The 144179-nt window shown below is 39.3% G+C and overlaps 3 protein-coding genes across 14 annotated transcripts; 1 reads left to right on the top strand and 2 right to left on the bottom strand.

Moving 5' to 3' along the window:
* Positions 1 to 8317: 8317 nt before the first annotated feature.
* On the bottom strand, positions 8318 to 58681 carry MCM9 (minichromosome maintenance 9 homologous recombination repair factor). Its single transcript, XM_052781224.1, has 13 exons — positions 58651 to 58681; positions 57446 to 57765; positions 53170 to 53486; positions 51060 to 51141; positions 49916 to 50116; positions 44885 to 45010; positions 43497 to 43616; positions 22298 to 22472; positions 20263 to 20465; positions 19088 to 19291; positions 17518 to 17600; positions 12735 to 12880; positions 8318 to 10536 (listed from the first exon to the last, which is right to left on the bottom strand). The coding sequence occupies exons 2-13, from the start codon at positions 57756 to 57758 to the stop codon at positions 8976 to 8978; spliced, it is 3531 nt and encodes a 1176-aa protein (XP_052637184.1). The 5' UTR covers positions 57759 to 57765; positions 58651 to 58681; the 3' UTR covers positions 8318 to 8975.
* Positions 26029 to 37650, top strand: ASF1A (anti-silencing function 1A histone chaperone). The gene is made up of 4 exons (XM_052781225.1): positions 26029 to 26436; positions 30169 to 30284; positions 34726 to 34902; positions 37212 to 37650. Exons 1-4 carry the CDS (start codon positions 26328 to 26330, stop codon positions 37422 to 37424), a joined length of 615 nt encoding a protein of 204 aa, XP_052637185.1. The 5' UTR covers positions 26029 to 26327; the 3' UTR covers positions 37425 to 37650.
* A 7722-nt stretch (positions 58682 to 66403) lies between the features above and the next one.
* On the bottom strand, positions 66404 to 140562 carry FAM184A (family with sequence similarity 184 member A). Of its 12 annotated transcripts, XM_052781214.1 has the most exons (19): positions 140075 to 140561; positions 117458 to 118312; positions 114424 to 114559; positions 110662 to 110843; positions 109823 to 110020; positions 106412 to 106534; positions 103109 to 103270; positions 101028 to 101153; positions 100685 to 100831; positions 88728 to 88769; positions 83720 to 83932; positions 82409 to 82562; positions 81868 to 81995; positions 78141 to 78325; positions 77524 to 77670; positions 74502 to 74619; positions 73682 to 73786; positions 69878 to 70080; positions 66404 to 68156 (listed from the first exon to the last, which is right to left on the bottom strand). In XM_052781214.1, exons 1-19 carry the CDS (start codon positions 140240 to 140242, stop codon positions 68075 to 68077), a joined length of 3474 nt encoding a protein of 1157 aa, XP_052637174.1. In that variant the 5' UTR covers positions 140243 to 140561; the 3' UTR covers positions 66404 to 68074. The 12 variants fall into 12 exon arrangements, 8 of the variants coding, with proteins under 8 accessions (XP_052637174.1, XP_052637176.1, XP_052637177.1 ...); XM_052781216.1 differs by lacking the exon at positions 73682 to 73786 and having other exon boundaries at positions 140075 to 140562; XM_052781217.1 differs by lacking the exon at positions 77524 to 77670 and having other exon boundaries at positions 140075 to 140559.
* Positions 140563 to 144179: the final 3617 nt, after the last annotated feature.

Here is a 144179-nt window from a genome sequence, read left to right as displayed (position 1 = left end):
ATCATTTCAGTGACACCACTGAGAGGTGATTAGAGATGAAACTTTAACTTTCAACTTTTGAACAATTTAATTTACATTTTTTAATCACTAACATAGAAAAAAAACCCTTTTATTTCCTCTATGTTCACTGAGAGAACAGTATATTTTTAGTTCCAGTTTGCTTGAAGAAGAGGTTTCTTTCAAAAGATTAGAAGGCTGCTTAGTTCTGAATATTGATAACTGGATAATGGACCCATAAATATATGCTGCTGAGCTGAATCTTGTGAAGGTCATTAGAAAATTATCCCACTGAAGTCACTGGAAATATTCTTTCTGGTTCTTGCAGAAACTGGAATGGCCCACTAGTGACTTTAAAGTTTTCAATCTTCCTAACATTTTATGGTATATTTAAAATTATTTTGGCTTCAGTCCTTGTTATTTATTTAAACAAGGAAAGATCTTTCAGTGATGCTGTTAATCACTAGCTATATAGTAGAGCAGAGCTGTCAGTCATAAATATTCATAAACTGTAAACCAGACACCATAAAAAGTATTTTTTACCAAAAAAGTTACCTTTCCATAGTTTAAGGGGAGTTTATCCTACCTCAGAATACAAGAATAGACTGGGTGACTCTCAGCATTTCCTCTAGCTTTTAGCCTTCACGTTTAATATTTCTGAGGTTTGCTGTGGTCATAATTAGCTCTAGGTGTTGCTAAGATGAAAGTTGAGATCGCTTGCGCAAGTATGGTATCTATGACTGAGAAAAGAGTGCCAGCTGCAGCGAGGCTGCACTGCCATGGTCCTCAGCACAGATGTGTGCACACCTGCTTACTTGGCAGCACAGTGTCGATCCAGATCCACGGACTGGTATGGAGAACATCACTTAATGCTTGTGCTGATGTGTGAGTGGCTATGTCAACTGGCATCTCATACTGCTTTGGGTTCCTCTCCACTGTGGGATGCTCACCCCGTTGCATTTTGAAGCTGTTAGTGGGTAGCGCTCTCTCCTAGCAGCTGACCTTCTGTTCCTGAGGTCAATCTGTGACCCGAAAGAACTCTTAAAAAATCATTGCTCTAGTGCGTAGACACCTTTGCACTCAAAGGTATGCATTTTTACACCTCCGTATCTCCATGAAAGAAGGAATGGAGTAAAGCCGCTGTCCTACTAGTAGTGTAGAGTGGGAGTGAAGCTGCATGCTTCCTTGAACTAGACCATTGCTTCCAGACCACAGAGCTGGGCTAGAAGCAGAACTGCAGGTGCAGCTGCTCAAATTGCTGGCTAGTCTCTCTCACGCTGAAGATAGAGGTGTTGCTTCTCTTCTGTGTGACATTTTGTTCTGAGAGATGAACAACGGCTTGTGGCAAGTAGGTGCCTTGAATGGAGAAGGAAAACACTTCAGGACAAAGGCAAGTAACAATTCTGGAAATACGTGGTGCACTTACCTAGTATTTGGCAGTGAAGACGAAAAACATAAGGATGCCGCTGAACGTGGAAGATGACCACATCTGGGAACTTGCAGCTCCCACTGTTCTTCACCCCTGTTTTCCATTGCCAGGGAGTACAGAGTTATAATAATGTTGACGGTAGCAACAGGGTGATCTGGGACGTGGTACCAGCTATTTAGAAGATGCCGAACACCTTGTGAGTGATCGCAGTCGTGTAGGTATTGCCTGTATCAGCTTTTCTGTTGGGGACTGTGATGACACATACACTTCTTTCCTTGCCTTTTTACATAATCTTATTGTAACTATCTCATGACTATTGAGTTCAAGTTAGGAAATGTTACTGATTGAAAAGGCATTACTCCAAAGGATATCTCTTCCTAAGTTGCATTGCAATAATACATTTTATTTGTACAATAATATTTGCATTATTACCCAATATGCATTTGATATGCATATTTTATTGCACATATAGTTATACAATTGCACATATAATTATTATGTGTGCAATTGTAATCACACATATTTGTTCAGAATAATCAAACTTGATAAGAAACATAATTTCAGTCTTTTCTAAAATAGCTGTGCTCTTTACTCAGTAAAGGACAATGTTTTTCCTTGGAACTATTAACATTCTTCTAACAGGAAGGAAAGTATTGATAAGTGAAGGCATACCAGATACCTAAGGGAGATGACATAATTAGCATTCATTATTAATGAAGCTATTGTCTCATTCACATGAAATACAGAGCACTTAATACTCTGTTTACCTCATCTTCCCATCAATAAATACATTCCCTCTAGAATGCGATGTTACATGTCCTCACTTGGGAGATCTGTTCACATTGAATCCACTAATTAGAAGTTTCAGTTCAGTTTATATTAACTTTGCCTTGCCTTTGGCTTTAGTTCACTTGGTTTTGTAATCCTGGTGCACATTATGATATTTAACACATTAATCTAGGTATCTGACAAGAATCATGACATTCAAACTACCGTCCTGAGAATAACATGAGCAACAAGCAAACTCAGCCATGTAGGGTTTTTTCCTGTTTACTAGTTGTTTAGAATGAAAAGCAGTATATAAACTGGAGTAAGACTAGCTGGCAGTTGGTGCAAGAAATGTGTTAGCAGAGGAGCTCATACACATGACGCATACTGCCTTTTCCAGTTTGTCTTCTGCCACATTTTTTGTGTCATGTCTAAAATTTTCATAATGCTGGGAAGAACTGAAGGCTGGTTTTGTAAGATGTTTACATGGCAAGTGATTCCTATTACAGGTTGTTTTACAAGCCTAAGAACTCGGTATGTGCCCCAGAAGTGCCTTAAATAAGATGGGCAATACTTCCCAGGGAAGTTTTGAGGAGAGCTGCACTGACATTGCAGGACCAGGCAGTGACGACAGTCCTGAGTTGCAGAGAAAGAAGCAACAAGGGTCTGGGAGGAAGGGAAGGAGGTGAGGAGGCACCTCAAGGGGACGGTAAGGAACCAGTGGCAGCAGTCGCAGGCCACGTCTGATAAAGCATTGCCAACGGTCTCCAGCAAGATTGGACTATAAGAAGGTCACGAACCACAGCTTTGTCCTCGTAAGCGCTGTAAGATCCTGAAAGGTAACAAATACCCACATATCCTGCTGTCTCTAGGAAGAATTTCAGGTGATCCTGAAGGATTGGAACTGATTATTAAGTGTAACTTAATAGTGTAACTGTTTAAGTTAGAGAGGTCAAAAACATTAGAAGCAAATTGGATAGAAAAATGGCTCTTTTCTGCCTTACTGCCTTTTCATTTCAGGGAAGTTTCACCTAAACGTCTATAGATTGCACTGTTTGTCTTAAATGTCACTTTTGCAGCGATGCCTACAATGAACAGGTGACAAATACTAGATTGCTGTATGTAGCATGCTGAGACTCATCTGCAAGTGAGTAGCACTCAGTAAATGAAAAGATGAATTAAAGTGAAATTAAAAAATCACTAAAAAGATTTTAAAAATTAAAGGAATTTTAAAAACCCAACAACAAGTAAAGACCTTACTAGAGGTCTGAAAATAACCTGTAGCTGTATAACCAGGCACAGCTTTTTAGTTTGTCTTCACCTTATGAAGACTGCTTTCAATAGCATCTAACTCAGAAAATAACCCCTGGGCATGTCCTGTTTCTGTAAGTGGGAAGTAGAGAGGAAGACTCCTTAGGAAGCCTCTTTCAGCAGGATTTTTCAGCTACGAAAGAAGTGAGGAGACAGGCCATCAGAGAGGTCTGTAAAACAACCAGTGATGTAATGTAACCACAGAGAACAATTACTCACAGCTCCCCCTTCCCAAGTACTGGCAAACAGGGAGCGATTCAGGCACTAAGCAGAGCTACCTCATGACAGTCTAGAATATTTTACCTGGGCTCCTAATTCGGAGAAGTGTGGGTCTCACCTAAGTCTGGTCTCATTTCAGCCAAGTCTGTGCCTTCCTCAGCAAAACTGCCACGCAGGAAGATTAAAAGAATTATAATGAAGCATTTTTTTACACAAAAATATCATTAAACAATATAAAAATACAATTACACTGTCGGGGTTTTTGCTTTCTCACTGACTCATCAGCATGTCTGCATGGGCCATCCAGGAGAACGCTACTGTGGGACAGCTGCCAGTAAAACCGTGATCTTGTCGCGCACTGACATGATGCAATCTGGTTTCAACCAACGCAACGGGGTCTGGGCACTGAATATCTAACAACAGCATTTCATTGCTGCTCACAAACGAGGACCTGATCAACATGCTGCTAGAACCAATGACTTCTGAGGTTTGGTTCAACTGGGTTTTAAGACAGCAACGTATATATTCACCTTTAATGAACCAGACCCATAAAGATAAAACACAGCTTAATAAAATACTAGTGTATTCAACAGTAATAACTGGTTTCATATATATTTTCATATATTCAGTCACCCTGAGAAGACACATTGGACATGTTTTTATATCCTCAGATCTTATAGTCTTAGATAGATAAACTCAGAGAGGCAAGTGTTAAAACATGAAGGAGATACTGGCGCTGTGCCCAGCCAGGAAGGCAGGCTGGTAGGAAGTGACTCATCTGCCCATTGACTGCACAAAGTACTCGGCAGAGGAAATTCATCTGTAGGTTAGCCCAGCAGACTGTCACTGCCATAATGGATTAAATCCTCCCATCATTGGGCTGCTGTAGCACTCAAAAACCGTGAAAACATATGAGTGTTTGTGGGGGAAGTTAGTTTAAAAAGGGAAAGGAAAGAAGTTAGCAATGCTCCCTGCCAAGGCACTGATAAATGGGTTCTATAGCAATGGCAATGGTGAGGGAGAGAGTAAATCAACAACAGGTATCATTTTCTTGTTACTGTGTGCTTCTCATTTATCTTGAATGCTCTGAATTCATGCTATGAATCAGAATACCACAACAGTAGTATTTCAACTGGTCCGGTAAAGAAAGATCTCAGCAGTATCTGCTCTTCCAAATTTATTCTTTGGTTACTTACCCAACACACTTGGGTGACTAGGACCTCTTTGCAGTCAGTTTGAAAGGCCAACAGTGCTTTTTTTCTGCTAATATAGACAAAACGGGCTTTTCTGCAAGCTGAATAGAATGTCCCTGTGCCTCTTCTTTGCTTCCAACTGGAAAACAAAGCCACCCAAGTAGCCTTCCAGGCAGAGTGACTTCAGAGTGATTGGAGATTGCAGTATCCTTCCTTGTTTCCTTTTGGCTTTCCTTCCATTTCTCATGTTATATGAAAGGGAGAAGCAGATCCCTCAGATCTCAAAAAGCCCTTCTCAATAAAGAAGCACAGTTCCATTTCATAAAGTAATACACTGACTACTTCTAATCTGGGGATTCTGAAGTGACAACTTTCTTTTTACTGATACACTATCATCTAACGTATTATCCCTCCAAAATTATTGACCGTTAAGACACTACAAATGACAGAATACACTCTGCCTAAAATCTACAGTATGTGTTTGGATTTAGATACCTAAAACATATCTAAGTGGTAGACAGCAACCCACCCATGCTCCTTCCAGGGCTGCACAGCTCTACAGACAGAATGTTTTCACTGGTCTGGAAAAGTCTCCTGGGCCTTACCAAATTTGTCCTGATCTGCTCAAAGGTATTGTTTTGAGGGATGCAAGCTTGACTTGCAATCTAGTAAAGACAGGTGCTCAAATGTGGGAGGTCTTGGGTTCTCAGATGCCCTCAGCAAGAAGAGCAGTGAACCTCTATCACTTTCTTGTTTCCTCTACCTCCAGAACACAGGGTATCTTAAGTGAGACGACTCACTACCATTTCTTCTTGAAGGGGCCATTTCACAACCAAAGATATGACAGAGATAAAGACAGAAGAGCAAGATTATAATTACACTGCACCTTACACGTCTCATTGATTTAAGCTTCAGCTGTTAAATACTCAGGACATCTGCAAATCAGGCCTTACAAACGGTGCCCATTAAAGAATGAATGTACGGAGTTCACACTCACTAGTGAAAACCTTGGTTTAAGTGGGCCAATTTGTCCATGTTAAGCAGGAGCTCAGATGCCGTGGTATTTCTTTATCCTTCCTGGTTCTGTTCTCTGCTAAGCATCGGGGGCCCTTTCTAGGCACGCTCTAATGGAAGCTGCTGCAATTTTCCTCTTGCTGTCGAGGAATTTCAGCAAGCCTGTGGAAGAGCTCATAGATTTAGCCTCCTCTAAGTTCAGATACCTCAATAAACATACCTTGCTTGGTTGTACTGCTGTAAGGCAATGAAAGGATATATCCCAAAGGTCTGGCAGTGTACTGAACTGGTTGAGTCCACGAGGCACTGGACACATCAGGCAGCCTATCCTAAGAGATCCAGTCTCCAGCAAGTTGCCAGCTTGCTCACGGCTCTGCTGACTGTGCTTTTAAAGAACAGTTAAACTGTAGATTTCAATTCAAAACAGATTAATAAAAAAAAAAGGGATCTAGCAGTATTTTATCAGCCAAACTGCTGAACTGGACCACAAATGTGATTTGTACTGTATGACTGGAAAAGCTGTGGGACATCCAGTACCCCAGTATTCTAGGCTGAGTTTTACTGGATCAGAGGAAACATTTTTCATCTATGAAAAAATAAACTTGGTTTAATTATCTTCCATTTACTCAGCTGCAATGATCTATGCACAGGTTTGAGGACACCACGGGAATGTGAGTGCCCAGTTCTCACAGTTGTTGCTAACTGGGCATTCCCTTGCTTCATCAGACTTTGCATGTTTCATTAGTAAGGAAGATAGATAACTGCATTACCTGGCATTTCAGCTTTCCTGAAACACGGCTGCTCTGCTTCACAGTGTAGTTTCCCTGGCCCTCAAGGCAGATCTTACAGTGCAACAACTTTTAAACAAGCAGAATATAAAAACCAGAACCTTCTCAAACACAGCACAAGCATGGAGAATATGAAGGAAATTTGGAGCTTGACTTTCACCTCAATTTTGTGCCACTATGACTCTGCTGATTTCAAGAGTTCTAATTTCCACTAGGCAGAGGGAAGAAAGTCAACCAGCCTCCCACAAAAGAATATTTAGGAAAAGGTCCTGCGGTTCTTGGGAGCAGCTCATCACATAACTTTACATAGCATATTACATTAGATGAGGCCTGAGCTACTGATCGGTAGGGAAGTGATGAATAAAACATTACTTCCAGCATAGGTGGATGAAATTTCTCAACTAGTATTTTCATCATTTTGCATGATAAAAAAAGCTTGTGATGCTTGACTGTGGGGATCCTGTAGCTATGTTCTGGCTTTGCACTAGCCAGCTAGTAACATCCATCAAACCAAACAGCTAGCAAGGAGGATTTTTGATTGTAAATGAGACCACCACCCAACAGGCTGATGCAGCTCCAGTGCTGATGAAAAACTATGCCTTTATCTGACCTCTGAAAATTCAAGTAGGAAGACCATCATAAATGTTAATAGCTCCAGGATTCTTGACCGTTCTCCAGTTTCAGCGTAGACAGCATCCTGTAGGAAATGTCTGATTTTCATGGGCAGTAGGATCATGCGTGCAGGTCACCCTTACCCTGGTGTAGGTCTTTGCGGACTCGAAGAGGTGGGTCTGTGCTCTGGGAGGGAGGTGGATAAACTCCACTTCTTTTGATTGATGTCATGTTTCCAGTGGAGGAACTACCACACAATCAGTCTGGACAGTAATGTTTCTGTCATTTTCCCAAACTCTTAACAGTAAGCCAACTACTACAGTTACTGTTCTCATGATTTCACTGTATCACACCGAAGTACTTGGGCCTCACACTCCCTCATTCTCTGAAATTTTGCAGTATTTTAACTCACCTGGTTTCAAGGGAGCTACTTCTAAATTTAAGCAAATCAAGAGAGAATCAGATCTTCTTTGTGCTAGCAAGCCTCTCAAAGGATTTACTGTGCTGTAAGCAACCACTCCATTCTCTGTTTACCTTGCAGGTAATAACAAGAATATTCTGTGGAGAATTTAAATACAAAAGAAACATACCAGGCAAATGACTGAAAGAAATTGAAGGCTTACCTTTCTCTGTAAACATGTAATGCATTAGTAGATTAATTTCCCATTAGACAAATGAATGACATAGGATGCAGCATGCTACAGAAGATGAACCGCACATCAGATGCAGAAAAACTCTAATCACAATTAAAATAGTCAAGTAAACATTATCTGAGTCAGAACCAAGCTACAGTAGGATAGCTCTTCACCATGCTGCTAGGTTTGAAGTGTAGCCTATATGCCAGGGCTTAATGCCTGCATTAAAGTTACCCTGGTTACTGAGGACTCCCATTCAATCACCTGAAATTTGTTCTCTCTGCGGTGGAGAACTGTCTTGTTTATTACAGAGTTGGGTTTTGATAAAATGACCCAGAATACAGACACAGATACCTGAACCAGTGTATTTAAAATGGAAATTAAAAAAAGAGAAACAAAAAGCTCTCGATCCATGTCTTCAACATCAGCAGTGTGACAAGGAGCACAGTAACCAGAGATGCAGCAAAATTGCCATGATACTGATAATACAGAAATACTTACTATAGCATGATGATAAATCACAATATTGCTAACTACGCTGAGACAAACAGCATATAAGGATGAACAAAATATAATGACATAGTTTTAGCATCATCATTTTTCTAAAGTGGCACAGTCATTTGGAAGGACAATCTGAATCACATATAGTTCTAACCATTACATGAAATAAAGGGTAATAGTCAATTAAATCTGCTCTTCTGCAAGATTCACTATACTCTGGATACATGAACATAACCATACAAGTCTTCAGGTTACATCAGGTCAATCAGAACAGTCAACTGATATAAGCAGTCTTGGGAAGAGTTTAGAAAACTAAACACCACAACAGGCCTGCAGTATATGCAGTCCTTAGCTTATGTAAAGTATACTGCCCTTAAAGAAAGTATGTTCATTGGTATCAACAGAGGTCCAGGATGATTGGTTTTAAATGCTTTGTAAACTACAGATACAATTGACAGAAGGATGGAGATTCAGAACCGCATGTTAAGTAATTTGGAGGATATATGTGTTATGTGCTTGGATTTTTCCTAACCTCTTCATCCCAATCAAAATCTAATGTAGCATCATCTAGCTCTGCTATCGAGAAGAGAGATTTCTGTGTGACGGCACTGGCTTTACTAGCATTTCCCAATGCAAAACTCTTCCTTCTGCTAGGATTGCTCACATGCACCTTCAGCAATGGGCTATGGCTTTCCTTGTTAGTGTCAATCTTAATGGTTTCCAATTTTGACTCAGGACGTGATGCAAAGGAGAATGTCGACGGTTTGGCTAATGTGGTGGAGCGCACCTTCCCTGTGCTTGGGCCACCAAGCTTCTCCTCTCCCTCCCTTTTCTTTTCAGTGGGCGGAGATGACACAGCATCAAAACTGACGTCAGAGCGTATTGTTGCACTTCCTCTAATCTTTTTCCCCAAGGCCTGACTCTGTTGCTCTTCTCTCCCTTTATTATCAACTGATCGTTTTTCCAAACTGTTTTTTCCTAAGCGAGTCAATGTCATCTTGCATTTCTCAGGGGGGCAGCATTCTTCTGGTAGCTGCTCTCCCTGGAGCTGCTCTCCAGGCTTAAAAATAGTCTCACTCTGAAAAAGAGAAAATTCTTCATTTTTCTTCTCTGTAGAATGATCAAGTTTTGTCCTTGGTCTGAAAGAGAATTTAGCTAGTTTAGCTGCTGGAGGACTTTCACCGTCAAGGATTTCTGGCTCATGGGAACTTACTACCTTTGTTTCCTTCACGACTTGACCTTTACTTTGTTTTCTCATGGAAATTGTTGCAGTTTTTGCTGCTACAGATACGCTTTTCTTTTCCTCCCCTAGCACAGAATCTGCATCACTTGAAAGATCTGACAGGCCAGACGCAGGCAATACTGAAGGAAGGGCCTTTGCCTCGGGGTCCTGTGTACTTGTAAAGAATCCACGTGATTTCTTTGTGTGCAGTCTCTGCCAGCTTTTAGACACCCGTTGCGTAATAACTGAATCCTGCACACTAGCACTTGGTGATGCCGGATCTTGAATATTTGCTTCTGAAGAAAAACAGTTGTCTTCTTCAGGCCTTTTCCTGCTTATCTTGGAAACTTTGTCCTGTTCCAAAGAATCATGTAGATTCACAGTTGTTAGTGACTCTCTCATTCCATTTCCCTTCCTTGGTATTGAAGCACTTCTTTCTTCAGAACAGGATGTTTTACACAGGGTTTTTGAAGCCAAGTTATTTGGAGATATCTTGGGCACTGGAGACTTCTTCTGAAAAGTTTCTTCAGCCTCAGTGTTGCTCTCTTCCAGGCTGTCAAACCATGCCAGGCTGCCATCATCACCTCTCTTACTATGTTTCATCAAGTGTTTTGTATTTTTGTTATTACCATGTGCTGGGTTGCACAAGGGTTCTAGATGTATATCCTCTTCACAGATGCTTTCAGGCAAAGAAGGCTGTGGACTGGAGTTATTCTCTTGTGGATTTGAAGGTTCTGACTGAGACATTTGCTTTGACTGCCCAAATGTATCCTTGTTCAAGCATCTTGTAGTAGTACTGAAACTTGTCTCTTCAGGCTGCAGCTGGCATGAATTTTCCTTTTGTAATCTATGGAATGAAAAAAAAATAGGCAATAGTAATTTATTTTTCTTTTTTTTTCTTTCTTTATTGCATTAGTGATGCTTAATATGTATGAATGGTGAAAAGCTACAAATAATGTAGGTCACAAAAGTGCATTATTAAGTTTCACATATAGCTCCGAGAGCTGGTGGTGCAGTCAGTGATCTTTCAGCAGCTTCCACAGTAAGTGGAAGAATTTAGTGTCCCCAGTAGAAGATAGGCAGATGGACAGAGAAAGCAACTGCCTAAACTTAATTTCCTTGGGAAACCAAACAGAAACCCCCCCCAAACAGCTTTGCATTACTTACACCCATTGCTAGAGTCCCTTAGGCATTACATATTCTGTAAGTATATCTTCTAGAACAGGAACCTCATTAGATTTCATCCTGACCAAGGCAAAGCCTCAAACAAGTTATCAGAATGGAAAATCTAAGTATTACTCGGAATAGTGGTTGCTGGTGGTTTTCTCTCACAATCACTATGGACTCAACATGTCAAAAACTTCACATGATAGAGTGAAACCTTCTCAGATCACCTATAAAACTTAATTACACTGCCTGTGGCTATTAATATTCTCAGGGCCCTTCAAAACAACAGAGGTGCTAGAATGAGGGTTCCCTTCAATCTCAGTACAGCTGATATTCTGTCTATTGTACCTAAACATATAATTTCCAAGGGAGACAGCATTCTACTTTTTGCTAAATAGTGATTCTAACCATGAATGAAGAACAGCTACATTCTGTCCCCAAAGTGACTGCATTACTGTAAGTGAAACGATTCCTATGCATTATAAAGAGTTCCTCTGCTATATGAGAGAGAAAACACTATATTGACATGTATGTTTTAGAATCATCATTATCATTATTTACGAATATGCTTATTCTTAAAATTTTGATGGGAAGTAGCAGAAATTATCTGACTCATCAAGAAGGGCTGAAAGATACATGCTTGTTTTATTGAAATATAGTTTAGAGGAATGCATGGGACAAGTCTAATACAGAATAGGTTGTTTTAAAGAGGACATTCATTTAGTATTCTCTAAGCTGCTTAAGAGGGGGAAGAAGAAATCAGCTTAATTTGCAGCACAGGGGATTCAGTGGGATATTGGGAAAACGTTTATGAGCATTAGGATGGAGCAATAATGGAACAGACTACCCAATGGCAATGGAAAATCCTCTTCATTAGAAAGCCTTTATAGCAGATAACACAAGCCCCTGCCAGGAAGGTCAAACACAGACCTGATCCTGTCTTTGTATTTGATCTCCCATCCCATCCTACATTTCTATGATCCCTTATGAACATCTCTGTTTTAAAACTAGCTTTTGTCTGCCTGTTGGAGATACCCCACTTTCACTTGCTTTTATTGCCTCTGTAGTTATTTAAGATGTCCTTACTATGAGTTACAAAATAAGTCTGAAAAATATTTAAAGGAAAAAGTGTATCTTCCCAGCTGTTTTCCATTAGCTTCAATAACATTAATCTTTTGTCTTCCTTTAACAATAAGAAAGTATGAGTTTCTTTAGAGCCTAATCTCATTTCAGGAAACAAATGTTATTTTTTTGTTATTTTGTTTCCTTCCAATCCTAGTGTTTTCTTCTCAGCCTCAGTACATGAAAAGTTTTCTATTAATACCAGCAAACAGACTTTCTAGAGATTATTGCAGTGAGCTGAAAACTAGAGAAGAGACAGTGAAAATTCCAGTGTGTAAAAAAGAAAAATCACCCAAAAGAACAGAACTTTGATTCAGGCTTATATTCTCCATTAACAGAAAGGGAAGGATCCTGACAGCCCAACACAAAATTAGGCTTAAAAAATACGAAGCAGATCTGCTGTATTTTACGAAGCAAGTAACAAAAGGTTATATAAAATTATTTGCTCAGCTACAAAATCTGGCATTTTGACCCTAAGAAGCTCCGCTGAAACTTATCTGAGCATAGAATTGAGATATGAGTTGGGAACTGATTAAAGTGTTCTCACATTCTTTGTAAATTCCATGACCCAGAGGGAGAAATGATCTTGTGATGATCTCAGAGTGCTACTTTAAAACAATCTCCCTGCTTATCCATGTCCTCTAAAGAACAAGTCCCTTCCCAATGTCAGATGCTATTTTTAGACCTTCTGCAGATATTATTGTCAAACAATTCTTTTTTGCTATTGAATTATTTTGTTACTTTGCATATTATAACCTGTCAAGTCTTTGTAGCTCTTTCTGTAGAAGATCTTGCAGCCCCAGTCGCTCCAATATGAGTTCACACTGTGTTCGGTACTGCGCCATTGGATTTTCTGGAAATGAGGTGTGTAAGGCATTGATGCCTCCGAGAAGTGCACCCCCCTATGTCACCAAAGAGAGAGAGAAAAAAATAGGAATCCATCTTTATTATTCAGCACCAAATTTAAACAGCAGAGACCATTTTATACAAAATTCTCCCTTAGATATTTTAAAGCTTAAGGTAGCAAATATTTACTGAGTAACTGTATTCACACAAATCTTATTAGGTCTGCTCACACAGGCAAAGCTGCTCATACACATAAAGCAATTATAAGATCAAGCCTGCAGTTTACTTGTACTGGTTTATTTTTATTTCTACAAAAAATGGAAAGTCCACCCAAGGCTTGAGAACTTAATAACTAAAAATGGAAATTAGCATTAAAGAAGTTTTCCAAATACCTTGTAAAAATTCTGCTCATGTGAGCACTTTTATAACTGAGGAAGTTCTGACCGCTAAAAGTTTTCATTAGCTTTGCCTAGTTATTTAAATGGAAAGACCTGGGTATTAAGGCTTGTCAACACAGGGTAAATTGACCAGCAAAAATATTTCTGAATAGCTCTTTAAGAGTAACTAACTATTTGGGAATAATTCCAGAGAGCAAGTGATTTTAATCTGGAATAATTTTGCTGTGTCTTGTGAAAATGAAGCAGTTTTTATTTCGAACAGAGCATCTGCACAGTGATTTGTTCCACAACAAATAATCTAGAATAGCTCTGTAGTTAATTGCTCTTTAGAAAAAAAAAACCACACCACAAACTCTCTGTTTTGCCACAGATTAGCTAGAATTTACCACTCCTGTCTAACCTATAAAGCTCAGTACAACTAATGAACAAGATGCGTATCAAGTGCCATGAGAGTAATAGCAAAAGTCAACGGAGTCTCTAGAACCAGAAATTGCTACATATGGCATCACATGGACCACACATTTTTAATTTGTGGCAATTTCTGGTTCTTCCATTTTAAATTTTTGAAATTTTGTATTAAAAAAAATTTACATTGAAAAAACGTCATTCTGGTGGCTAATTAAAGCCGTCTAAAACTACACAGTGCTGAAACTAAGGCTGTCCATGCAACCATTAATGCATCCCACTGAAGTTATCACTTGTTGGGTTTTTTTGCATATCACTTCAGGAACATGATAGATCTGTTCCACATAGAAGCATTAGTCTGTAGTAATGGAAAAGCTTGTTGCAGAACCTCTCTGCCGTATTTGTTTCAAGGACTGGAAGGTTCACAGTTAACGAGGCAGGGACTGTAGAAAGGAAAGTCCAATTTCTTGGTCAGGACAGTTAAAACAGCCAAGGAAAACTGGATTCTATCTCTGATGCTAAGTTCTAGTTCTTGTCATTCAGAATGAGCCAGTTAAGCAAAGGTTTTGAAAGGCGATAAATCTGTAACTGGGATCCTGATGTGGTGTGTGCACAGAAGGAAACTGCAGTCAACAGGGAATGTGCTCAAACACTCAAAGTGCTACTACTCTGCAACTGGGGCCCTAACCATCTCTCACGGGGTATGCTCCAGTGGACAATTTCTTCTGGATCGTGCATAAGTCAGCTCCAGATCATAGAACAGGAGTAGCACCACCCCATCACTTCACAAGGACTGCGTGAAAATAAGTGAATTGGTATTTCTGAAATACTCAAATACATCACAGATGAATTCCACAAAAAAACACATGAAGAAATTAAGAATTCTACCTTTAGAACAGTAGGTAATAAACAAAACATTGATCAAAACACTGACAAAGGATAGTTGCTTTTGCCTTGAGTACTGTCAACCTGTGACCTAAGGATCTGATGTTAAAAAAAGGAATACATGATTATGTATCTTAAGATATATGCCCAAGAGGTACAATTATGTCTTGCCCTCACTGACTTTTCAGTGCTTTACTTGGCCACCACAACAAGCTTCTTTTAAATGTTATTTTGTGTGTGTGTGTGAGAAATTCTAAGTGAGATGAGACTGAATTTAAGATATGTGTGAAGTTTCATTCCTGTGCTGGTGCTTATGCCTCTGAGATACCTGCCCCTCTGAGACTCTTAAGATATCATTTTGAGTAGAGGAAGGTAGACATATGACAAATCCACACACAGTGGAAGTGAGGGCAGAGGATCTAGAACAGAGAGAGAAAAAAGAAAGTATTACAGGGAAAGTTAGCAGAAAGGAAGGGTGTAAAAGTGCCTAAGGATGGGAAGACAAAATGTAAAAAGGGAGTAAAAGGAGAGGGATTGGAAAGTGAATAAAAGAAGGATGAAAACATGACCAAGAGAAGGGGGGAGACAATGTTAACAAAGAGGAAAAAAGGCAAAGAAAAGATCAAGCCAGGGGGAGATTAGAATATGCTCACAAAGTAGGAAAGAGAAAAATAAGGGTGAATTAGAGGACAGAACAAACAAAAAACCCCAATGAACTAGGCTGGTGATGAAAATGCGATAGTCCTCCTTCCCAAGAGGGCTCACAAGAAATATCTGAACACTGGCCTGAGAACTATGAACTTTGACTTTATACTGGCAAGAATATGAGCTTTTGTAGAAGTTGCAAAGACAGTGTTGAAGACAGAGTTTGCTGAGCTGAAAGGTGGCAGCTAGTCCTTCAAGAATGACACCGGTACCTCCCCATTTACTACCTCACTCTACGGACTGACAATTAGGCAGGAAACACAGGATTTATCTACACATAAAGTTATTTTTTTTCTAGAGAAGGAATCGACTTCTGAAAACAAGCTTTTGCATGTTACTTCTATTTTTTTTAATAAAACAAATAAATCACTTCAAAAAGAAACTGTTTCAGTGATTCATTTATACTTTCCCAGGGGAAAGTAAAATTTGGCCTTAAATAGCAGATCTTAAATTTGCAGATTCCTAGCAAAAATGAAAACATTTGCCTACTTGCTTATAAGAAGTGAAGAGTGGAGCAAGTACGATGAGCATACCAACTACTCCCAGGTAATCTGCAGTCATAATTCAGGCAAATTTCTCACTGACTTATTAGATAGATCCTTGTTGTGCAAACTGCAGCCCTTGAGGGCAGGGCTGCATAAATATGAAAAAGTGACCCACGGTTAAAACAATTCTTTTACGTTTATTCATGCTGATGAGGTAGAGAGATACACAGATGACAATACACATTCATTATCATTATATACATAAATTCCACTTTTTGATCTGTTATGAAAAAAAATTGAGTATTTCAGATTTCCTACATCCAAAACCATATTGCTTTGAAACCACTGTCCCATCAAATTCCCATCTAGTTAATTACAGGTTTAATTACAGTTAATGAACACTTATGTGATATCTTCTGCTGTTTCAACTGGATATATTAGTACAGCTTCATATTTTAACTTAGTGCTGTCATTGAAAAGCTGAGCTTTTCAAAACAGTGTAAGATGAATTGCAGCAGACAGCGAAATAATCTTTTGCTACTTAATAAGGTCAGGCCTTGTAGTATTTTTGAGACAAATTTCATTTGCAACACTGCAGTAGACTATCTGTGGCACAAACTGCAAGTAGCCTTTCAACCCTCATTGAAAGAACAAGGGAGATCACAAGTGCCTACCTGCCATATGTGACTTTGTGCATCTATCCTGAAGAGCTTTATCATCAAAAAAGGAGCATATCTACTCCTGCAAAGGTCTTTAAGGTCCATTGAGCTAACGGGTGCTATATAAAATTGTTTAAATTTGAATATATTCATATCAACCTATACAGAAACATAGGAAATGCCATTTTGGATCAGACCAGTCATCTGTGCAGTGGAGTACACCATCTCTGACAGAGCCAAAACCAAGTATTTCAGATGTGCTAAAAACCCCCATGCATAAAACTTTGGATAATCTGCTTATGGTAATTTTTTTTCTACTCCAAAGCATGAAGATTTATTTCCCTTAAAAATATTCTATCATCTGAAGTAATAGTGTCTATATTATTTTCCACATTTCCATTTAAAAAAGCCTCTATCAGATTCACATTCCTTTTACTAATTCTAAATGCATTGCTTTTTCTTTACATCCAACATCCTAATTATGTTACAGTAAACTAAAATCTAGCCTCCCACCTTTTTTCAATGCCTTTTTACATAGAAACATTACACAAATCCACGCGATAATTGGAATGCACAATTTTCAGTGCAGCCCAAGTTTTGGACTTTTAAGGTTTCTCAGAGTAAAATTAGTCTTCCAAAAGTCCTGAGTTTTAGTATCACCACCAATGTATTTTAAAATGATCTAACGGCAAAATAAAGCGTAGGTCTTGGCAACTGTTCGAAACTTGCTCCAAAAAAATAATTTGGTTCTTTCATACCTAGTTAACAAGTGAAAAGACAACATCATGGAAGAAAAAAACATCAGAGGCTATTAAACACAGCAATATAGACACAATTTCTGGCTCAAAAGGTCTTTAAAATGTAGATTACCAAAAGTCAATAGTATGCCAAAACTTCACTTAGACTTCAAAGTCTATTAAAAAAAGGTACCAGGCCTTTATCACCAATCCAGATTTTTCAGTATAATCTCTGTTTAAGGATTTTAATAATCAAGGTGGGACTAAAAATGACTTGTCAAGGTCTCTGATGACCTACTTTCCCTGAGTCCCTGAAACCCTCTCCAAAGAAATGAAGAGAGCTGGCATATATCTACATGATAAAGTGAATCCCTTCAATGTGGTACTGCAGCAATGGCAATGTCTGCAAGAAACCTTACCTGCATAGAAGATTCCATCACCGATACCACAGTTACAGCATCTTCCAAAGTCACAGTATCCCTAAACATCAACCGGGCATGAGCTATCAAAAAAAAATGGGTGTTGAAAGTAAGTGTTACCAAAGTGAAAAAGCAATTTTTTGTACTAGAAGGGACAGGATATTTCTTCAAATTTCTTCAGCTCTTCAAACACTTGTGTATGGGCCTAATTTAAACATGAATATAATCCTTTTGATTTTAATGTCAATTTCAACAGGAATTGGAAGGCTTAGTTTTACTAGTAAAGAAAGTAATGGGACTTCTGGATTACAGTTACAGTGACAGTTCGAATAAAGTTGCTCAAAATGCTAGTTAAAATAATGTAAAGTGCTGGATATCACAGCATAGAGTGTGATATGAAACATCCCTATCTATATAGGTACATATCATCACCATAAAGTAAAAAATTAAGTCTAATTTTTATCACAGGTCAGAAAAGATTTTATTTCCTCTAACTGGTCTGTGTCACAAATTTAGTATTATTCAAAATGCTTTTCTCTACAATACCTTTATTTTTTCTTCCTTCCCTTTCTTAAGTCAGCAAAACAAAACTGATTTTTGTAAGATGATATAATGCAAATAATTTACCACGTGAAGCTCTCTTCCTAATTGGTGGTGGAAACACACACAGTTCTTATTCAGTGAGAAAGGCAGGTTAATTAATACCATCTATATAATACTTCAAAAGAACAAAATGCTACTAAAAGCCCCAATCAGGTGAACGTGTAAGAATGGAAGAAACACTGAATGTGAAAATAACATGTGAATCCCTAGAAGGCAGCAACGTCTTTCACTTAAGTAATTTTTCCCCCAAAACGGAGAACAAAATATAAACGTCTGATGCAGGAAGCACTACACTGCTGACTGGCATATAACAGCATAAAGACCATTTATGATTGTTACACAAAAATACAGTACATTCTTTTAAATTCATCCTGAAAATATTTGATATGCCATTTTCTAAAACAAAATCATGTTAAGACGGAGACCTACTGCTTCCTCTGGTTTTGTTCTTATAAATGAAATATGACTTGAACTCAGAGTTGGAAATGTTGAAGTCATATTGCAAAATACAGACTCGATTATTAATACTTAAGGAAACAAAAATGTGGGTTTTGATGTTATATTGATATTAGGATAGAAGCAAATACTTGACACCTTTCCTCAGGCTGAGTAGGATGGCAACCCAGGACTCAAATGAAGTAAAGTAAATCCTGAGATTGCTTGTCATAAAGACGCATAACTTCTGAGATTTTTCTCTCGAATGTGATTTCTTCCAGTGGTTTTAGTTTTTATTATGGGTGTGAGAACAGCAAAATTAAAACTGATAATCTAAATGTAACATCTTTTCCCACATTGAGTATCTCCAACCCCAAGTCTCTTTAGATTAGAAAGAATACAATACAAGAATCACCTATCCCTACCCCTATGGAAAAGCTGCTACTCTGCTTACTGGCTATAATTATGCTCCTGATCTATTCATTTTAGAAGGTTAATTGTTAGCCTAAAAATAAAATTGCCACGGCCTTACCTTCTGCAAGGCGTATCAAACTCTCTAATAAGCGAATGGTGGTTCGGGCAGCATTTCTGCAGTCACTCTGACGCTGCATTTGATAGTAGCGTACAAGGATCTGGTTGCTCTCATCAGACAATTTTGGCTGTATACTTTTTATAACGCAGAAGTAGGTTTTCATCTTTTCCATGCTCCAGAGCTTTTCTGATTTGCTTGGGCAACCTGTGTTACAACTGCCTTGTCAGTAATTCTATAACAAGAGACATCAAGCTTTTTCCTAAGAAGTCCTGTTAAATAGACCAGTGACTATAAAAGACTCATTACTCTATTTTTGGGGTATACTGGGTTGTCTGTACACTAGTCCTCAAGGACTTGGTCAAATTCCAGTGTGGAATTTTACACACCATCCATTCCCTCCCCTACCAAAATCCACAGTGAAGCCTCCAGTAATTTCAACAGAACTGCTGTCAGACTCACTGCCCACCAGATGGTACAGTCAATACCCAGTGCTCTAATGTTCCTTAAAATGTAAAATGCTACATGAATGTATGTACCTCCTCTGGCTGTTTTACCTACTTTGTAGGAGCCAAAAGCTACCTGTCATATTCTGAACAATTTTTGCAGGGCCATATTTTGAGAAGGGAAGGAAGCTAGCTGAAGAAGTTTCCTCTAACCACTTCTTCCCTAATGGGGATCCAAAGCCACGTTCCTGAAGTGGATGGAGAAGGGGCTGGTTAAAATCAAATTCTAGGGCACAGAGCTCCACATAGGGAACATCGTTGTTCATTCTTTGAGCCCTGCCGCACATACAGCTCAGATTTGTTCCGTCTGAATTAAGTTTCCCATTAACAGCATGTACAATTGTGTGTAGGATCTGCATATCAAGCAATGTGAAGGCACAAGATGGAAACTATCCACTTACTGAGCAGTCTGGGCTAAAATCTCTTGTAAATGTTAATATAGTAAAAGTATAGTGTTCTCAGCTCACCCCTGTTAATTAATTAGTGATCTCAATCTTACTCCTGCTTGAAAAACAACCATACTGCAGGAAACTACCATAGCAAAAATGTTAACACTGATTAACATGAAAGACTCAAGAATAACAAACTAAACTGAAAGGTGAGGAAATTAAAAAAAAACAAAACCAACCAACCAAAAAACCCCACCTGATAATTTAAAAAGACTACTCTTACCTTTATTTTGCAAGATGAAGGATGAAATGATGCGGTCCCATTCCTCATTCTTTGTATCTAACAATACTAAGACCAGGTCAAATCTGCTCAACAGCGGACTGCCAAGGGCTATGTTGACAGAGACAGACTCATTAGGGTCATAATGGCCTTTTGGGTTTGTTGCTGCCAGGATAGTTGTCCTTGTATTAAGCTTGCACACCAAGCTAGAGAAAAGTATGGTGAACATAATGGTTGAATTAAATTGGGCAGAGGAAATGATTCCAAAGTGTTAAAAATTATCACATTTTTATGTTATAAAAAGCACATCTTACCTTGAAAGACCAGAGGAGTTATAAAATATACACAATTATTGTGTTAATACATATTACATACACAGCATTTCTCAGTCAGGAATAACAACTAGACAGAAAGACACTGATCAGGATACCAAAAAATTAAGCAATACTGCCATGAGTAATGCCAATAGCTATATACAGCTAGGTCCTTAAATGGTGAAAACCAACACAACTTTTCAGAAATAAATATTACTTTGCTGATTTATACAGTATAGAAACACTTTTTTTATGACGGAAAGTAACATTTTAGCTTAATTCACATTTTAAGAACGCAAAATAAAATGTAATATAAACGTGTTTTATACCTGTGTGTAAACATGTTATGAATATGAATCCAACCAAACAACGATGGCAGCCATATCAAATGTTTCTCCAGGGAAATAGCCATTTTTCTCTCTTAACCATGCTATCCTGGCATGTGTTTTCACATGTGGGGAGAGATTATTTTTATTCCAGCAGTCCAAATGTAATCTTTTTGGTTAAGGCAGCAGCAGAAGTATTCTAACTTTGGTTTGTCACTGAGCTATTTCTAGTCAGCTCCTGAGTAACTGCTGCCTCCCCTCCAAAATTCTGCTGTAACTGAGAGGAAGGACCACAGATCTTCTATTAGCTTATGCCCGATGGGAAAAAATCCTTATGTCCCATGCACCAAAATAAGGCCTTAAATTAGCAAAGTGTGTAACCTATCTGTGCCAAGTTACTACTCAAAAAATCCTCATTATATGTAGTCCTTAAAAGTGGGCAACTGAGGCTATATGTGCAAGTTAGTAAACTGTGCTTTGGGGTCTCAAATGCAACAAACTGCAACAAGGAACCCGGCTAAAATATGTCACTATCTTACTAAGTAGATAGGACCACATTGATTCCAAATATTTGTCCCCAGCTGCATTACTGCCAGAGACTAGTAATCTCCCAGGTGAAAGCGACATTACTTGTCCGCTGTCTGCCCAAGAGGGTAAAGAGAGCTTCAGTGGAGATGCTCAGAGTAAAGAAAGGACATGATCAGTTAGAGAATCCAAGAAGATGCGATTGGAACAAGAGCTGTGTTGAAGGTGACAAGGAGGAATGTGGAAAGGCTGATGCCTTTTGAACAGTAGAGATTTCAGCAATACCAGCCAGGAAATTATTTGGGCCTGGACAAGAGCTGCGTATGACTGACAGAATGAGATATGAGCTCAAAGACCAAAGTGGCAAGGGGTGGGATGGGAAATAGCAGATTTGAACACACACTACTTTGAAAAAGAAAGCAAGGAGCTTAAAGTAAGCAGGAGTTTATATTTATGCCATGCCCAACATATAAAATTCAGCAGCCTGGAAATCTCTTGGTCTTCTTTTGTTACCGTGCAGTATTACTGGATTTTGGAGAAATGAAGTCCCACTTTCTGAGTTCCAATAAAAAATTCACGAAGTTCCTCATTTCACATATGATTATTATGACCACTCACAGCAAAGGACAAGAAAAAGAATACCAAGCGTTCTTAGGAATGTGCCCTGGCCTACATTGCTTGCAACCTCTGGTCCAGTGCACTGTCCTTTGAAAAGCTGACTCATTTAGTTTAAGAGTACTGCTGAGAACAAAACTGTTAAGTACAGCAAAGAAAACAGACACATTTAATCAGCATGACAAACATCCCTCCAACTTGTACCTACAAGATGAACATCTTACATCGCTTTATCACATATGTTAACATGCCACTTACCCTGCCTTTGCAACACTGATGGTTTGTTGCTCCATTGCTTCATGAATACTGGTTCTGTCATGTTCTTTAATACTATTGAACTCATCAATGCAACAAAGGCCTCCATCTGCAAGCACCAGTGCTCCAGCTTCCAAGTTCCACTCCCCAAAGTCCTTCACAGCAGTCACTGTCAAACCTGAAGAATCAATTACTTCAGTCAGTCTTTTTCTTAAAACACAGGAGTGCACGTGAGTGAAAAGAAGGGACCTGGTGCACTGGCTTGTGCCAAGGACAGAAGGCAAAACAGCAGGTTAGCTCCACCACATACTTCTGCCATGGGACTCGCTTTACACCTACGGGCAAGAAATCCCACTAGCGTTCGGCAGGTTAGCCTGGATCCGCAGAGCAGATTCTGTTACGCTTCCCATGTTTGATAGTGACTTGTTTTGGGACATTTTATTAATTGAACAAAAGAGATTAGGGTAAGAAGACTAAATCTGCCATATTAAACTGAAAATTAGGGCAAATGCAAAGATTGCAAAATTATGGAATGGACCCATTCAGCTCCTCCTCCCCATCAACTACTAAAACAGTGTATTGGCTTTGTGTGGCAAGGTTTTGGTAGCGGGGGGGGGGTTACAGGGGTGGCTTCTGTAAGAAGCTGCTGGAAGCTTCCCCTGTGTCCGACAGAGCCAATGCTAGCTGGCTCTAAGACGGACCCGCTGCCGGCCAAGGCCGAGCCCATCAGTGATAGTGGTAACGCCTCTGTGATAACATTTTTAAGAAGGAAAAAAGTTGAGACAGATGAAAACGGCAGCCGGAGAGAGGAGTGAGAACATGTAACAGAAACAACCCTGCAGACATCAAGGTCAGTGAAGAAGGAGAGGGAGGAGATGCTCCAGGCGCCGGAGCAGAGATTCCCCTGCAGCCCGTGGGGAAGACCATGGTGAGGCAGGCTGTCCCCCTGCAGCCCAGGGAGGTCCACGGTGGAGCAGATCTCCACCTGCAGCCCGGGGAGGACCCCACGCCGGAGCAGGGGGATGCCCGAAGGAGGCTGTGACCCCGTGGGAACCCCGTGCTGGAGCAGGCTCCTGGCAGGACCTGCGGATCTGTGGAGAGAGGAGCCCACGGAGCAGGTTTTCTGGCAGGACTTGTGACCCCGTGGGGGACCCACGCTGGAGCAGTGTGCTCCTGAAGGACTGCACACCGTGGAAGGGACCCATGCTGGAGCAGTTCGTGAAGAACTGCAGCCCGTGGGAAGGACCCACGTTGGAGAAGTTTGTGGAGGACTGTCTCCCATGAGTGGGACCCCACGCTGGAGCAGGGGAAGAGTGTGATGAGTCCTGCCCCTGAGGAGGATGAAGCGGCAGAAAATAACATGTGATGAACTGACCGTAAACCCCATCCCCGTCCCCCTGTGCCGCTGGGGGGGGTTGGTAGAGAATCCGGGAGTGAAGTTGTGCCTGGGAAGAAGGGAGGGGTGGAGGGAAGGTGTTCTGAGATTTGGTTTTAATTCTCATTACCCTACTCTGGTTGATTTTTAATAAATTGAGTTAATTTTCCCCAAGCTGAGTCTGTTTTGCCTGTGATGGTAATTGGTGAGTGATCTCTCCTGTCCTTATCTTGACCCACAAGCTCTTTGTTATATTTTCTCTCCCCTGTCCAGCTGAGGAGGGGGAGTGATAGAACGGCTTTGGTGGGCACCTGGCGTCCGGCCAGGGTCAACCCATCACAAACAGACAAAAATTTTGGAGCTACAAAACAAAGTTTGGGAAAAAAAAAGTTATTATTTTAAGTGTCTTTTAACTCCTGGTGCCAGGAAGCAGAGACAAATTCTCATCTTAAACTAAGGCAATTAAATTTCTTTATGAGATTTTGAGTTCCTCTAAGCATTAAGCAAAAACGAAAATCCAAAGATGCCCAAAGATGAAATGGCGGGGGGGGGAGGTTCCCAGTAAATCTACACATGATACAACACCGGGAGCATGGCAGGTCAGAAACTGTGCAACTGTGAAAACAGCCACTCATCAAGTAAGTGCAGCTCCCTTCAAACCTTCTATTCCCTATTTCTCAGATTCTTCTCTGTCTTTAGCCCTCCTTTTTCTCTCCAGTGTTCAGCTCAAAATATCCTAGTAGACGACAAGCTGCTACCAGCCTAAAATCTCCTGGAATGCTACGGCAAAATGTGCCCAAGAATCCCCCCTCAACTTCCCTTGGTTCAGGTAGGAGAGGCTGCTGAGGCCTTCTTATCGCTGTCAGCCCACCACAGCAGCCATTTTTTCCCAAATGGCCAGCAAAAAGTTATTGGAAATATATGTTTCCTGTTAACATAACGTGTACTTTAGTTTGTTGTGAGGAATATCCTCCATTGTGTCCAATCTTTCCTGGTTTCCTGGACTCTGCACTGAACAACTCGGGCAGTCGATCATATGGCAGAATTATAAAAAAAGCAAAATAACCTCTAGCTTTGTGTCAGACATGTGGAGAATGCTATTAAAAAGTGGAGCGAGCAACACATCAGGCAAGTATCAGACGACGACGTTGCTTCGAAAATACAAACCAAAAGTGTCACCTACTTTCCAAGCCTTGCACGGGCTTGGAGATTTGCAGAAGGCTAAGGGCTTCCGTGCCTCGGCGCTGCGCTCTCGCCCGCTGCAGATCTGACAGCACCCTGCTCCTTCCAGCAGGGCTTGGCCTTTCCACGCAGGTGGGAAGATGGCTCCTACATGCCTTCCTGTTGTGCATAACTGCACTGCATTCCAGGGCCAACCTGCAGACATTGCTAGAGCCTGGCTGTGTATTTATTTCCACAGAGAATCTCCTCTTGTAGTGAGGGGTACACCCAACTCGCAGCCCCCAAGCCCCGAGCACGTAAACTAGCGCTACAGTGCTATGTCGCTCCTCCCTATCCCTGGTGTGCGGCAGCCACAAGATGGCCTCCTCTCTGGTCCTCCTGCTGCCACACAAGATGGCGTCCTCTCCAGGCCTCTTGCAGCTGCACAAGATGGCCTCCTCTCTGGGCTTCCTGCTGCTGCAGAGGGATACGTGCTGTTTCACAGCCCAACACCTAGGGCCTTCTTTACAAAGAGAGGAACGGGACAGCTTCTTGACAGCAGGGCTGTGTAAAAGACACGCTCCGATCCCTCTGCGCGCCGCCTCTCTAGGAGCACCGAGGTGGATTCGTGGCAGAGTTCGGGCCTGGGCGCACAGCCTGTCCGCCCACGGGGCGCCCAGCACCCCGCCAGCAAACCACCCTTTATTCAGGGAGCACCCCAGCCAGCGAGGCACCAGCCGGGCTCCCTGTTGACACGCTGCCTTTGGCCAAGAGGTCAGTGCCGTGGGGCCGACTGGGGACGGTGCGGCTCCCCGGCAGGGTTGGCCTCTTGCGAGCGCAGTACCCCCACTGCAGCCCCGACACCCGGGACCCCATCGGCACCCAGCCCCAGCGAAACCGCCTCACCCCGACCACCCTTGTCCGCAGCAAAAGAAAAGGAAAAAAACCCAACCAAAACACAAAAAGCCTCACCCCCCCCCCCCCCCAACTAGACCCCCCACGGCACATGGCGCAGCCCCACGGCCAAAAGAGGGGCGAAGCGCTCCGGAGGCGGGGGCCTCGGCCGGGCTCCCGCCCGCTCGCCCGGCCTCGGCCCCGCCCCGGCCGTTGGCAGCCCGTTTCCACCTCGGGCCGGGCGGGGGCGCCGCGGCCAGGCGCCGGCGGTGGAGCGGGAGCGGCGGAGCCCATCTTGCTGCCGCTCGGCGGCCGCGTTCGGGGAGGAGGGCCCTAGGCCGGCGTGCGGCCAATCCGGGCGGGCGCTGGCGGCGAGCAGGGCAGAATGGGCTGTAGTTTAGTGAAATAGGAAAGCTGCGAACAGTGTGGAGTGTGCCTGGTGTAAATAAAAGGGGGGAAAAAAAAAAAGTTTCTGCAAGTCGCAGCTCTGCGGCCTCGCTCAGACGCTGGCACGGGGGCTTGTGCGTCGCCAAAAACCAACACACGGGACTTTACTGTGCTGCGTTAACACGCTCTTCCTATTGTTTGTGTTTTTTTCAAAATATGGCAAAGGTTCAGGTGAACAATGTAGTGGTGTTGGATAATCCTTCTCCTTTCTACAATCCTTTCCAATTCGAAATCACATTTGAGTGCATAGAGGACCTGTCGGAAGGTGAGTAGATTTTTTCCCGATACGGATTTTGTAACCCCGGGCTCTTAGTTTCAAGGCTTTTAAGGCTTAAACTTTGCACAGGCCTGCTCCTACAATTTAACAGTTTCTCCTTCACCGCATCGCCGTACCGAGGCGAAGGGATGTGCTCGCCGGCGCCCGAGCCGCCGGCGGAAAAACCGCTCTCGCCCAGCCCGGCGGGGAAAGTTGGCGGCGTTCGCCCGCCCTGGCCGCCGAACCGGGGCCGCTTCTCCCCGCCGCGCCATCGGCGAGGCGAGCTTCAAGTTGCGAGGAACTTGTTTGAGTGGTGGTAGCCATGTTGCCAGCTTTGTGTGTGCGTGGGGAGGCGGCGGGGGGGGGGGGGGGGGGCGTGGGGGGGGTGAGGGTTAACCGGGCTCGGCTGCCGCGCATCCCCGCGCCCGCGGGGAGACGGGCTGTTGCGCGGCCGGCGTCCCTACGCCCAGGCGTTCCTCGGAGCGCGGAAAACTCCGCAGCCAGCGTTTCGTTGGCCTCGTGCTCCATTTTAAGACTTAGAAGGGGATAAAAAAAAAAAAAAAAAAAAAAAATCGCTGCGGGAGGCAGGGCCGGGCGGGCTCGCCCCCGGCTGCCTGCCGCGGCGGGGTGCGGCGCGGTGGGTACGCGAGGCCGGCGGCGCGGCAGCCCTGCCGGTGGGGGGGGAGGGGGGCCGGCCGCCAGCCACTATTTTTGGAAGTCACTCGAAAGTTACCGGCAGCCGCCGGGGGCGGGGTGGCCCCGGCGCCGCCGCCGCCGCCCTGCAGCCGCCCCGCGGGGCCCCCCCCCCTTCTCTTGAGTTGGGGTCGCCGGCCGAGCTCCCCGCCGAGGGGCGCGCCGCGCCGGCGGGCTCCCGCCTTCCCCTCAGCCGGGCGGGCCGCGAACCGCCTTTCGCCTCGCCGGAGCTCCGCAGCGCCGCCCGCCGGGCCGCCGGCAGGCCGCGCCGCGGCTCTCTGCGGGAGTCGCCCCGAGAGGCTGCGCGTCGCCCCTCGGGCGGGAGTTTTGAACGCCCCGCGGCTCAGGGCGAGGAAGGGAAGCGGGGAGCTCCTGCCCGCCGGCAGCGCGGGTGAGCGGCTGCCGCTCCGGGAGGAGGAGGAGGAGGAGGAGGCCGCTCGGCTGGGGCTGCCTGTGAGCGGAAAGAGGGACAGTCGCCTGGCCCCCGGCGGAGACCGACGCCGCCTGCTCGCCAGCGGCCTGAGGGGCGAGGGAAAGGCGAAAGGCGAACCGGAATTGGCGGGCGATAACGCCTGGCAGGCTCTCTGTCGCTGCGGTTAAACTTGCCTCACCCTGTCTGCTCCGCTAGCAGGTTTTTGGGGTTTTTTTTGGTTTTTTTGTTTGTTTGTTTGGTTGGTTTTTTTTTTTTTTTACTCATGCGTGCCGGCGGCCTGGGGACAGCGCGGGCGGCTTGGCTTGCTCTACTCCGCCGCGGCTGGGAGGGACGGTCGCGCTGGCGGGAACTTCAGAGGCAGGCAGTCAGTCTCCTCTGAGCCTGGGGTTTCCTCTAGGCCTCTGCCGCTAGTCTCCTGCCCTTCCACAACTGACCGAGGCGTTAGCTGGAGCTGCCCGTAGCAGGCTGTGCTCCGTGCCCATCGCCAGGTCGCTGAGTGGATCTCTCCAGTCAGCCTGGCCTCGTCTGAGATGCGGCGTCGGAGCCCTCGACGGCGGCGGTGCCCGTCGCAGGGGCTCGGCGCAAGGCGTCGCGCCTTTCCTTCCCGTTGTGCGCAGCTGTACGTGGCGCGCTCCTCGCTCTCTGGATTTACGTGAGAGTTAATCCGGGACAATCGGGATGAGAAGAATTATAGATGGTCTAATGCAAAATTCTCAGTTCCCTTCCCCCACCTAAATGCAAGTTAGACTACAGGATGTATTCAGGAGGAGCACTGCTATCTTTCACATTTAAAAATAAGATTAAGCATAGCCTTCCTACACTTGATGAAAAATTTGCTGTCGTTGCCTTAGCTTTCACGTGCTAATATGTCTACCTACTGTGCTGTTTTCTCTTCAGCCAGTCCTGCGCACCACCGATCTTAAATTCGTTAACTCCAGCCCTCTTGGGTTTTTTTTTTTTAAGTTGTTACTCTGTAGCAAGATAACCTAAACAGCACTTGGATCAACCTATTAAATGTATAATCTAAAACTTAATTTTAAAAAGTCCATTTTTTAGTACTAAATACTACTGGTTTAGACTGAACTTCATACTGTTCTCCTAGAATAATGGCACAGGATGGTGTGATAACCTTAAGTAGTTTAGCCTAAAAGTCCTCACTTCTTCTAAGTAGTAACTTACACTTAGATGCTGACAAAAGAGGTCCTTAATTGTCCTGGATGAATAGCCTGCAGTACTGGCAGTAACTAGTACTACATGCTTAAAAGGTGAATAAAACCTCTGATACAGCACCTGGCCAATTGAGGAGTAAAATCCCTTTCTAAGCCCTGTTAATTATGTTACTTAAACCCCCCGAACCTGCATTAATGCTAAACATGGTAAGCAAGAAGAATTCATTAATGAGGAAAGAGAGTTGCAATCCTAAGGCAGCCAGTTTCTGTTACAGTACTAAGTTTTTTCTATGCTTAAGTTCCATTCCTGCACCAAGAAGCCATAATGTAGACCTTTGGATTTTGCAAAGCACAGTAATAAAGTAGATGTAATAGGGTACAGGTTTGTGCTTTTGCATAGACAATAAGGGCACTGTTCATAAGGAAAAAAAATATGAAATATACCATGTAAGTTTTTAAGGTACAGTTTTGAAGCACCAGTCTCACTGAACTAAAAAAAAAAAAAAAAAGTTAGTCATAGTTTTCCATAATGGTGATCTTTTTTCCCTCTTGTTTAAAAACCCAAAAATATCTCTTTTAAGGTTAGTTCTGTATGTGTCTTTATGCATGTGTTTTTGAATCAAAAAGTGAAAGTGAAAAGCTGCCCCAGGAAGAGCTAATGTGTGCTAATTTGCAGTTTCAACTTTCAAACACTTGTGGTAGAGAGGGCGAGTTAGAAAAAACCTGAGTTGTAAGAAATGTTTGATTTTGGTGCATTATTTTAAGAAGCAAAATACTACGTTTAAATTTTTTTGCCTGTAGTTCCATTTCAGGATGTGGCTAAAATCCAAGCACCAATATCTTCGATGAGAATGTGATCTAATCACGCTATCACAATTTTACATACTTCTCGGGTTACGCAAGTTACATGTGAAGGAATGGGGGCATACAGTTAGTGTGCCTGGTGCTTACACGATGGGTTTTCTTATTCAATTAACTACCTTCCATGATCTATGTAATTTAAGCTGTGAGGTGTGTATGTGCAAGGTGGGAATTTCTTTTCGGGAGGTGAGTCAGTATTCAAGGTGTGCGATGCGTTCTAGGCGTATATGGGCATCATCCCTGTGCTGCAGCCATTCCAACAGATGGAGAAAATGCTGAACACAGCTCCCAACAAGTAAATGGGCCCTGTCCTCTGTATAAAATTTGAAAATTAACCTATGAAAATAGAGGGATTCCTGTGGTACAGACCGACTAGAGAGAGATGGTGGGAGGGTCTGGTTCATGAGGACTGGGGCAGGCATCAGTAAATTTCCCCAGTGAAGACAGGTCCTTGTTATTTTAGGCCCATTGCCAAAGAAGCAATTTTAGGCTATGCAAAACTGTAGGTAGGCAGGAGTGGAAGACCCTTAACTGTAATGATAAATAATGTTTGTGGTTTTTTAATTTATTTTTGTTTTGCTGTAGATTTGGAATGGAAAATAATTTATGTGGGTTCAGCTGAAAGTGAAGAGTATGATCAGGTGTTAGACTCTGTTTTAGTAGGACCTGTTCCTGCGGGCAGACACATGTTTGTATTTCAGGTAAGTTTGATTTAACTGTTTCTAAAAGGGTTGTGTTAATTAGTTTAAAGATGACGGTATCAAACTAAGAGGCGCTTGAAAAATAATGGTAAGCTAGAAAAATATTTCAGTCAGCTCTTCAGGTATGATATACCCTCCTTTAAAGTCTGTTCATGAGCGGATATTTCTTGCCCCTGATATCTCCATGGTAATATTTTCACTTGTGGTATCAATAATTAGACATAATGATAGAAGCACTGTTCCCGTAGCTACTGATAATTTTGACCGGTCTGGTTTATAAATATATTCTAGATAACTTGGTAATCAAGAGTGCCAGTCACCTGGTTTACACTAGCACCATCAGGCTTAACTCTGCTGCAGTTGGTGGCAGTTTCAGACAATCAGGAGCACTAGGTTAGTGTAGACTAGGTTAATGTAGACAACATCTTCAGAAGATCAGGCCAACAAATTCATTGTAGAACTCTGCCAGAACAGTCAAGAGTTCATTTCTGCTTGGCAGGATAGATGTTCAACTGTGATGTTTGGCTAAGCATGCTAAATCACAACAAAATACAGCAATTTGTAAAGTAAGACAGAATTCCAATGGTAGATAGCAGGCATTTGGGATGCAAGTGTGTAGATCAAGAGTGTCCAACAAACTCTGGAGCATGTGACAGTCCTATAAAATACTGCTGTTAAAGCCAAAAGTTACTAAGAAGGAATAATTAAGGGAAGGAGAACAGGCAAAGAACAGAGCTAAGATGGCTTACTAGCCTATTCTGGTTTCCATTTAAAGTCAGCGAGGAGGGTGTGTGTGGGGGGGAACCTAAAGCAAACTTGCCTAAAGTCTTACAGAAGTTTTTGGGGTTTTTTTTCTTTTATTAAATCAAAACTATGATTTAGCTCACTTTTTTCTCTATTTATCAAATACTAGTATTTGTCTTGTAAACTGAGAGCAAAATCCATCAGCAGAAGAATCAGATTGAAACTGAGTATGGCTTACTGTATAAGAACCATGCTACTTTCCCAAATACTATGAATTCACTTAACCATTTAATGGCAATTGCACACTGGAGTATGAGCATTAAAAAAAAAAAAGTGCTAACGAATACACTTTCTTATTTCTCACACTTACTGTAACTGTTAAAATAATACCAAAATTTGTGAGGCATCTTGATTAATCCTGTAAGTTCCAGGACACTTTTTTTTTTTTTTCTTACAGGACAGGCTAAAGGAATAAGATTAGGCTGGAGGTTACATTTTATCGACCACATATGTGCAAATTAGTCTTGAAACATTTCTGTTTGGTTTTGAAGCTGGGCCTAATTCTTCCACACTACAAATAAAACAGTTCTTCCATTCTCAAGCTATTATACCTTATGGCATTAATTAGTCAGAAATAGATGGTCCCCTGTTGCCCTCAAAGGGGCTACCTTGTAGCACTATATCCAGAGAAATCGGCTGCCGTTTACATTTCTAAATTAAAAGATGCATTGTTCTCTGTTAAGTTACAAAGATTCATTGTTCATGGTGATGGGAAAGAGCAGGAGGCAGGTGTCTGAAAAGGCATGTTTTGGCTGTATGATTAGGAAGGCCTTGAAAATTAAATTTACTGGTCTTGCAGCTTCTGTAGGATGGACTCATCAGTTGTATCCTGGTTATAACTGACACTACAGCTAAATTAGGAGCTAATTTTGCTTAGATTGGAATAGGTCCTGTAAAAGAGTCAGTACTCCTGTGTTATAATAAATTCCATTTCTTATGGAAGTACTGTTGGTCTAAGTATATTAGACTTAAAAAGCACTGGATTTCAGGTGAGGGTAGGACTTGGCTAATGTGCACACAGCAGACCACCAAAACCCAAAGTGCTGCAATAAGCCTTTGCTGATGACTGAAGCTATTTTATTCACCAAACTGAAGCAGCCTGGGAGATGGAGAGAACTAGCAAGGGAAGGCCAGAATGGGGCAAAGCCCAGAACTGCAGGAGGCATATAATATAAAGAAAAGAGACTGTGTTCACTAGGGACACCACATTGAAAGGACCTTTGTGGAGGTGTATAATATTTTCAGCTAATAATATGCTGTAGATTTTTCTAAATAGGAAAATGGCTGAAATAGCAAGTAAAATGGAGTACTACACAGATAAAATTACCTTTGTTGAAAAGAAGCTGTGTATCAGGTTGGGAAGTCAGCCTTACATACTGAAAGATAGAAAACTATTGTGCTTTTCAGATTTACGCAATCAGCCTTTTTTTTTTTTTTTAACATTTAAGAAGGTTACAAAATTAAAGGCCCACAGCTTGGCCTGTTTGGTTCTAAATACCAAGATATAAGTAGTGAAACCTGATTCCTTCTCTCTGTGCACTTGGGGATTTATAATAAATTCACAGAAACTTCTTTTTGAGAATATAAGCACATAAATAATTTAATATCTTTAAGTGGGGATATGACCTTAGCTACCTACACTGCAGTAATAGCTGTGTGTATAAATGTATCGTATGGAAAAGCAAGATAATTCAAGACAACATATACATTGAGTGATTTCATAAAATTCTTAAGTAATTTCTAGCATAAGAATGGCATATTAAGACAGTGATTTTTACTCAAAAGTTAATCTACTGCCTCTTTTAGCCTACCCAAAGTATCTGTTTGCAGCTGCTCACTAATCATTTGATCACACCAAGCTCTTCTTTTTTTCTTCCCCCTGTGTATGATTTGTTTCCCAGGCAATTAAGAGGTTTGACATCCAAGGCAGGAAGTTCAAAATTTGAGAAAAGAAAGTGGTTTTACACAGTGTTCAGTGTCTTTTCCACTCAGCAAAACAATGCTTTAGAGTTAAGTAGGATTAAAACAGAGTATTTCTTTGGGTTCACAACTATATCATAGGATATTGCAGGACACAGAATGACAATGGGAGCCTAGAAGAACTAAAATCCCACATTAGGGTGTGAGTTGAGTTTCACAGGAGGTTAAATGAACAGCATCCTTTTGCAATATATTAGTCTATAACTGCCCAATGTGGAATTTAAAGTAATCAAATGGTCCTGGGCACTGTTAGAACAAGACTACTGAATTAAAGTAGTGATTTCATCTGTATTGGCAGTTCTTGTGACTTCTTCAAGCTTTTACACTTGTCCTATTCCTTGGTCGTCTTTTCCCTTCTGTGTGAGTTGTAAAGCCATTTGGTCATTTTCTGTTCCCTTCAGGGCTGGAGGAAGTTGTGTTCTACCTGATTCTCTGGTTGCTTCTCTTCCCCCTGGTATATTTGTGCCTGAGAAGTCCGACTCATCTAATTCTTCTGCAAAGTGCCTACAGCTTCCTATAAAAAGCCAGACTGGTTTGAAAGCTTAGAATTGAAGTAGCTAAGAGCAGAAGCCAAAGCTGCATGACCACTAGCTCCCAAATTTCAGAGTGCTGGAGTGTATAAATACTACAGAGAAGTAGGGATGAGAGGGACAGCAGGAATTAATCCCATTTGTTCTCTGTCCTTAGGCAAGAACACCTGAACCATTCTAACATACATTGTTAATGCCAACTTGTACTCGCAACACAGGTGTTCGTTGTTGGCTTCAGGTCTTCCTGTAAAATTGTAAATATGAAGCTGCTTCATTTATGCTTAGATTGCTGTTAGTTTAAATCCTACAGCAGAATGAAGCATCACATTTCATCAATAAATGTGTAGTTAGGAAGCAGTTCAAGGGACTTACGTGAGCCACGTTATATGAGGCAAATTTTATTGATTATAAATAACTGCAGAGCCACGGTAAGTAAGGACATTGAGGAAGATTATAAGAGTTGCCTATTAATTAGGATTGCATCCTGGCTGAAAAGATGTCTTAGAGCAATGATACATTTAACTGCGTACATTTTAACAAGCGTAGGCATGTGGAAGGAGGCAAGAGAGTAGTTTATTCCTTTCCTAGAAATCTGTGGGACAGCTCAAACCTCGCTGTAGCCTGTCCCTGCTCTTCTTGCTGAAGTATAAATTGCAGTCTGTATTTTTAAGGGCTTAGTCTTATTAAGAACACACATACAGACCAATTCAACCTCAGGTTAAAAAAAAAAACAACAACAAAACAACACCCCACCCCACCCCCTTCTACTAATACCAAGGTGGGCTAGAGAACAATGGCATTGTAGAACTGGAGGGATGTTAGTACATTTGCTCGAACAACAGTTTAGCTGATCATATATTTAAAAGCAGTTTTGGATCAAAGCTGTCTAATCACCCATGAGAAATGTCAGCACACAGTATTATTGTATTCTAAGTAATTCTGTCTCTAGAGGATAGTGTCCTAAAATCAGGGTTGATATTGTTGTGAAAGCAGGTATATTTGCTGGTTAACTTGAAGAACAATTTTAAATAGTCACTACTCGGCTGCTAAGACATACTACTTAAGATTCGCCTGCTAGATTGTCATGTGGTATCAATTTTAATCCCTTCTTTCCCTTTCACATTTAGGCTGATGCACCTAACCCAGGGCTTATTCCAGATGCAGATGCAGTAGGTGTAACAGTTGTGCTAATTACATGCACCTATCGAGGTCAAGAATTTATTAGAGTCGGCTACTATGTAAACAATGAATATACCGAAACAGAACTGAGAGAGAATCCACCAGTAAAGCCAGATTTTTCTAAGGTAAGGCACGTTTTGTTCTAGTCCTATGTCAAAGGTACGCTTATAGAAAGAGGTTTTTAAGAAACAAAACCAAACCCCAAGTGATTCCATAAAGTGCATGGAATGAGGCATCAAATAATGGGAAAGACCTGGGGGGGACAAACTACAAGTGCCATGTAGTTGCCATAAATTAAGAGAACATTGAGAAACCTGCAGTGGTTTCCACCAGCTTGAAGCCGTAGCTGGACTTCATTATTATTTTACACTGTCCGTATGAAATAAACTGTTGGGTTCTCTCTACCTGCAGCACTGTTGACAAAGTGGCTCTGTTCTTCAGAAAAGCAGAATAATGTTTTTTCTAGGACAGTCAACCTGGAACTAAGTTTTAGGTATTAATTTAACACAGCTGTTACCCAGCTGTTCTAGTGTTAGAGCTGCAGTTTCTGCAAAACAGTAACAAACAAACTGAAGAAAAAGTTACGTACAAAATGAGAGAAGATGGGTAACCTGGTAAGAGCAGGTTGGATGATTATCCGATCAATGTACAACTTGACCAAGGAAGTACACAGATTAAGTTTAAAAATATATATATCCTTCTTGGTAAAAATTAAACCAAGACTAGAATTAAAAGGTGATGTGAAATAGAATTATTTGCAACCTAATACCTTGAGGAGAAGAATCAATTAAGCATCAAAAACTAGTTAAAATCCTGTGAAATACTCTACCGAGGCAGACTGTACAAACCAACAAGGTTCTACACAGCATCCAGGTTTGTTTTCATGGAAGATTTTGTGGAGTTTGGGTTTTCTCTTTATGAGAGCTGACATATAGTGTACACGCTTATGTTCCAAAGTTGTGTGATGGTGAAAATTTTGTCATTTCTCAAGTTTGCATGAATTATGTGACTGGATATATGAAGAAATAAATGGGATAATGCACGTACTGTAATGACTAGTACAGAGATAATCCCCATAGTCCCTGAAACTGATCTTCAAATGTAACTAAACTGAATTGGTATGTAAACTGGTTTTTATAAGTCGCTAATGATTTTCTACGCTTAACTTAATTTTCAGGAATCAGACGCTCAGTATGTTCTCAAAATTCAAAATTACGGTTAATTTGAGGATTCTTAAACTTATAATCTGTTCCTTTCTTTTTTCTTTCATTTAAAACATATACTTATTTGTTATTTTGGGGGTGAATGTCAGAATGTTGACTTCCTTTAAGCACTTGAATTTAGAAATGCCTAGAACTACTTGTCTTAATTCTCTGCTTATATAAAAAGCTAGCTCTCCTTCTTTGAAAAAGAACAGCAAAAGCTATCATGTATTTGCAGTAAGGACTTCTTATACGACTTTGGGACAGAATTTAAATGTACAAGTAGAAGGTTATTAAATTGATTGATTGATGGGTAATAGACCCTACTAGGTTCAAAAAAATAAATGGTCTTGTTAGTTTGCATAAGGGGTTGGGAAATATTTCATGAGAGTGCACTTCTTTGGAGAACAAAATCAGCATTACTACCAAAGCAAACTTTTCCTGTGATCAGTCTTAACTTTCATTATGAGTGGCCAATGGCGGTAAGTTGCCATCCTCCACTTAACTATGTATTGTCTTGAAAATGGTGAAAGATTAAGAAAAAGTGAGCATTTTCTTTTTTTGCTGCATACATAAACAAATACAACATGTTTTCAAAGGAAAGTGAAGGCCAGCCATGAGACTAAAATATATGACTAATGTTTAGGCCACAATACTAATACCTTCCAAATCCAAGTAATGTTTTTACTTTGTCTACTTAAGTTTTAAATTAAAATTCAGTTAGTGAAATCAGTCTAAAGCATGGTAATGTAATGTAAGGATAGGTTGTACTCTTAAATGAAGACAGACAGTTGATGGAATTGATACAATTATTGCAAACACCATAAAGTTGATGCAAAAATTTTACGATGTACTGTGGTTTGCAAAATCTTTGTGTGGGTAGTCATTTGCTTTACTAAAAGCTGGCTAAAATAATAAACACTTGCACTTCACTTGCAGAGTTCTCGTACAGCCTTGAACTCATGGAACAGTTACCAAAAATATCCTCTCAAGAAAGCAGTTATTTTGCCGAGTAGGATATTAGAGTAAATGAACGAGTGGTGCATTTCTGTAAGCATGTTTCTGATCCATAGGTAGTAGCTATAGATTCACATTTATATGAATTACCTTTTTAAACAAATTGTTTTACACATACAGGGCTATGGGGAGTAAAAGGAAGAAAATCTATATGCACGTGAACTCCAGTTTGAGATGTACACGTTACTTAATCCATGTATTTTCTTCTCTCCTAGCTTCAAAGGAATATTTTGGCATCTAATCCCAGAGTCACAAGATTCCACATTAATTGGGAGGACAACACTGAAAAACTGGAAGACGCAGAGAGCAGTAACCCAAATCTACAGTCACTGCTTTCTACAGATGCATTACCTTCAGCATCAAAGGGGTGGTCAACATCAGAAAATTCATTAAATGTTATGTTAGAATCTCATATGGACTGCATGTGACTAACCACCATCATTTTGGTACTGTACATGTGTTAAACTGTAAAAACAACCAGAACTATTTCCCTCAAATTCCATAAGTACATAGTTGACAAGCAATGTGAAGAACTTGTTTTAAAACATCCTGTAGAAAGTTTATAAAAAAAGAAACAAACAAAAAAAAAACCAAAAACCAAACAAACAGTATTTGAGCAAATTGTGGAATATAAATACAACTATTTTTAAGTAATTGCCTTTTTTCTCTAATGTGTTATTCTATGTGGTCTAAACCAAACTTGATTAAAGTATACATATGCTCCCCTCCCCCTTTACTTTGTAAGCACTATTGAAAGCTAAAAAACTGAAAGTTAAAACATTCGGGCAAAATGAAGGAATAATGCCATGTCTTCATCTCTGATATCCAGATTGCCAAATATAAAGTGCCCTTTAATAGCAGCTTAAGAACAAAACTGTCATTAGATGAAGTGCAAAGAAAAAAGTATCTCTTAAAAAAAAAAAAAAAAAGTCCAAAATTGTCCTCTTGCTGTGAAAGCAGGCAGCACAGTATAATTTTAGGTGCAAGCTTCTTTTCCTTTCAAGGCACATACTTGTTACTTAAAGCATGCAATTTGAGATTTACCATCTGCTATCTTGGATTTTAGGATTTTTTTTTTTCTATCTCCTGCTGCTGCTGTTTAGTCAAACTGTAGTTTGTTAAGGACAATGTTTCATGTGGATTTGGGTGGGTATCTCAGGAAAGAACCTTTTTCAGCCACCCTAATAGCACACACAATTGGTTGGAAGGATTCAAGCAATTACTAGAAAATTTCAGCATCAAAAGGAATAGCATGATTATCCAAAAAATGCTCTTCTGCAAGATTGTTATGTACAACTGCTGGTTGGTACGTTTATTTTCAGGTATGCTTTATTCTTGTAGTCTTTTTAACTAGTAATAAGGAGTTTAGATGCTTGCTTTCAGTTTTTTGAAACATCTGGAATTTAAAACTTTTCTGTTTTCTCTCTACCATTTAAGGCAATCCTATGCACTGGTATAAATCAAGATTCAAACCCTGTTGTGGCAGGCATAACACACTCAAGAATACATTGCCTGCCCTGAAGCTCTTGCACTGAGACATCCCTATTACCTGAGGCATCCTTGAAGATAAAAAGAACTAAGCAGTAAATTGTAAAGACTTAAGACATTATTATGACACTAATAATTTAGTTATTCCTTCCAATGCTCATTAGCCTTATACATTTACTGTGACTGTATGTGCATTTAAAATTGTAATCTGTCATGTCGGATTACAGGAATATAGTTCTGCTAGTTACTAGTAACCACCCAAAATTTGAACCCTTGTAGGTTCCAGGCCCTTAAGAAAAGGTAGATTTCATGATGACTGACAGTATAGCTCTGAATAAAAATAGAACACTTTTTCTTCTCTTTCTGCATTCTCTAATAGGGATGAAGATGTCCCAAGCAGTTAGAACTTCTGTCTTTCCACATCATTAGTGAAATGGTCTTCATTTCTAACATGTACATTTTTTAAATCAGAAAGGAATGACCTGATCTGAATGTACATGCACATGTTTCTTTCTTGTATGGAAACTCAGCCGTACGTATGGTAGCTGAATGAATTGATGAAATCTATTAATATTTGGAACCCTAATTCTAAGGTATGCTCTTAAAAATCTCTCTGTAATTGTTTAAAATTATGATTAGCAATTTAAAATTATTACCACTCTAATATTGGTATGACTTAACACTAAGAACTGGTCCCCCAAACCAGCAGTTGCTTCACTTGAGGGCTGAAATTATGTGGACTTTTAAGATCTCTTTATTTTCAATTATATTGCAACTTTAAGGTCTACAGTGACATTTTGAGATTTTTCATGCACTTTATTGTTCTATTTATAAATCTATTTAAGATACCTCTTAAATAAGCATGTAAATAAGTCATCTGCTGAACGATTAGCAGGCTAATGAAGTCTGCCTTGAGCTAAGGCTACTGTGGTAGTATTTCAAACCCTTGCACCTATTGAAGATCCAAATGAAAACATGATCAAGTACAAGCTGTAACCATCAGTAGCATGAAGGTTTCTTAGAAGCATGTGCCACAAAGCGATGGAAGCAAACTGTATTACTGCTATTGCAGAATCAACTACAAAATACAGTCAGCAAAACTGCGTCATCCAGCAAACCAATTAATGTAGAGAAATCAGAGAGTGAAGATCTATTGTTCTGTTTAGGAGGAAAAAAAGTCAACTGTGCACATGAACTCGGGTGCAATAGACTTCAAGCTAGACCGGACAGCATGATGCCGCAGTAGAATATGGCACCACCTTACCTGATACACTAACACATCCTAGATACAGCTGACCCACCAATTACAGGAAAAAGAATAACCCTGCCGTGCTTGGTGAAAACTGGAGAACAACCATGCCTCACGAGAGCACCTCATGATCTTTGCAAGAGAAATGGTCTTCCTATGCTTTTTGAGAGACTGGATGCCTCTTGGGTCTTCTACAACTTTGTCCAGATCTTAGTAGTCCATACACACTGTCTTCTGAATATCACATTTCCTAGCAAAATCACATTCCAGAGACATGGAATTTGAGAAATCAAATTTCAGTACTCCAGAGGCTTCAGGTCTAATCATCAGGCAATATCACAGCACAAACTTAGTGGTATTAAAAGATACAGGGCACATAAGGCATCTCTGTAAAGACTTGTCCCTGACCTCTGAAAATTTTGAAACAGCAGGGCTGTACACATGACATATAAACAGGTAGTGCAGACAGCACAGCATTACAGTTTCAAGGTCAAAGATGAGTTCACCTTCCCACAAAACTCTACTTGCAGGCACCACCAAGATGCAAGGGAATGCTACAGATTTTATTGACAGGACTGGTGATGCATCTCAGTGTATTTTTACCTCAGATAGACAGACTTGATTCCATTAGAAGATTGTCATAATGCTTATCAGAGATTACTCATGTAGAAAAAGGTAAATGGATCAAGGTAACATTACAGATGAAAACCATGGGTGGGTTTTTTTATGTCTAACTTGAAAAAAACCTGTCCATCTTACAGTGATTGTGCTTTATTCACACATCACCTTCAGTCTGAATTACTATGACACTCGGAGTTTGAAGGGGCAGAAAGGTTCCAGCTCCATCATAATGGAGACTGGTGAAATTTAACCTCTCCAGTGGCTCTACAAAGCTCCACTGAAAAAGGTAACCCTTACTACCAGTTTTCAAGACTCAGAACTTTGCTACAATAACCTGTAGCGGTCAAATAAATTTTTGCCATTGAGTTGTTGAATGTGGGCTGGTCTTCTGGCTGCCAACTTTCCTTAAAGAGCTGTGGGAGGAACAAACCTCAGTTCCTCATAGAAGTCCTAAACTTGCAGAGAACTCTCAACAGAAAATTTCTACTAAGTGTTCGCAAGAAAGGCAACTTAATAAAACAAACTCAGAAACACTATCCAGAGAGTGGAGGTAAAGTTCTGTTTTTTCCAAAATAGAGAATAGATTATTGGTCATGCTCTCTGAATCAGGCAAAACACATCTGATGAAGCACAGGCTTTGTTTAAAAAGCACTCGGGGATGCAGGAACCTGACTGAAGGAGCAGAGGCCCAACAGCAAATCGAGGTGCAGAGTTAGGTCGCTGTTTTATGAAATTCTGTGGCAATTCCAGTTAGGTCCAGATGGGGTAACGGGCTGCAGTGGGCACATGACACTGCAGGGCCCCAAAGGATCATAGTAGATTTGAAAGCACATGATACTTAAGGTAGAGCAGGAAAGAACGGGCATTTTGGCACAAGGAGAATGTTAATGATCTAATATGCTGTCCTGGTACAAATAAACGCTTGTACAGAAAACCAGGGAAAAGTGATATGATTAGACAGTTTTGGAAGCAGATTTCTAATTCTGTGGTTGATAAATAGCTCGTGTACTAAAACAGTACTGGATGGGTAAAGGGTACAAGACGTGTTAATGCACAAAATCTTACCAAAGGTTGGTTAGCTATCAGCAGTTTTCTCTAAAAGAGGAATCCAAATGTAAGACAGCTTTTAGCACTCCTCCAGGGTTTACCAAATCTCGGGTGTGTCTTTTGGCCTATGTGGGCTGTAGTCCCAGAGCCAGCAATTAAACTGCAATCCAGACTGCTTTTTATCTAAAGTAAGAAACCAGTTGAAAGTGGAATTTACGGATTTAGTCTTTGTACACTGGAGGGAAAAATGTGCATTAGTACTCTCATGAGAAAGCAGAACCGGTAATTTGAAGTGTGCAATTATGACAAGGAAAGTAAAGCAATTTAGTAGTTCTCTAAACTCATCATTTGGAGCTTCTGCATGAAGAGCAAGTTAACAAAAGCAATGTTAGGTACAGTTACAAACATATTAATAAGACACTCTTTGCACTGGGAAGGCAAAATAATTCAAACTACATCCAGACTCCTGGGCTAGAAATTGATGCTTTAGTCCAGCAGCTCTAGCAATGGAAAGGTTCCTTGAAATTAAACTAGGGTTAATAAGATTTCTTGCTTGTTTCACTTGTGATAAGGGTCCTAAAGAATTTTAAGGTGGAAATTTGGTGCACCTGCTGTCACATTTCAGGGGGAGCGCGGCTGGGAGAGGAAGAGGCTTTCTAAAATATAAGCAATATTTAAGTGAAATGTAGATGATCTAAAGACCCAAGATGATCCTTTCACAAAACGAAACTCCCATCTCCACACATCATTACAGCTGATTCTATGGCACACATACCACAGTAAGCTTGTAAACTGCAACGTTGGTTTTCAGGGAAGTGTCTTTGAACCTAGCTATCATGGCTGAGCTGGAAACTAGATCATTTGAAAAATGAAGCACAGGAGTGAGACGTGGTGAAGAAGGCAACAGCAGAGGCCAAGAGCAGCTGACACAGGGAGATGACTACTGACAAAAGTGGGCAAAGTCACATTGAAATGCATGGCAAAATTTCACTCCAGGTCACTGTCAGTCCCCTAGCAAAACTTAAATTATCCAGCCTGTTCTCCGTTCTTAACACAGAACAAAAGGTGGAGAAAAGGTTATGCTGAGCCAAAATGTTCTCTCTGGCTTCTCTCCAGACCTATTTGTCAACAGTTTGAATGGAAAACCAGAGGCGTACGTGTTTCATAACAAGTTCCCTGCACCTAAGAGTGTGTATGTTCAACATCATATTCCACTTCCACAGGTATAGAAGACCCAATATACACATGTAAAAGTAGCTACGGAACTGGGAAAGATTTATTCTCTGGTTTTCCCTTATTTAAATAATGCTGTTTCCCAGACATAAAATGAAAAGCAGCACTACCTGAGAAACACTCGTTACACATGCCAGCTTAAACACTGGGGTTTGTCCCTAATTATTTCATGATTTTAAATGTACTAATAAAATAGTCATTTGCTCAAATAAAGTCATTTACAGAGGTAACCTCACCCTGCACATTGTTCCCAGAAGAATTTTTAAAGATACCTGGCATTCAGACCCACCTGGGACATACCTAAATTTAACACACACACACACAAAAAAAAAAACAAACCAAAAAGCAACTTGCTCTCTGAAACCATCTTGAAACCATCTTTATGAGTCAGAAATAATTCCTCAGCACAAGGGTGAATTTCCAGAAAGTAAGCAGAAATCAAACCGGCACCCAGCCAGAATATATAAAAGAACAGAAGAGAGGAGAGTGTCTGTTCGTGAGAAACCAAATGATGCTAGCCCATCACACAGTGTGAGCTCTGGAAAGATGTCATATTTGTCATAGCTGGGAATAACACTAAAAATACAGGTCCAGATCATCCTCTTCTAGCAAAGCAGTGAGAGGTGCCTCTGGATGAGGCTTTTAAGGTTCCCTGTTAGAAGCTCATCACACTGGTCTGCTGATACAGAAGGGGCAGGACTGCCCTTCTGCAGTCATGTCAAGCCTCATATGCCTCCACAGCAGTTCTTGCTTCAGCTGTGCTCATACAACCCGAGCACATATGTTCATGTATGTAGAAAGCCTCTATATAAACATACTCGAGTGAAAAAAGTAGTGTTCCAGCTGAAGAAGCAGCACATACCTGCACTTGTAGATCCAATTCCTGCAGTAAGCACAGAGCGTGGTATGATCTTTACTGCATACTTGAGAAACTGAGATTTCCCCGTACCTGGGTCTCCAACCAATAAAAGATGCGATTCACCTTGGGGGAAAACATTGATGTAGGAGTAGATGTTTCATACACAGAGAAAGCTATACACAAAATGCTCAGAATTAAATAATACTTCTCATTATTCGCCTAACATTTAGCACTACATATACATTACAATATGTAATTCTGTTTATGACTGCACTATTTATTGGGTGTGATAAATATATTATTTAATAAAAGCATCTAGTCATATTGCTGCACCCAAACCAAATATTTACAATGAAATATTTTAAAAGTATTAGCAGGTATTTGACATACTTCTTATAATGTGAGTTCATACATTTTAGAATATTCATTTCTCAGACTCAACTCACTCTCGAACATGAAACAAAAGGATACCAGGGTTTAGTCATCATTCCACTCTTCAGTTACTTAAACTATTGCAAAAAGGACTAATAAAATCAGCAGGTTGTTTTTCCTAACTAATTCTGCTACACTGCCAAAAGTTACACAACTTAGTAATTTCAAAACAATGAATTACTGAAGTAAATAATTTGGCTACTGTGATCTCACTGAAGTGCTCTAAAATTATTTAATTATCTTCTACAAAATACAACTTCAATTCAAATATAAAGTCTATAACTTTGTTTAGCTGCTGGAACATTAAGAAAATCCTGTATTTGTATATACAGACATACTATTTTAGAATTATTATGACCTACATAGATTATGACCTGTGTACCACCTGGCACATGGCATATTTGCCATCTAATAACAACAGAAGGAGAATCAGCAGGCAGATAACTTACAGTAACAGAACTAAGTGAGATGTGCTGACAATCACAGATGGAAAAGTCTGGCAATAGGAAGTAAAATGAATCCTTTAATTTTTCCTTTCAGTGTACTATAGTGATCCACATTAAGGAAACATTAATATTCCATCCTTTGGTGCCAAATACTGCTGGGAATATTCTACTAGAAATCATTTCAAAATGTCACTTATACAATAAAAAGTGAGTTTATGTTTTATCTAAAACAACTGCCTTTAATATTCTACCTAATGGAATCCTAAACGCCTGCTTTTACTGGGTTTTATTTAAGAAAAATTAAAAAGAGGAAGTCTAGACACCCACTTTATTTGTCTGAGATTCTGGAATAATACTCAGCATTAATCAAAAATTGCTCTCACTCAAGAAACTGGGATGATTATGCTTCCAAAACCTTACTAATTATATTTTGGAGGAGGGAGGGATGCGGGTGAAGACAGGGATGGGAACAACTGTTAGAAAGGATGTGATACTATTAGAAACAATACTAACCTCTGATTCGAGTTCCAGTAGCATCAGTCCTCTGTACACCGCCAGCAAGCACCATGGCTACAGCCAACTTCACCAGGTACAGTCCAAAAACTTGAGGACATAAGCTAGCCAAAATTTCATTCCTCCCTAGAATAGGAGCAAAAATGGCACTCAGCACTGCCCTAAGAGTAAAACTTGGTTTGCCGTGGACTCCTATGCACACTTGAAGTGCTATGTACACTGACAAGTAATTGTCCTACATCCACAGTCCTATGTACACTCACAAATAATTTGGGTCTGCTTCCTGAACAAGAGGAACAGGGCAGGGAGGAGATTTTTCTTAAATGGGACCCGAAGCAGTTGTTTGAGCCAAACTTCCTTCATTAGGAGGAAGTTAAGTCTTCCAGGGTCACAAGCAGCAAAGCCAATCCTATTGCAATTTAAGGAATGTATGCTCTGGATGTCATGAGAAAAGGCACTAAGGAAATGCCATCATGCAAATTCTTTTGTTTCACAGATAAAAGTGTGGGGCTATGAAGAATAAAACTTAAAAGTTTCCAGACTTCAAAATATCCCCTTGAAAACTGGTGTGTTGTACATTTAAGAAAACTGAGATAGATAAATAGATAGATAGATAGATAATTAACTTGAAGTATTTTGCCCTAAACCTGTGCACCCATAGCATGGCTCCTTTTCTCATTGTTGTCTTGGATCTCCTTCTCCTTTGACCCTTCTGTGTCAAAGGTCCCTCTCCTCCTCCCTAGCATAGTCTCTTTCCAGCAACAGAATATTTCAATCTGTTATGATAAAGTTGTTGGCTTGGAAGATGTGTAACAAAATTAATTCTGTCCTTTGAGATTCTGACACTTAACAGCACATAAGGGATCACAGGTTTAATGCCATACATTAGTCCCATTGCTAGGCAATAAAAACCTAGGGAGTGACCAAGTTTGAGTTCTTAACTTCATGTTTTAAATTTAGATGCAAGTGCATGCTACTGGCAAAATGTGTAGGCACCTAATAGATGACTTGAGGCATGTGTTTCTTGTGGAGGTCTTCTGAGGGAATTAACACATCTTTGTCCAGAAATGAAATTTTAAAAACTCTGGTCGGCCATGGCATAACTCAAGACTTAACTCCACAGTTGCATCTGTTTGACTTCAGATTCATTTGCCTTGTCAGTGCTGAGCAGCTCAGCAGTTCTGCTTCTTCCTAGATGGTATCCAGAAAAATAAAGTCACCTGCATAAGTTCTCTCAGAGGCCTACCATGGTAGACTTTCTCAGAACACTGAATAGACAGCATCAGGAATTGACTGACATAAAATGCAGTAGTAGCTACCATTATCTCTTGAAAAACAGTACATGTACACACATCCTGTTGTGAAATGGCCTGTACCTTAGACTCCTTAGTCAAATTTGATCTCTGCCTTCAATTTCTCAACTCGAATTCAGACAAACGGCCTGAAACAGACATCTTGGGCAGTCAGGGTCCTTCCAATTTCCACCTCAATTTTCTTGTAGCCACTTCATATTAATTTATTTATTCTGAATGGGTAATATTGCATAAAACCACATTGCTCCCTGCAGGCTTCCAAAAATTGTCCTGAGAATGAAAGATTAAATGGGACCTTCAAAGAGGATCCTGAATTACTTTCTGAACAGTTCTAACCAGAGTGGTAGGAAATGTTCTCGTTCCAAACAGCAGGAGGATGAAATGTTCTCATTCCAAACAGCAGGAGGGTAGCAATTAAATTGCTTTCCAGGAAATGCAGTTCTGAAGATCTTTGTCATTGACAAGATCTCCAACTTCTTATGTGCGCATGCTAATTTTTAAGCTGACATGGGCAACATTCCTACCTGCTCTTCCTCCTGTTTGTCTTTTAAGAAGAAAGACTAAGCCCTTTTCAGGGTTTTAATAGACAGAGTGTTAGCCTGAGACAGTTCAGTGACAGAGATCCTGAAGAGTCCATTGAGCTTCCACGTGGTTCAGGAGGAGGCACTCAGATTATGGAGAGGGACAGAGTTCCAGACACAGCTCTGCTAATTCCTAGGTGGTTGACTGCAGACTATGGTTAAGTTTAGGACCCAGTGTACTAAACACTCTGGCTGTTCTGGAAGCCACTGTGAATTGGGAGACTCTCTCCATATTTGATAGGATGCTCCACAGCACCTAAATCAAGGGTCTAGGCATCCAAGAGTTTGGTTAAAGATGAGATGTGCGAGTCACAGCTTAATTTGGGATGCAGAGACAGTGAGTCAGATCCCTTGCCCCAGAGGCAACAGCTATGCTGACTAAAAGCTGATCTGGTCTGCACTATTTCTTCTAAGAGGTATGCTTCTTCTTTCTTGATTATAAAATGCTTTTCTTTTTTCCCTTGATAACTTATATTATTTCTCATCAGAGAGCAAGCAGTCTAGGAGGTTCCTGGAGTGTGTGGAAGATAACTTCGTGACACAGCTGGTAGGTGAGCCTACCAGGGGAGGAGCCTTGCTAGACCTACTGTTTACAAACAGGGAAGGACTGGTGGGAGGTGTAATGGTCGGAGGCCGTCTCAGGCTTAGCGACCATGAAATGATAGAATTCTCAAGTTTTGGTGAGGCAAGGAAGGTGGTCAGCAAAACCACCACTATGGACTTCTAGAGGGCAAACTTTGGCCTTTTCAGGACACTGGTTGAGAGAGTCCCTTAGGAGACAGTCCTGAAGGGCAAAGGGGTCCAGGAAGGCTGGACATTCTTCAAGAAGGAAATCTTAATGGCTCAGGACCATGGTATTCCCATGTACCACAAGACAAACCGCCGAGGAAGATGACCAGCCTGGCTAAACAGGGATCTTTTGCTAGGACTCAAGAAAAAAAGGAGAGTTTATCATCTCTGGAAGAAAGGGCAGGCAACTCAGGAAGAGTACAGGGATCTTGTTAGGTCATGCAGAGAGGAAATTTGAAAGGCAAAAGCTCAGCTAGAACTCAATCTGGCCACTATTGTAAGAGACAACAAAAAACATTTTTACAAATATGTTAACAATAAAAAGAGAGCGAAGGAGAATATCTATCCCTTATTGGATACAGAGGGAAACATTGCCACCAGAGATGAGGAAAAGGCTGAGGTACTTAATGCCGCTTTTGCCTCAGTCTTTAATAGTGAGACCAGTTATCCTCAGGGTACTCTGCCCCCTGAGCTGGAAGGCAAGAATGGAGAGCAGAATATAGCCCCCATAATCCAGGAGGAAATAGTTAGTGACCTACTATGCCGTCTGGACACTCACAAGTCTATGGGACCAGATGGGATCCATCCAAGAGTACTGAGGGAGCTGGCGGAGGAGCTTGCCAAGCCACTCTCCATCATTTATCAGCAATCCTGGTCAACAGGGGAGGTCTCAGACAACTGGAGGCTTGTCAATGTGACACCCGTTTACAAGAAGGGTCAGAGGGAGGATCCAGGGAACTACGGGCCTGTCAGCCTGACCTTGGTACCGGGGAAGATTATGGAACCGTTCATCTTGAGTGCGCTCACGTGGCATGTGCAGGACAACCAGGGGATCAGGCCCAGCCAGCATGGGTTCATGAAAGGCAGGTCCTGCTTGACCAACCTGATCTCCTTCTATGACCAGGTGACCCACCTAGTGGATGAGGGAAAGGTTGTGGATGTTGTCTACCTGGACTTCAGTAAGGCCTTTGACACTGTCTCTTGTGGCATACTCCTTGAGAAGCTGGCGTCTCATGGCTTAGACAAGTGTACTCTTTGCTGGGTAAAAAACTGGCTGGATGGCCGAGCCCAGAGGGTTGTGGTGAATGGAGTTAAATCCAGTTGGTGGCAGGTCACAAGTGCTGTTCCCCAGGGCTCAGTATTGAGGCCAGTTCTGTTTAATATCTTTATCGATGATCTGGATGAGGGGATCAAGTGCACCCTCAGCAAGTTTGCAGATGACATCAAGTTGGGAGGGAGGGTTGATCTGCTCAAGGGTAGGAAGGCTCTACAGAGGGATCTGGACAGGCTGGATCGATGGGCCGAGGCCAATTGTATGAAGTTCAACAAGGCTGAGTGCCGGGTCCTGCACTTGGGTCACAACAACCCCATGCAGCGCTACAGGCTTGGGGAAGAGTGGCTGGAAAGCCGCCCGGCAGAGAAAGACCTGGGGGTGCTGGCTGACAGCCGGCTGAATATGAGCCAGCAGTGTGCCCGGGTGGCCAAGAAGGACAATGGCATCCTGGCCTGCATCAGAAATAGCGTGGCCAGCAGGAGCAGGGAAGGGACTGTCCCCCTGTACTCAGCACTGGTGAGGCCGCACCTCGAGTCCTGTGTTCAGTTTTGGGCCCCTCACTACAGGAAAGACATGGAGGTGCTGGAGCGTGTCCAGAGAAGGGCAACCAAGTTGGTGAGGGGCCTGGAGCACAAGTCTTATGAGGAGCGGCTGAGGGAACTGGGGTTGTTCAGCCTGGAGAAAAGGAGGCTGAGGGGAGACCTTATCGCTCTCTACAACTACCTGAAAGGGGGCTGTAGTGAGGTGGGTGCTGGTCTTTTCTGTCAGGTGGCTGGAGACAGGACAAGAGGATATGGCCTCAAGTTGTGGCAAGGGAGATTTAGGTTGGATATTAGGAAGAATTTCTTTACTGAAAGGGTTGTCAGGCATTGGAACAGGCTGCCCAGGGAAGTGGTTGGGTCACCATCCCTGGAAGTATTCAAAAAGTGCATAGACAAGGCACTTCAGGAAATGGTTTAGTGGGCATGGTTGATGGTTGGACTCAATGATCTTAAAGGTCTTTTCCAACCTAAATGATTCTATGATTCTATGATTTCTTGTTAATGAATGTTCCACAAAACACTTGACTAGAAAGCTCAAAAGAAGGAAGATCAATGCAGTATGTTTGGTACTTTTCTCCCCAGTAATATTAAAGTAAGAATTTCATATTCTTGTACTGGGAAAAATATATTATTTGATGAATGAGTGGTGGGATAGAATAATGGGGGAAAAATGTTTTCAGTCACTGTATTCTCTCACTCCTGATTTCATCTCTATCCACTCGTGTCCTACTTAAAAGCTTTCAACTACTAACCTGCTAATGGATCATTCCTATGCTTTTCCCAGAAGTCTTCAAATTCCTTGCGGACTTCTTCATCAGTTACAACCCCTGCTAGCTGCTCATTGTTTACTTTAACATAGTTGGCTTTCAGAACAAGCTCCAAGTCACAGCGTGCACCCTCATGGAAAGGTTTCCACCTCTGCATTACCACTCCATACACTGTGATGTCATCTCCTGGAGGTAACAACAAAAATTAATCAAGTAACATCTGACTTGAGATATGCAGACGTGTCAGTTAGCTGTAACGCATAATAATGCAATTGAGATCCTGTGTTACAGTTAATAAGGTTAAAAAACCCAACAACAAAAAGCAAACCTCCTGCAGTTACTGGAAGTCTAAAACAAACATTAAGTAGATTGCTTATGTCTATGGTAGGAAGTTGCTATGTCTTTCTACTTCTGTTTAAGGTAAATGAATTCTTAAAGGTATACCTCTGCTTGTTTCCTCTTTTAGACAAGAGGAATTGACAGTAAAGTGTAGAAGCTCTTCTTTCAATTAGATTTGCTATACAAAAAATTTAGTCAAAACTTATTTGACTTCTGATAACTTTTGTGATGAATTCCAGAATCACTCATTAACATTCTGGCTATAGCGTTCTTCTCAGAAAGTACAACCAGAAATTAATTTCTTGTGGAGATGTGCCTATCTGAGAATTTTTAGTCCATTCTTCATACATCCTCCTGCCAATTAGCTTCCTTTCTGAATGCCAAGTAGCTTTTCCACCTGCAGCTCTCTTTAGATAGGAGGTCAGGCTACCTAGCTCTCTGAACCTTCAGAGGGGCACTACACGCTGTGTGGTGGTGTGGACCAATTTCCTCAGGAGGTTTGGTGTTCCCACACTAACAAGATTTAATATACTTTCTGTACGTCACAACACCTTACTTATTGAAACTGATCTGTCAAACAGTCAAGATGTAACATGAGGATGTATGACATTTTCTAGAATAGTCCTCAACTGCCATGCTAACGTCCAAGCTGAAACAGCAATGTGACAGATGAACATATCTCATTTAACAAGCCCTCGGCACTGACAGCTTACTTGGCAAAGATTCATCTCAAATGGAAAAATAAAAATGCTTGTGGTACAAACATATGTGATATATGCTGTATCCTTACCAGACTTGCAACTGTCCACTAAGTCATCTTCCAGAACAACCACCATGCAACGAGGGATGCTTCCAACAGACAGTCTTTGAACCTAAGAGACAGGAAGGAAAAGCACTTCTTAAGAACTGCACCTTTCAAAAGCCATTTATAGCTGCTCTGGCTTAAGGACCTACATTCGTTTCCTGGAACTGAGGTCAGTCCTTGCTGCTACTCACAAAACTTAGACAGTGAGCATGCCACTGCTGCCATGAACTTAATAATGGAAGTTTAATGCTGATATTAATGGAAACAGGACTGGGTATTAAATCAGCTGAAAGTGCTCAATCCTGGGAGGTACTGTGTGATTTCAATATCTTGCTGAAGAAAGCTCACTAAAAAAGGTCATTTGAAAGAGCTGATTTTTTTTTTTTAATAATATGAGATATTTTTAGATACTTCTTCAATATGCAAAGTTTACTTTGGGTACTGAAGCATGTCCATGGGTTAGATAATCCTTCACTGAAGTATATACTGAAAGATTATTCTCTATATTTTTCTGGTATTTAACCATAATTTGACAGGTTGACATAGAAGTTTACACCTAGGTGTCAAGGATTAAATCAACAACAGGAAAAAAAACCAATTCACAGACAACCAGACAAATGTATATTGACAAATGTGCCAGTAACTCCTGTAATTCTTTTTCTTTTCTCCAGGGCAAAGTCTATGCAAACTCGTCACAGTCTATTTCCAACCAGCAATCTTTCCATTACACTTAAAGCTCGCAATAGTTTTTAGAATATCCACTGCACAAGCACAACAATCAGAAGTACCTTTTCATTCTGCAGCACAGGTCATACATGCTAGAATTCTAGATTTATTCACTCTCTAGTGCCTAGGAAGGTTAATTTACCCTTGTGTATTATCTAAATGGCCACAGGCAGTTCACATCACTGTCAATACTGGTGGCACATACAGTTACTTGCAGAGCTCAGTAGGAAACACAAGTGAAATTCATTCCTGGTTTAACTTTACTGTGTTTAATAAGCTTATGCTGCTGAAAATCCTTCCCATCATAGAGATCTGTGTGTCACACAGTAAAACAAAAAAAAAAAACCTACAGAAACCATATGTCAGAAACAGTCATTATATGAACCTGCAACATTTAAGAGCTTCATTTCTAATATCATACATTTCTGTTTTCATACATCTTCCATGTAGATTGGCACCACCATCCTCTTAATTTATAAAATCAAAACCCTGAAATAACTGAGGATATCTTAGAAAAGATTTATTAAAAAGACACTGAACATATAAATAAACACAGAAACATTGCCTGCAATACACCCTACTTATTCTCAATTTTCATACAGTGTAGATTTTCCTGTGCCAGTTTTGTCTTAGTTATGCGCTACCGTAAAAAGAGGCCCAATTGTTTCTTACTCCTCCAGCTTAGCTGTACTTCCACCCAGGGCTACCTTCAGAAGAAACAAATGCAAATTCTGTAAGGATCACGTATTCAACAATTGTTGAATTCAATATTGACTGAAGGGAACAGACATTTGTAGACACCATGTATTGACCATACTGCACTGCTACAGCTGGCCTTGGCCACCACTGGGCTAGCTTTAGTCCTTAGAAGCAGTGTTAAACATCAGCATCATGTACAGTAAGCGCTTAGAGAAACAACGCACACTTGGTATTGTAAGGATCCAACACGGGAGTTTCATCTGTGCACTGACCCCAGGTGTTTTGTACAATATTGAATGGAGTTACCTAATAGTGGAAATTGAGTCAACATGAGCCTAAATTTTTAACTCTTTGACTGGAAATCTCTGACTAACAGGCTGTCTGGCTTGTTTTAGTCTTCTCAGGCATTTGTTTTAGTCTTCTCAGGCATTTGTTTTAAACAACAGTAGAATCTGTAAAACTTTTCCACTTACCTTGGCATGTAAAACGTATCAATGAAAATGGGATACACTTAATTCTGACGTACGCATGAACAGTCTCACTAAAATTAGCAGTTACCTTATTCCAGCAGGAAATTAAGCCCCCAAATGCCTTCTTTAATACTTGGGACATCTATACCTTAATACCTTCCCCTTTTTCTCCATGGTTTGGTTTGTTTTTTTTTTTTTACCTGTTCCTGAATTTTTATTTCTTGGTAGTCTCTGCAGCAGGTAGGAGAAGAGGTTGTTCCAGAGAGACACGTGAACTTGGTTGAGTTGCAGCCTTCTTCATTAAGACAGGCTGATGGACGACAGAATGCGTAGTACTGTTCAAAGTCAGCCTTGACAACAAACACATGCTTGCACTTATTGCAGATGTAACTCCGTTCAAACTCCAAAACTTTCACCAAACTGGTACGTATGACAGTTCCAGTAACAGACAAAAAGTGACCCACATCCCTGGTTTTAGGAATATGCTCTCGAGTCAGCTCTGGGCAAACAGGCAAACCTGTTAAACAAAAATACGTGCAGCATAAGGCTATGCATATAAAACATGGACCTACAATGCAGTTAAACAGAAAGATTAGAAAAAATGCCAGACATATTAACAGTAGCCATTGTTATTACTGTTTCATAAATGTGATTCAACAATTCATCTGTTGTACCATAAATCTGATTCACTGGCCTCAAATAGTGAAAATCATCAGACACTGAGCACTAACAGAAAATGTAGCCATTTTACTCTCCTACTCTTGCCAAGGGCTGAATAGTCATGAACACTTTCCTTTCATGGAAATAGATCCTGATGTTCTCAGATCTATTTATTAATTCAAATGATCTTTTGGCAAATGCCATTTATTCTGCAACTGGTTTATCTGAATTACAAAATTTTAGTTTTGCTACTTAATTGTGGTTCTGTGTTATTCCCACAGCTAAACAAGTGTAACTCCTAATCTTATGTGAATTCTCGAGTCTAAGCAAATTTAAAATTCATAGTCTGTGAGCATTTGACCTTAAATCCACATTGCCTACCAGTAAACTTCAAGCACAAGGAAGATGGCATAAAAAGAATATAAAGAGGCTATGAACACAACCAAAGCAAATTCACTTGTATGTTCAAATGAATAGTGACAGAACATTTTCATGACATTTGCTCTCCTTTAATTCCACCCCGACAGCCAGTTCTGTGGTGTACTGATCCCACTCCAGCGTTCACCCGTGTGGCCATCACTTAGCACCACAGCAGCTGAGATCCTCAAGAAGATTAATCTACTTCAAGAGCCTACAAAGTCTTTATAAAAGTAAATGGTCTCTGAAATGCACATCTGAGGATAGCATCAAAATAATGCCTCTTCAGAAGTTAGTACATGAACTACAACATACTAATAATTATCAACTTAAAAAGAGATTATCTGCTCTTAAAATAATTTCTTAGCTTTACTTCCAAAACAGAGCTAGGAAACAGAGATGTAAAATAATAAATCTGCTGGAAAATGATGTTTCTAAGGGGATGAAAACTATTTGTGCATTTAGGTCAAATCCTTTTAGTAGCTTTGGCTGCTAAAAAAAAAGACATCATATATTTATTTCAGCGTTTTCAAAACCAAATGCTTTATTTCACACATGCTGAAACATTCTGTTTTGATGCTTTTAAGCAAAGTATTTGACCTTTTGCTTTTGTTTAAAGAAAATATTTAAAAATATTAAGGTAATTTTAAAAGGTAAAAGGATAAAGTAAAAAAAAGAGTAAAGTAGAAAGGAATTAAATAATCTGGAAACAAAATAAAGTATTAGGTAGAACTGCAAACAAATTTTTCTGGTTGACTGTAACAAAGCTATTTACATATTCTATCAAACCTGTTGAAAATTCTTTTTCTCCCACAGATTTGCATTTCTATTCAGTTCAGGCAAAAAAAAAGATAAAATCCATTATTTTTCCAACTTTTTGGGCATCTTTTTTTCCCAGCTCGGTATTGGTGCAGCTCAACAACCTTTGCAAAATACAACACATCTTACACTAGAGAGAGCTGCAGCACTGTTGTCAGAATGTATGTATGATATGATCATCTCTGTGAATATTGAAGAGACAAGAGTCCGGACAGGGAAAAAAGAGCCTTCATTCTGATCATATTAGACTGCTTGACAAACTCTTTAACTGAGTATGCGCCTCTCTGAATCAGCTTTACTGTATTAGTAATAATGTGTAAAACTGAACTATTAGAAGCAGCTTGGCCATCAGTAGCAGACACAGCAGTGCTCAGGCTAATGGGAAGTAAGGAAAAATCTTTTAATGGATTTGTAGCAAAAGGAGAAGTTATACAATCAAATTCCTACAATGCTACAATTCAGATAAAGAACTTCATCTCTTACTTTCTTCAGTGAACCCGGGGTAATCACCCATTATTAATCACTGCATATTCACACTCCCTGAATCCTTCTTTGAACTCTTAGATGCCCTGTCCATGTTGCTATGAGCGTGCCAAGATTACATTCTTATACCTAGCATAAGCAAAACCACTTTTCCTCACTTCAGTCCAAGCCTGACACGCAGATTCCTTCGGCCCCACTCCAGGCAGTTGCCTGCCACTCCCACAGAGAAGAGTGCACCTCCTCCTCATTCCCATTTGATGTGGGAATGGGAAGCGGCACTCCAAGATGAGAATCCTGAAGGCAATCAGAACCCAGTATTCACTTAAAAGGTAACAGGATCATGGGAAAATGTGGGTGGAAAAATCCCTGCAGATCATTTAGCTTATTGTTTTTTGTTTCTTCAGTAGCCAGCCTTTTGGTGGTACAGAACATAAACCAAACTACATGGACAGATGTTCTTTTAATCCAGCTGGACCACGCAAGGATAACCAGCCCCTGCTCTTCATCAGTTTCCCTCCAGTTTAGTGATGGAGTAATTTGTGAGTCTGACAACTAACTTCTTCAATCAATGATCAGATTTGCTTTTATAAGTTATTAAAACTATTTGATCAAATGTGGCTAATTTTGCCGATGTTGATTAGAGAATATGCAGACAAAACATCACTGTGGGAGGAATGGTCAGCTCCAGCAACAGGCTGATAATAGGAGCAGGAATGTCTTAAAGATGCAGCTACTCACACAGCAAATATCTACCCCTTGCTCTACTCCTTCCAATACCTCCTGGTAGCTTATAAAATAATTATACTTGGAATAAAAATAACCCTGTTCTCATGCTGAAGCTGTGATTGATGCAAATGCATTGGGGGAAATGCATCCTAGAACACTGGGGAAAAAGTTTTAATTCACTCCTACTTGCATAGGTACAGGGAGATGCCAGACATTTCAAATTTTAGTACCACACAGCGGCCATCCTTGTACACCACATACTCAGCAGTTGTATACAAACATCACAACACCTAAACAGGTAGCAAGCCTTTTTTTTTTTTTTTTTTCCTGAAAACCTTGACAGAATAGCATTTTGAAAGCCACAGGCTAATTATATTTCTGATGTATGTGTTCTAATGACAATATTTTTAATGAAATTTACTGGTGTGAAACACAGGTCTGTTTAACAACTGTGATTCATCCAAGTTCAAGCTGCCAAGACTAAATGATCATAAACCACTCCGGCATGGGGCAGAGGAGGGAAACACAGGTCACCAGCTCCTGGCTTTGCAGACTAGACAGCTCCAAAGAGTTACAATCAGAAATGACCAGAAGGGACTGTGCCACCGCTGACCCCAGTTCCCCACAATAGGCAAAATAGGCATTTTAACCCCAGAACCTGCACTCCACACTTACCACACCCCAAAGCTACTAAAAATTTCCTAGTAATAAGGAATAATGGTGTATCAACTTGCAGTGAAAAAAAGGACAAAATCCTCTATTAACGATCATGCCTTCCAATAGTTTGTTCCAATTTTGTAACAAGTAATTTTATAACAATTAGTTAAGCATAAAATTTGAAAATTTCAGATTAAATTGTTACAAGACAATTAAAAATGTAGACTTTGCCTCTTCTGGGAGATGGCTGGAGCCAACAAAGACCATGAGCCAACTGACACGGTAAGGAAGTCAACCTGCAAGAAAATCTACGAACTACGTACCTTCCCCTAAAACTTCTTCTTTTTCTTTAGACCTGACTAACAAGAGAAATAACGTGAGACCAACTGCTGATTTGAGGAGTCTTTTCCCCACGGAAAGGCTTTGGTGTAAGTCCTGACCCAGCAACAAATGCCAACCATGACACGCACGCCATCATGGATGGCCAGAGCTTTTTTCCAGGTTGGTCTACGCAACTCCATGTGCTTGCACGTGTTCTTTTCTGTTTAATAAACGCCAGCCATTCGCTATTGGTTCAAACACTGAAGCGGCAAGAATTAAACTTGCTTCTTCCCATGACGCTCCAACAGTTTGGCACGGAGTAAGGAAATTTGGCAACGCTGACTGGGAGATGCCCCCGGGGTGCCTTGCTGCCGCCCCCGCCCCGCCGCTCACCTGAGACCCTGACGTGGAGGTTCTGCTTCACGCTGAGCTGTGGAGGGGCGGCGGCGGCGGCCTGCAGCGCTGCCAGGGCGGCCCGGCGCAGCGCGCTGTCGAAAATCGGGAGGACCTCGCTGGGGAAAGCATTGAAATACTCCCCGATCTCCATGTTGGTCTCAAAGAGCGTCAAGGCGTCGACGACGACGGGATAGTGCGCCTCACTGTCGGCCTCCCTCAGGATGCCCAGGATGTCGTCCCTGTGGTGCTCCAGCACGTAGGACTCGAACACCTGCCCGATGAGGTTCACCTGATCCGCGCTCAGCACCATGTTGCGCCTACAAGGCAAGCCGGTGAGGTAAAGCGGTTAGGAAGCCAGGCCTTCTGGTAAGTTCACACGCCAGCCGGAAAACTTATTTTTTCACTCAGAAAAGCCCATCACGGGAGCCAGGCGAGAGGAGGGCGGGGCTGGCGCGTGCGCGGCTTCATGAGCTTGGGCAAACGGCACCTCGTTACAACGCGGACCGACAGACCGACAGACCGACAGACCGACAGACCGACAGACCGACAGCCCAGCCGGCCGGCTAGCCCGGCGGGATGGCGGCGGCGGCAGCCGCTGGGTTCGCACCGCCACACGCCGCCCGCCGCTTCTCACAGACGGCTCCCGCCAACCAACCGCCCCGCCCCACCCCGCCCAGCCCAGCCAATCAGCCCCGCCCCGCGTCCGTCAGTCACCCCCGCCCCGCCTCCCGTCAGTCAGTCAGTCACCCACCCCGGGCAGGCTGGCAGACAGGGTGGCGGGGAGCGGGCGGGGCTCGCCTTTAATGCCAGAAAGTGGAAACCGCCCGGCGACCCGTTCCCTCGCTTCCTCGGCGGGCGGTGAGGGGAGCCGGCGGCGGCAGCTTGTCCCGCTCCGCTCCGCCTCGGGCGGCGGCAGGCTCTCCGCAGCGCGGAGCCAGGCCTTCCCGCCCCGGCCGCCGCCAGCACGGCAAGTTTTGAAGGCGGCGAGACGGGGGCGGGCCTCGGCCGGCCGGCCGCCCGCCTGCGGAACGCGCTGCCCCGGGCGCGTCCCCTCCCGCTTCGCCTCCGGGCAGCGCGGGCCGCGGCTGCGCTCCCAGCGCCCGCACCGGCGGCCCCGCCGGAGCGTGTGTGCGGGACCGCCCCCGTCCCTGCCAGGCGGAGGCGGGCAGGCTCTCCGCGGCCGTCCCGCTCTCGCTCGGTACCTGCAGCGCGGGCCGCCGCCGCCGCCGCTCCTCCGGCCGCCGCCGCTCCTCCGGCCGCCGCCGCAGCTCCCTCACCCGGCAGGAGAAGCGACTCCGTCCCCGCCCCCTCCGCGCCGCTCCACGCCCGGGCCCCGCGCCTGCCGAGCGGGGCGGTGGGGCGGAGAGCGGCCGCCGAGCCGCCAGCCCGCGGGGTCGGGCCCGGGCGGGCTTGGGGCCCTTCTCTCAGGTACCTCAGCGGCTGCGGGAGGGCCGGTCCCCCCGCCGGGAGCAGCTGAGGGGCGGCGGGCCCGGCTCCCCGCCGAGCAGTGCGGCGGCCGGGTGCCCTGCGGGGAGAGGAGGGCGCTTTGTGGGTACGGAGGGGATCCCAGCTGCTCCCGTGAACAAAAGAGAACACCAACGGGTTCTTCTTTCAACGGGGCTGCACGCTGTGGTTTGCCTAAATGTCTCGGTCAGTGTTCCCCCGTTACAAAGGGACGCTGCTCCTGTGTACGACGCGGGAGGATTGCAAGTCGAGGGGGGGGAGAGGGGTACTGTGCAGCAGGGGTAGCCCCAAAGTAGCCGAAGCTTGTATTTGCTGCTGCTTCCTGCAACCCACCCCGCTGTGGCTTACACGTCCCATGAAAACTAAATTTGGCTTCTTTAAAGCGAGCTGCCTGACAAACCAGTCAATCCCCCCTTCTTCGTGAAGGCATGTCATAGCAAAGCCTGAGGAGTTTGAGGGTTTAATTTTTAATATAGCCAGAAAATAGGGTTTGCTGGAGGCTCTAAATCTTTTACTTTTGCTCAGAATTTAGTGTGGTGTTCTGAATAGTTTTGTATCTGTATGTTCTTTTCTCTGAGTGTCTATTACAACCCAGTGACATGCTTGAACTGTTTGAAATATTTTATCTTTTAAATAGTTAATTCTGTTTCAAAATTGAGTTCCAGGCATAAGGAATGAAACTGGATTCCAGTTTCACCGGCAGTATGCCTGTTTCTTTCCTCTTCAGTTACCTTGCAGCATGTGTGTGCTCTTCTAACATAGTGCTGTGCACACGTGTGTGAATTCTGCCCCCATTGAGTTCAGTGTAAGTAGACTGTCCTCTGAATTACTACATGCATTTTCTCAGTACCTCTAATGTATTTCTTTTTCATATATCTATTCAAATCTTGTGATATCACAGAGAATAACTTAATGTTCCCTTCACTTCAAAGTGTTTGAGGAATCTTAAAACTTCTTCACTGAGCTCCTCACTCCCAGGACTTCCCATTGTCGGCTTGTATTAATGATGCATTATTGATAGGCAATCAAAACAAAAATCACTGCCCATGTAAGATCTTAACCAAAAAGCGTACCACACTATTGCCAAGGTATCAGAACTTTGCCAATTATAATAAAAAGATATCAGAAGAAATGTACAAAATCTGTATTTTTAGAGTTGGTGGAGGGGAAAACCAACGCTTTTCAAACAAAAAATATCCTTTAGATCCCTTATTTTCAAGTTGTGATGTATGGCTTCAATATGTAAAGTAACTGCCTCACCTGCCTTAATTAAACTAAGATAATTAATTTGAATGTCTAGCATATTTTTTTCTCCCAATCATATTTAAATGTGTGATCATAACGAATAAGAAAGCTACAGCAGTTACTTCACCTCTGTTAATGATATTGACTATCTTGCCCTCCATGATCTGATCTGAGGAATGTTTCAGCAGAGAAGGGAAGGGTCTTGGAATGTTTGAGCAAAAGCTTCTTGGGTGGAACTGCAGGGGCCTTAAATCACAAATTGCATTTCTCTGAGTTGCTACTCCACAAGCTACTGGAAGGGGATTCCTGCATGTGACTCCTGTCTGGTAAATCAGTGGATAGAACTTCTGTTATCTGTCCTGCATTGTTTGCAAATACAAATTTCCTCAGAGTATTTGTAGATGTTGCCTGAAAACTCCCCTGAAGGAAATGGTGTTTACAACAAAAGTCTAAGACTGCTTCAGGGGGCTATAAAGAGGAAATGTTTTAAACCCTAGATATGTTCCTAGAAGTGAAAAATATTTTGCTTTATAAAATGCCCTTATTCTAACCAATTGAATGGATATGGCTGCAAAAGCACTGCTGAAATCTGCACCTAATATATAAATTGATTGCTGTGAAAATTCAAAACTATTTCTGGTAAAGATTATCCTGGGTGGAGTGTCTAGCAAGTCCTATCTCTGCAATCTGCTTTCAGTGCCAACTTCAGTCAGTTTATGGTGCTGTCTTGCAAGGTACAGAACCAGGCTGCTTTTTTCTAATCATGAGATGCAGCTATTTCCACACATTTGTTAGATTGGCGTAGTTACGGCTTCTGGTATGGCAGAGCTGTAATCTTTATGATTTCCTGGAGGTGTCCATCTGTGCTTCCTCAGACTCTGCGTTTTGTAGCCTAAACAGCTAGAGCAACAGGATGAAAAAGAATGCAGCAGCCTGCAACTGGAGCAGCTAATTACAACTACAGAGCAAGTCACTGATACTGCTCTGTAAAGGGTGCAGTTAGGTAGTGGTTCCTACAAGAAAAAACCTAAAGTATTTATCATTTCATTATTATCTAATAATAACTAGTAACCGTTATGTGCTTAGCTGAGTAATGAAGAAATATTTATTTGACAAGAAGTCATTAAAAATATACAGTATGCCAATTTGAAAATCCTGAGGGACCGCCTTTTGAAATCATGGTGCAAAATAGGACAAGAAGTAATTGTCTCAAATGAGTGGATGGAGACAGTGCTAGCAGTTACCAGCCTAAAAAGCTCTCTTGTCTTGGGCTCAGAACACTTTCCTGGTTTGTCTCTGCTTTCCACTTTGAATGGCTCTCTTACATAAGCCAATATTACTATTTTTCCTTTCAGGTCACTTCTCATAGTCTTGTGTGGTTACGAAGAAAAAGATGAAGACTAAAAACTCCTCTGTTTTTCAGTTTTACAGAATATAGTGTGTGCCCTCAATCTGGAAGTGTCCCAGGAGAGTACAAGAACTGCCCACTAATGCTGTGGTCCAGGTGGCTGGTACATATCCCTTGCCAGCGTGCAATTGAGACACTGCCGGCAAGGTTGCACGAGTGCTGAGAAGGGATTGTGGATCCTACAGGTTAGGTAAAGATTTAGTCTAAGCAGGGTAAATATGGTTGGATGTTCATGTGACTGTAAAACTTGGGCTTCAGTCTCTGCCCTAAGGCATGTGTATTGCCAGCCATGACTGAGGCTGCCTGTGGTGTTTACAGCCTCACGTGTGCTGACTCTTCTTTGTGCCCAGCCATCACACTGATGATCTGTAACTGAAGTTAAATAGCTATAATTCCAGCTAAAGACTCAGCCGCTCTCTAAGCTTTTCTGTTTGTCTGTCAGGTTGAACGTGGAAGGCCTGTTAATTTCCAAGAGTACTCACTGTCATAATGAAGCCAGAATTTGGTAGTCATTATTGAATTATGCTTTTATTTTCTTAAGCTTGGCTCTTCTTGTTCCCTAGCAACGTTGCTATCAGTGCTGCTGGCAGCACCTGCTTCTTCTGGTGTTCAGCCAGCTGTTTACTGTGAACAGGCCTCTATACCATACTTAACTCTGAAAATAACTGAGTTGCCTTCGTGACAGGCAATTTATAAACTCATTCTTAAGAGCGTGCAGGACTCTGGAGTGGATCAGGAGTTCACCTCATAGGTCCCATCGTTAACCTAGGAACTATGCAGTGCAATTTGTACAGTCAACAAAGCTTGAGTTGTCTAATTGTGTATGTGCTTGAAAATGATAAATGTTTACTCAGTTGTGCAGTAAAAGAGCCCAGCAAGTAACAAGTTCTATTATTAAGAGAAATGGAGTTCAGCAGTGGGTCATGCCAAAGAGGAAAAGTTCTGTTACAGTCTGGCTGCCTGGTTGTGTTACGTGATCCCAGTATTATCCGCAGCTACTTCCAATTACTGTAGCGTATCTAAAGAAAAGGATCTTTATTTATATGACCAAAATACACTGCAAAGTTGTGGTGGGTTGACCCTGGCTGGACGCCAGGTGCCCACCAAAGCTGTTCTATCACTCCCTCTCCTCAGCTGGACAGGGGAGAGAAAATGTAACAAAGAGCTTGTGGGTCAAGATAAGGACAGGAGAGATCACTCACCAATTACCATCACAGGCAAAACAGACTCAGCTTGGGGAAAATTAACTCAATTTATTAAAAATCAACCAGAGTAGGGTAATGAGAAATAAAACCAAATCTCAGAACACCTTCCCTCCACCCCTCCCTTCTTCCCGGGCACAACTTCACTCCCGGATTCTCTACCAACCCCCCCCAGCGGCACAGGGGGACTGGGATGGGGTTTACGGTCAGTTCATCACACGTTATTTTCTGCCGCTTCATCCTCCTCAGGGGCAGGACTCATCACACTCTTCCCCTGCTCCAGCGTGGGGTCCCACTCATGGGAGACAGTCCTCCACAAACTTCTCCAATGTGGGTCCTTCCCACGGGCTGCAGTTCTTCACGAACTGCTCCAGCATGGGTCCCTTCCACGGTGTGCAGTCCTTCAGGAGCACACTGCTCCAGCGTGGGTCCCCCACGGGGTCACAAGTCCTGCCAGAAAACCTGCTCCGTGGGCTCCTCTCTCCACAGATCCGCAGGTCCTGCCAGGAGCCTGCTCCAGCACGGGGTTCCCACGGGGTCACAGCCTCCTTTGGGCACCCACCTGCTCCGGCGTGGGGTCCTCCCCGGGCTGCAGGTGGAGATCTGCTCCACCGTGGACCTCCCTGGGCTGCAGGGGGACAGCCTGCCTCACCATGGTCTTCCCCACGGGCTGCAGGGGAATCTCTGCTCCGGCGCCTGGAGCATCTCCTCCCCTCCTTCTGCACTGACCTGGGGGTCTGCAGGGCTGTTTCTCTCACATGTTCTCACTCCTCTCTCCGGCTGCTGTTTCTGTCTGTCCCAACCTTTTCCTTCTTAAAAATGTTATCACAGAGGTGTTACCACTATCGCTGATTGGCTCGGCCTTGGCCAGCGGCAGGTCTGTCTTAGAGCCGGCTGGCATTGGCTCTGTCGGATACAGGAAGCTTCCAGCAGCTTCTTACAGAAGCCACCCCTGTAACCCCCCCTGCTACCAAAACCTTGCCACACAAAGCCAATACAAAAGTAAATTAGCTTTAGAACTGCAAGCTGATTTCTTTATATAATTGTACATGGAAATGAGTCATATTTCCATTTAAGGATTTTGCAAGGGAACATATACGTACATAAAACTGATACAATGCCCAACACCCAAAAGTAGCTAAACAACAATAGTACAAATGAGAGTTTCACTTTCATTATAGTAAAAAACAGTTTAGTATTTGCCTAGGAAGAATAGTAACAGTACTGTATTGGACTACATTGAACATACCAGGAAAAAAGCAACACAGCTCCTGTAAGGAAAGTCAGTTTGCATCTTTCAAAGCTGATGTATTTTTGCAAATGTTCGTTTAAAAAAAAAAAAACAGACAGGCTAGGATTCCTCACACCTAAATTTAGGCAATGGAGGCACTTCTTACATTTGTTGTTGCTCTACAGTCTTTATGCAACCAAGAGACACAAGTAAGTGGGCTGATTCACCCTTGAAGCTGCCTGTTGACTGCAAAGGAGGTTGAAGATCACTATTTTCTTAAGCGATGTGACTCAGTCATTTTCCTTCCAAGGGAAGTAAATTACCGCAAAGGCAGAAAACTTGGGGTCTCATTTTGTCAATGCAGGATTAGTGAAATTTACCTGTGGATAGCATGGGGATCATGTAACAAAATTCACATAAAACTTAAAATAAAGCTTAAGCAAGCAAGAGATTGCTCTGACATTGTGAACAGGTCTGATTTCTAATATTATGAGTGAATTCTGCTGATACTCATTAGGATTGCCTCGTGTCCTACAGTTTTTAAATAGAGTTTCAGAGTAAGACTAAAACTGGAAAAAAGTTAAGATTGGGATTTTCTAGCTATGGTTACTGGGATAATATGTTTGTAACAGTTTAAAGAAAGGACACCAATTTTTTCAGCTGCCACACCAGAAAGGCAAGTGCTGCAACATGTGCTACAGTTCAGAATCCCTCCATATTCAGTTACAGGAACAGAAGCATTTTTCCCCAAAGAGACTGCTGCTTTCAGCTTTGAAGTGCAGCTCATCAAAGGAGGTCCTTTGTGGAAAGAGTTTTCTAATCTCAAAAAGCGGGGAAGTTTATTTCCAGAGACTACCTACATCAAGAGTGAAAAAATTATATTCTGCTTTAAGAATGAAAACAAAGATTCTTGTAGCATTATATAAAACATTTAGGAAGAAAAGATGATAGGTATATCCTAAAAAAAACCCCAAAACCCAAACCTAAATATTCTATGTTCTCCAATTTTCTAATACATAGATATTCTTACTCTTTGAAGTGATCAAAGATTACAAATCCAAGACATTTAATTTAAATGTGTAAACATTAAACACAGAACTACTCAAACCAGTTAGAAAATAATCCAAGCTTTTTCTTCCAAAATAACAGATGATGACAAAAAGATGTGAAAAATTATTTAGACTAAATTAGAATGTTAAAAATTCTATAATACTGACCCATGTAACTTATTGCCAGTACTTCTGATAGGACTAATATTTTCCTTGAAGTCTCAGGTACATATAGTACACATATGCTGAAGTAACTGAAAAAATGCGAAAGGAGTGAGTCAATATCTGATAAACCAATTTCTATGTTGGCACTGATTGCAGCTTGGTTTTCAATCATCTTTGGGCTTTTTTTTTTTTTCCAAGTATACCTTCTGGGTACAATTCCTGCTACAGAAAAAAAGCCATGCAGTTCTCGGGACATAATTCTTCCCTGTGCTATGAAATAGTGTCAGATGGGTCAGCTAGAGCAGTTTTCTGCTAACCTGGAAAATTTACTGGCATTCAAACTCTTACCACAGAAGTACATGGAGCAATGCAGACTGAAGGGCCGAACCTGGCCTTAAGACTGGTTATTACGATGACATTTGATGAAACGTAGGATTCTTCCGCATTTTGCCCCTGTATCAAATATAGCCTGTTATTTCCTTCTTCCATAGGAGAACACAGTAATTTAATGTGTCAGAGTGCAGAGAGATAGCTCCTGAGAGCTAAGATTTTCCCACCATTGTAAATAATACTATGCAATTTCACACGAATTCTGTAATCTCCTTACTCGGAGTTGTCTGTTGAGCTAGGAAAGACTACATGCATGTGTGAGCAGAGACTTTGCAGAACTTTCTGCACAACTGGACTCATGAATATGAGCACTTTTAGCTTTTTCCAGAATACCAGATACCGCAAAGATCAGGAACGCAGTGGCACTGTGATAATGCAAGTTCCTGTATTAATCCCAAATGCCAGATATTAACTATTTTTAGGAATACATTTTACAGAGTTCTCAGTGCCATTTGGTAGAAAATCAGGGTGTTTCTTCTAGTTTCTTCAGGTTGGTTTTGGGCTGTTGCTGTTTCTTTGTTTTTAAGAGACTGATTCAGTAGTGAACAGCTGCTGACTGTGAAAACATGGTAGAGCTCAGTGCTTCTGAACTTTCTTCTCCCTTGTGAAAGACAAATGCCTACTAGCAAAAACCAATGGGCACACTTTTTACTGAATAGGTAAAGTAAATACAGATGCTGTCATCTTCCGATTACTGTTCAGTTATTAATTCCACATGTAAAAATGTACAAATGAAGTGGAGGATGGGAGAAAAAGGCTGAGCCCTTGCAAAGCATGCAAGAAAAAACACGCAACACTCACTTCAGAACATTATAACAAAATGAGCTAGTGTGTTTTATTTTGGGTAACAGCCAAGAAATCTGACATTTTGCCCAATATGGCTTTCTTCTAAAATTAAAAAGTTGCATATACCTACAGTTGAGTCCACCAGGTACAGAAAATCTGCTCTGTACATCTTTAATCCACAGCAGCATCACCAGAATACAGCTTTCAGTGGAGTTTTCAAGCTGAATTATAAGATAGAAGTTTTAAAATGTTCATTTAGAAGATTTTATATTGTTTATATGAAAACATACAAATTTTTCATTTATACATATACTACATATAAAACTCATTGTAATTAGCAAGTATCTTCATCTGGGTATTTACCTTTGTGCATATAGCAAAAAAAGGATGTAGTTAGGGCTTCAGATGAATTATTAAAGTTCAAGACCTTTGTATACACTAACTAAAACCTTATTCAAATAACTCAAACATTTTTTTCCTGCTTTTAAAAGATAAGAGATTCAGCTTAAAAATACATTCATAAAACAAAGAGACAATTTTCTCCCTGAGACTACCAGTGTGAGTTACTTTGTGGTAATCTTTGAATGAAAAAATATTTTAAAAGACAATAAGCTCTAGTCTTCTATATGCTGCAGCAAATTTCTCAAGCAACACTGGTATCATAAAAGGTGTAAGTTGGAGAATCATGCTCACTAGCTGAAAAAACATCTTCATATATCAGTTTAAGAAGAAGAAAAAACTTTAATATAGCCAAGGGAAGGTAATTAAGTTTTAATGAAAGATCTGTAGCTGTAGTATGTATAAATGGGAAAAAGTTGGGTGGTGGTATTTTTTTTTTTTTTCATTTCAGACATGAATTTTATCCAAAGCAGGACTATACGCTCAAAATGTAGATTCTTGATTTATGCAGAGATACTTAGTGCAGTATTCTAAATGTTTCAAGCATTTAATTTTGTTAATATTCATAAAAGAAATACATAACTTGTGGGAACAGTTTCTTCTTAAATTCAATTTGATTATAACTAGATGGCAAAGTCTCATGAGCAACAGGTAAGGAGTCAACCCCCCCCCCCCCAGTGAACAGCTCCTGGTTTGTGGCTTTTTTCATCCTCTTGTCAAAATCACTCTGCTCTGAAGGCTAGCAGCTACACTAGTTTTGATTTATTTCACATTCTTCCTCTTAAATGTTAGAAAGAGACAGTTTTTAAACTGCCGCAAACAGAATAAAATTGGGATGCATTAAACATATCCTGCCCAAATTGGAGAAGGAGTGAGATATATATGTACTTTTTCCTTTTACAATTTAAATTGTATTTATAGTAACCATGCAATTACATTATTTTGGGGGGGGAAGCCTTACCTGAAATCAAAGAAAACACATTTATAGGAAAAAGGGGGAAAGCATTATATTTGTTCTACCAAAATTTATTATGTAGTCATTACAAAGTTTAAAGATTCTTCCATTTTAAATAAAAATAATAATTACACACATTATATAGTACCATGTCAAGTGCTTCCAACAAATATAACATGAAATACAGTGCAGTTCAAATCAGAAAGACAAATACTTTCTCATTCACAGTGTTTGACAAATTACAGGAAAGCTTATTCACATGAGGGTTTACTTAAGGTCATGCTCTTTATAAACAGTCCACATCACGCTGTGCCACAAAACCAAATCATCTCTCAGAACGTGAAGTATCGGGCAAACCACTCCTGGCGTTGTGGATCTGGTGAAGCCACTGGTGAAGCATCAGTCTGAGGGGGGCTAAATTCACAGAAAGAAAAAAAAAAATTATCCCACAACTACACAAAAAGTACAAATATTAGGAGAAAAAAACCCAGAGAATATTCAGTAAAGAACACAGTCTGTTTTTCCATGGATTAATTATCAGTGTGCCTCAGGACATGATTTAATGTCTCCCTATAGAATCTGTGATCATCCACTCCATTGGAGAGCATCAGCAGCACAGACAAGTCAGTTCAGAAGCCACATTACAGGGTGGGCAAATAATATTTTGGAAAACATAATTTAAAATCTCATAAACAGCTGTAGGTTTTCAGGAAGAATAAAAAGGGCTTTCTTGGAAAAGCGTGACTGTAGAAGGTCCTCTTTTAGCATCCTTTTCCTGTGGTAAAGGTAATTTTCAAAAATATGATGCGAGCATCATATTTGTAGACATGCGCTCACAAAGACTGGTTGGCAACTGAACAAAAATACACACTATTTTAATACTTAACACCAATCACAAATATCACTTGCATTGTTGTTCATGCACACATTTAAAATATGCTAATATCCTAGGAAAAAAGAAACCGCTGCACTGCAAAGATTTGGTTCCCCCTTGAACACGTTAAAATTCTCACAGAATGAGCAAGAGAGAATAACTTAAATTTAATTACACAATTAGGTTCCTTTATCAATAAAAATCAGTAATAAAATAATCCCTACTGTATTACTGGATAATAGAGCACAAAACAATTTGGAATGGAAACTCCAGGATCACAGTCCATGAGTTCATGCACATGCACGTTCTAGATATCTGAGCACACTCATGCATATCACATGCACAGGAAAAAATAAGCAACAGTACTTTTTTTAAAAAAGATTGTTTTCTTGAAATAGATTGTTTTCCCTTATCTATTTTAGATTCTATTATTTGTTTACATTTATAATTAGTAGTTGCTAGGTATGTGGTCTTTCGCATTAAACCAAAGGAGAGAGTAAACAACCAACTGTGGAACTGGTAATTACACATTGCTTTAAGTTGCCAACTTAGAAGTAAGAGATCAGCACCTACTAAATACAGAGTACAGCACTTCAGTGCATTTAATATGTAGGCACGTAAAGCCGGAAGATTAAAATCCTGCCTCTAAAGTGCCATTTTTAAGTTATTCAATTCACTATATTATTTTGTGAGATAATTACTTGAGACTTTAATGCTGGTTTTGATTACTGGCAGCTCAGCATTAAGCATCCAAGCATGCACATTTCCTGTTGCTGTAGTAAGGTTACTCCTATGAAACAATCTGATACAGGTGAGGAAAGGGGAAACACAAAACATTCGTGTAGCACAGAAAATAGTTTTCTTACATAAAAACCATTATCACATAATACTAAGTAAAAGAAATTCTGTGCTAGTATCAATTCCTAAATGACAATCAGTAAATAACAAAAACATTTAAAACAATTGTTCATAAACAATTGGAAGCACATGAGTTCTGTTAAAGTATCTAAAGAGGTTTTCAAAGTTCAAGACTTATGAAAAAGTGAGAGAATACTTCACATTTCAACAAGTTCTACAATAAAAAGGAATACTATAAAGAGGTTACAAATATAATGTAAAAATTAAAAATGCCATAAGAGTACTTGTACCTCTGAAAGGTTCATAAAGCAAGTGGGATTAGGCTCAATAGGAGTGCAAAATTTTCCTGAGTTAAGCAAAAAAAAAAAAAAAAAAGAAAAAAGATTGGTGAGGCAGTGCTCACCTCAAAAACGTCTTGGGCTCTTTGGGTGGCATTGGCTGTGGTAGTGGTTTGCTGCTGTTGAACTCAATATCGTGGATGGGTGAGTTAGGAATGGGGTCCAGGCGGTTAGGATGTCCATTGCCCACCACTCCGCTAGATTCCAGAGCACTTAGATTGGGGACACTCACAAACCTGTTTGTTGATTTATCGTTCTTCTTCTTTTGCTGCATTAAAAATAACAAATGTAAGGAAGGCTTCTTTCACCAGGACAGATGAGGAAATTTGCAAATTTAAAAGTTTTACAGATGGCTGGTTTGGGGCTTTTTTGAAGGAGAGCAATTGGGACAGATTGGGGTTTTTTTCCAGTTGTAGTTTTACTATTTGCTTGACCAGACGGGAGCACCACAAATTTTCACAGAAAAATAAAATTTCTGATCAAGATGATTAAGTTATTAAGACTTAGTGTAATAATTAATGAGTATATTATATGGGATCTTCCAATACAACATTTTGCTCTGTTTAAGACATTGGAGATAGGAAGTTTTCCACAAAATTGTCATTTAGTCTGTTAAACCTTTCATGTTTACTTAAATCTTTTCTTGATACCAGTGAAACAGCTCTGCTATCAAACGTAATTACAGCAAATTTCAATGACGAAAAAAGTGAATCTCTCCAACAGGTTTCACCCCATCACTGAGGCACATTTTGGTAACTGGAACATGGAACCTAGAAAAGGAGCTACATTTCTTTTAAAGCAATTACGCCCTCATAGTTAGCAAGCATTATAGCAATACTGCTGAAGATAAAAGGATTATTCCATAGTTCAGTTTCTTGCACAAGGAAAAGGCCAGGCTTCTAATGCTAATACAGCTACCACTTCTAGACACCAGATGGCACAACTGAACATTTTTCTTTTCTTTATACTCCTACTGATACTATTTCAAGGGACTCAAAATACTGAAGAATTTTATTTTTATACTACTATTTTAATCTCCGTAACACATCATGCAAAGGAATCAGTATTTATCGTCTCTACTTTTATAGATATTTTAACGTAGCAGGATGCTTCAAATAATTCTATAGCTTTTTAAAAATAGCTGTGTGACGGGATGCCATGTGTATTTTCTGACTTCTATCAAATATTCCATGTCCACAATAAAATATTAATATTAGAAAAGCCTTATTTCCAAAAATAGGATTTTTTAATGGATTCACTTATTCTCATGAATTATGTATTATTTGAATATATAATAAATACTTTCATTCAATTACATATATGCAACCCTAACAAAGCAGCTAGAAGAAAAACCCCCTAAGGGCTTATGAACTACACAAATTTGTCCTAAATAAAGTGAAAGACAAGTGGAATCTAATGTTGTTTCTATATAATAGTTTACAGCAGAATTCCACTTGAAACAGAAGAGCTGCTCTATTCGAGGGTGGGCACGAGTTCAAACAGAGACAGAGTCCTATTGTTTGTTCGTACTTTCTTCTCTTTAGCTTTCTGCTAGCTTTGATTTCAGAGCCTGACCTCTCCAAGGTTGGCAGATGCAAATGCTACTAATTGTAGACACACTGGTGGGCGTGTTTGTCAAAACACAGTTAAAAAACCCCAACAATTTAACAGAAAGCTGTAATAGAAAAAAGTCATTTTTAAGCATCACAGTGAAAGATCATTAGCTGCAAAGGATTAAACTAAGATTGTCCCATACACTTTACTTTTTCTGTAGTAGCTGAAGAAGCAAGGAATAACATTATGGTGGAAAAAATAGTTTGGTAAAAGTAACCAACTGTATGTAAAATACATCTGCAAGGTAATATACACTAATTAAAACAGTGTGTTAAACACACTGTAGTTAAATCTGTGTGCTTCATAGGTGGCTCATTTCTGGAAGACACATATTATCCACATAAGTGCTTAGAAAAATACTACAGTTTCTATCTTATTCTCTATAAAACAATCTATGCTTCTGAAGCAGTCAAATCTGGAGAGACAAAATTGTGTGTATTGTTTCCATGAAATTCATGCAAAGTATTAAGAAACTTCGGATGTAACAATGTAATACTAAACAGATCCATTGCATAAATTAGAGAAGCTGAAATACATACTGCAATGGCTGTAATTTTGCATTAATATGCAAAGCCTGTAGTAACTCATAAATTCTGTCCTTTTGTTACAAAAAAGAAAAGAGAATGAGATTTTCAGTTTCTTTGTAATTCATTCTCCAATCACACAGTATGTGCTTTGACAAAAAAAAGTAACATAGTCCACAACTCATGAAATGAGAGATCAAAATGTTCTGCCATACAAGATGGTTTTAAAGTCTAAACAGTTTTAAGTGATAGAAGCATATTATAAAAATACATGAATTATCACTATGGAAATCTGATGCTGAAGTACTTTTCCCAAAAACTTCAGATTTCACACAAAACACAAACTTATATACTTGATGGTTACATTTCACATCTTTATAAATGAGTCATTCAGACAAACTTCCAAAATTTTCCAACAACCTTTATCGCACAAAACCAAAGCATTCACATTGTATCTGGCAGTCCTGGCATTATCTCTACTGGGCCCAAACTAAGTTCTTTTATGCAGTTATGCATAAAAGCTAGGCATCCACAGATAAGCTTGTGAGAACTGCTGGGCTCCTGAAAAACGTAGAATATTGACAATTTGCAGCAGAGTTTGCGCAGAACCAGGAAATACACTGATCTGAAACTACAAGTCTTAGCTAAATAACACAGCCCGATCTCAAATAGTGGAGCCAGACCTCCTTTTACACAACAGAGTCTGAATCTTGATCGCTGAAGCTCTCGGTCATCTGAGATGCTCATGTTGTGCCCCTTGGGTTACCCTCTGCTTCGGAACCTTCCCTAGTTCTTCTGCCTCTACAGCTGGGACAAATCTCTTCCCTTTCCATGCAGGTGAAATAATCTATGGGTTACCACAAGGAGGAAGGAAATGTCAGAGGACTCATTCTTACTCCTGAGGTGGTGAAAAGAAATAGAATTAAGGTACCCTACCGCAGTCTATTCATGTTCCTCATGAAGGAATGCTGCTGGCTTTTGAAGTGACAGGGAGGCTACTGCGCCTGCTTGTACAGTACCCTTCACTGGCTGCTATTGAGCAGGATGAACTGGGAAAGGTTGCTGCCGAAGTGCTTTCACTTGTATAGGTGGTAACAATAACTGAGAAGGCTAGAGACTGACTTCTATCGCCTGGTGCCCCACCAGTCACTCCAGTTCTCCAGGATTACTCTGTCTTTCTCCATTCAGACTCATTCCATTCCCTTCTCATGCTCTTCCCCTTCCCCATTTTACCCTTATTCCCTTCCTTTAGTATCCCCTCTCCCTCTATCTTTCGAACGGTCTTCCATGCTGAGCACCACCTGAAAAATGAAATTGCCCTTGCACTTTCCAAAATAACCACGCAAAATTATGAAACTAAAACTGGTTATGGGTGTCACTGTTCTCTATTATATGCTACAGTCCTGCCCTGTGTTGCCTTTCTGTTGCTTTTCTACTTTGGTTTTGCAGTTTCGTGAGAAGGAACTGTGTTTTATGTCATAAATGTCTAGCAAACTAGGGCAACAGTATCAGTGGATCTCTCAACAATGCAAAAGAAACAAACCTACACAAAAATAAGTAGAGACAAATGGAAAGCTATGTTCCGTGTTTTGAACATGTCTACATGTCTTTTAGGAGTGATATATGTATACACGCAGGCACACACACATACGCATGTATTTCTTCTTTTTACTATATCCTAAGTTTAGATTTCTTTTTCTTCACTTTAGCAATGAAGTCCATGGAACATACCTTCACCAATGGATTAATAACACCAACATTAGGGCTTGCATTAAACATTTTGTTGTAGTTAGTCTCCCTGTTAACTAGCTCCAGTTGATAGAACTTTTTGTCCTCCTAAAAAGAAGAACAAATAGAAACTTCTTTTTATGCGTTTTCAATCAGTTAGTGGCCAAATCTGCCTATAAAACTGTTTGAAATAAATTTATGTTTACGTTTTTAAAGAAACAGGTAATTCTAAAAATTGCATTTAATATTTAATGTTTTATATATTATTATATGTAATAATCAAAATAATTTCTATTTATGCAGTTCTGTTGCAGTTCTATGCTCCTGAGAATGAGCATAGCCTAATGGATTATGCACTCGGAAAGACTCAGTATAGTTAACTTCTGATCTCTAATTAATTCGAATTTCCTCATTCCTCCTTGCTTCTGAATCAGGATCTATTCAGACTAATCTGAGTCAGGGTGTTGTGCTCTGAATTTGGGAAGCTCAGTGGATCAGGAAATTGGTCTTAGAAACCTCATAGAAGAGACTATTTCTTATATGGCTTACATGGCTGGCTTATTCCAGGATTGGAGATAGGAGACATCTGATCAAAGTCATACTGAAATATTTTTTGTAATAATGTATTACACTTGATTGTGCAAAACTCTCTGTATCTAATTAGTTTTACTGTTAGGAGTCATTGGAACCACACGAATAATGCGTTAAAGAATATGAATAACATGCTAGCAGATTGGTTCTTTAAATACGTTTCAAACACTTTGAATTAGATTAACTTTTGTATCTGTCAAGATACTGAACCGAGAGAGCATGAAAGTCTTACAATCAATTTCTTTATGAGTTGGTCCCGCTCTGCAATTAGGTCTTTCAGTTCTGAGATAAGCTGCAAGTCTTCTGGTCTTGATTCTCTGTTTTTATATTTTTCTTCCATTTCTTCTAAACTTTATAGGAAAGAAGAATACCTCCTTTAGCCTGATACAGTGTTAAATGATGAGTGAATAGTCATATCTTTGATTAGTACAAAAGAGAGTTCAGGGAGTAAAAACAGAAGATGACTTTCTTAACTCCTTGAAGTAAATTAATTTTTATGTTATCATTCAGCTTTAGCTAGTTTAAAAAAAAAAATCAACAATAACCATAACCTTTGCTCCAGTAACTAATAATCTGGACAAAATTCTAAAACTTAACATCCTTCTCGTGCATGCAGTACTAGGTGTTTGAAAAAGGCCTCTTGGAAGTCAGACTGAAAATAAGGCATTCAAAACCATAACATAGACAGGAGAATTATGGAATACATAGCTAAGAATGATTCTTATGTAAAATATAGGGACTACATTGCATTATATTTAATATTAATGTAAATTTTAAAAGCTGGCAATTCACTTTTTCTTGATGAGGAAACAAAGCAGTGTAATTTTTCTTTTTATAGATGGCTACTCTGAATAAAGGTGCATGCTTGTGATACTGGAGAAACTGGACAGACAGACAAGGCTGGCACCGTCTTCCTCAGTTCATGCAGAACATACTAGAACAAAGATATCCAAGAACAGTGAAGACTAATAGGTAACTAATTCCTCTCCACAAAAGCAACTTAGTACCGTTAGAGATAAAGGAATGAGCTGCAAAAGAAAAGCAGTAACACTTGCATATTAGGATATGGGGCTTAAGAGAAATGTAACAATTGATAAACATTTGAAAAAAATAGGAGGAAATTTGAAATGCCTGGTGGGAAAGCATTAAAGGAGAGAAGTGAAATAAGCCAAGTGAGAGAGGAATTGTGCACATAACTGCATAAATATCCTTGATTCTTCTTAAAGAACAAGTTTTGAAGACACAACAATTTCAAATGACTGTGTCTTTCAAACATAAATATAGGGTTCATGATGCTAAACATTGTTGCAAAGGGAACTACTAAAATACTTGTGTCTCATATTCAGCCCTCATGTATATTAGTGAACCAAGTTTCAGAACAGATTCAGGAAATTTAACAAACTTAATGAAAAAAGACATTAAAAAAAATCCCAAACAAACCCTGAGAAAAACCTATGAATTTAAGGTGTCTAGGTCAGCTCAAACTTAATTCCATGAGACACCTGGAAGTAGACATAATTTCTCACTTTAGATAAATATTTCCCTTCAGAAGCAGCTATGTGATTTTTACTTTGAGTTGCTTCTGAAAAAACAGTTCATATTAAATTATATTTATAACCTTAAAATAACCAGTACCTAATCTGAGGACTTTATGTAATATATTTACATAAAACATTATGAATGTGAACATGACAGGTTGTATTTGCAGAAAAGGCATTTGACTCAGCAGAACAGATATATGGTCAGCTGGCTTTGTTCTTGTGTATACATTTTATGCTGGGTTAAGCTATTGTATACAGATCCCCAGAGTATAGTACATAGTTATGCACAGCTGTCATTTTATTTTCAGATATTTCAGAGAACTGTTTTTTTTTCTGTTTCAAAGACATAACATGTAATTTAAAGACTCTAGTTGTAGAGCCTAATTAGTGATACCCACTCTCAATTACTGTAAGGTAGATTCTCCATTTCATAAATGTTCACAAGGCCATGCTTTAGGTGAGGCAAACCCGGAAACAATGACTTATGAAACAGCTGCATAAAACACTTCCAAGTTTGGTTGGTTTTTTTTTAACATAGTTTCCTCTGTTGTCAGCTCTTTGCTTCAGTGTCAGTAGAGAGAGATAACACTCTAAGCTGAGCAAGAACCAGGAGTAGGGAACCAACTACATTCAGAAAATTTCAGGACATTGAAAACCAAACAACTTCATGGGAGAAAAATTTAGGGTAAACAATTCCAAAACCTAGTTCTGGTGGCTGCTCACAGGCAAGTTTCTCATACAACATAAATGCAGTAAACAGGAGGTAGTTTACACCTAACTTCCTGAATGGGAAGTTACCACATTTATGAGGGCACAAGAGTGTGCATATGGACGATTACAAAAGAGTAAGAACTAGAATTTATACCCATCTTATTTGAAGACAATTTCTGAGCGCTCATTATCAAGAAAGAATTATATGCATTTAGGCTTTATTGTCCTTTTTTAATTGGCATTTACTTTAAGAAGTTTTCTATCATATACTTAGAACTAATTATTTTCTCTGCCGTAAATCTTTTGTACTGCAAATACAAATCAGTCAGTGACAACTTTGTGTCAGGAAGCCCTCAATACACTATGAAATCTCAGCCAGAAACCCTGACCAAATGGGCTACATCACAGACAGAGATAAAGAATGAAGGATGCAGAAGAAGGAAAACACTGGCTGGATGACACACTACTATGCCACTTCTGCCCAGAGGTGGTCTAACCCCAGACAGCATTTTGACTCAGAGACACTCTAAGTATTCTGTTATTGTTATGCTCATATAATCCATTTTGGACACTAATTTTCCTTATGTTAGCAAACCTGAAAATGTTTGCATCACTCGTGCTATAATCAGACTTCTTAATAGCAAATACTGTACTGTTTATAAACTTGCTAAAGGAACTCTTCTGTTCTCAAAAAAGATGTATTAAAGTTTGAGAAAAAACATTTGAAATAATGTTTTCTCCAGTTTTCTAAGAACTGCACAGATTTAATATCTTTCCTACTTGAAATGTTCCAGTCTCAAATCCCTAAGAATTTATCTCACTAAATTCCCCTAAACTTTATAGAATTGAGTTACTTATAGAACGCAAGAGTAGGCCCCACACTTGATTGAGGTTTTTGCACATCTGTATCTCTGCAATATCTTCAGCAACTTATGGACACCAGAATAAACTATTCACTCAAATGCAGCTACATAGAAATTTTTTTAACGCAACAAAACTTACGAAATTTGTAAAGCTGAATTTATTTCCTTGAGCAGCTCTTGGGTCTTATTAAAATCTGCCAGCATGCTTTGTTTCTCTCTGATGTGATCTGCTGTCAAGACATCCAGCTCTTTCTCATGTTTCTTGCTTAAATCTTGCTCATGCATCCTGTTTAATTTATTTTTTGTTAAAAAAAGAGTTATTCTAAAATCAAACTCGTTTCTTCATCATGATTTTCTGCCATGCTTCTAATGGCTTTTACACAATATCAGACAACACAGAAGGAATTACTGATTCATCAAAACCCACTACTTACTGTTCTCCAATCTTCTAGCTTATTTCATGGAAAATACATCTCCTTTAATGCTTTTTTAAAATAAACAACATAATGAATTTTAAAAAAAACAACACCAAAAACCAACACTTGAGCGGCCTGTTACTTAAATATGGCAAAATGTATCACTGAGATGCAGCTTAACTGTATGCAATATTCACTAACTTTACTAGTAATGGGCATAGCTTCTTCTAATGAACACTAAATGATATATAACATCACTTGATTAAGAGGATAAATTAAAAGCTGCAAATTTCTTAAGTGAAACAACACACTTTTGAGTTTAGAGTGGAAAAATTCATACCTGATCTGTTGGTTGGATTCACTGCGTATTCTAAGAACTTCTTTCCCTTTAAACTCTAATTCCTTGGTCAATGCACTTATATTTTCATGAAGATGCAGAATCTCTTTGTCCAGTTCAGCTATATGATGGTCTCGGTGTCTCAGTTCATCTTGTAGATCGGATATTCGGCATAAAAATTCTTTCTCCTATGATATAAGTAGCAGCAGGAAAAAATATTTTAAATAGACTTGTCTCGCAGAAGCACAATACTTGCTTTTGGAAGATAACAGCTGAGCAGAATTTTCCATTCAATAGACAATTTTTTCATTTTTTGATGCTGACACAAATTGTAATTAAAACTGAGCGTTTTTTTATTGTGTACAAATACAAATAAAGAAGAAATCAAAGTTATTTTAACGAACAATTTCCATTTGTGAGAAAATTTAAAACCTGTCATTGTCATTGCCTGTTAAAGTTTACATAGCTTATCACATTTTCCTTTTGCCCACACACACAACAAAAAAACAGACACCGCTAAGAACCGGGGGCTGGGCATTTAGCATTTTCTACCTGTTCCAACATACGATATAGAGAAACTGTTTTTCCCTTTACAGCCCCTTACAATGGGACAAAATAGTTCAAGATGTATGCCCTACACCAACAAACACCATGATTCAGAAGTCTCCTATCTTACTGTGCTGGTTTTGGCTGGGATAGAGTTAATTTTCTTCATAGTAATTAGTATGGGCTATCCTAGCCAAAACCAGCACACTTAAGTATATGTAAGGGTCATAAATATCTCACAGCAGAATACGTGCTAAATAGTTTATATAATATTTATATTGTGTCCAATAAATCAATAAAAGTCATTCTTTTTGCACAAGAAATTCCAATTAAGTTAACATCTGGGAAACTCATCTGGAACCCATCCCAATGGTTTTGATAATGATTCTCCTCAGTTTTGAGAAATTCTGTAATAAAATCAACCTTTTTCAGAGTGTCCTGGTTTCAGCTGGGATAGAGTTAATTTGCTTCCTAGTAGCTGGTACAGTGCTGTGTTTTGGATTTAGTGTGAGAACAATGTTGATAACACACTGATGTTTTAGTTGTTGCTAAGTCGCACTTATCCCAAGTCAAGGATTTTTCAGTTTCCCATGCTCTGCCAGCAAGCAGGTGCACAAGAAGCTGGGAGGGAGCATGGCCAGGACCGCTGAGCCGAACTAGCCAAAGGGATATTCCATACCATAGAACGTCATGCTCCGTATATAAACTGGAGGGAGTTGGCCGGGAGGGGCGGATCGCTGCTCGGGCATCGGTCTGCGGGTAGCGAGCAATTGCATTGTGCATCACTTGTCTTTTCTTGGGTTTTATTTTTCTCTTTTTTTTTGTTATATTCATTTTCATTACTATTATTATTATATTTTATTATTATATTTTATTATTGTTGTTCTTATTATATTTTATTTTACTTTAGTTATTAAATTGTTCTTATCTCAACCCATGAGTTTTACTTTTTTTCCGATTCTCCTCCCCATCCCACTGGGAAGGGGGAGGAGTGAGCGAGCAGCTTCGTGATGCCTAGTTGCTGGCTGGGGTTAAACCATGACACAGTTTTCCACTTCCATCTATTGCACTTCTTACAGTTTCACAGTAATTAATGACCATACAGTTTGCACAGATAGAAAATCAGCAGATATTTCAAACTAGTTTTATGTATAATTGTGTTTTGTGCCTTCATGCATCCAGGAAATACAAATACATCCTAATGCACAGATTTTATAGGACATCTTTAAGAAGAAACCTTTAAAAATAACTCTCCACCTTCCTATAGAAAGACTATATTAAAATTATAAGAAAAAGCAGTGGAAAACTTATATCCACATATTTAAATATTTCAAAAAGTAGCAAATATAATCATCCTGCTCAGATCTCTCTGCATCTAGTTCAGCTCTGATCCTGTGAACTGATATGAGCATTCTAACACAGGAAAACACAATTAATTGCTGTCCTGGTTTCAGCTGGGATAGAGTTAACTGTCTTTCTAGTAGCTGGTACAGTGCTATGTTCTGAGTTCAGTATGTGAAGAATGTGGATAACACTGATGTTTTCAGTTGTTGCTCAGTAGTGTTTAGTCTAAAGTCAAGGATTTTTCAGCTTCTCATGCCCAGCCAGCGAGAAAGCTGGAGGGGCACAAGAAGGTGGCACAGGACACAGCCAGGGCACCTGACCCAAACTGGCCAACGGGGTATTCCATACCATGGGACGTCCCATCCAGTATAGGAACGGGGAAGTGGGGGCGGGGAATCGCCGCTCGGGGACTGGCTGGGTGTCGGTCGGCGGGTGGTGAGCAATTGCACTGCGCATCATTTGTACATTCCAATCCTTTCATTATTGCTGTTGTCATTTTATTAGTGTTATCATTATTAGTTTCTTCTTTTCTGTTCTATTAAACCGTTCTTATCTCAGCTCACGGGTTTTGCTTCTTTTCCCGATTTTCTCCCCCATCCCACTGGGTGGGGGGGAGCGAGTGAGCGGCTGCGTGGTGCTTAGTTGCTGGCTGGGGTTAAACCACAACAATTGCTTTGCCCTCGGTACAGCTAAAGCTTGTGCTTAGCAGGTCATGGTACTGAGGCCAAAAGTACGTGGCACTTGGTTGGATCAAACACTTGCTCTCGTAATTTAAACTTCTTTTTCTGACATCTCCTTTAGGTGTCTCACTCCAGGCTTAAACGACACACAGCTGAAACTATATCTTCCTAAATCCTGCGTGTTTTCGTTCACTGCTGACAGCACCACATTTTTGCCTCTAGTGCTCCCACTTTTAAACCAGCAAGGAAGAGAAAAAGAAGGGCTCTGTTTTTGACTGTCTCTGTTTTTGTGGAAAGGCTATATTCCAACTAAACCTGTTTCCTCCCTTAATATATTTCTAAAACCACTCCACCTCCTTGGTGCTGGACTATCAGTAAATCAATCCTGAAAAGCCTATTGTATAGGCAAATAGAGAAGTAATTTTCTGGTCCTCTTATTTCCAGGAGTCTGGTTTCCTTTCAACAGAGATCAAGCTTTGAATTTTTAGTTACAACTGGAAAAACTGATTGTGTATAAAGTGAAAAATGAAAGATAAAAGTGAATGAATCAGTTTGCGTCTGAAAGCAAAGGTAGTCCATACTGGCTTTGGGATTTGGGGGTTTGTTTTGTTTTTTGGGGGGTTGGGTGTGGGTTTTTTTAAGAAACAGTTGCAAGCTGTTACATCATCTTCTCTGCTTTCTTTAGATGCTAATTTATCTTTTCCAATTTGGCTCCTGAAAAAAAAAAAAAAGATACTAAGCTACCTCTTAAGGTTGAAGCAATCATTTGGTTTTAAGCAACCACTTCTTAGCCATATCACTTAGGCTTCGGAGAGAAACAGCTTTTTCCTTTTTAAGTCCTGTTGGCAGCTGAGGATGAGTAGAATTTTGTGAGAAACGGCACTTTCCTCCCACAGCCAGCCAGTGTGCTCCCAGGCTGCACAATTCTGAGAGGAAACTGCCCTGTTATGGGAGCCTTTACTAGGCTTTGAATGAAGTTTGTTGAAGGAAGAAAAAGCTAAGCAAGGAAGTTTAGGTAAACTGGTAGGGATGCATTATCTTCTGGTGCTGGCCGACTTTGAAGGATTACATGTTTGTTCACAACAGTTCTTGCCTCCAGCTAAGAGAAAACAAATACTGATTATGCAATTTTACAGTCCATTGCCAGCAATGCCTCCTACCTGTCGCCTGCCAAGTTCTATGCTTCTTTCAAGCTCCATTTTGGCAGCTACCAGTTCTTGTTGATGGTTGTGCCTTAGCTGGTCAATTGCTGCTGCATGTTGATGATTTAGCTCTGAGCGCAAGGAAGCTAGTTACCATGGACAAAAAGAAAAGTTTATTTTGCAAATGTTTACAAATTAACAATAACAGTCCAGCTCCGTCAAGTATTGCTGCTGACCTAACACACACTGTTTATATCAGCTAAGCAACTGTCCTGTCATTCTATTCCTGTTACTTTCTGAAACATTCTCCATCATGAAATTTGATCACTTACTCCTTCCAAAAAAACTTAAGGGTTAGATTTTTCAAAAGTGAACAGTTTGGGCTTACCTGTTAAAGCTTATACTGATTTTAAGAGGAACAACTACGTCAACATTGAATGACTCTGAGTACACTACAGTGTTACAATACACACACACGTACATACATGTACGTGCATGTATATTTGTATGAGTAGAAATAATGGTTTTGGACCCACTTGCAAATTTGGAAATAGTATACCTAACATAGCTTTTCCTTCATCCTCCAGCTCAAATCGTAGAGTCTGAAGTTCCTGTTCCATCTCCAATTTGAAACCTTCCATGGCTTGTTTATGTGTTTCTTTCAGTGCCTGAAGTTCTTCCGAGTGCTTCTGTTGTAAACGTTCTTCTAATTCCTATGAAATCAAAATTGACAAAATTTATTCTATACCACCTTAGGGAATTTATAAAACATTAAACAACTGGCAACAAAAAGCAGGCATTGACATACTCTAGAAATTATTAAAAATGCACTAATATTGCTCATATTTTCTTCTCTCACTAAGTTATGCTACTACTGTATCTTTTCTTTTCAGTGGCTGATGGTTATCAAGATTACCTGTGCACAAAACCTCTGTTCTGCCCACAGCTGGAAAAGAAAAAAAAAAAACAATCTATGGATATATTTACAATAGCAAGCAATATGACAAGGTACAGATCCATAGATGGGTCTACTGTGCACACAATACACATTTGGGGATTTTTGCTCCCCACTGACATCCAGGTTTATTCCCTCTTGAAGTGTATGAAGCGTAACGTTCCTGGTGCACATCTTTTAGTTTCATTTCAAAAAAACCAAATCCTCCTTGTGCGCTCCAAGGCCGGTCTATGATGTGAACCAAAGTACATTAAGTGGGGACAATGGGAAAACTGATTGCAAAGGTACACTCTAAATCTGAACTTCAAAAAACCTTAAAGACACACACCCTATGAAGTACCATGCACTGCCAAAATTTCAATTTTAAAGCTGGTTTAGTCAAGGTTTTAAAAAAATATCTTGGGCGTGACATTGTTCTGGACATGAAAATGATCTTGCAACTTGCAGAACATAGTTTATACAGTTTTTAACATAATGAAAACATAAAATACATTACAAAAGGAGTCAATTGACAGGAAATATCAGAAAACACATGTGAAATTAGGCAACTATAATGGAAAATACAGAGAAACCTATTCCAGATCAAAACTAGAATATAAGGTTATGGAAAACAATGTCAAACTACTGTAAAGAAATGTGTGTGTTGGTAATAATTTTATGTAAATATATACCTCTCTCTATATATGCATATACTGGTAGAGTATAAAGCAAGACATGAAACAATGCCAGTATTAGAGATGATTTTCAATATGTCTTGATCAGATTTAGCTAGATAAAAATGTTACTATAAGACATCAGCTGAGAAGGAAATTTAGTAGTTATGCAGATACTTTTCTTCCCCAATTCCAACTGTGTACATAAATTGCTAAAATGGCAACATTCTCTACATAATTTGGAATATCCATATGAACATGCCTTTTGTTCTTGCTCTTTTGTTTCTTCCATGTTTTGAAAGGCAAGGATATGGGCTTCCTGAAGTGACTTATGCCTTTGCTGATGCTCCTCTTCTAATTCCTGGATCTCCTGAGTCAGCCTTTGTCGCTCCTGACTGAACTGGGCTTGTAGCTGTTGCAAAGAGCTCTGTGACTGGGAAAGCTGCATCTCCAGATTCTGCTTCAGTAAGGAGATCTAACCCACAACAGAACAGCAAATATTCATTAGTCATTAATACTAACATCAACTCTGAAAAAAAAATATTCAAAAGAAGAAAACACCTGAAATTTTAAAGCCAGAACATTAACTAAAAGACAGACAAGCAATGTCATCCGTCTGCTGAATTTGTTGCTAATATTATATCTCAGAGATATGATAATTACATTTAAATAGTTTTGTAAGGGTTATCCCATCTGTCAGTTCATTCTACAGCACTACCTATAACACAATTTTTCATGGCCGAATTATAAAAATTTACTTCTAGGTTTTGTATAAAGATCAATAAAAATGACACTATCAAGGTCTGAAAACAAACACTTGATTGTTAGGATAAACTGTTCTTCAGGGGAACTTCATGTCAATTCTGTACGGAAAATCCTGCAGCTGATAGGGGAGGATAGCCTGTAACATCTAGACTGACTGATTTTTTTTATCTTTTGATATGATATGCTCCTATCTTACTGGTAGTTTTCTCATTTAAAGAGAAATGGTAACATACCACTCTACATCAGAAATAAAATGTTACAGTTGATGGATTCCCCCCCCCCTTTTTTTTGTTAGCTCAGTAATACTATGAGAGTGATTTTTCTGCTGGTTTTCAAGATCTAAGATCTAAACAATCTGAGTCACGAATACTCATTTTCTTAGAAATACCTGATTTTACAAATTATGTTTTTCACCCAACAAGCATTTTAATACATTAGAGTACACTGTACTCCTTGAAAAAGTCCCATATTCTTTTTATAATAATGTTATACTTTGTTTTTCACATCAGATAACATCTTTTCAGACTGAAAATACTAAACATGTATTCCCTTTAGAGCCAAACACGAGAGATACCCTCCAATTCTGGAAACAAGATTGAACCAAAAGAGAATTTTGCTACAGTGACTCAAAGAAAGGAAAAGTAAAATTGCTATGTGACAAAGAATTTCAATCAGTAAGGATACTTTTCAAGCCTCAAGGCATTACATAAAATTGAATTATAAATGAAAGTCTGATAGTGTCATTTGATTCAGCGTATCTTAAAATTAATTATGACAAATTAATAACAACATTGCACATCAATTTATTGATTTACAGAACATTAAAGTTCACCACTTAACAAAAAATTAATAGCAGCATACCAAGGACAACTTGCAGCATGAACATTATTGTCGAACATGTATTTTGTTTTTTTTCAGAAGGGCACAGCTTAAGCAGATTTGAAAGCAAAAAGCTACACTTAAAGGAAAATTAGCACTAAAACAAAACAAGCAAATTAATTTGAATGAAATGAGCATAGCTCGTTACATTTCAAATTCACCAGGTCTTTGTGTCTCAGCATATATACTCTACCTTCTAAGTATACTGTATCAACAGTATTTTACTTCAGATACCTTTGAAACAGATTAGCTACAATTGAAGGAGTATAGTGAAGGCCTATACTACATTCTGTAATCTGAACTATACATGTAAAACCTTTTACTAACTACATTAAATATAAATATCACATACAAATTGTACAGTGTCGGACCAAAGGTTTGTCTAGTCTCCAGTTCTGCCTCCAGAAACGGCCAGCCCAGGTTACTCAGGGAAAACAAGGCCAAGGCACAAACGTAGGGATCTTGAATCCAAAGTCTACCAGCATCCAACAATCTTTCTTAAACCAGAAAAGGCATTTTGGGGCAAATTCATGGAAGAAATATTAATTAAATACAACCACTATCTGAATCCATAAAAGCTTTTAGTAACCACAGTGCCCTGTGGCAAGTTCCGTATAGATGTGTCAATTTGTCACAATGACCTCCAATACGTGAAATGGAAAGGAGTCAAAAGAAGTTCCCTTTTCAGTTACTCACTTCTACTCATGTTTCTGTAGATCTCCATCATTTCCCTCCTTACATCCTTTTCCATACTAAACAATTTTGGCTTAATGAGTCACTCCCTGTATGAAAGCTATTTCATATCTATCATCACATTTCCCCTACTCTTGCCCCTTTTCTACTTTTTAAGATCAGGAGACCAAACCAGCATAAGGTATTTAAAACGAGAGTAAACCCTGGTTTTATATAGTGGTTTATACAGCTTTACATGTTATGTTGTCTGTTTCTTTCCTATATTCTTAGTTTTTTATTTGCTTTTGTAACTCCTACTGAGCACGGAGGTGATGTTTTCATGGAATTATACATCATAGTCCCCAAACTTACTCTCTAGTTGTAACAGGTCAAGGTAAGGTTCATCATTTTACGCAAGAAGTTAGAATTTGTTTATTTCCCTTGTGTATCACTGTATTTTTTCTACACTGAATTTAATCTGCCATTTTATTGCCAAGTCCCTTGGCTTTTTACAGCTATTCTATAATTCTTCAGACAGTCTTTGTGCTTCCCACCCGGAATAACTTTTTATAAGCTGCAAACTTTCCCACCTTACTTATTCATAAACAACCTGCAAAAGAAAATATGTTGAACATCAGGGTAACTCCACTGATAATCCACCTTCACTATGGTAACACTGTATTTAATACCTGTCTTTCAACCGTTTGCTTATCTATACAGAAACTTGCATCTCGTGTCATGGAGTTCTAGTTCCCTCAGAAGCCTCAGAACTTCTTGGCCGATCCCTTTCTGCATACCATGGCCAGGGCTGCCGTGCTGGTCAGACAAACCAGTAACGCAACCACATATTGTATTCTTTCTCTTCAACCCTAGAAACTCACTCCACTGATGGCGGTTAGTTTGCACCACGCAACTGCCAAAATGGCCAGCTCTGAATTGTCATCTATGTATCATTTTCTGGTATTGCAATGTGCCAGCTGCATCCTCCTTCTCCAGAAAAAAAAAAAAAAAAAATCTCTCTTGTCTAAACTCCCCTTTGATCTACTCACATCCCCATCTACTCTAATTCATCCCACATTCACTGTTGGGCCCTTCTCTCTTTCCCCACCTTTCTGTAACCTCATACCTACCTGGGTCCTTCTTTTCACCCATAAGCCTTGCCTTTATTACCTGTTTCTCTGTCAGACTACACCTAGCAAAACCCAGACCCTGTCTGGAGGTCTGTTTTTCCCCAGTGCTTTTAGTAACTCTTACACTTCTTTAGATTACCTCTGCTCCTATTTAACCAACACTCATAAACTCTCAGGTTTGTTGGGGTTTTTTGTTTGTTTCCCTGAGACCACTACTGCAACTTGGCTCTAGCCTCTCTATTCCTTGTTTTCCGTCCATCCCATACTCCAGTATCTCTCCCTCTCCTCCTCCTCCTCTGCTCTTTTTCTTTTTCCTAACTCCATTTTTAGTATCATAGGAATGTGCAGTTAGGATAGTCTTAAGAGATTATTCAGTCCAATTCTTTGTACTAGGTGGGAACTCTATACACAAATTACTGCTTAAAAATCTCATACGAAGGAAGTCCCACAATTTTCACTCAGATCCTCTTCCTCCTCCTTGGAGTGCCTGTGGCAGAAACACTGAGATACTGGACAGATGTTCTGTCCACTCTTACTTGTCCCTTTCACCATGTTTCTGTCCCTCAGGTTTCTCACCTTTGCCCTGTCCCGTTCACCATGGCCACCAAGAGGTACAATTCTAGGGGAAGTCCGGCTCAGTCCCGCACAACCTCAGGTAATTTAATCATCATACTCTAAAAAGCCTTTCATGATAACATTCAAATGGAGTCGACCACGGTATCTTAGCCAAATTTGTATTAAGATGACATGAAAAAACGTATTTTTGGCTTGAAGTTAAATCTGTCTCTCACTTAAGTTCCTGCTCCAAATTCTGGTAATTCTCAGTATATCGTTTATAAACATTTTAAGCATGGGCCAAGGGCAAAACAATTTTCCTTTCTTTCTTGGAAATGCAGAAAACATTTTAACTGAGATGACCAAGAGAAGTCTGATATCTGGCCAGGAAGCCATCTTAGAAGAGATCAGGAATACCCTTCCTGAGAGCGGTTCACACTTCCACCAGATTAAAGTGACTGCAGAACCACAGCCTGAAATGAGTCAATGTCTGGAGATGCCTATTTACATCAATAGACTATACAGAAAACGAAGGACAATGAGGATTAAATGATTCTAACAACCAAGTCAGATTAGTCTACCCTTCTAATAATAAAATATATGTTTTTTGTTGAAAGTATGTAAAATATTAAAAATCTGACAGTTATTTTTAGAAGAGTACATAATCTTAAATGTTATTTTGATTATTCAGTACATATACTGATATCCTTAAGAGCATATTTTTGAAAACATTAGTGCCTCCCTTTGCATGTCTTTGGAGTGTCCCTTCCATATACTCCTGTATTGAGGATTCAAGAGCTCTAAACACTGTTCTCTGGACTTTCAATACTTTTATCCAAGGTTTTCAGCAAATTAAAAATTGGCAAGAATTTTAAAAATAAAAAAATAGAAAGAAAGAATATTTTGGCTACAATTATGACTTGCACTGCAAAACTGCAAATTATAACACAGCATCAATCTCATGCTTTGTAGAAAGCTCTGCAATACACATTTGCACTGCCCACAAGCTTGCTTGCTTTAACAATGACATAAAAATGCTGCTTATATTATGGCCATGTATGTAGTGTTTGATGTCCAGTGATATATACATTTACACAGATGAATGGATGCAGTACACAAGCTTTTGATAACTAGCGGCAAACGTTCTCCTCTCAAATATTACCAGGTATTCTACTTCATAGGCTAAAGCTCTAAAGCAGTACTACAGGATATGCAGATTTATTAGTGCAAACATGCCCTGTTTACAAGCTGTAAGTGCAAATCACTTACATTGCTGATAGATTTATGCAAAGCTTCACCGAGACAGTGCCGCTATGAAGAAAAGATCACAGGAATAAAGGGAAACATTCAGAAATCAACTAAGTAAAAGAAAAAGGGATAAGGAAGGGAGAGTAAAACATAGAACATTAATTATAATTTGATCAGGGAAAAATAAGTTGAAAACTACCTGGAAAAAAAAAAATGACTTGCTTTGACTTAGCATATAAACTACTGAACACAGAACAGAATGATGCATTTTCCTGTGTTATGCTTTGAACGTACAGGATAGCATTCTCTCTTCAACATTATGTTACTATATACTCGTATATTATGCAATACAACACTTTTGGAATTATCCAAGTGTTTTCTCCTTTATGGCAAATAATTTTGGGAAGAAATCATTAAGCACACCAATTTGCATTACTATTAGAAAAGATGTTACATAAGGACTCAATCAACAGCTGTGTCTCTGAAATATCACAAGCATGTTAAACATAATATTAAAGATCAAATTTCACTGCTAAAGGGCAAAAAATGAGTTTAGTCTGTAATAAAGACATATTTACATTAAAATACTTTTTATTTTTCTTAAAATTCAGAACGAGATGGGTACGTAAAAAACCCTTCCTGAAAGTCTCCAGCAAAAAATGACTTAATGTACCACTTGTACAAGTGTTGATTGCTAATGAAAAGCAAAAAATAAAAACATATTGCCAAGTGTTCCATATGAAATATTATTGATCATACAAATCATATACATCATTCATATATATATATCTATAAAAATACCTCTGTGTTCATATATATACGAATGGTGTAGATAGGCACACATGTGCACACAATAGAGTCATCAGAAATGAAGTGAGAGCAATTTCAAATCCAGCATGACCAATTTCCCCTTTTGGCACAGGTCAGTCAAGAAGATGGCTTTCTCCAGGAGACAGCAGGTATTTTGACACCAGGTCGGAAGCCTATAGTTGGGAACTTTTAGATAATACTTTGGCAAAATACAAAAAGAAGTTATTATTCGTTCTGAATCTACAAAAAGGCACAACATAAAAATACATTATTGTGGAACATCCAAAATGATCTTATTAAAATTGTAAGAGAGTTACAAGCAACAATTTTCTATGCAAGGGCGTAACACTGGGAGGCATCATACCCCAGTGGACAAGACAACAGACTGGCATCTAACAGCTCCCATTTCAACACTGGATTTTGAGAGTGCCAATCTGAACAAATCCACCTATTTTTTCCTGTCCTTCCTTTCCCATCTGTCTGATTTGTTTAGGGGGGAAGCTGTTAAAAGCGGGAATGATCTCTTGCTAAAGAAATGCTCCGTTTCTAGAGCGTTTGGGACTTAATTTTGACAGATGTATCTAGGCACCACTGTAGTACAACTAAGAAATACTTAGATTTTACACCTGAAGCAGAAAGCTTAGTAATGTTCTTCACTGAAAAGAAATTCCAAGTAAAAATACTTTTGGGAAGCTGTAGTCTGAGATCTACCCTATTAAAAAGGCCATTTAAGAAAGTGAGAGTTGCCCCCTGCTTCTTGCAGAATAACAGATTTCCTTCACCAAGAAAGAAACTGGTCTTGCTTTGCTGTCAAACTGATCTTATAACTAAAAGTGCTAAGATGGGCTAACCATTTTAATACATGTGATTTCACCAAATTTAAGTTTTCCAGAGAGCAGGAAAACAGATGGGATTAAAATGAACTTTTGGTGAAGGTTCTGCACTAAAACTCTCCAGTTAAGTTCAGTATTGAGATTTGTCACAGGTTTCTTAGGCAACCTCACACAAAGCAATCTTTCTGCAACCCACATTTCCTGATTGTGAAATGAGAACAGTAATTATCTTGTCCAAAAAAACCCCCCAAACCTATTAAATGCTCAGATCTTATTGGCAAAAAGAAGACCACGCACTGACCAAAAAAAGTTGTATTTTTTAGTAAAGTTGAACTTATGTATTTGACATGCCTAAGTAGTCTAGAAGTCTAAGTATCGTATCGCTATTCAAAAGCATTTAATTGTAGGACAGGTAGCTAAACATCAGTCCTGGAAAAAAGACTGGAAAAGATGATTTAGAAGTCAATCAAGAAAATCTTCAGGTGGGAAAATAAGATGATTTTCAGTCAACATAACAATGGAATAAAGCCCTGCTAAAGAAAACCTGATTTCTTGCTTGGACAACACTACAAACTTTGGCAAGAAATACTCCTGTACAGAAATAATAGTTAAGAGGACTTATGGTATTCAATTTATTATCACATGAGATTTTGATCAAAACATGTGTGCTTACAAAACATTACTGAAGGATATTTTAAAAGATTAAAACCAACTTCCTTTATCTCAAAAACTGCTAGAGGTGAATCATCACTGAAATCAAGCAGGGATTCGCTAGGATTAATACTAAACCTGATTGTAATTTATTATTTTCATCCTTTATTAGATATGAAAATTATTTACTAAAATACATACATTATAGAATAGTAAATCAGAATTATATAGGCTAGTCAATTGGTATGGGGGCTGATTCCAGCAAAATGTGTAATAATATAATCAGATGCAGCTCCACATTGAAAAGTATGTAGGACACATTCAGAATAGAGAACTCCGCAATAAGTCTGGCTGAAGTATTATTAAGACATTCCTTAAAAATTCAAAACATCCTCATGACTACTTCCACAGCAAGGTCCGTGATCTGGGGAAAAAGCGATAAGAAGCAAAAAGAATGCAGGCATAGTTACCACTCTCTGTATTTCTATGACGGGGAGAGGTGATGAGAAAAAAAAGGGAGAATGTGGGTTTAACTATCACTTAATTTCTACAGGTTGGAATTCAAGATTATTTGTTTGTGATATTATTGTGGTATGAGAAACCCTTGCTCAATTCTCTTTGAAATCAGGCTCTGCAGATGGAGGATGTGCAAATGAATTAATTTTTTTCTTGGAGGTACAGGAACTTCTGAAAACACATCTTTATTCAGTATATATGTATTAGCTATCCTGCTTTTACTTGATTGTGCTGTCTCATTTTTGAGTAGAAGTGCTGTCTTCTCCACTGTCAGCACATGCACAGCTAAGTCTCAGGTGTAACCAAGAGAACTTCCTCATGACCCAGAAGAACAGCAAAGAGGTTGCTGCATCTTTAGAACCCACTGATCATTGCAGGCTACACAGCAGGGCCGAAAGAGCTTGCATGCAAGACACAGAGAAAGATTTGTATTCCCAACTCTATTTTAACATCTCTCCTAAAAAAGCTGACTTTTCAATTTAGTTGGGCCAATTTGTGTTGTAGTAAAGCATAGATTTAGAGATTTGAAACTATGCAAGGTTTGGTTTTGCTTGCTGTCATGAACAGTTGCTGGTGCTCCCGTCACGACTGTCACAGGGGCTATACTTGTGATCAAATGGTGTCATTTTCCTCAAGAAGCGAATTTACTGCACCACTGACATTTTCACATTTTCATTCAGTTGCATTTTTTCCTGCAGGACATTAGCTTATTGCACGTGTGGAAGTTCTCTCATTTCATTGTTTCTCTTGGCTAAAAATTACTTTCAACTAGATTACAAAGGCTGGACACTGAATTTTAGCATCAGTCTTCACTGCACCCAAAGATCAATTATGTAACGCTTTTCTTACTGATATTTCAATGTCAAATTGTGTTAAGACCTGACTTTGGTGTACAGTTCACCGAGTTTTCAAAATACTGCTGGCAACAGAAATTTGTGTGCAATACCCAAGACCCTAACTGGGGAAGATCCAACTTCATCTGTGGTATCAAAGCAGATCTAGATTGCTGTGTAGTCTTTGCCTCATTTTAAGAATGACCTCCAATAGATTCTGCTAACCTTTCTGAAGAAGAAAACCTATGTGCATCCAGCAGAGGTTAGGAAAAGAAACTAGTTTCTGAGATGCCTACTAAAGAAGCTGAAGGGACTGCTGGCGTGAGTCCATTTTATCCAGCTGATAACAAGAACCACAAAACTCTCCCTTGATACATCTTTGGTTTGAAGAGAAAGACTGATTTGTCAGCAGATGTACTGTCTCTGGCTGCGCAATGCTTACGTGACAGATCACTCTGCAGAGATTTGGAAAGCAGCTGTTTCCTACTACAATGTTTTGTACTTGGCTTGAGGCTTGTGACATGCTAGGAATGAACAGCTGCATCAAAGTTTGCCCCCTCTGACTGGTAAGAAAAAGCAGCATTCAAAGCCCCTTCCCTCTCTCAAAACCCAACAGTTTTCTATCGTGGAAAATGAAGTCTATATATAAGGCACTCTGAAATGTGTAACTATTTCTGGGATCTAATTGGTCCTGATTTCCTCCTGTGTTTGTAGCAACCCCCAGTGAAGGTGCTGTGTCCAGGCTATCACAAGGTGGAGTACTTATCCTGTTGCTTTAAAAAGATGGAGCTCTTCTCTTTTCCACTTGTAGGAGTCTAACAAACCACTAGGCAAAATGTCTAGGTATTTTGACGTATTTTTACCTGTTTGGATTTTGGATTATATGCTTTTAATCTGACAAACTGCAGGTTCAATGGTCAGGGGAAAAAGAGGATCATTTAAATCTCCCGATAATTTTTAAAGTTTTTGGAATGGTACTAGAGCTTCATTTCATTTTACTTATTTGTCATAATGCTGTCAGGATTTTAAAGATTATATATGCATCTTGGCTAATCCTTCCTGGAGCACAGAGGTATCTGTCAAGAAGTGCCCTTAATCTAGAATTCTATTCATCTGCTGAATCCTAAACGAATTTTGCCCCACCTAATAAGTTACCTCTCATTCCTCCCAGGGTCCACTGTTTCCATTGGTCTTGAACCTGTGCAAAAGCTACTTGAGCAGCTGTCTTCTGGAGCAAAGAGGCGAAGGGTAATGTTTTAAAACTAGATTCTTGCCAGACTCTTTATCTTACATTTAAGGGAAAAATTATACAGATATAGGATTAAAATTTTATTTGAGGAACAGCGTTACTGTTGGATTTGGCTTAGATTTATATTTACCAGTTTTGGAAGCGTAAACTTAACTCCAAATATCAAATTAAACTCTTTTCTGACTCATGCATCATTAATTACATACTGTACTAAGAATTTAATGTTGTTTTCATCTATTGACAGGTAGAACTAAAAAGTCTTTCAGTATCCTCCACATTTACTAACTGAAACACTGCCAAACAAAACCCGGTAATATTAAATTCCAATTAGAAGTTTATGATCAGATAGACAAGTTTCTCTGGATATGAAGATATCATAATTTCAGACATCAGCCTAGATGTATTTTTAAATTTAATTAAACACAACACCACGAGAGAAAAAAAAAAATTAAAGGAAGAAGAAACCAAAGGAGAGATTAAAAAGAAGTCCGGTAACACATTTATTCTTTAACAGAGCAACAAAGCTAATATTTGTTAGTATTCCTACTGTATCCCACTGAAAATACTTTGAAAACTCTGATTTGTTCTGTTGCTTTTGTTTGTATTGCTGAGTAAGTCTTAACTGTAAACGGTCTTTAATTAATTTCCTCTGTTACATTCAGAATCTTTTAAACAAAGAGCAAAATAATGAAGAGAGCGCACTGCGGGCTGAATGGGCTCACCATAACTGAACGCTCAGAATAAGAGATAGTACCGCTGGATGTTAGCCATTTGTTTTCACGTTCAAGCTTCAGACAAAACTACAATGACCAATCTGGATAGAACAAATGCACCAACCAACCTTCAGGATCACTTCTCTGTGTAGGACAGGGAGCCCAGAACAAGGGGGATTCTTTATTGAGAAGTACAGACAGTCATGAAACAGGAGGAAGCACCCTCAACAGATGGCCCTCTGAGGGCTGCAGCGACTCTGGATTACATGATTATTCACACGCTCACGTACAATAGTTTTTGACTTGCTTAAAGCATAGGTTTCCCACTTAGAGTACAGGAGTACTGATTCTTCTAGATCAGTGGTGGGTGGCAGGCTGTATACGGACACTGGATCTAGGCAGAAACGCCCAGAGCTCCCCTGATTCTCTGCGAGGCCCGCAGGAGCGGCAGCACAGTCCCATTAAGACCACAGTTTTGAGAGCCGTAGCCCCTTCTGAAAGTTTCCAAGAGCTGCAGAAAGTGGTGCTCCTTTGGAAAAACAAAGTATCTGCAGAGGAAAGAAGAGGCATAAAACCTTATCCTGAACTGCATTCCAGGTGGTCTCTGTTCTTTGCTCCCTCTTTGGTATGAATTTTCTTTTTATTCTTTCAGATTTCAGCATTTTAGATTTCTAAGTGTTTTTTAAATCTTGCCCCAAATCCCTTACCATCCACTAGATGTCACGGTAGCCTTACTAGTATTATTGAATACCGGACTGACCAAAGAGAATGAGGGGGCTCTTCCTTGAAATTCACCCCCTCTCTGTTTCTGACAGACAAGCCTTTGGACAGTCTGTTCAGGACAATACCAAGTGACAGGAAGCAGAGTAAAATGATTCCGTGCTGAAAGTTAATCTCCCTTCTTTCAGGAAACTGATAGAGGGTAGGTGCAGGTTATTTCCTGTAGAAATTTCCAGCATCCATTCGACAGCAAATCTTCTAAAGAAAGGACTACCCAGGCTGTGGAACAGGTCAGTAATCCTTGTGCTGGGAAAAGAAAGTAGCATTTCCCAATGCTGCTAACGTGAATGCACATCAGCTCTGCGATAAGCACCTCCACACAGGCAAATAAAGACAGAGCAATAACTGCCCTCTGGTAGAAGCCTGGTCAATGGGCATTTACAGACGTGCAGTGGAGCTCCGTGACTTTTCTACAGCACTCCACTTCATGAACAAGAGCGTATGCAGTGGCCAGGGTTTTAAGATTGAGTTTGAAATTTTCTGAAAAACTACGATTTGAATAATGTCTATATCAGAAGGAAATATTTACATTTTGGTATAAATCAAAGTTTCTCATATTTACTTTGACAGTTTAGAAAGGAACACACCATCATAGAAACAAACTCTGAATAGGAAACTTCTACAATTTTTTCAAAAAAGGAGAGAATCTTTGCAGCAGGAAAAATAAACAACAACTACCAAAGTATATGTAATATACTTTTCTCCATTCTCACTGTACTATTTCTAATATTCTCATTAATAGAAGATGGTATCTTTGTGTGCAAAAAGTTGACAATGTTAGAAAGATGAATGTCACATTAATGCTTGGTCAAATAATAGTATAAAGCTATGTAAGAAGGAAAAAAAGCACTGACAAAAACATTTATTTTACTGAAGCGCACCTTTTACTGAAAAGTAAGGAAGATGGGAGAACCAATATTTGCTCATCCACAATCAGAGTACTTGATTCAGTTTACAGAAAGAAACATTTCTCACAAGAAGAAATAGATAAGAAGAATACAGGTCTTAACCTGTATGTTTCAGTGCCCAGAATTGAAGGTTGCACAACACGGAGAGGCAGGAGAAAGAACACGCTCATGCTTTAAAAAAGAAAAATCCTGCTATTTCGTCCATGGGTGAAGCCTTCTCAGCAGTAAAGTGTTTTTAAGAAAAGCGTTAAAAGCCTATTACACAGCTAAGAGAAATGGAAAAGAGCTAGCACATCTGAATTCACTACATATTTCATGAAGAAACTCTCACATGGATTGATGCAGAAATACTTAGTACAATTTACAGGAAAAAAGGTAAAGCACTTTCTTTTTATGTCTTTTAGAACCATTTCTCATATCAGAGATAAGAACTACATGCTTGGTCTCTAGACACTGATCTAGTTAACCTACCAACCACATTTAACTGTAGATGGCAAGTGATGCTTTGCAACTGGCAAGAATGTGTTTAAGCACTTAATCAGCTGAATAGCATTTTCTCTCAAGAGAATTATTTTACTCATAACAAAGCTATACTGTTAGAATAACAATAATCCTGTGTGCATTCTATGAGGGACCACTTAGCATTACTGGTATAGAAGCAAAACTATTACCGTGCTTTATGCAAGAGCTAGATCTCGCCTATCAAATGTGCAACAACTACTAGAAGACAGAAATTTGTAGATGAGTATAACATAACTAAAAAAACCAAACCAGCTTAGTACAATTTATGGGCATAATTTTTTGATTGAACAGTTTAGTTTATTTTTTTTAAATTGTTGCCTTTTATACCTGTGTCTCTTCATTCAGTTTTTCCCGCACCAGTCACCAGCATTCCAAGATGGTCATACTCTATGTTGTATTTTTCTACAGTTTAAGTAACTGTATTTACACCCTCCATCCATTTAAACCTGTTTTTTCAATACTTTGCTTACATAGCCATTCGTATACTTCAAGTTAGGTGCTACGCTTCCTTGTAGCTTGTTTTTAAATCAAATCTGAGATGCATCAATACCTATTAGAAAATTACGTACCCATATTGATGAGCAATTAATTTCTTAATTCAACCTTTCTGAACAGCATTTATACAACTAAATGGTGAACCTCTAGACACTTTCTCAACATAAAGAGCACATGTAGACCTCATTTTCTGTCAAGTTAGGAGTTTACAAATGATTTAGCAAAGACCTTGGTCTTGTATTATTTTGATAAATCTTTGTATAGTACTACTGGTATAGACCAGACTAATGCTTCAGGTGTAAAAATGTGAATTGCAGAAAGAGGAGTTGGATCTCTGCTCTCTTCGTAATTTTTTACACAGACTTCATGCCTTTCAAATGAGTTTTAAATGCATCTTCCCACTAATGAAGACTGGAGCTGGGTGTAACAAATTCACAATTTTACAGCCCTACTGCAGTATCTCAGGCTGTTCTAGTTCAGTGTAGTTGAAAGAAGACAGGTATGAACAGATACCCTTTCACAGACTGAAATTTGAGTTCTTCCCAATGCTGTTAACTTTTTTATATATATGTGTGTGTGTGTGTATATATGTAACAGCAGAAGAATCTCACTTTTGTCGCTGTCTCCAGTCTGTTTAAACTAGACTGTGAAACCTCTGGGATAAACAGTCTTATTGCACATTTACAGATTGCCACGCACAGCTAGGCTTACTGCAGTAGTTCCTGTAGCATCAAATCAGGCCCAATGCAGTTTCCACTCAGAATAGCATCATTCTAGATCAACACAACCAAAGTGTATAGTAATCTTTGCATTATGAAACACATACCAAAAATCTTCCACCATGAAAATACTGTCTGTCTTTTTCTTCTATGATGAAATGACTAGATCTGTGGATGAGGGGAGAGCAGCGGATGTTTGCAACCTCAACTTCAGCAAGATTTTTAACATCCTTGTATCTGATTGTATCACAATTCAGAGGGTTGCACTACCAGATACATGAGAACTGGCCAGATTATCAGGCTGAAAGGATAGCAGTTAATGATTCACTCTATCTGAAAGCTTGTTACAAGTGGAGTTCCCAAGGTGTCTGCTCTAGGACGTATTCATTTTAGTACCTTATCAACGTCTGGAGAAGGAGACCAATAGTACCCTCATGGAGTTTGTGGATGACACCAAACTGGGAGGAGTAGAAGGTGGAGTGTGGCACAGTGGAGGGGACACAATACATTGAAAGGTAGGGCTGCCATCCACAGGGACCTATAGACGTTATAGGTATGGGCCGATAAGAACCTCACAGAATTCAGCAAGGACAAATGCAAAGTCCTTTACATGGGATGGACTAAACCTGAACCCTGCACTGGTTCATACTGGGTTACAGATCTGCTTCGCACAACCTAGTTAACGGTGGGCTGAACATGAATCAGCGGCGTGGCCTGGCAGCAACGAATCCCAGCAGCATACTGGGCTGTAGCAACAACCAGTAATTTGAGGGAAGGGATCTGTCCCTTTGACTTGGCACTTGTTGCACATCACCTGGAGGGCGCATTCTGTCTCCTCCTCCAGTTCATTCAGCTTTGGTTGCCCCAGTACAAGACAAATGTCGATAAACTTGAACATGTTCAGTGGAGAGCTACCACCAAGATGGCTGGGACTGGAGCATATATCCTTCCGAGGGAACTAGGTTTGTTCAGCCTAAAGAAGAGAAGGTTTTGTGGGACTTAAGCTTTCCAGTACCTATGAGGTGGTTACAGAGAAAGTGGACCCAGCCTCATTACAGTGGTGCACAACAGGACAATGAGACACAATGATCAAACTGAAACGGAGAAGATTCTGTCTAAATATAAAGAAAAAACTCATTATGAGGATAATTAAGCACTAGAAGAGATTATTGAGAGAGGCTGTGGAATCTTCATCCCTGGAGCTTATTCAAGACCTGACTGGAAAAAACCCTAAGCGAACTGGTGCAAATTCAGTGTTGACTGATATGAGCAGGAGGCTGCAGTAGATGACCTCCTGAGGTCTCTTCCAACTGGAGTAAGTCTATGATTCAAGTCAGTGCAACTCTCAGAAGCTACCCTTTGTGTACTGCGATCAGGAGGAACTTACTACAAACCCATTTCTCTAAGCGTTAAGTCACCTATCCTGTACACTACAGCCTGGAATTCTCTCTCCTTCAGGTGTAATGGATAAAATGTAGATTCCTATAAAGGGAAGCTTAATTCCCTACCACCAACTATAACTTTTCAATCTTTATGAAATACCTGTCCAACTCAAACACTGGAACAGAAAAGCAACAGCTGGAGGAAAAAAAAAAAACAACAAAACCCACACCAAAAAACCCCAAACCCCACGACTCCCAGGGTTTAGTTTCTTATTAGTCCTCCGGACACACATGCTGTTATGAAATGGTGCAGCTCTTTGGTACGGTAAAAGGAATGAAGAAAAAAACCCAATCATTTTGCATATGCAGACCATTTCCTATGTCTGCAAATTCTCTAGTAAAATTCTCACTATTACAGTTAGCTTTCTGATTCCAAGATTTCTTCCATATGCAGAAAAAAATTGTTCATTTGCAACATGCTAATTGTCCATCCTGAAACTGTAGGTTAGATTTATTATGGTATTTTTAAAAGGTAGAGATAAGTAAAATATTTTTAAAGTATTTTAAAACTACAGGAAGTGTAACATACGCTTTTCAAATTGTACTTTCCTAGAGAAAATGCTATTTGTAGGTAGAATTAAAAAGAGTAAATGAAGCTTGGGTAAATGCAGCAAGTGAAACAAAATCAAGTGAGTCTAAATCTTATTACATTCATGTTGTAAAAAGTAACAGACCAAGAACTTGAAAACCTCCAGCTTTTATGAGCCTAAGCCACAAGATTTTACAAGCTTAAATTCCCTTGTCAGCAAAATAAATTGTTATGTGTTCCTACACGAAGCTGTATAATCAAGTGCACATTCAGTTATTAGACTTCTCAAATTAGACAGCAAATTAAAAGCCATCCCACAATAACACCCCGAAATCGCAGCCATTTAATGAGTTCCAAAATCTATTTCTTTTTCTTTAAAACGTATTTGTTAATTATCAGCTATCCTTTCAAACTGTAGTCAATAAAACCAGTTCTGTAGCATTTGTAATTTGGAAAAATTAGAAAGCAAGTATTTTCTATGAATTATCTAACATAACTGAGTTTATAAATATGAGCTGCAATTAAAAAACTCAGTATTTATAAAAAATTATGCCAAAATAATGTGCAAAATCACTTAAGAGAAGACATAGCTGTAATAAACGTGTTGTAGAAACTGAGGGACATTTTGACTTTTCAGTGGCTTGTACAGTGTTATTATTGTAAAGATAATGGATACCTCCAAGTCCAAACAACTAGCATTGGTAAATATTTACAGAATAGGTGAGCAGACAGAATCACAAAAATCTTTTAGTGAAGAGGTAAGACTGTCAACACCCTCCCACTCCCCCCAAACAACTGTAAAAAGTTTTATTCACATTTAGTGTAAAGGTTCAATAATGATTAGGTTTAAAAAGCATTATGCTAACAAATTTCATTTCAAAGACAGATGTCACAACCAATTTCATGTAGTTAATTGGTAATAAACTACCAGCAACTAAATTGTAATGGTCTTCCAATTCTCAAAGAGACCATAGTTACCTGGTCTAAAAGATCTTCAACTTTTTTTTGCCATCCATCCCTTGCTGCATTTTTTTCACGTTCTTTCAGCTGCAACAGCTGAGTCATGGCTGCCTTCTTATCCTCTTCATGCTGCAGCCTCAGTTCTTCACGAAGCTTATTACATTCCTGTCTAAAAGCAAAGGTCAAATAACTAAAATGCAGTGGACCTTGTGCAAGAAGCGAAAACTAATTAAAAGCTCAGTAATAATTGGAAAAGCTTAGATAATAACAGAAAGCTTTGCTTTACATTTCATTTGCTATTGCATTTGCATGTGATACATACTTCATTTCTTATTAAAGAATAAAATAGAAAAATTAATACTTGCCGAAGATTTTCTGTCCATTTTATTTCCAAGTCGCGAGCCATTCTGTCAACTTTGAACTTTTCCTCTTCTCTCATAGCAGCAATCATTGCCTCGTGCTGTTGTCTCTCCTGATCTAGTTCTCCCTGCAAACACAAACTTCACAATAGAGACTGATCAGCAGCAAAAAAGTATTTCAAACCTTAAACGAGTGTATTTATAATAAAAATGTCAGTTACAATTGGCTCATAAAACTTGAGCTATAAGTTTTTCAGTGTGTAATTCCTAATTATGCACAATTAACGCCTATACATCTGCTGATATTTCTTACTTGTGGAACAGAATTTTGCATTCCTATAAAAAGCTATAAAAAGCAATTTTCCAATAAGTCATTCTGGAAGTAATCTTTTCAAATACTGTTACATTGAATCACAGAATAATTTATGTTGGAAAGAACCTCAAAAGGTCATCAAGTCCTGTTCACTGCAGGACTAACTTCAGAATCAGAGCAGGTTGCTTAGGTTCTTGTCAAGCATGTTTTTGTCAATCCATGTTTTGGATTTTTTTTTTTTTCTTTTAAAGCAGCAAATATTCAGTATTTGCATTTCAAAGCTTGAGCTACCAGGATTTGATACAAAGTTCATGTATCTTCTTTCTGTTTCTTGACTGGACAAACCTGCTAGAAACAGGGTTTTACAGTCTGAACACAGAAAAAGAGCTTTAAAATTCTTATCAATTTCTGTTCAAATTTCACCATACTAAGTAGTATTAGGTACCACCTAGAAATCATACCTACAGGAATGTTCTTCAACAGTGCTTGCTTCATTCATGAGAGGGAAACATGGCTGTCTAAATTTAATTAAGACTTTTCAAAGTGAGAATTTTTTAAAATATATAAATGAAAAAATCCTACAGAAATCTGTTAAGATAAACATCATTGCCAGTAACCTGCTATGTATGAATATTTAAATGTTATAATAGGTGAACAGAGAAGAATGCAGTAGTTCATAAGGACACTTAGAGAAATTATAAAAAATACAGAGGAAGTTGTATACTGTAATAGGGTGCACATCTAATGACCATAGCCGAAAGAAATTAAAAAAACAAAACAAAACAAAAACCAAACCCAAACCCCAATATCCTGTTTCAGGCTGGTTATTTTAAGAAAATAGCACCAACATGAAAACAGATTCAGGGAAAAATTTTTCTTAACATTTGCTGCTCTAGTTCAAATATTGCTGTGATCTTGTAAATGTACATTGTTTACTGAGGAAAGAAAAAGGAAAGGTTATACTTTGTATTAAAGTCAATGAGCTATTGAGAGATAACTGACAGGTCCAGTTCCATCTAAGCCAACTAAAATGGCAATATATTTGTGCTTAGACAAATTAATTGCTTCAATTGTATAAAGTGATCACATTTTCTGGATGATAATCTGCCATCTTTCAAGATATCATAGCATATATCTTTCAACTATTCTCAAGCATCTTCTGAAATTCTAAATTTGAGCCTGAAATGAAGATTGTGCCCATTATTTGAGCAAAATGTAGTATGCATGCATAAAAAAAAAAAGATTAAAAAGGTTTCAATGAATTCTAGAGCTAGTAAGCTCTGGATCTTGTTTTGCACCAAGACATGAAACTGTCTGGAATAGCACTGGTGTAACACATATCCCTTTTACATTCTCATGAAATTCTGTTAAGCCTCTGAAAAAATCCAACTCTGGATATATTTTGTACGGACATACTTTGGCAGCTACAATTTGTATTAACCACAGAAAGATGTGGTTACAGCAATACCCATTAAATACTAAAAGTGTTCTGAAAACAAAACAAAAAAACCCAAACCACCCCCCCCAAAATGAACCAACCAACAACAACAAAAAAAAAAAAACACAAAAACAAACCCATCCGAACCAACCCATCCTAGTTTTCCAGGTTTTTTTCTCTCTGCTTGAAATAAAAAGAGAAATCTCTCTTTTAACAAAGCCATATAAAGCTCCTTCAATAATGTGTACACCATAATACCTCTTGCTGTTTTAAACAAGACCAAAATCACCATGACTGTATTTGCACAATTTATTCTCCAATGTTATGGTTACCTCAACACTATACAATGAATCTGTGGTCTCTCGCAGTCTTGCTCTAGTTAATTCTAGTTCCTTCTGGAGTATTTCCTGAGCTTCTTGAAGACTGGAGATATGTCCTTCTGCAGTACCAAGGCCTTGTTCACTTTTTCGTACTAGGTCTTGCAGACGACACACCTATGACAAAAAAAAAAGTTGTTGTAATTTCCATAATTATTACTAATGGCAGCCAAGTCATCCTGGTTTCATTTTCTTCCAGTGTTTTCTAATTCCCACCTAGACAAATTCTTATTTGCACAGCTGTTCTCCTTTATTATCACTTAATGTTTTTGCATTAAAAAACAAATTCCTGTAATATTATAAAATCAAACAAAGATTCAATTGAAGGATTTTTACAAGTAAAAAAATATCCAAGCTATGTTTGAAGCATTTTGCAAGGAAAGAGGTTACCTAAAATTCTGAAATCACCTGTAACTTTACTGTGAGAAAGCATGTTTTATGCAAATTAAAATAATGAGAACCAGTATTTCAAAATATATAAACTCTAATCTAATGGATAAATTAACTTGTGCTAGGGTATATGCTTCTCTGTTTTCAGATTGCTATCTGTCCATAAATTAGCCCATTTAAACCTCAGTCTAATATCATCCCTACATGAAAAACAGCCCCTGAAACTGTACTGATAGCCTCGAAGTGCGCCACTGTCTACGTATCTGGTAGTAGCACGCCACTTGCATGAGACATGAACAGCAGTCCTGGAGATCTAAAGGATATGGAAACATTATGCAAGAATGCCACTGATAGGGCTAAGGTCTGTTCTACTGACAGCTGGAGGCTGTTTAAAGTGATCCTTAGTAATATCATCGGAAATCCTTTGCATGGAGATGGCCAGTCCTTTGACTACACTGTTAATCGACGCAAACAAACTGTCTTTCTAAAAGGTCTTGGCTGGTTTACAGTGGAAGGAAGCAAATCTATAAAGTAAACAGCCTCATCCTGAGATACATGTGAGAAAGTTAGTATCTTGACTTAACCAGAACACTAAAAAAAAAATCTCTGGCAAGTATTTAAGATTACGCTGTTCTTAAATAGCTTGGTACTAGGAGCATCCTTTAGCTATGATAATTGCTACCAAAAAGTCTGTCAAAAAGAAAAGAGGATGGCATAGATTCAAAACCAGCTTTCTCAGCAGGGAAGCTAGAACTAAGCTAATATCCACAGAACATAATAAATATATGCCTACTGTTAAATTAAGTCTGTAACTTAAAAACAAACAAAAAAAGAAGTAGCACTAGAAATGTAAGGGCTAAGCTAAAGATGTGCCAGACATTTCACAGGGAAGTTTCTTCCAGGTCAGTGAAGACATTGAGGAACTGTTGTCAGTTGTCAATAGAGATCTAGGAGTAAGCTGTGGCTGCAAGTGAAGCACTTGTCTTGTGCTTAAGATAAACATAGTGATAAAATAAAACATATTACCTCTGTACTACATGGAGTGGATTTACAGACCACCCCAAATTTATTGCCTGTATGCTTTTTCTCATCCTCTCAATATGCAAAATACACTACTACATTTATGCTGGCATAAGAAAGTATACAAAATCAATTACTAAATAGCAGCTGTCCCTAATTCCCTATTTTAGTTTATGTTAGTTATCTATTCCTTAGCTTTTCTTAATTCAGTGTGCTGATGAATTTTCCAAGCCTGAACTCTATAGTAGTTAGATAATGAAAATTCATTCTTAAAACATTTGAAATTATTTCCTTCAAAGAAGGAGCAAGTTGATTACTCACGAACCCAACAGAAGTTGATAAAGAGTAACTAAATTAAAACCTACAGTGTTGAATGACAATAGAACAACAATAGCGCTCTCCTCAGATCTAATCCAGCAATAAGGAAAGTTAACATACAACAGAGAAGTTAAAGTTAAAAAGAAATAACAAAACTTTCTGTAATTTTGAAAGGAAGAATAAACCCATGTATGATTTTCTTAACTTATATAACAAACCCATCATATTTCATCAATTTGAATGTAGGTAAGCATACTGTTAAGGGAGCAAGAGCAGTTCCAGCTTCAATGTGCACCTTCTCCAAGGTCTGAAGTACCAGCAAAGGCACTCACAACTACCAGAAGGAAGTACAGTCTCCTCTTTAACAGGTACTTATGACTGATTGATCAGCAGTGCCGCTGAGCTCTAAAGATGGTAGGTTCAGCTCTGCTGGTAGTATATATTATCTGGTGTGTATATATCTATGGTAGGTACTACTTCAAAAGTATATATTAATATATATTTTCAGAATATATATTTTAATATATGATTTAATACATTAACTTGTATATTAATATAGTAATGCACTGAAATATTAATAATATATCAATACATAATATTTTAACATACAAGAATATATCCTTTAATATTATAATAATAATAATTTAATATACACTTCCAGAAGGGCAAACTTTCCCACTTATTGAAAACAAGCAGTTTCATTCTAAAGTGAGTTCAATGTTCGTACAAGTTGCAAGCCACCAAAATCAGACAAACACCTGCCACCTCCAGAACTTGTATGGTATAGAAAATGGTATGAAGAGTACTGCTGCAAAAAAGTACTTGAATTCATGCTTAAGTCTGTCAAAGCACACACGGAAATAATACATATGGCCTCTTGAAGCAAGGCAAAAGTTCCAGACAAAAATGGATTGATGGTTTTGAGATCAGTAGAATATATTTCTAGTTTAAAAATATTATATTATGAAAAGATGGAGATTTCAAGCTGAAAAAATTAAAAATTGAGATATGATACACTTAACATTGATTGCGTATATCAAAACATTGCAAATACTTCTAGTAAGACCCAAGTTAAGTATTTCATGTCATTTTTTGATGGAAATATATGAAGATCATCTGCAAGTCAGGAAGCTGACAGAATTTACAATATGTTAATTGTAACCAAATATGAGTTTAAATACAGTTAATTTTCCCTCTGTCTCCTGACATATTTTGTGTAGAGGTCTGCATACCTAATGAGAAGATAAGCAGAGTTAAAACAAGAAAGGCTGTTTACATCAACTATTTTGTACCTCAATCTCTTTTGCTGATTTTTGTTAATTTTGTAAAGGACAATAAAACCAGTGCTCAGAATCAGTCAAGTAACTTACCATGTTTGAAGAATACTCCACTTTAAACACAAATAAGGCACTAAACAGACTGAACAGTGTAGTCCTAGCTCTGTACTGGACTCTAAGCACAAGATCATTATTGATGAAATGTGGTCTAGTGCACAGGACCGTTAGCTGATACAATTAAGTTAACCCTTGCCTCCTGATTGGCAGAAGTCAGTTTTGTTGTCAGCTCTTCCTTAAGGTTTTCCAGCTGCTGTCGGAGCTGATTCTTATCATCCTCCAAATGCAGTTTCTCCTTCTCAAACTGCTGCTCCAACTCCTTCAGAAATAAGAAGGATGGAAGAAATATTAAATACTTGCCATACAGTCATCGCAAAGTACAGGTATACCCCATGAAAATTATTCCTCCTGGCATAAATATCGAAGAATTGTCCTTTCCTTAAAGTGTTAAAACATGAACATTTATTTCCTTTTACAATGGATGTCTTAATTTTTCAGTTAATTTTCTAATCTAACATCCTTGATGAATCACAAAATAAAGCCAAACAGGACTTTCCTCTCAGTTACTAGTTTCAGTTTGCACTTAATTATCAAAATCATTAAAACTATATCTACTTTCACAGTTTTTCAATCTGAGTTGACAGAATGCAGAAGTTTTCACTTTTTATAAAATTAAACTGATAATATGCTTATCCTTCAGCCTTCACCCATCTATCTTCTACACATAATCCTCACAGAAAATAGTAAATCTTAAAATCCAGACTGAGCTTTGGGAAGTTTTTCAGGCTGTTACAATAAACGAGAAAAAGCCCCACACCATATCTATAAAATTTATGTAGAACCAAAAGAAATCAACCATTAGCCTTCAAGTTCAACTATATGGAAGGAATCAAGTAACACCTCTGTTTTCATTCAATCTCTGTGGAGTAATAGCCAAATTCTGAAAATAACTCTGTTGGATGAATTACGTCTCTCTTACATGAGCTTATGTTGTATATGCATTTGTTAGAAACTTTTTTCTTTTTTTAAGGAAATATTCAGAATATATTTTCAGAAGAACAATTTCTGTCACAAAATACTTAACATGAAACATGTTAAAATTAAGACCTTTATTATATATGTCATATTATATATTTCATATATTTTGTTATATATATTTATATATAATATATTATACGACAAAGCCTGCCTGAAGAAGATTAAGGTCGCCAAGTAAGGTGCTCCAGAGCCAGGTAATACATGACTTCAAGGTTTTCTATGCAGATAGAGAGGCTCCTTTATTAACTCCCTCCTAGGGGCTCCTTTATTAACTCCCTCCTAGGGGTTCAGCTGCAATGCAAGCCTTAGCACCGATTCAGTGCCTCTGTGTAGCCCTCAGCTCAGATTTCTGAGAAATCAATAACATTTCAGAAACAGCTATGAAAATACATAGACCAGAGCCAGGCACGAAACAAAGTACAACTGCAGGCATTGGTAAGACTGCGGAGACAAGGAGAGTTAAGCGCTCAGGAATTCAAGAGGAAAAAGACTGTCATGAAAAAGTGTAAAACCAGGCAGCTGGAAGACAGCAACTTGGTGTCATCCAGCTCATTCCCAGAAGCAACAGGGGCCAACCCTTCCTCATCCAAAACCAGACTCCTCAAGTCTTTTGCTGGGGGTGGTAAGCACATTAAGCTTAGCAGCTTCTAAGTTCTAGCACTCCATTAGGGTGTGCAATAGGCAATAAATAATTTGTGTATGAACTGCTTGCTCAATCTCTTTGTTCACGGTAGCAGTTGGACAAAGGGACAAAACAGAGGGTTACACTTTCAATAATACATTGCTATACAACGTAACTCAACAAGTGCATGTTTTCTTCACTGGGCCCAGATCAATGACCATGTGGGACAAAGGATGCTTGCTAAGTGAGACTTGCTCAATTCTTCTTGTTCGCACTATGAAATCTGCCGGCTGCAAAATTTCACTAGTGCTATTCAGACCCTATTCTGATAACTGAGTAATTAGTTCGTTTATGATACTTGTCAGTACAGCTGTGCAGTACTGCAAAAATATTAGCAGCTCTATTTTCATAATCCTCCTATGAACTGATGCCATTTTTACAGCTCATTTTATAGATGGAAGAATTGAAGCAGAGATATTTTTAAGCCATTTCTTGAGTCCTATTCTTATTCTTTAGAATTCCCTTCTGTTCCATTTTTTCCAAAGATTTCCAAACCCCAGATGCCTTTCCCAGTCTTCCAGTCCTAATAAATCCTCATGTCTTCTACCCCAAGGCTCCTTGTACCATGCTTCTTCCTCATAATAAATTCAACTCTTCTCCACATTTGAGACTGACTGATTCTTCCTTGAATTACTCAAACAACACATGTGCTTAGCGAGACAGGTTTGACAGAGGAGACAGTATACCGATTAAGATTTACTGAGATCTTGACCCTGACATATTTTCATAGTTAATTTTCCCTTGCTAAAATCAAGTTTCAGATTTCTCACATTTATAGTGCTGTTCCCTATTTTAACTAATGATTTAAGAACATTTTATGATATCCTTTGTTTTATTCTTGACATTATTTTAATAACAAACAAAAGAAAACAAAACAAAAAGATCTTACTGAAGTAAAAGAAAAATATTCCCCAAAACCCTTAAGAGACATTGTTTTAATAACAGGCATATTTAAAGTTACAAAGAAAGTAAACCTGAAAGATCAGATGCATGTATGTCTCGGAGAACTACTTCCATTCCTAGCAGACATGGGAAAAAAAAAAAAAAATATATATATATCTTCGGGGCTTATTCAAACTAGAACTAAGAAGCAACACACTAGTAAAATAATTTACTTAAGACTTTTTTTTTTTTTTTTTTTTTAAGATGCACATCATTAACTACAACTGTGTTTCTTGGTATATTTCCTGTGAACACACCAGAAGAGCATAACAGAGCCTTAAATTAAACAGTATTTAGCCTGGTTTACTGTATAAGGCAAAATTTGTGTATAATGTAAATACAATCAGATTAGGAAATAATCCAAAATTGGTCCTCTCATTTATCCCAACAAAGAAAAGGCCAATTTTGTGAAACAAAGCCTTTCAGTTTCAGGATTCCAGTCAAAGGTAAATGAATAGTCAATACACAGTTAGCATAATTTTATGATGTAAGTTAGGAACAGCTATTGTTGTCTTCTGAGTATACATATAGTCAAGTACTAATCTTTTTGTACTTCTGGACTGTTTATGAAAATTTTAAATAAATATTAGAGTAACATAATCTTTCATCTCCTTCAGAAGAACTGATCTTGAGTGATATACTAACCTTTCTGAATATGGGTCACAACACCTGGAAAAACACACATACTGTACTCAAAAAGAAAGTTGTATTGAGTTGAGAATTTCTCTTCTGTATGCAGACAAGTGACAGTACAAATGCTCTTTTTTGGGGGGAAAGATATATGTTATTTTAATAAAGGTTGAGCAGTTTCTTCAGAGAGGCACAGCTGATCTGCAGGTAACTCCAAGTAAAACTTGCCATACAACAAAACCATGCAGCACAAGGTTCAAACCGTAACATTTGCTTTTTGTAATATGTTTGATTATTAAGAAAACACAAACGTACCATCTGCAGTTTTTTCTTATCCTTATTAGCATTGCTGTGCGCAGCCTCAATTGCAGTATGGTGTTTCCACGCCAATTCTTCTAAGGTCTTGGAATGAGCCTCCTTTAACTGTGCAGCCTCTCCTTCCAATCTTGCTTGCAATTTTACCAGCTCCTTCTCATAATATTCACGTTGTGTCTCCCTTGCTTCATTTACTTTCTAAAAGAGACAGAGAAAAATAAAGTTATTTCTATTAAGTGGTAAAATCTGAACAGTAGAAGGAAAAAAAAAATACAAAAACATTACTGATGACATAAACCTACAAAAATTAACTTCCATACAAAAGAAACTGAGCAAACAAAAAGCACTCACAAAATAATTCAATAACCAAAAAGGTAGTTTCAATATATCCATGCAAAGAAATATAGCCATATTAAAATCTATTTTTTTGCTCTATTTAAGCTGGGGAAACAGCAATCAGGTATCAAGCCTATAGAAAATTTCAGTTCAGTATTTTCAAATGTGTTCAGCACATTTTCAGAGAATGGCTTTTTTTAATTGTTCTTTAACCATTTCACCTTTCTCCTTAATGAGACACTTTAGATACTAGGCATCTACACAACAAGGTCATAAATTAAATGAAATTGTTAGAAGATGTCCAAAGCAGTCTGACTTCCCTCTACTCTCACTTTACACTCTACATTAGTCATTGTATGTTGCTACACGAGATATACTTGGAATATACTACTACTGGTCCTGGTCCAGTCATATCAAACAAAAATTAAAACATAATCAATTTTTTTCCCTGAGAATTCCAAGTATTTTCTTTTTATTCAACTAAAGCAAATAAACTGTTTAACCTTCTCTAAGGCCAGAATTTGCTGCCTTTGTCGCTCATCCAGACTTTGGGTTTTGCTTTGTAGTAAGTTTCTTTCCTCTTCCAGTTGGGATAGTTTTTCCTTTAATCTAGACTTTTCTGATTCCAAATCTCTGATTGTAACTTCTTGAGTCATTTGAGTAGCTTGAAGCATTCCAATGTGACCTAAAAACAAAACAGCTTTTTAAAACCTCACAGCATTGGTCTCACATAATTGAAGTACACATTCATACTTCAGCGATTTCTAGAAGTGCAACTCTAGCGGAAGTTTTCATATAGATCTCCATTATCTTCACTGCAATGCTTACCCTCCCCTCCACTTCTCCCTTTTTTAGTTTTCTTGTCAAATGTCCAACAACAGTAGAGTGCTTTGTGCTGGGGCTCTCCTTTAGTTTCACATTTCCTGGTTCAGAGTTGCATATTGACTCCAAGAGAGAGCAGAGGTAGGCAATAGTATGAACACAGACAGTCTATCTTGAAGAACTTAGCCCACCTAAACCCACACATTTTTACCCCACGATAAGCTACACAACAGAAAGCAGAACATTGAAGTCTAATGGTAAAGATGTTACTGTTTTATCAAACTCATAATTTAACCAGCTTGGTATGTATAGCAGCTAAAACTATGTAAAACTTCTGGAATTGCACTTTGTTTATTTTGCTATAGGGGTATGACTAAAAGATGTAACAGAACTAATTCTCTCTACAGTAAAGTATGATCCAAATACTTGCAGGTTAGAGGCTTGCTTTTAATTTCTTTATTAAAAAAAAAAAAAAAATCTACAAAGCTAGACAGTGTAATCATCTGTCCTTCACATCACAGTGGAAAAAGATTTATGACTTCAGAAGTTTTTGCCCTTGTTCTTCTGAATTTATATCTGTATTATTGAAAATACTACTAGTAGGTAACTGACTAAAGCAGTGAAACTCCTGTTATTCTGGGAAAGGTGTAGGAGGGAGTAGCAGGCTATTTTGAAAAGAGGATGCTCCTAGGTTTGTTCAGTTGAACAACTGAGAGGATGCTCCTAAATTTGTTCAACTGAACCAGAGGGGATATTCTCCCATTACTTTAACATCTTTCTAGAGCATCATAGAGTCATACCTAAGCTGACATTCCATGTTGGAATGGATTCTTTTGATAGAAACACCCCATTCTCCCTTTCATAAATTGCATGACCTAGACATGTTTGAAATATGCCTTTTAAAAATTAGCATATAATAAAATGAAGTGGTAACTAAACAGACTTTCAAGAATTATACAGAGATCCTTAACAGTTTCACATAAAGAAAGCATCCAGATAAGAAACTGTATTATTTACACGGAATAAATGTATTATTTTTGTAGTCACAAGCTCTAGGAGAGACTCCCCCCCCCCCATTTTATTGTAACCTTCAAAAATAACAGATTAGTTGAGTTTTAATAACAGAGCATTGCTTTTAAATTTAAATTACTAAGAAATAGCTAAGCAAGTGGACTGTGTGTCACTTTCTCACAAGACAAAACCACTGAGCCTCCAGATTCACTTCCGTCTGCGGTTAAAGCAAGACATGAGCCACAAAGGAAACCGTTTTAGCCTTTGTTGCCTGTGGACACTGATGTGAAGGACAGTGGGATACATAACGGAATTTGGCCATGAAAAATGCTTCAAAATTAGTAGTATTTTTATAAACAATGCACACCTCTAATTGTACTAAGCCCTGAAGAATTCTAAGAGTCATTTTGGCATTTTTGTTTGATAATACTAAAAACTGAAGAGAAAAACTTAAGATAACAGGTACACTTAACTTCTGTAACATTTCAAAAACTACCTTGTTTCAAAAGTTCAGCTGTTTAAGAAATGTATTTGCAAACCCAGATTTTAGAATGTAACACGGAGAATAACTGTACAAGAATTTCAAGTTTGTCAGGAAGTATTATGCACATGCATATTTTATTGTAAGCACACACACACTGATCTAGAGCTTTTGTCCTAGCAATACCGACACACAGTAGAGGTTTCCCATTCCTCATATTCTACACATAAGGTATGAAACGCAGCAGTTTCCTTTCAAATTTGGAATCTCAGGATAAATGGGAAGAATAATATATTAATTTCCCATAATAAACTTAATACAGCATTCTCAAACTGCAATACAAGTAAGTATTTTGTATGGCAATTAAGTATAAGAATTTAGTTTCTTTGGGGCAGGATTTTTGACTTCCAAGTGTGAGCTGAAATTCAAAGGAGATGGCAGTGGGCCAGCGTCAGAAACCCTTTCTAAACAGGCTGGTAATCAATTTTATCACACTGTAATTGCTTGGTGGCACGACTGTAAACAGGGCTCCTGGTTCTTATTGCACAGCGAAAAAAAACCAGCCTGGATATTCCAGTTTCCACTAAATCTGGGGCTGGCTGCTGAACCCTACCCATGCTTCTACCTAGGGAAACAAACAGCAATGGTCAAGGAGTGTACAGGAACAGGCTTCTTTTCCCAAGCCTCAGGTCATGAATTTTTCTGAGTGCCTCAAACGTAACTTTTTGAAGGGTCAGATTCCTATTTGAGATGCTCTTAGCAGGAAGCCCATTCCTTTTAGCTATTTACATGCAGTAGGACTTTGCAGTCTTGGGTCCCTGCTGGCCTTTATCTTGCCCGAACATATAGCCTAGACTATTCCTAGCCTTTACCTTAGCTAGCTCATCTATGCCACTTGTCCTAGGTGCGAAGCATTCCTAGGGAGCACGCACTCAGTCCATCTGTAGGAACTGCTTAATTACTTAAAGGACAGAAATAAAGCCTTGATATAGGCCACATACCGAGTTTGAGGGCTATGCCACATGTAGCCATCTGTAATAGTAAACTATTACAGTAAATATGGTATTATATATAGTATAAACAGTAAACTATTACAGTATTAGCAAGTTAACACTGTGAAGTATTTTCTGGCCCGAAGGCTGACTGGCACAGTCTGGCAACATCCCAGCCTTCAAAACAAGGTGATCTTATCCAAACTGACTTTTGGGAAGGGCCCCCGGGCTTGTGCTAACTTGTATGGAAAATAATCAGGTATTTCTATGACTGGCCTAGTTGAACAAGGCCAAAGATAAGCCAAGGGCTTATTTCTAGCCTACAGTCCTACCTATGGTATAGTCAACCAAGTTCAAGTACTTGGGCTCATGCCCATGCCCCACCACTAAGCAGTTTGCTAGACAGACAATGCCAGTAAGTTAAAACCCGCACGTGTACAGCCAAGTCTTAAACCATTTTCTATGCGTTTCCATATGCCAACGAGCACAGAGAAATCGAGAAAACACCTACGAAGAAAACCCTAACAGATTTATTAATTGATAAGCTGCAAGTCTTCTGACAGTAGGTGTAAAGCAAAGTACTGCAGTCTCAACAAAAGGACAAGGCAATTGAAAACTATGGAGAAACAGGAAGCATGTCTCAGTGACTGTGTGGAGAACAGACAGACAGGTACATGGCAGAAGCATTCTGTGCAAGTGCAGTTAAGGCAAGAAATTCCAAGGCCTGGAAGATACGTACACACTATAAGTAGCAGCACATTTGGACAAATAAGTACACAAAAAAAAGAGTCTTAAGTACAATGCATACTATATCAAAACAGTTAAAAAAACCGAAAGCTTGTCAGAAATTTCTATGGACAGCATTGAACAGTCTTTAGGCACTCTAAACCTGCACAAGGTTAACAGAAGAAGGAAAGGCTAGAATAAATGAATGAAGTTCATTTCCAGATCATACATACTGGCTTTGAGAACAAGATCAGTGGCCTGCTGCTGTAAGCGCTCTCTAGCAGCTGCTAGCTCACTTTCCACTTCTTTGTGTTTGCTTAACAATGACATCTCCTCCTCCTTCACATCATCTAGCTGTTTTTGAAGAACCTAGAGGAAGCACGGTATAATGCCTGTTATCATTGTATACTATCATGTTTAAATTTAAATGAGCATTAAGTTAAAATGTACAGAAAAGACCCTTCAGTAAACAAGTTTCATTCATACACATGCTGAAATCTTGTAATATTACCATCATATTAATTTTGTATTATGTGTTTTTCCAAACATATTACTGAAGCACTGCAAGAAACTTGATATACAGCATGACAAGGATACAAAGGAGAAATGTGACAATATTCAAAAAGGTGTATGAAAAATAAGAACAGTAACATGATCCACAGAATTTGGGGGCCAATTTGAGAAACCTGGTTTCTGGTATCTCAGGGTTCTTCAAATTGAAGAATATGTTATATGTTCACAGCAGTTTTCAATGTCCTTAACTGCAACTGCAAGTGTTTATTACTGACACAAATAAAGCTGCACATGGATATGCATAAAACGAGAGCTAGGCAATTAGTTAAATCAAACTTTTAAAGTGTTTTAAGTCTGATGTACCGATTCACAAGAGCAGCTCTGGGCTAGTGCGATGATGGTGTGCTCCCAGCCATGCAGGAAAGAAAAGGGAACCTTGTTCTGTTTTAAAAAGAAAGCTTGATGTCTCATCATTTGAGTCACTGGAATAGTAAAGTGTCATAAAACTGGGGAAAATACTGGACAGGATGTGTAGTGGAACATGGACACCAGAAGTGCTGAGATTATGCCTTTGACCACCTCATCCACGATGATCAGAGTAGGACTTGACTTTACAGTCTGCTGCGAATACTGTACTAGACTCTTCCTCATCTTTGCAACCAAGAGGGACTCCCTTACTGCAGGAATGATCAATATACAGTGAGTTTCCTCTTCACTGCAGCTTACTAGAAACTGACCTCCTTGATGTAGTCAATTGAAAGGCAAGAGTTCTGCTTCGTTAACTGAACTGAGTTGGAAATGAACTTTTGGAAGGCTCCTTGGGAAACCAGAAGAAAGTATTCTTAATTCAACATCTGATAAAGGTAGCAGTCATCCTTCACTATACCCTGTAGTCTTTACACAAGAAGGCAGGATAGTCCAAAAGATGGGCTGGAATTAGATCGTAAATGGGAAAAGGTCATGGCCCATCTCAGCTCTACCCAAAGATGCTTCCAAAATTACTACGACCATCACATTTCAGGTACTTCTGGCTTTGAAACTTGAGAGTAAGTACAAATGCAAAAGACAAGATACTTAAGCTTACCCACAGAGATTACTGTTCCTGCGGCCTAAGCACAGCTACCAAAACCCAAGCAGAATTTCACAGAATATTTTCCTTCAAGCCCAGCATACTCAGTCTTATTTTCTTTCCGAACAAAAAAATCCAGTCTTTGTATTTCTGGGATGTCTTGTCCTTATTTAAGGACAAGAAACTTCAGTATCTAAATAACACTGTGTTGGGGTTTAACTGTGGTAGGCAACTAAGCCCCAGACAGCCGCTCGCTCACTCTCCCACAGTGGGATGGGGGAGAAAATCAAAAGAATAAAAGTGGGAAAACTCATGGGTTGAGATAAAGACGGCTTAATAGGTAAAGCAAAAGCCACACGTGCAAACAAAGCAAAACAAGGAATTCATTCACCACTTCCCATGGGCAGGCATGTGTTCAGCCATCTCCAGGACAGCAGGGCTCCATCACGTGCAACAGTGACTTGGGAAGCCAAACGCCAGCACCCCAAACGTCCCCCTGCCTCCTCCTTCTTCCCCCAGCTTTATATTACTGAGCATGACGTCCCATGGTCTGGGATATCCCTTGGGTCAGTTGGGGTCAGCTGTCCCAGCTGTGTCCCCTCCCAACTCCTTGTGCACCCCCAGCCTGCTCGCTGGTGGGGTGGGGTGAGGAGCAGAAAAGCCCTTGGCTCTGGGTAAGCACTGCTCAGCAGGAACGAAAACATCCCTGTGTTATCAACACTGTTTTCAGCACAAATCCAAAACTCAGCCCCATACCAGCTACTGTGAAGAAAATTAACTCTGTCCCAGCCAAAAGCAGTACACACTGAAAACATGTGCAGTATTTCAGTTCCTGCTTGTGAAAACATCATTGAAGATATTGTTATAAAAAAAGTTAAAACGTTCACAAATTTGTCTTTTTTTCTTGCCTCCCACAAACCTAATTTTCTTAACACTCAACACCCTTAGGCAAGATAGTCACTAATGACCTCTACAAGCAAGACGGCACTAAATACAGAATATTCATTGTATTTAGCGTCAGTTGTATGACATTCCTGTCAAATACATTTCTGCAAGAAACTGTACAGTCTAGATAAGGGGTTGTACCACTTTTCTAGCAAGCATTCAAGTTCGTCAGCATAACATCTCAAATGGTACCAGTCATCAACATCCTCCTTCCCTCTCTGAATCTTTTTTTTGGGAGGGAGGGATGAGTTTGTGCGAAGACCTGATCCAAAGATATTGCTTAGCTTCCCCTTACCCCTCTCCCCTTTGGAGAGAGGAGAACAGGGTTTGGTTTGGGTTTTTGTCTGTTCTTTAAGTGGCAACAGTTTTAAGTAGTCTATTGAGTACCCTACACTTGGGTACTACAACTAGAACAATCAAGTTCTGTTCATGAACAGCTGAAAGGAAGGAGACCAAGACTTTCTCCTGGGTAGGGGCTTCTAGATTGTCCTCAAATATAAAGTAGTACTAATTCAGTCCGGAAAATTAAACACAAAATAAATTTTTAAAAATAAATTTTTAAACACAAAATTAAATATACATAAATTAAAAAAAATTAGAAGTAGAAGATAATCAAGTACAAGTGACAGAAAATTAAGTTTACATGTTCCAGTCACCTCAACCTACCAGCCTCATGGAAAGACAGCCTAAATAGGGAAAGAAAATTCACAGTCTTGGGAACAACATATCATTGATCTTACCTGAACATTGTTTTCTGCTGTACCAAGAGCCACCTGAAGTTTTTGGCATTTTTCCCGTAGACTGGCAGCTTCATCCTGGACCATTTGCAATTCAGTTTTAAGCTTTCCCAGATTCTTCCGTAAAATACTTTCCTGGTTTTGAAATTCTTTCCTTAGCTCCACTTCTTTTTCCTTGCAAGCATGCAGACTTTCTGCTGTAAAAAGCTGAGATCTTTTCAAAGAATCAAGTTCATGTTCATAGAAGGACTGTGCTTTGCTGAGTTTGCCTTCATAGTCCTCAATGAGTTTTTTTCTTTCCAGCCTTAACTCTTCAACTTTACTGTTCAAGTCTTCCAGCTCCAGTCTATGCAATTCTTCTAGCTTTTCTTGCCCCTTACTTAAAGTAGCATTCTGACTCTGTTGAGTCTTCAGAAGTTCTTGAATCTCAAGCCTGTGGGCAGCTCTCAAGTCTTCCAGAGCTGTACGCTTGTCCTTCTCATATTGCACTTGCAACTGTATGAAACTTCGTAGCCTTTCCTCAAATTTCTTTCTGATCTCTTCTACTTCTCTTGACATGGTCACTACACGTTGGACATGCTGAGCTTCTGCACAAAGCTGCATATCTTCAACTCTATCCTTATAGGCTTCAAATTCTGTCAAGGCCTGATGTTTCATCTTTTTATGATCTTCCAGTGACTCTTCTAAAACTTGGATCTTTCTCTTGAGATCCATTTCTTCTGCAACTTTACTTTTATACTGCAAGATCTTCTCTCTGGTCTCTGCAAGAATTTGTTGAATTTCTTCTTCATGAGCATCCTTAAGAGCTTGGATAGCAGCTTCATGTTCATCATTTTTAGTGTTCAAAGCATATATTACCTACAAACATGAAATAATGTTGTATTACAGAAAAGGCATTTGAGTTACCTGTTAAATCATAGGAAAAATCACCTAGGTTCTCTGAAAGTTACTTTGACAATCTGGCAGGTTTTCATGATACAAATAAGACACCAAATGTTCTTGTGAATGTGACTACATAAATGCTGTATTAGTCATTACAAACTTACACATTTTGTAGAATGATCTTTCTATACTTTTTAACCTATAATTTTGCTGTTGAAGGTTTTGCTGTAAATACTACTGGAAAAAAACACCTTTTTAACAAAAGTCCAGGCACTGTATTCTAAATTTTATTGTCTGAAATAACAAACACTCACCATTCTGTTACCTGTGCCTAAAAGGCAAGGCTTCAGATTAAAAAAAAAAACAGAAGTTCTGAAACAGTATCAGATGGAAAGAACTAAACAGCCTCACTCATCTTTATATAGCAAGAAAATAACTCAAAAAAACACAAAAAACCCAGATTAACTTACATTATTCTAATTCAATTTTTCTAACATATATACATGTTATTTAATGAAAAAAGGAAAAAAAAAATAGGTCTTCCATGGGTTTGGTAGCTGTTCTTAATACTGCTAATACCTTTGCAGGCAGCAGGTACACTTGGCTTCCTTCCTAGAAAAAATAGTTTTTCCTACTGCAAAAGAGCTTCATGGTTCAGAGACTCAAAAAAACTCCTCCAATACATTGCAAAAAATTACAACAAAACCACATGCAATTCCATTAGCAGAATCACAACTATCATTGCAATGCCCTTCACCCAACATTTCAACCTTTTATATTCTCATTGTCTTTGATGATGCCAACAGTAACTTCTGACCACAAAGCTTTCACCTCCCTCCTGTCACCAAGATACAATCTCAGCCATTGGATCCCAAAGGTCAGTTTCCCTGTTGTTTAAATGGTGTCCAAGTGCTCAACTTCTTAGTTCATATCAGAAATACTTTGAAAACTGTGGTTTTTATTTTATTTATTTAAAAATGTACATGCAGTATCTTGCATGAAGAGGGCTTAGTTTTAGTTAGAGAAGCTAGACAATGTAGTTAAAAAGGTATTACATAAAAAAAAAGTCACACTTATGATCAGATTGTTATAAATATTTGCAGAACACTGATCAAATCCCATGCTCAAAACAGCCCTTGACTCCTGTCTTTGTGCACAAAAGTGTCATAATGTTCTTCCTCACTTTAGGCAGTGTTTCAGTCTCAGCTTTTGCAGCACTATAATCTGCAGAAAGTATAAACCATATAGCATTTTCAAGGGTATTATTATTATTTGGCAATGGGACCCTCACTGAAAATTCCAAGTGAAAAATAAGCCTATATGCAATGCCAGATTCAGAAGGTATCTTTAAATTCTCATCATCCACTTACTCCATACAAAAAGCACTGAACAACTACAAATCCTATAAACACCACTCATTCCCTAAATGAAGGACATGGGTGTCTTACGGAAAAACGTAAAAAAATAAATAAAACGCACGCAACTGAATGTTGTATCATAAATATGTTCTTCAGCAGCCTGAATTCCAGCTCTATCAAATTACTCTATTATAAATCTCAGTATTTTAAAGTAAGGGAATAGCTATATCAGATTTTATCTTTGAGAATGTAATGCACTGTATTAGCATAGGAACATAGAAAAAAAGTCTGTACTAACTGAAGCAAAAGCAACCTAACAGCATTTCAATGAAGTGAAAGCAGAAACTGAAATATATTGGAACAAATTAATACATTTAAGGTTCCAGCTAAAATAAATACTTCTTAGTCAAGTAAGTTTCTGAAAATTTAGAGGCAGCAAGGTAGCAAAAGTTGGGAGGTGGGCAGATAAAACAAGTATTGCACTCTCTATTTTTAAATTAGAGGATGAGCCATTTCCAAAGCACGCTTGTAAATGCTTTTAAAAATACTAGTAGCTTTTTCAGTGCAACTGCATACTACCAAGAAGCATAAGCTGCTCATTTGAGTAATTCATATTTTTTCCAGCCCCACTCTAAATGCATCATACACATTGCAGTTCTTACCAGATGACAGAAAAAAAAAAAATTAAATTGTGCTTTACTGTATTTTCCGTTAGCATATCATTCCAGAGGTACAGACAGAACCATACTCTCTCCAAGAATATGGAGATTGCCAGCTAAAGGCCTTAATACTCTTTATACAAAACAGTAACTTAATTATTAATAGGAATCTACTGAAATACTATATGCCTTGGTCTGAAGAACTACAACAGAGTAAGTTAGTAACAACAACCACCACCTTTTTTTATGCCAATAATTGAGTACTGGAGTGTTTAGTTATATTCTATGTCATAAGGTTAAGCAAGTCTATTGCTCCATTAGCACTGGTGTCTTGAACTACATGGAATACAAACAACAACCAATGTTCAACACTGTTTGTGGCTGAAAGATTGAAGTTTTACTATTTGGCTGAGAAATATTTTTGACTCCAAACAGATGTTATGACTTGGAGAGCTGACCAGCTCTTGCCTGGTCAGCTGCACTTGGTCATCTGCTCCTGCCAGCAATTTAGTCATGACAGAATGCTTTTCTAATTAGAAATGTGTAATTCACCTTAATACTAGTATTAAGTGCCAAATATATTTTGCAGCACAGAAAATATCTTCAGAAATGTGCGTGATTCATTCTCTCTAATTTTACATGGAAACAGGAACTGATACCTATGAGAAAAAAAAACATCACTACACGCCTTATACAAACATCAACCTTTTGTCTCTGGTAAACCTTCATTTTAGACTTAACATGTGGGTCCCTGGGTCAGAGCACTATACTCAGCCTAGTTCAGGTGAAGTGTCTTGTTCCCAGCATTGCTGGGGTGCTGCTGCCTGTGAGCTGGTGCTGTCTGGAGCCTCCAGAGACACCCCAAGAGTTTGTCAGTGCTACGCATCTATTTAACAAACTACACAACTACAGTGCCAACAAGGAATTGCTCGTGCATAACCTGTTAATGATTTGGAACACATGGACCAGTGAGCCTGACCTACCCTTGCTGTCTGTGGGTAGATAAGAACTGCTAGACGAAGGAAGAAATAAGATATACTGGGAAACCATAACAAGGGTTTTCTAGACACAAGTCACACCCCACAGATACAGTGGAATGCAAACAGAAAAGTTTAGTCCACAACATCGACAAGAAACATCAAAAAACTTCATGCATTACTATGAATTAATTTTATGTAAAAATGTATCCTCTACTATAGTCCAGAATATTCATACCTTTTATTACAATGGGTATTACATTAATTTTTCCCCCTTTTCTTCCTGTTGACCAAATAATGCCAAATAATGAGAAGTATGTTATATTTAAGCATTTAAAATCTATGTATTATGATCAATGAAAAGTCAATTTAAGAAAAAATAAATAAAATAACCAATTTAAAAACCAGAAAAAGTTTGGGTTTACTGGGCAAATTTCTGCTTCATAGGACATTATAAAAATATAGTAATACAGGAAAATACTTCAAAGTTATTTGAAACAGTCTTTCAGAAAAGCTGTCCACAATCACAGAGTACATTCTTACAAATGCATTACTACTTACAAAGTAGACAGCCAATTACAACATAGCATTTTATTCCTTCTCATGCATTGCTAGCCAGACATTGAACACCACAAGATAAGCTCTGAAGATTTTTTCCTATAATCATCTGTGAAGTTGCATTTTCAATAGGACTTTTTTTTTCCTTAAATTGTAACCAAGAGACAACTCTGCTCAGAGCATTTAATGGGGAAAACCAAGGTACTGCTAAATCTCAAAACCCCCTTTAAAAAAACATGTTATTTTCATAGTTTAACCCCAGCCAGCAACTAAGCACCACGCAGCTGCTCACTCACTTCCCCCCCACCCAGTGGGATAGGGGAGAGAATTGGAAGGAAAAAGGTAAAACATGTGGGTTGAGATAAGAACAATTTAATAGAACAGAAAGGAAGAAAATAATAATTACAATAATAACAACAATAAAATGACAGTACTAAGAAAAGAATTGGAATATACAAAACAAGTGATACACAGTGCAATTGCTCACCACTCGCTGACTGATGCCCAGTTAGTTCCCAAGCAGCGATCTGCACCTCCCAGCCAGCTCCCCCCAGTTTATATACTGGGCACGACGTCACATGGCATGGAATATCGCTTTGGCCAGTTTGGGTCAGCTGTCCTGGCTGTGTCCCCTCCCAACTTCTTGTGCCCCTCCAGCCTTCTTGCTGGCTGGGCGTGAGAAGCTGAAAAACCCTTGACTTGGTCTAAACACTACTTAGCAACAACTGAAAACATCAGTGTGTTGTCAACATTATCCTCATCCTAAATCCAAAACATAACATTATAGCAGCTACTAGGAAGAAAATTAACTCTATCCCCGCTGTAACCAGGACAGTTATGCATACCAAAAATATCCCAACCCCAAAGCCTACATATGCCCATCTCTTTCTGTTTTTTTTTTTCTTCTAATAAAAAAAAAAAAAAAAAAATCCCTTTACCTAGAAAGTTTTGTTCCCTTATGGAAACACTGCAAATACAGGTGCTTTGTCAATCCAGTCCTTGTGTTGCTGGCAGCGCAACAGAAACATGCCTAGAACTTTAGGCCAGGATTGCTTAGACATCACAGAAAGGTAGAAGGCAGGCACTTGTTCTTCAGCTATCTGGTTCACTGCAAGTCTTCTTAAATGCTTGGGCCAGTGCATTAGGGGCACAACATGATAAGTGGGTAAGAGACAAATATGGTCTGCAGCTGTAAAAGTTGCATCCCCTGCCAACACCATCTCCCCAGAAAAGCCGGTCTAACTACACCAGTCTTCCTTCGAGATAAAATCTACAGGGGGCAAGAACTTGAAATTTTTTCCCCCAAAAATACTTCCACAGAAAATTTACTACAATAATATCCTTTAGCTGTTCAACAGTCTTTATGCATTAGCTCAATTTACGCCTAGGTAAAATTTAGTACTTCAGAAACTCCAAAAACAAATACTGAATTATTGTTATTACAACAACAAGCTTTCCAAAGTAATCTCTCATGTCTTCTGTTTACAATTAATTATTTAGAGAATGATGCCATGAAGATCAGCATAATTTATTTCCAGGAGTAGAACATTAACAGATTTCCACTTCTACCTAACTTTCAACCTTTGACTGAAAACAAACAACCACCATTTTTCACTTCCACACTTGTTGCTAAACATTTACGCTTAATTTTCTATAAAAGAGAAGTCTTGGTAAGTCAGAGGACATGTGCTATTCACTAACATCTAAGCTGATAATTAAACAGGGGAAAAACACTTATTTTGTACTTTCCCGTTTCTTGATGTTCAATACCAAATACATAAGGCATAAAGCCTCACGGAGGCACATACACCTAAAGACGCTTTCCACATGTGCCTAAACACATGCTCCTCAAGTACCTGTAATCTGATGTGCTGATAACCCATTTCTACTTTCTGAACTGCCAAGTACAGATCAATATCACATTAACTACTTGACTTACAATCCTTCCTGTGTTCTGTTTATTTGTGTATGAACCACAGCAAAACATCAACTCTTCTTAAGAATTTGCCTGTAAATCCCACTGGTTGAAAAGATCCATTTGCATTTACAGCTCAGCATATTTATAAATGATTACAGAGCCTGTACCTTAAAATTTAATTATCAGAAAAAGGCACGCCACATTCCAAATAATTGTGGGGTAGGAGATGTCCTCACCTGAAGAACAGATACAGACCATGTCTTGGCACAGGGACTGAATGGCCAGTGTGCCCAATTCCATCATTCACTGTTGCCTTTTTCCTTTCTCCTAGAGTTGTACCAGACAACAGATGAGAGGCTTTCTGGAAGCTAATGAGGAGCTTCATGTTACAGTAGCCTATCCTGGAAATATACACTTCATCCAAATCCAGGAACAGGAATAACCATTACCAAGCCAAACAGGTAACAGAAATCAAAAGCATGCCAGCAGGTAAATCTACAGCTGTAGAGCACTCTGCAATCAAAGATTCAACAAAAGGAGCACATTACCTGCACTGCATTTTATAGACCAACCTGCCAAGCAACAACAGGAAGATGGGGTTTACGAGTTCAGAAGCCATGCAGTCTGCTGCCAGGAGTCAAGCGTGGTTTAAACCTCAGGTCTCTGGGCTGGGACACAACATGATACCTTCCAAATGATTTTAGCAATCACTTTGTGAACAGAAACTTGTCTATTCATGGAATTTTTAATAACTGTAGAAGAATTTGAGCCACTTCCCCAGAAATATCAGACTACCTTGAAGTAATTTTTTTTCCCCTTTCTCTGGAAAAAATGATCCAGATTTTAACCAAAAAAATAAAATTCATGTTCAAACTAAGGATTGATCACTAAGCTTCCACTCTTTTTTTTTTTTTTTTTTTTTTTTTTGAGGTTATAGGAGCAAAACCATAAAGTAAGCAAAGAAGGTAGCACAGTCACTTTTGCTCAAATCACACCACCTGACAGTCCAAGTTTATTCACAAAGCTCAGCCTGAGATGAATCTAGGACAAGTTTGCAGTGGCTCACTGGGATACTTTCCAGTAACCTACAGGTATCTATCATACAATGAAAAACTTTTATAATTCCTAGCTACCTCTCAGTATTTACACAGTACTGGCTATTAGTTTTGTCATTTCACACCAACAACTTCAAGGTTCGACCCATTAACTATTACAGAAACAGCACGTGTACAGAATCACAGAAGGGCTGAGGTTGGAAGGCCCCTCTGGAGGTCATCTAGTCCAACGTCCCTGCTCAAAGCAGTGTCAGCTAGAACAGACTGTGCTGGGCCTTGCTCAAGTGGGTTTTGAATATCTCCAAGGAAGGAGACTCCTCAACCTCTCTGGGCAACCTGCTCCAGTATTTGACCATCCTCACAGCAAAAGAAGTGTCTTCTCATGTTTAAGTGGAATTTCTTATGTTTTAGTTTGTGCCTATTGCCTCATCTTTTCATGAGGCACCACTAAGAATATGCCCACTCTTTTTTCTTTACTCCCTACCATCTGGTATACACACACATTTGTAAGATCCCCCTGAGCCTTCTCTCCTCCAAGTTAAACAGTCCCAGCTCTCTGTCTCTCCTAGTATGACAGATGGTCCAGTCCTTTAATCATCTTAGTGGCCTTTTGCTGGACTTGCTGCAGTATGTCCATGTCTCTCTCGTACTGGGGAGCCCAGAACTGGATCCAGCACTCCAGGTGTGTCTCACCAGTGCCGAGTAGAGGGGAGGGATCACTGCCCTTGAGCCGCTGGCAACGCTCTTTCTAATGCAGTCCACTATGCCATTGGCCTTCTTTGCCACAAAGACACATTGCTGGCTCATGTTCAACTTGTTGTCTGTCAGAACCCCAGGGCCTTTTCTGCAAAGCTGCGTTCCAGCCAGTCAATTCCAACCACGTACTTGTTATGCTGCCCCAGATGCAGGACTTTACATGAGGTTCCTGTTGGTGCATTTCTACAGCCTGTCCAGCTCTGAACAGCAGCGCACCCATCTGTTTTATCAACCACTTGTCCCAGCTTTGTATTGTCTACAAATTTGCTGAGTGCGCATCCTGTCTCATCATCCAGGTCACTAACAAAGAAACAGTATTGTCCTCACTGTCAGCCTCTAGGGTACACCATTAGTGACTGGCCTCCAACTGGGCTTCATGTTGCTGACCACAACACTTTAAGCCCAGCAGTTCAGCCAGTTTTCAGTCCACCTTAATGTCTACTTGTCTAGCATACACCTGGAGAAAACACAAAGGCACATGACAAACAGCAGTGAAGATGTAATTAACTTAATTTCCTTAAAAACAGTCCACAAAAAAAGACTGAATACACTTTTTTCCTAGTCTCTGGTCTATCTATCAAGATAATTAAAATTTGTGCAGTTCCTTCCACCACAAGTTTTCTGAGCCATTCAATTTAAGAAAAAAAAAAAAAAAAAAAGAGACAGAGCTTGTGTATACTTAAGTAGGAAAATTGTATCTCCATTAGAGACCTACAAGAAAATTGATGTCCTGGTAAAAGCATACAATTATATTGCTTTGTCGTAAAGCATTCTCTTCCATTCATCCCATTAAATACATTAAATATAGTAAGTGGAATCCTGTGGCTTCTCAACCTGAACACTCAGTTACCATTCCAACATCTGTATTTTCTTATTATGGTTATCCAGTTGGACCCAAACTTCATCAGTGATATAATCTTCTGGAGGGCTACACTAGGGAATATTCTTAAAAAGCCGTCCCATGCAACTGCAATAAAGGCTTCTACTATTGCTTCTGTTTGGCAGCTAGAATACAGGAAGCTTATTTTAAGAGTACTTATATTGTAATGATTTGCTAGATTTGCCTCTTTTACAATACTTACTTTATTCCACATTAAATAGGAGACATTAACTCCTACTCTTCCAGCAATCGATCATACAAAATCTGTAGGTAAGACTTTTCAGAATTTTTCACCAACAAAAGTTCCCCATTCCTGGTGGGTCAGTCAAATAAGGACCTTCATCAAGACCTCAAGTTTTGGGTGTGACAAGCTATCGTAAGAAGAAAATCTGTGATAGCTAATATGATAGAGAAAGATGATTAAAGGAAAACCAAGAAGTCTTCTTTCTTCAGCATACATTAATTTTTTTTTTTTTTAAATCAGCAGTTGAGAAAATAGTGGCAATTTTAAATCAAGGAACACATATAAATCAAATATAAGTAGACTTGCAAGAAAAAAATATTACTGAGCACTTGTGTGCAACTTGGCATTAAATAATCCTCTCCCTAATTCTAATCCATACTTTAAGAGAACTTCCATGGCTTTCTACCTATGGTTTAACAGTTAGAAAGACTGTGTACAATACAGCTTCCAAAACAACATCTCTTCCATGAAAGTGTAAGGTTATTTACAATAAAAAAAAAAAAAATGAACAAGCTCACTGCATACCAACAGAGCCACATACATTTCAGAAATGTCTCCTTTTACAGATAGGAATTTAAATAAATGCTTGCATTTGTTAGTTTGCCATAGGTTTTTCATTAAGTTCTTAATATACTTCCTATATTTTGGGCAGTCTTCAATCACAGAACCAGGACATAAAATACACTAGAACTCAATGCAGAGATTCCAACAAATTCATTGAAATGCCATTAAAATGGAACATTAGTGATACCAGTGCATCATAATAAAGAAGGAACATTGCCCCCAACCCAAACATAAACATTCCAAAAAGAAGCAAAAAGTAGTAATGGACTGATTACCAAAGTATTAAGTAACCACAAATCCCCTTGCACTTACCAGGAATTAGACTTACTTTCTACTCAATTACAAAAAAAACAAGAATCAACACAAGCTAAACAAACCTGACCATTTGAGCTTCTCAGGCCACATAGGAGAAAGAAAACTAAAGTTTTCAATGCTTTGTGAACATCTGCAAGGAAAGAGATACAAGCTGCCTTGTAAGGCTCTTGAGCTACATTACACAGAAGGTTCCTGTCTGGTAATACTATACTATACTTCAGAAAGCACGACATGAAATGGGCTGTTAATGCTGAAGCCCTGTAATCCATACCCCCCATATTCTATACATGTTGAGAAGTGAAATCTGCATTGTAGCTTCAGCTTCCACCCCATCCCAGTTGCCTGAGAATATACAAAAATTACCTAAAAATAAGCTATGCAATCTACTGTACTACATGATTTCTGTTTGAAAGCAACATATTCTTTAGAAAACTAGCATAAGGAAGGTATAAACTGAGATGAAGGTGTAACCACCAGGAAATTCATTTGTTTCAACATCTGATACAGCCTACTGGGACTCAGACAGCAGGTAACACACCATTTATAAAGGCAAACACAAGTCTATAAGAAAAGAGCAGCTATGCATTATACCCTCTGTCTTGTCATGCAATAAATCAGTGACTTGAATTAGAAAGTCAAATTAAATCAAATTGCTTCAAGTGTGCTTATTTTCACAGAAAAGAACACATAGGAGTTGACCAAAAAGGATGTATGATTGAAAATTCCACTGTGATAAAAGACAGACTTGCAAAAAGTCTTTCACAACCCTCTAATGAACAGGAATAGCTTAGGTATTCATTCTGCATACAAATTGAATTAACTATTTCCTCCTGTTACAGACTGGTTTAGCATATACTTGCAACTGCAACTCAATGCCCTTGTGCTGGGAGAGGTGTGGCAGTACCAACACCCAATCAAAACCCCTTTTTGGTTCTGGGATGTTAACCTCTATCAATCAGGTTATGTCAGAAACAACCATTACAAATCTGTAACACAGTTAGCTTTAGGCAATTTCCTAAGACAGTTAAATCTTGAGAAGCATACTGAAGGAAAAAAAAAAAAAAAGAAAGAAGTGAAAAAAAAAATTTAGTGACAGATGTACAAATTCCCCAATCTGCCTCCTGGTGAGAAAGAATCCCACTTACTCTCTAATCATCCATCTAGAATATAGTTGACACATCTGCTCTATGATTAGACCTTAAATTGCTGCAAGGACAACAGGATAGGCCAAAGGGTTACTCCAAGTTGTATTTTAGTCTCCGAGTTGCATTTCCTTACAGATTTATTTCTTGAATATTTGCATATGTGATTTGAGCCTTTCAGGCATAGAGATCCCTAGAGGATCTTAAGGTAGTACGTTTGAACTGTAGCTGTTTGTGGGTATTTAGACTGCAAAACAATGCACTGGGAAGTTCTCAGAGCTGAGCAACTGACTTTGCATTGAGGAGATAACAGTGGTTTGCCCATAGGAAAACAAATAATATTGCAAAGATCTTCACTCTACAAGAATTGTTCCATATACAAACAAATGAATTTTCTCTCAGCAGAGTTATATTAAGTTCAAAGCTTCCCAAAACAAAATGTAGCAACACCTAAGTGGAGAAACAGGGTGAAAAAGGTAGTCATCTTACAGACCTGTATCACTGTTTTTGATTAATCATCAAAATAATTTTTTTTTAGTAGTACATAATTTCAAGATGTAATTTCCTCTTCTTTTGAGGACTACAAGGGCTTTTGAATCTCAGATACTTTGGGCATCATCCAGAAACAGAACAGATAACTTTAATGAATTTTATGACAAGACAACTGCATTTCCAACTTTGTAAAATCCTTAAAAGGTAAGAATGCAATTATTTCAGAACAAAATTAAACCAAGTATAAATCCTGAAGGAAATCATCAAGTTTTGTGTTGTATATTCCCTAAGTCAGCTTTAGGAAATCAAAGTTGAACCCCTCTTTTAGAGTCTTGACTATATGAATAAAATGCTGCTGCTCATTTAAATATTCTCAAACATTTCTTAATTTGCTGACTGACAGAACTCCCTAAAAAATAGTAGGGCTTGTTTTTATTTTCACTTCTTCATCTTTTTGTCAAGCTTTTGGGAAGCCACTACAAAATGGCATGGCACACATTTTCAGAGAAATAATTCACTGCACTTAACCTTCATAGTGTTCAGCGTAATCAATGTTATAGCTCACCATGTTGACTGCAAAAAAGGGTTTGGCAATCGTAGTTATATAAGTTGGGCCTCTAAAGAGATCTTGCTAGTAGGGAAACGTACTGGTTTGCGTAACAGGAAGTAAAACTTACTTACTTCTGACATCAGTGCCAGTGAAGCGAAAAAGTCGAGGCGGCCCCGCGTTCAGCACCACGGAGAGCGGCAGGCTGCCGCCGCGATTGCCGCGCCCCGCGTTCAGCACCACGGAGAGCGGCAGACTGCCGCCCTCCCCGCCTCCGCGGGAACGGAGCAAAACGGGGCGAGAGAAAAATCCAACACCCTTCCAAGACAACCGACAGGCAAAGCGTCAGACAAGGCTCCGCTTCACAAGTCTGCCAAGAAAAGCTCGTACAGCCTCTGACTTCGCTAAGATGATATACCATGTTCTTTGATAAAATCAGTTCTTGTAGATAAACTTGAGACTACTCTCAGTTCTTCCACAAACTACCGGTTTTTTACGCTGCCCAGAGGAAAGGATTTTCTTTATTTCTTTCTGTACACTTAAACAAATTCTTCCCTTTTCTATAAGAACCTATAAGAATCCTTCTTCTATACACAAGAACAGAAGAGGCTCAAGAATTAGTAGCAAATCTAGAGTCAAATAGGGCACATCAGTCAGGACTTCAATGAGATTTTCTTCAAGGGGCCACATTTACCATATTTCATTGGTATGGTATCAAACAGTATTACCGTTTCATATGGGCACATACAGAAGCACATATATTTTATAGTGAGAGGGCATGTTACTTCTGTCTCCAACTTTGCCAAAATAACAGTTTTCTGAAAGCAAGAAATCTAGTTACCCTCAGGAACAGGGAGTATAGGCCTATAAGAAGAAGAAGAAAAAAAAAATTAAATTGCCATTAGAGAAAAAAGTCTAATACACAAACAGCTCTGTCCAAAAATATTTCTGGGATTTGGGATATAGTTTATTCTAGAGTATCAACTCATAGCTATGGAAAATAACACAAACCAACAGAAGCTAAACTTGCTCCAGGCTCTTCGCTTGTACAGAAGGTGCAAGGATACTTAATATAGCAGTGCCTGCCCAAACATAAATGACAAGGATTGCAATCTCATGCAGTAGCTATATGGAGGTAAGGCAGAATATACCCAATACACCAAACTGTGAATGGTCTACACTGTAGACTGAAAAGGCACACATGGCAAAGTGTGAACCAGAGCATGGAAATAAAGAAAGGCAAGACAAGAATCATGGGTGTAAAGAGAATGGCCACAGAATGTTCCCAGACCAGCTCAAAGAACACAAACTGATCTTCATGTCAAAGTCCAGTCTCTGTTTTAGGACACATTTTTGCAAACTCTGTCTCAGCATAAAGCAAACAGCAATATGCTTTAAAAAAAAAAAAAAAAAGGAAAAATAAGGAAAAAAAGGACTGACTAATTTTAATGACATAGGAACTGAATGGAACTATAACTTAATGCTACAATATAAGATCCAATATGGAAAACTAGCAAACAACCCAATCAAAATAATGGATCAAAAATTGCAAATAAAGTTTTACCACTCACTGGCACAACACAAAGTATCTTTTTTTTTTTTAAATAAGTAATGTAAGTAGTATACATTACTTATGTTGGCAATACAGGTTACTGTTGGAAAGACAGACATACATAATTCTCAAGGTGTTTAAAAAAAATTTTTTTTGGCCTGTAAACGTATCCTTGATTACTTGTTACTACCAGCTACAAATAACTGTATTTTTTGAAGTGTGAAACCTATACATATAACACAAATCAGATAAATAAACAAGAAAGTATAATTTACCACTGTTTTCATTTGTCAAATTTTAAAAGGACAGTCATAGGAGATTACTGAAATACATTTTAGTACAACCTATCCAAACATATCAGCATCCATACTGCAAAATACTAGACCCAAGAAGGCAGTGCCAGACACTTTTTACTAGAAGTTATAGCTTTCAGTCATGTTGTGAGCAAAAACATTGTTCAATTAAAAATCTCTGGATCATAGCACACCTGTTTTCTGAACACATTACAATTCAGGTTTCTAGAAACAAAATTTTAGGAAACTGACTGAAAAGATTACTTTAATCTCATAAAAATGAAAACAGAAACCAAGTATTTCTTATAATCACCTCACTTCTTTTAGCTAAAAGGTTGTCTTTCATTTAACAGGAGTATCTTGAACAAGAAGGACTTCATTAACTTTTTAACAATAGCTATTTTTAAAGGCTGTCATTTTGAACCTAGCCAAGTGACAATCTCAGCAAAAGGTTGTTCTTCCTCATAGCCTTGTAGGTTCAGTTAAAAAAGCCTGACCGAGGAAACAGAAGCAGGTAATATGCATTAAGTAGGACAAGACAGTGAATAGCTTTAGACTGTTTTTGTTTCTTGTGGTTATTTTCGGAATGCAATGCCTTTGGTTATTGGTATGACATCAGTCATTAGAAGAATACATAGAAGCCTGGCTTACTACTGCCAAACTTGTATCAGCCAAGAGACATACACATCTGAACTCATAATGTTATGTTGAGATTCGCCAGATTTATTTAGTGACTATTTAAGGTAATGCCCCCCCTCCTCCACACAGTTAACAGGAGAGTAAAGTTTTCAAGGGAGACTTGGAGAAACAGTAGTATCACTGACAAAATTACTGTTTTTATTAAAGCCAAAGCCTGAGTTTAGAGAATAAGCTATTGAAAGAATCTCAGTGGTTAGAAGCTACTTAAGGCTGGAAGTTACCATACCAATGCAATGACTTATGGCAAATAACATTTCTACACATGTATTAAATGCAGTACGAATCTAATTGCACTTCTAGACATTAAAAAAATAAAGTATATGTGACCAATAGGTTGCATGACAATATAGAAATATCCAAATACAAACAATGCTGTTACTGAATACAGTTTTACAGTGTTTGAGGAAAGTACGGAACCACTATGACTAAAATTAAATTGCAATCTAACTTTTTCTAAAGAAGTGGTAAGACTCATCATTTTGAAACAACTTCTTTGCACTTTCATGGTACTCCAGATAAAAAAAAACCCAAAAACCAACCCACCTGTTTTCTGCCAATACATTTTTATATGACTTGACAAATCAGAACTCCTTGCAGGATTCATACTTCAAAGTGCTACGACCATGCTAATTTACAAGTGTACAAAGAAATGAATCTATAAATACCTTGTACAATTACAGTGTTCAACCATCGATCTTTTTCAAATATACATAACAGACTCTCCTGTTTACAACTTTTGCATCTGGAGGAAAGCATTTCAGTATTATGTTCTTAACTCTGAACTGGCACTTTCTTACCTAAATCAAGGTAATAGCAAAAGCCTTCTTTCATATTGCAGTACTTATCTGAAAACTGTAACAACAACAGCAAAAAAAACCTCACCACAAAATCAAACTGAATTTCAAGTATTTCTTAAATTTTTCCATATGATTTATATCATCATATGTAAAAAGCAGCTAAAGGTTGACAGATATTAAACTTTATGGATGTTGCCATATCAGGATTCACTTATAGCCTGCATGTTCGTTCTTCTTTAGTTTTTAAATTTTGACATGTTGATAACACTGAACTTTGTACTAAAATCCTCATCTTTCAGGTTTTCCTTAAATATCCTTAATGTACTGATGTATCAGATTTAACAGCTGAAGTTCGTATCCGAGTCATAACATCTAACAGTTTTCCAGCTCCTTGTAATTCTATATTATCTAATTATAGCAATAAATACAAATAAGCATAGAGCAAGAGGATACATATAGAATCATAGAATCATTTAGGTTGGAAAAGACCCTTAAGATCATCAAGTCCAACCGTAAACCTAACACTGCCAAGTCTACCACTAAACCATGTCCCTAAGCACCACATCATGCTATTCATCCTCTCCCCCAATTCATTTGTCTTTATTTTGATTATTCTTTTAGATGTTTGTAAAACATGAAAGAAAAAAACAACAACAAAACAATCTCAGAAAAGCTAATATATGCATATTAAAGAAGCATTTCAGACTCTAGTAGCTTATGTTAATGTGTGATCAGTTTTTCAACATCACCACACTTTCAATTACACATGCATACAGAAAATTATCTTTAGAACATTAAGCTGTCAGTGGTCTCAGAAGAACTCTGAGTTAGTAGTCAACTATTAAGACTATGCAGGTGGAAAGGAATTTCATTTGAGTAAATTTTTTTAATATATTATTCTTGTCCTCCCTCCCTCTTTCTTCTTGATATCTTGTGACAAAAGACTGTAAAGTCATTGACCTAATTCACACATACCACAACACTGAGCTCTAAATTATACCCATATCAGGTCCATATAGCACCCCGTAGTCTCACCTTATAGGTATGCAATGGTAATGAATGGAAGAACCATTCAAGGGAGATATGGTCCTGAGCTCTTCAGAGTATCAGAATAATTAACTTTTTTCAACTAGTCCTGACTGGGAAAAAAACAGCATTAAATAAGAGTTCCCAGACTTCATATCAGGACTATCTTTTTTTTTTTTTTTTTTTTTTAAATATCCCAGATATCTTCTTTCAGAGACAAAGAGCATATTAACTAAAACACCAAATTCCATAATTTTTGTCCTCCAAAACATGAAAGGTAAGAAAGACTTCTTCAGGTCTAAATTAGAAGCCACAGCTGCTTTAAAGCAATTAGAAGTGCTTCAACTAGCAAGTATTCAGGTAAAGACAATAACTGCTGATTTTATTTAAGGTCTGAAGATTTTGAGAGCCTGAAAGCTCTACTTACTTTTTCCTGAACTATACCAGATGGTATTAAAGACATGCCATTTTTACCCAGTCCCATCTTTGTCCTTATACATCATGGGTACAGAAAACTTCTCTTCTGTGATTATCCCTTGCTAAGATCGTAACTACTGCAGAATGAGGACACAGTCAAAACACCACATGGACAAGAGTCAGAAAGGGAAGACGGAGAGACTATACTACCATGATTAAAAAAGAAACATCTTAAGATACCTGCTTCAGAAATATTCTCTCTCTCACTTTCTCAGTTCCTACCTTCAGTCTCGCCCTTCTTAGAGGGTTTACTTCAGCTATGTTTGGAATAACTAACACAAACCAAAATTAAATATCTTCAGAGAAATGTGCAAGAATTTAATATCTACTATTACATTGTCATACCTTCTAGTCCTTGAAAACTATTTTTATGTAATAACGAAACATAACATTTATTCCCACATTACCAGTCAGAAGCATATGCAAAAATTTTGACATTCAAATATGTAGTCAAGTCACACCCGCCTCAAGATTTCAGTTCCTTTCATGCAATCCTAGAACTGTTAGCAAATACTGGCCTACTGCCAATGTTAACACACATTGGAGAGATGACATAAGGTTGCTTAAAAAACTCAACCCCAAGTTTTTACAAAACTGTTAATGGCATCAACTACCACATGATGACAGCTAACATCAAAACAGTTCTACAGGGTTTTTCAGATTCTCATTTCTTCCCTATTTTTAAGGGCTCTTCTTTTTAAGTTTTCTTACAATCCTATGCATAATGAGCCTTCTGCAAGAGGTTTAGTTGTTTTGTTTCCTGAGGCAGAATACTTCCAAATAAAAACTCAAAGTTTCACTGGAAACATTTTGTTAAGAATCATTAATGTAAGTTAAACCCTATAGCTCTTACTTGCATAGCACTGCATTCTGTGATAGCTGAGGGAGACCTTTAACCATCCCAGCAAAAAAGTCCACACAATAAGAAGCATAAGCACCTGAATTAAAGAGCACCAAATTTGCTCTTTATTCTTTGAAATAAATTACTGTCTACATCCTCAAGCAACTCACTGGGCTAACAACTACATTAGCATCTATTCTCCAAGTACTTCTCTCTAACGCAGGAAGACAGGAAAACAAAGGAGAAATTTAAGTTGGTTTTTTTTTAAAAAAGCAGTTCCCCAAATCTACACAAGAACCTGATGGCAGAGTTGAGAACAGAACTCTGGTCTCAGGAGTCCCAGATTCTAGTTTCTTGCTTACTGAAGTATGGTGCGCCTTGGATAACTTTGTTGCCTTAGTCTTTGAACTAGCTTGAGTTTTTTGGAACCTTTCCAGAACTAAACTATCCAGTTCTAAGCACATACCAAGGGAAAACATCAGTTTTTGTACAGTTTTTTCTTTTTATTAAATAGATAGAAATGATCACTGTAGGGTGTGTATCATCTGCATGGCACTTACTGACTCTTCTTCCAGTTAATGTAAAATTTCTGCAACTAATATCATGCAACCAAATCAATGCTGAAGATTCTCATTGCATAATCCCAGCGCAGATCATGCAGTTCCTCCATAAAGTCAAAGATTTATGTTGATGTCACAAAGCTTGCACAACAGGCTTTGCAGACACATTTAGGATATGCATTTCTCAATCACAAATGCTCAAGCTGCAAACTACAACACAAAAAGAAAAAAAAAAAAAAAAAACAACCCAAACCAAAAACACTTGAACCTGTACTCTTCTGACAATTGTAAAATCTAATCCCAGACTCCCCTATTGATGTAAACATAGCAGCAACTTGCTTTTTGTCTTCTATTCCAGTTGTCTTTTGCAAACTAATTAAATATATATGCATATTTTCATCTGCAGCAGGCATAATTCAACAATGTATTAGCACTCCAGCATGCAGTAGTACAAACACATATATGCAATCTCATAATCACAGTTTATTTCTTGTTGGCTTTAATCTTTGTGTCAGATGCTACTTTATCCCCAAACTGGTACACAGATCTTTCAAAACGCCTAAAAATAAGGAGCTTACGCTGAAGAGGAAGACCTAAAATTGCTTCAGTTACAATTTACTGCCGTCTTTAAACATGACATGGAGTATCATCTTATTTTTTAAAGCTGCATTTCTAACTACTTGTTTTACCTTCCCCTGTGAATTAAGCATATTAAAGTTAAATCAAGTAAGCCTTTCCCCCCCGCCCAAAAGTAAAACTAAAGTTAAGCACTTCAGAAGCGTTGTGCTTAGTGAAATGGATTTGTATCTTATTTTGCCTCACTCTGAATTACTGATTAAATCTGGTTATTAAACAAATTTCACCTTTTTCTTTGTGTTCCTGTATTGTTTTGACTGAAACATCAGACTCTCTCCAAGTAATATGGAAACATAACAGAGGAATCCTAATTTCGGAATTTTACATTTACTCCATGAGTGACCTGCATCTTCTATGGAGAAAGCATTTTCTTCTGCTCTTACTAATGGCTCGTAATACAAACTGTACAAGGACAGGCAAAAATAAACTATTGAGTCACATTTCTTTTGTCAGAAGACAGAAGCTGTCTGGATAACTTAACTATGTGTATCCCTTTGGCAATGCTCCATGCATATTTAGATTTCCTTTTACTATACTGCATTGGTGGGTTTGGTTTGACCTGGTAAAGTGCCTGAGTTCAGCTCTAAATCCACTGAGAGACTTAATGCATCTTCAAGGCAGTCTTGGAGAAGAGTTGGAAGACAAAAAATAAATAGGGAAAAGTTGGAAGGTGTGTGAGAAGTGTCTTATATATAAAGACATTAAACAATTTGAGGAGTGCAATTAAGAAGTGGTATTCTTAGTAAGAAGTTTCTAGATTACTGAAGAGGAATTCTATACACATAAGTTAGTAAGCATTTGACAAAGCAGAAATTGGTCAGAAGACCTTCACAGAACTATCCTAATATCTTTTTCGCATCATCTTATTTCCAGAAATCTTCTGCAAAGTGAAGTTAATTCTTCCCTGACAGTTAACTCTCACTTGCAGAAATTAAGTATCATGTTTATGTTTTTTCCCCTGTAGCTTGAGTCCTTTCTCAAGGATTAATTTCTGCAGCTACCTATCAAATCAGGCTTCAGATTCTAGAGCAGGTTAGAAAGTTTAGATTATACTTTACCCAGAAGTTTCTATACTTCTTTTAAGCCTCCCTTTCGGAAAGGTGAAGTAACAAACAGAAATGCAGGACCTGAGCCCTCTAACTACAAAACTGTCAAAATTTGCTCATCTACCTCAATGAAATTAATGCTATAGAATGCTTTTTATCTTAATCTTTAAATTCTTAATTTTATTGTAGCAATAGGTTCAAGAGAAGTATTTTTATTATACATCCTGTTTTACATCTAAAAATACTGTTCTTCACTGCAGACCTTCAGTCAGTACAAAGATCAGCTGATTTTCCAAGTTTTTTCCCTAAAACTTGAAAACAGGACACAAACACACAAACTAAAACATTACCAGAACCTGCAAGTCACTGGGAAACAAATACAAGATTCCAGTCCTGCAAAAGTCTAATACACATGTAAACTCCTTGCACAAGCACATAGTTCACAGTTATTTTAAATACACAAGCAGAAGACAATTCGTAGCTTTTATTTGCACTACTCTGAAGTCTTTGGCAGGACAGACATGCATGCAATTTCTAGAATTTTAGAAGAACTCTACTATGGATCATAAAAAAACTTATAAAAAACCCCCAGTATTTACTTTCACGCTCTTCATGTTTTCCAATACAGAAGTTCAAAATATTCCAGCACCATGCATTTAAATCCATATTTAACTCACATCCATCTCAAGATATCTATGCCCTCTCAGTTATTATGTGTCAGGGAACATGCCCAGTGATGTGGAAGTCATGGGTATACACAAATGACTTCACAACAGAACTGGAACACTGTTTCTGACATCAACTATAAACTGCTGGGTAAATTCCTAGAGAAAGGAAGGGAAATATATCAAAGGACACACACACAAATAAAAATTATTCTTTGAAAGTATTACTTTGCATATGCACTAGGCCTTAAGGTAAGTCTAACGTACGTTTATGGTCTCCAGGTGCTTTTTGCACCTTTCAGGGAGCACAAGCCTGTAGCAGTATCTTTAATATTTTAATTCATCATTTGTGTGCACGTGGAGTAAAACCAAAGAGATTCTTCAGCTTATTTTAATTCTACTTTTCCTATGAAATTACAATTTTTGTTCCACCAGTGTTCGTACATAGAGAAATGAGACTCTGAATTCAAAGGCAAGACAAAATACCCCTTGGTCATCAGTTTTCTAATACATTAAGGTGCACAGTGTGCCATGAGAAATACTATTTTTAACTGGTCAACGGTGCATCAACTGTGCATAAATATGAACCGTCTCCACTTTGAGACTGCCAGCAGTCTTCATTCTCTTCATTCTTAGCTGCAACGAAATGTCACCTTCATCCATTTTAGCATACATTGGAAGAATGCAAGCAGTTCCCACTGTGCTTTTAAATTACCTTTAAATGTTTTAGCTATATAATTCTTGACAGAAATTATTTCTTCTGCTTTCTCTTTAACAAAGATAACCTGCCTTTCATTTCCTAAGCAATGCTATTCACCTATGGCTTGAGCATCATACAAGAGAGATTACAGCACCAAAGCATTTTTTAAGTTATTCTAAGTAAATCATAGCTACAGTCACATCTGAAACATGGGGCCTACCAGCCTTAACGACATGCTTTTGAAACGCCTTGTAGTTTGACCCCAGTCTTTAACAAAGATACAATGTATTTCCTATACTGGGGATGATATAATGAAACCTGTTCCATCAGCGGTACAAGACCAGAGACAGCCTCACACTTTGCCCTCACCGTCTAAGGCATTTAAGATGTTACCAGACACCTTAAATAAGAGCATTTCTCTTCAGCAAAAGGAAAGCAAGCATCAACTTGCATTTCTCCATTTAAAAAGACTGAGACAACGGCGTACAAAAGAGCTAGAAGAGAAGCTACAGTTTTCATAGAATAAATAGCAAGTATCAGCCCAGCAATCGGGGATCGCCTCCCACGCACCCAGCTACCTGCCTGTGCCAGACGGGATTTGGACACAACTAAATGGGAACGGGTACTGCGGCCGTTTCCCTGAACGGTTCGCCGCTACCGCCCGCCGTTCCCCGTCTCCACGTTTGCGGTACGCCGGAGCGGTGGCCGCAGGACCCCGGCTACGCCGCGATCCCCTTCCCCGGGGGACCGAGGCTGCTCCCGGGGCGAGGCGGCCGCTCCGGGCCCGGCCTTCGGGCTACAAACCCGGCCGCATCCCACCCGGATTTAACACCGACCCCGAGAGCCAGCCTCTCCTCAGCCCCAGCTCTGCCTAGGCGACGGCAAGAAGCGAAGGGAAACAAGAAAAAAGGGGCAAGAAATAAAAGGCGGCGGAGGAGCCGGCGCGCCTCCCGCCGCCCGGCGGGGAGGAAGCTCCCTCACCTTCGTCAGCTGGGCGATCTTCTTGCTCATTTTGAAATGCAGGTCCGGGCTGTGCTCGCCGCCCAGCCCCGGCTGGGCCGAGCCGGAGCCGAGTTTTCCCGCGCCGGGCGCCGAGCCGCCGCCGTAGCCGTGCTGCGGCTGCTGCCAGCCCATCCCCGGGGTCGCCATCTTCACCGCCCGGCCCCCGCCGCCGCTCGGGCTCCGCCGGCACCGGCCCTAGCGGGGAGCCGCGCCGAGGGCGGCCCAGCCTCCAAGCGTCGCCCGAGGCGGTTCCTCCCGCCCCGGGACCGGCTTCGGGCTCTTCCTACTACCGCCGTGCCCACCAGCCGCGCCGGACTGCGGCGTCAAACTCTCGGGGCCGCTGTGAGGAGAGGCGCCAACCTCTCCTCTCCCCCCCCCCCCCCCGTCCGTTCTGCCCGGCACCGGGGCGAGGAGGCCGAGGCGCCGGCGGCGGCGGTAACGGGGCGGCCCTACCCGGTTGCCGGGCTGCCGCCGGGCTGTTTACGCCGCGTTAAGCCCCCGCGTCACTGGCCGGCCCCGCCCCGCCTGTCAGAGCGGCTGCGGCCCGAGGGAGCTCGCCTCCCGCCTTCGCGCCGCGGGTGCGCGCGCTGCGTTCGTGCGTTCGTTCGTTCGTTCGTTCCCGCCTCCGCCTCTGCCCCCCCCCCCCCCCCCCCGCCTTGGGCAGGGGCAGGGCGGGCGGGAGGCGGAGTACAGGTTTTAGGCAGGGTTGCCCCTCTGTGGTGGGGTATGTAGGCCGGCCGCCTAAACCTTTTACCTCATGGAGAGAGCCCTGAGAGGGCAGCGGGTGCCGGGGGGAGGGCGAGGGCAGAGCTCCTCAGCGCTGGAAGGGCGGCAGGGGTGCTACAGTCCGGTGTGTGGGGGTGAGTAAGGTGGGTGAGGGATTGTAGGCCCCCGGGGTGTGTACCGGTCAGCGACGGAGTAAGTGTCCTTTTCTCACAGTGGTAGGTGGTAGGGGCAAGTAACGTCTGAAAATTGAAGTAGGTAGTAAATTAGACGAGCGTTTGACTGCACAACGACCTCGGGTTTTGAGGGAAGAAACATCACGGTGCTCACGGATGGCGGGGTGAGCCGGCATTCGCTTGAGCTGGCCAGTCTCTTCCCTTGCTACAGAGGCTGCCTCTGCAGACCGCGGTTATGGACCCATGATCTGATGAGTATGGAACAAAGGTCCCTGCCAGAAGGAGTTCGCACCTGAATTTAGGATGTCCTTTAGCTTGGATTTGACTGCTCTCTTCTTCTGTTTCCATCCCGTGCGACTCCTGAGAATAGCCATCCTCTTTAACAATGTAATGTCTCTTTGCTAGGCTCTGGCCTTATGAGAATACATATATATTAATGTGGTTGGACACATCTGATTTCCTGACTAATGGCCTCTGCACTCATTTTTTAAAGAGTCCTTGGTATTCTCTGTCGAGTAGTTACCTTTTTTACTGCTTTTTTTTCTGCTCTAAAAAAATCTCTTCTTTGCCTGCATTCTTTGTAGGCAGACAGAAATATCAAAGAGGTAAACTACAAAAATACGCAGTTAACTCTGTTGTTCTCAACAAGGGTGTGGAGAAAAGTATCGCTTAGAATTTGCAAATGGTAGAAATAGGTGGAATGGTAAATGATAAGAAGAGGTCCATATCACAGAGCAATGTGTGTCACTTGCTAATAGAGATACATGCTAATATAGTATGATAAATAACCAACTCAACATGAACTGCCAGGGCAAACCTGAGGTGATGGGGCAAATGAGATTCTCTGTTGTATAGATGGGACGCTATCCAGAAGGTACAAGTAGATGTTGCTACTTTTGTACAGGTTGTGAGAGTACAAGAGAATACTTGCATCAAGGTCTGGGGTCTGTAATTTCTGTGCATCAACACACTAGAAAGGTGTTTGGAAAAGGGCCAGAAGAACTAAAGAGGTTCTGGAAAAAGTCTTAGATATTGAAAGACATAATAAACCCAAACTATTTTGAATAGTGAAGAGTCTAAGAAGGGATTTAATCCCAGTCTTTAAGTGGCTGTGTTGCCTTAAGATCAGAATTTGCATTGTTCGGGAAATTCTGTCACTGATTTTTTTTTTTTTTTTTTTTTTTCTGAAGTGGCCCATTCTGGCAACAGAGAACAAAGGACAGATGGTGCCTACCCAGGCAGTGATTCATACACATGAAATACAAGGGGAAGAGAGAATATTAGGAGCATCTGTATCAAATCTGTGTCCATAGATGACATCCATGAATAGCACATACTGTTAATTCAGTTTTATCAAATTAAAAAATAATTCGGTGGCAGAGGAGACTGTGATTTTTCATGTCTAGGAATGTCAAACTACTAATTAAAGCAGTAGATTGATTGTGAATGCGTGGTTACAGATAATGGTTGTGTCTGGCTGATTGCGTGACCTTAAGCAAGCTTCTTAATTCTTGTGCGAAAGGGCACTTTCTTTAGTGTACCTAAAAATGCCTCTGATATTAAGGAATGGCTGGCTCAATTTATTATTCCTCCTAGAAATCTCAAAAGTTACAGAAATTATTATTTTAATCTTAATCTATACATTTTAAATATTTTGGATAGACTTATTTTTCAAATAAATTAGAGTGATTTGGATTTGTCAACATTTCTTCTGGGACAAAAAGGCTCACTGTTTTATTTTTCCTGTTTCTTTTGAGGAGTATGGATATTTGCTGTGGTTCATATTGGTCCCAAATCATTGTTTTGAAGCATTTTCAAGTGACTTATATCTGCTAGGACAAAACAGTCAAATATGTTTAATTTTTGTCTCCTTGTACTGAGTTGCTAAATACTAAGTTTTGTCTAGGTGCTTTTAAATAAAAAAAGTGATTAAATATTCTTTGTCAATATTTCACGTGCCTTTTAATAGTAGTTTTCATATTTAAATTTTTTCAAGCTTCTCTCTACACATTTTATGCCGTTAGAGCTCAGATGGTGACTGCTAAGCTCTCTTCCATTCAGGTCTGCATGTGTAGCATAGAGCCTGTTTTCTTTAAGGATGCTGCTAAGAAGAGGCTTTATGCAGCAGAACAGTCAGGACCCCAGCGCTTTTTTCCCTTGGTGGAATTTCATGTTTCATCAGTGTAGTAGGATCTGTAGGTCCAAAGGTCTCTCAGGGCTTGGGCTGAGGCCATCCAGAGGCAGATGGGGAGACAGCAGCACTCAGGGTTTGCTGAAGGGTGCAAAAAAGCCATGGAATGAGGCAGGGCTCTTGATGTGTATCACTGCTGAGAAAGCTGCACACTGAAACCTTTAGTGTCTCCATCACCACGGGCTTATGTAAGTGACATACAATTTGTATTTATCCAGTGTCTCCATGTGAGTATAGGCCCTATGTAGGAGTGTGTTTGGTCTATGTATACGGAAGATTTTTTTATAAATTTGAAAATATCGTTAGTGCATATATGCTTTAACATTGCATTTTTATGTATCTGCTATGCATATATAGCAGCATATGTGCAAGACATGCAACGACTTTATAGTTTTGCTTTTCCTGATGTAAAATCAACAACACTGTCTATGTGGAAATCTACCTGTGCTTTTTTTTTTTATTCTACTGCCTATCTATTTATCTGTGTATTTGTTGTTCAAATGTTCTGGTAGGTGTGTATGTTTTCTAAAATTATGAAATACCATTACTGAGGTTTGGAAAACCAGGAAATAATTTCATTTACATTCAGTCTGCTGGGAATATTGTGGATTACAGATTTCCATGTGTACAAAAAAACCTTCTATCTCATCACAGCTTTGACTGAGATAAATGTGTGCAATCGCTGTATGCCTTATTTTCAAGCCATAGGCACAAAACTCCCTCTCCGATTCTTTATAGATAGAAAGTGTTACAAGGGCTAAGCTTGCTTTGTGATAATGTCTTTTGACAACTCTGAAGATGTCAGAAAGTCGGCAGCTTTTACTGAAAGGATAGTCAACACGAAATTTGACCTACTGGTCTTTGCAGGTTTCTGCTGTTTAATTTGTAAGCTTGCAGCTACAACTCTGAACAGCAAGTTTTCAAATTTTTTTGCAAATGTGTATGAACAAAGGTGTTTATCACAATTCTCATTTTCATTTTAATTGAATGGTTG

The sequence above is a fragment of the Harpia harpyja genome, chromosome 3 (genome assembly GCF_026419915.1).
Source record: "Harpia harpyja isolate bHarHar1 chromosome 3, bHarHar1 primary haplotype, whole genome shotgun sequence".
NCBI classification, from domain to species: Eukaryota; Metazoa; Chordata; class Aves; order Accipitriformes; family Accipitridae; genus Harpia; species Harpia harpyja.
The sequence above is the reverse complement of the archived record's forward strand: the minus strand, read 5'-3'. Positions and strand labels throughout refer to the sequence as shown.

Coding starts and splice junctions, on each gene's coding strand:
- ASF1A (XM_052781225.1), top strand. CDS start 26,328: ATGGCAAAGGTTCAGGTGAACAATGTAGTGGTGTTGGATAATCCTTCT. Junction 30,285..34,725: donor GACACATGTTTGTATTTCAG/GTAAGTTTGATT, acceptor TTTCACATTTAG/GCTGATGCACCTAACCCAGG. Junction 34,903..37,211: donor TAAAGCCAGATTTTTCTAAG/GTAAGGCACGTT, acceptor CTTCTCTCCTAG/CTTCAAAGGAATATTTTGGC.
- MCM9 (XM_052781224.1), bottom strand. CDS start 57,758: ATGGTGCTGAGCGCGGATCAGGTGAACCTCATCGGGCAGGTGTTCGAG. Junction 45,011..49,915: donor TAGGAATGATCCATTAGCAG/GTTAGTAGTTGA, acceptor CTCCTATTCTAG/GGAGGAATGAAATTTTGGCT. Junction 20,466..22,297: donor ATCAGTGTTGCAAAGGCAGG/GTAAGTGGCATG, acceptor ACTTTTCTCTAG/CTTGGTGTGCAAGCTTAATA.
- FAM184A (XM_052781214.1), bottom strand. CDS start 140,242: ATGGCGACCCCGGGGATGGGCTGGCAGCAGCCGCAGCACGGCTACGGC. Junction 118,313..140,074: donor AGATCGCCCAGCTGACGAAG/GTGAGGGAGCTT, acceptor TCATGTTTGTAG/GTAATATATGCTTTGAACAC. Junction 83,933..88,727: donor TGCATAAATCTATCAGCAAT/GTAAGTGATTTG, acceptor GTTGTGGGTTAG/ATCTCCTTACTGAAGCAGAA.